Source organism: Electrona antarctica, assembly GCF_951216825.1.
Source record: "Electrona antarctica genome assembly, chromosome: 2".
Taxonomy (NCBI): domain Eukaryota; kingdom Metazoa; phylum Chordata; class Actinopteri; order Myctophiformes; family Myctophidae; genus Electrona; species Electrona antarctica.
This window is the reverse complement of record NC_136807.1, coordinates 9,227,643-9,347,818: the sequence shown is the minus strand read 5'-3', so window position 1 is coordinate 9,347,818 and position 120,176 is coordinate 9,227,643. Positions and strand designations below refer to the sequence as shown.

The 120,176-nt window shown below is 42.3% G+C and overlaps 5 protein-coding genes across 9 annotated transcripts in view; 4 read left to right on the top strand and 1 right to left on the bottom strand.

The window, feature by feature from the left end:
- Window positions 1-304: 304 nt before the first annotated feature.
- kiaa2013 (KIAA2013 ortholog) lies at window positions 305-5,849 on the bottom strand. Of its 2 annotated transcripts, none has more exons than XM_079530128.1 (3): window positions 4,450-5,849; window positions 3,352-4,205; window positions 305-1,858 (listed from the first exon to the last, which is right to left on the bottom strand). In XM_079530128.1, the coding sequence occupies exons 1-3, from the start codon at window positions 5,405-5,407 to the stop codon at window positions 1,826-1,828; spliced, it is 1,845 nt and encodes a 614-aa protein (XP_079386254.1). In that variant the 5' UTR covers window positions 5,408-5,849; the 3' UTR covers window positions 305-1,825. The 2 variants fall into 2 exon arrangements, with proteins under 2 accessions (XP_079386254.1, XP_079386255.1); XM_079530129.1 differs by having other exon boundaries at window positions 3,482-4,205.
- Window positions 5,850-6,558: 709 nt separating this feature from the next.
- On the top strand, window positions 6,559-32,090 carry plod1a (procollagen-lysine, 2-oxoglutarate 5-dioxygenase 1a). Of its 2 annotated transcripts, XM_079523963.1 has the most exons (20): window positions 6,559-6,836; window positions 7,870-7,961; window positions 8,382-8,515; window positions 9,562-9,725; window positions 10,382-10,494; window positions 10,642-10,705; window positions 12,468-12,565; window positions 13,590-13,691; window positions 16,455-16,586; window positions 18,376-18,497; window positions 19,059-19,163; window positions 19,270-19,395; window positions 20,558-20,699; window positions 20,873-20,986; window positions 21,370-21,438; window positions 22,918-23,022; window positions 23,607-23,753; window positions 26,139-26,264; window positions 26,548-26,673; window positions 31,214-32,090. In XM_079523963.1, the coding sequence occupies exons 1-20, from the start codon at window positions 6,743-6,745 to the stop codon at window positions 31,367-31,369; spliced, it is 2,331 nt and encodes a 776-aa protein (XP_079380089.1). In that variant the 5' UTR covers window positions 6,559-6,742; the 3' UTR covers window positions 31,370-32,090. The 2 variants fall into 2 exon arrangements, with proteins under 2 accessions (XP_079380089.1, XP_079380088.1); XM_079523962.1 differs by lacking the exon at window positions 26,548-26,673.
- Window positions 32,091-33,099: 1,009 nt separating this feature from the next.
- On the top strand, window positions 33,100-61,421 carry mfn2 (mitofusin 2). 3 transcript variants are annotated; one of them, XM_079513125.1, is made up of 19 exons: window positions 33,100-33,165; window positions 33,389-33,438; window positions 36,161-36,342; window positions 38,098-38,233; window positions 39,385-39,547; window positions 41,945-42,069; window positions 42,557-42,665; window positions 43,734-43,841; window positions 46,638-46,791; window positions 47,611-47,678; window positions 47,780-47,901; window positions 48,115-48,241; window positions 49,996-50,100; window positions 52,632-52,734; window positions 53,530-53,753; window positions 54,807-54,962; window positions 55,260-55,456; window positions 58,444-58,578; window positions 59,442-61,421. In XM_079513125.1, exons 3-19 carry the CDS (start codon window positions 36,165-36,167, stop codon window positions 59,509-59,511), a joined length of 2,280 nt encoding a protein of 759 aa, XP_079369251.1. In that variant the 5' UTR covers window positions 33,100-33,165; window positions 33,389-33,438; window positions 36,161-36,164; the 3' UTR covers window positions 59,512-61,421. The 3 variants fall into 3 exon arrangements, with proteins under 3 accessions (XP_079369251.1, XP_079369249.1, XP_079369250.1); XM_079513123.1 differs by lacking the exons at window positions 33,100-33,165; window positions 33,389-33,438 and adding an exon at window positions 33,720-34,274; XM_079513124.1 differs by lacking the exons at window positions 33,100-33,165; window positions 33,389-33,438 and adding an exon at window positions 34,474-34,724.
- Window positions 61,422-64,444: 3,023 nt separating this feature from the next.
- On the top strand, window positions 64,445-65,512 carry LOC306931880 (cytosolic 5'-nucleotidase 1A-like; the record flags this gene model as incomplete). Its single annotated transcript, XM_079513541.1, has 1 exon — window positions 64,445-65,512. One exon carries the CDS (start codon window positions 64,445-64,447, stop codon window positions 65,510-65,512), a length of 1,068 nt encoding a protein of 355 aa, XP_079369667.1.
- An 18,836-nt stretch (window positions 65,513-84,348) lies between these two features.
- Window positions 84,349-120,176, top strand: part of LOC306931651 (paired box protein Pax-7-like) — a 77,722-nt gene continuing 41,894 nt past the window's right edge. The window contains exons 1-5 of the mRNA XM_079513150.1: window positions 84,349-84,455; window positions 85,741-85,976; window positions 86,230-86,359; window positions 86,713-86,841; window positions 113,578-113,780. Coding sequence (XP_079369276.1) covers window positions 84,371-84,455; window positions 85,741-85,976; window positions 86,230-86,359; window positions 86,713-86,841; window positions 113,578-113,780 — 783 coding nt within the window. The 5' untranslated portion in view covers window positions 84,349-84,370. The remainder of the gene's footprint in view (window positions 84,456-85,740; window positions 85,977-86,229; window positions 86,360-86,712; window positions 86,842-113,577; window positions 113,781-120,176) is intronic.

Sequence of the window (120,176 nt, the reverse complement as noted above, 5' to 3'; positions counted from 1 at the left end):
ATGTTTCTATGTCAGTCGTTCTCAAACATTTTGATGTCAAGGACCCCCAAAAATATATGTAATTGGCCGCCGACCCCCATCTGAAAATATGTTGTTCCAGGGACCCCTCAGAAGCATAGATTTGAGTTAAAAATGCTCTGAAAGAATATATATATATTCAAAGATTTGCACTACATTTTCACGATTTTTCAAAAATAGCAGACCTACAAGCTCGTAGCGCAGCACTCGGTGCCGTGCTATGAGCTTGTAGATCTGCTATTTTTCAATAGCTAAAGTGTAACATAATGCTTTAAACACCAAAAGGGGTTCCTGCCCAAAATGGGTTAACTGAATCTATAACATGGCCACCGTTCCTAATGAATTGTCAAATATGTGGATACATTTGGGATAGGACTCAATCCTTGTTGTACTGATTAATGAGCACAAAAAGACAAATGTTATTTTGGTTATGCATTCCCAACCAATATCGGTTGTCTTTCCAATACATGTTTAACGGAAATGAGTTCCCCGAAATCAATCAAAACTCAAACTATTTAGCCGTTATTCCTCTATCAGCAATTTCTTTATTAAATTATCAGATGATATATCTTTAATTTAACATATTTACATAATCCAACACATTTCTTTCCCCCAGTTTAAGTCAGGTTGAAAAGATCTTTGCTCCATGGAAGTTCACATTTTCATAAACTATATTTCAAGTACAATCATACCAGAATGCAGGTACTGTAAAATCAGCACAAACTGATTAATAAACCAGAATAAATTAACATTTTACTTAAGGCACACTCAGTAGTAAAGAAAGTTAAGAAACTGCAAAGAAATTGATCAGATGAACTTCTTCAAACAATATATGGACAAAAGTGAAGCCGTATATAAGAATGTTCACACACATCACACTCCCCCACTGACAGCTTGATGTTTTAAGTGGATTATTTGCAGCTTGTGGAGAATACACAAAGCAAAAACAATTATGAAAAAATTCCAAGTTAACACAAGTTAATTCAATAATTACTATCCGTAAAAATAAGCTTATTTAGAACATAAAAGAAGAAAATATTCAAGTTCATTGCACAGAATTACAATGCGCATACGTGCATACGTATGTGTTGTGTTTTACATTTAGATTGGCAAGTGTCAGTGGATAGGAGAAGCCATTATGTTGCCAAAATAAATGCAACTTGATTTGGGAGCATATATTACCAGACCAGAGTCCACCATGAACCTAAACCCAACCCCAACGCCGGTACCCTGGGAACCAAGGAATGGTTGAATCATGTCGGCAAGGTTTGAAACACAGACATAGGGTGTTGTTTAGACATGCAAGTACGGAAAATGAGTAGAGCAAATGAAATGTGAAAATTAATTGGGAAGTTAATTAATTTTGACCACCACTCCTACAGCATGACCAGCATCATGACTTTTAGCATTTGTTCAAGTTGAGATCCCTTACTAAAGGGAGGCCGGTAACTTGCTGGAAGGACAATTTCCTTTATACAAGCATCAACAGAAGAACGTGCTTCCGTTTTAGACACTAAACATTCTCACTCACAGAAAGTCCCTCCATTTTGAGCTGAGCAGGTTAAACGTGCAAAGACATTTGTCTATCCAGACTGGGCAACTCCTTCAAACAGTGGGGTCGTCCTGTCAAAATGGAGAGGTAATGTGAGCACTGGCGACAGGGCAGACAGCTGGGCTGTAACAGTGTTTGAGCCCCCGCCCTCATGCTAAATTGTCACCCATATAGGCTCAAAGCAAAAAACAACAACCAAACATGCCAACAGCATTCTTGCTCTGCTATTTTGCACCTGATGTCATGGCTGCTTTCCTAAGGAGTGGCTTCTTCACTTGTGATGGTCACCTGGTAAAGTCAGAGGCGGAGGGTTAGAACAGGACAGCAGCAGCTATGATGGCTATGTAGATTCCCAAGGGAAGGAACAAAACCATTACAGAGATAGAACAATGGATAATGCAAGATGATAAGCAAATGGTCAGTTTATGATTTGTGAGGTATAGATTAATTTGTTAGGTCGATAGAAAAGAGGCAAAGCCGTCCTTTAGATTTCTCCTTAATTTAATCAAGAGTGAATTAATCAATATAAAACATCATCAAAAACACAAACTCGGGTTAAGAGTGGCAAGAGATTTAAGGAAAGGTTAGCACACAGTCCAAGCTCATTGCAAGTAAACAATTAGCCTACAGCAGATATGGTTCTCCCAAGTGTTCCGCACGTTACCATCACCATATTTTGTTAAGAAATCTAGGGAAAAGTAGCATGTTTACAATACATAAAGTAGACAGGAAGCAGTGTGTTTTTGTACATTCTGGGCATGGCAGTTGGTTCGATGAGGTTACTTTGATCCAGGTTACTCAATGAATTTTGAAGGACATTTTACACGGTGTGTGGAGACATACTACAATTGTCAATAGTGCTATAAATGGTGAATTATGGCCACAAAGTACAGTGGATGTCATTGCAAGCCAAGGTGTCATAAACGAACGCTCACTGAAAAATAAACCAGAGGAACAGAGGAAATTGTTCACAATTTGATTGAAGGCACCAGGAAAAGTTGAATTGTGTATCAACTAAACAGTTAACAAAACAAAACACAAAATGGCCTCCCAATTTATACAAGAGGCTTACTGGGGGTAAAACATGAGCTATTTTTGTCACTTACATCGTCAAATGTTATGCTATAGTATACATATTCTGAAATACACACAGTGCAGTGTAAGCTGATGTCTTGATAGCCTAGCCATCACAACTTCATTTAGGACTAATTTAATGGGCCAGTGAACAAACACGATGGAAGCAAGATTTTGTGATTTGAAATCTTGAATAAGGGCTACTCTTCTACTGTTGGATGTAAATAGAATTATTACATACTGACAACACTGAGAAAAAGATTGTGCCCTACTCACAAATTTCAAATTTGAATGAGAATTTACTTTCACACATGCACCCACTGAGGGCACTATTTCATCCAGTTTTGCTAAAGTGTGCAGTGTGCACACAGTAAAATAAATGGATCTCCATTTGTAACTCAGAGAGAATTTGTTTACATTTGTACACTCTCATAGTTAAATTAACTGATTTTTTCTGTGCACCCAATCAGACCAACCACTCCAAACAGGGCCCACAGATAATAGAGAAAGAAATGTCCACATCCAGAGAGAGGAGACAAACTCGAACCCCAGAAATGAACACACACACCAGGAAAGGACCGATAGAGAAAAGTGAAAATCGTTGCCACCACACACACAATAGTCAAAAACCAAAGCACATAAAGGTTCATGTTGCGTGTTTTTACTTCCAGTTCAAAGTATTGGGTTTGTCTGTGTGTGTTTTATACCTTGCTCCTGAAGAGGGGCTTAGCACCGGGGCCACAGTACTCATTATAGATGAGCTTGAACAGGAACAGGTGGAAAAGGGTGATGAGTGAGGCCACGCTGAACCAGAAGAGGAAGGGCAGACCTGGGTACCTGTTTGCCATGTGCTCCTCATGGGCCAGGATGGTTTTTAGGTGCAGCGTGTGGCGCAAGTCCTGCAGGTGCCGCAGATCTGTGGAGATGTAAAGCAACGGCGTGATCGGCTGCGTCACCATCACGGGGAAGGTGTGGCCTTTCACCTCGGACGTCAGCTCCACCGGCTCGTTGAGGCAGCCTGCCTCGCAGGCGTACAGCTGCACGGGATGCTCCTGCGGCTTGACCGACACGTGGAGGAAGGGCTTCCCCTCGGCGTCCAGCAGCACCGCCAGGTTGATCAGATCCTGGTTGTAGTGGATTCCCCTCAGCGCGTAGCTGTTGTGCAGCACGTCCGGGTCGGCCTGGAACTGCAGGTGGTTCTCCGTGAACTGGAGCCCGCCGAAGCTGAGCGTCATGCCCTGCATCACGCCGTGCGCTCCCGCCGCCACCAGGACCTTGCATCCTCTCTTCTGGAGCGTCAGGGTCCACAGTGTGACGAGCTGCAGGATCTGGGCAGCGCTGCTGATGCGCTCGGGCCACAGGTTCTCTGCGTGCATGGTGGCGTGCCCGCTGAAGCAGTGATCGGCGTAGTTGAGGCTCGACTCCAGGCGTGCGCGCTCTTCGCCGCCCAACCGCCGGTCTAGCAACGGCGCCGTGGATGAGGAGAGGATGTAGTAAAGTGTGGTGTTCACCGTGTGGCTTGACGGTGTGTGGGAGTCTGTGATTTTCCTCATCTCCACACCTGTAATACACAAAGAGGAAACCATGACAGATGTAGATTCCTAAGAGCCTCATTCAGAGCCATGCTTGAGTATTTTCTCAAGGGGGGGAACACCATTGAGAGCAAGCTCTCTTTTTCAAGGAAGCCCTGATGACATCACAGCATGTCAAAAAAAGTACAATTATAAAATGCAATACACATAATGAAAAACAATGTATTGCGATGAAGAATGTGATGGTGCTGCTCGACTTATCGAACAACTCACCGGAGATGAAGAGGTCCATCCAAGCTTGTTGGTGATCCACAACCAGGTCATCTACATTGGCCCTCAGCAGCTCCCCAAGCTCCTTCTTGGCTCCATCTCGGAGCCTAGTGAAGGTCTCCTCCAGCTTGGAGGAGTCAATGGGCTCCGACGTCCACACCACCGACAGAACGTTATCGGCGTAGTCGGACTTCGCCGACACCTGGATCCTGCTGCTCAGCCTTTTTGTGGCCACAACCACCAGCACAATGTGGTTCTTCTCCACAAGCACTCTCCCAGAGGACAGCACAAACTCATTGTCCTCCACTTTCTCCACGCTGGAGGAGAACTTGCTCCCAAAAGAGGGCGTCTCAGAGGACACCTCCAGCGTGGCCACCCTGTCGGACGGGTTGCTGATGTGGATTCGCTGAATGTAGACATTGGGCCGGCTGCGGTGCGCTATGAACTCCTCCCTGATGCTCACACAGTCCCGTGCTGCCTGTGAGGTGGCTGGCAGGATGCAGCGCACCGAGAGCACGGACCCTTTCCGGAACCACAACATGGTAGCGTGGGCCTCTGCTCGACTCCCCGGCAGGTGGATGCCCACAGTCGGAGAGTATTCAGTCTGATGGACTGGAGCTGAACCCGGTTGGGAAGAGGAAGCTACCCATAACTTGTTTGAGTCAATGTCAACCAGGATGTGGCCATTTCCTGATACGAAAGGTGTGTCAACTTTCTCCTGAGGTGTGCTGTAGATTCCCTCTCCTCTGTCAACAAGGGACTTCCACCTGTGGATTTCAGTCTGAAGGCATTGGCCAGCAACTCCCCCTGACTTGTTTGAGCCACTGAAAAACCTTAACCCACTGTCCGCACCCAGGTACCAGTAGAAAATGAGGAAAATTAACAGTCCGATGAGCAGTCGTCTTGCCCAACTGCTCGACAGTAAACCTGGCAGACCCTTTAGTCTTTGCTGGAGCCACATTGTGGATTCAAGTGATGCAGCTGAACGCAAAATTCAGTTTGCAATCAAACGAACAAGCTTCGGTGCTTTGCCTTTGAGTTTATATTCACCCAGCTACGCCAGCCAGGTAGGTACCTCAGACCTGGCTCATTGTATCGACAGCAAATGATTGATGGGAAGCTGACAAACTGGATTTAGCTATCCGGGCTAACACCGCAACTAGCGATAGGAACTAAATCTACGGAAACTTTGCACTAGTTCCTCACATCGTTACTATCATTAGTTAGTATCATTCATATGCAGGTCATCAGACGCTTGTCAATGACGGTCGTTACATTTCATGTCATTCTGAGGTCTGTCTGGTCCTCGGAAAAATCACTTGTTTGCAAACAGCAGCTCTCCGTCGTTGACACTTCTGGGTTTACTAAAATACACTGCCGTAAAGCTTTGCGTAATGAACGCAACCGGATCTGTCGTGGTGGTGGAATTTCCTTTTCTTTTTACGACACACGGTGGAAACTTATATAAAAAATATATATTTTTCGTCAGGATGAAAGATAAATGCATGATAGCATCAGAACTTAAATTAAATCTTCCTAAACTAAACAATAAATGAGATCTTTCATCATACATCAGATTCACAACAGGCTTGCCACTTGATTTATTCCGATTTATTTCCTTTTTTTCCGATGTGTGAGACTGTGAGTTCCACACTTCCAGCACGCTGCATATTAGAGCCATATTAGAGCCGTTTGGTTTGAATCAGACCCATGTGTAAATAATGTACATTTGATTTGTGAGTACTAGTCTGTACGTGTTATGGGTCACGTACTCGAGAAGAGCCCCCCCACCACCGGGGGGCGTTACTGGGAGGGAGTGCATGCATGGCATGCCAACATCTAACAACAAAATACAACATGGGATGGATGGGACAGAACATTTTTAATTGATTTTCCTATTAGGGTAGCAACTTCTGAGCATTAATATTATAGATACATAAAAAACGCTCAGTCATACAGATGTGAGTGTGAATGAACGTGTGTGTGTGTGTGTGTGTGTGTGTGAGTGTGTGTGAGAGAGAGAGAGAGAGAGGGGTGGGACAGGGAACTAGGGAAGGGGGGAATCGGGGGATATAAGACACATGGATTGCCCCCAATGGGAGGGGTTGTGTGGGCCTAGTGGTTGTTTGTAGGAGTCAACATTCAGCACAGTCACTAGTCAGAGAGTTGAGAGATCAGTCCTAAAAGCATCCAGAACGGTCCAGGAGGACGGTCTACAGACGGTACTACATACATCGATTGGAGGACCAACACACCACTTCCATTCCACTGCTGCCTGGGAGGACTCGAAGGCAAAATGAGAGCTGTGCATTTTGTACTCTTTTCTGGGATTACTCTCGCAGTACTTTTATCGCTGACAAGTTGTTCCCAAGAGCCGCAAACCCCCGACGGTAAAAAAAAAACTGATGAGACCGTCTGTACTCTGCAGGCCTACAGAACATGTTGCACACACCGTTATGCACGTTTAGTTGGTTACACTGTAGTACGTATGCGCTGTAATACGTTTGGTTTAAGTTATGTTTAGCTCTGGTCCATAGCCTTCTACTGCTTCTGTAGAAGCAGTAGAAGGCTATGGACCATGCTACGTTATGTTGTACTAAAGAATCCTTATAGTTTCCATGAGACTTTTCACCGGGTCGTCCTGGAGGGTTCCGTCGCCGCTGACGTGGACGTGACGACCAGTACCCCCGCTGCTCTGCAGTGGCGATTTAGGAACTTGTACAATCCACATTTGTAGTCTAATTACACTCACTTGGACTGACATGCATAGCGTACAGCCTATTAGATACCAAAAGTATAGGAGACAAGACTCTAATTGGGTGTAATCTGTTGCAAAAGATGATCCCCCCCTCCTTAGCCAGCTGAAGGGAAGAGCTGCTAGCCTGCTACTATATTTAAAAGGTCCCATAATTTTTTTTATAAGCAATTTAATAAGCATTTGATTCAGTTTTCACTCTTGTTCATCAATTTACCCTCATGTTCATGATGACGCTTTATCTTTTATAGCGGCATTGTGCGATAATAATAGGGTACTAAACTTCACGTACAAGCAGACACATGCTATAGTTCTCATTGTTGCTCATGGCACGTACAGTCCACTGGCTTATTTGTTCAAAACATCCCAGCAGGACATGACTTGACATGACATGACACAGCTGGGGCTTATTTTATAAGGCGCTAATTCGTTTCTGCCAATAAATAAAGTGTATATAGTTAGTTTAATATTTACATTTATGTGGCATAATAATGTCTGCAACTGCATGGTACAGCATGAGATCACATTCAGTCAGTACTATTATTTTACTTAGCCAGCACTGCAGAATGTTTTGTTATTTTATTTATTGACGCACTCACTCACTCAATACTTAGTCCCCGGACCACTGACATTGATGTGAACATCACTGCACATTCCCTGTCTTCCAGGCAACCTTCTAGTGTTGACAGTTGCGACTAAAGAGACGGATGGCTTCAGGCGTTTTTTGAGGTCGGCACAACATTTCAACTACACTGTCAAGGTAAAAGACTAACATTTCAACTACACTGTCAAGGTAAAAGACTAACATTTCAACTACACTGTCAAGGTAAAAGACTAACATTTCAACTACACTGTCAAGGTAAAAGACTAACATTTCAACTACACTGTCAAGGTAAAAGAGGGAACACATGCAATCTGGTTCAGGCCCCCTTTCGTCCTGTCCTGTTTGGTGTGCAGCGATTAATGGCATGGAAAAACCCATGCCTGGCAGCTACCATTCTGCCTCCAGAACACTTCCAGAGAACATAGACACCCATTGTTTGATCTGGCCATTTATCTTTAATATGTGAAGCAATGAGTGTGTTGTGCAGGGTATAAGGCTTAAATGGTTTTGTCAAAAGTAAAGCACAGAAGTCAAATGTCCTATCTTTAAATGGTTTTCTCTCCCTTGGCTGTGAAGGTGCTAGGTCAAGGGGAGACATGGAAAGGAGGAGACTACACAACAGCTCCAGGAGGAGGGCAGAAGATCCGTCTCCTCAAAGCGGCCCTGGATGAAATAAAGGATGAGAACAAGATCATACTGTTTATTGACAGGTACAGACTACTGCAGCTGTCACTGCTAATAGAGTTGGCCTGCTGTGCAACCCGATGGTGTAAAAGCCTCCCTATTATTATAACTAAGACGGGGTGACTGTGGCTCAGGAGGTAGAGCAGGTCGTCCAATGATACATGGGTCGGCGGTTCGAATCCCGGCTCCTCCTGTCTACATGTCGAAGTGTCCTTGAACCCCAAATTGCTCCCGATGTGCTGGTTGGTACCTTGCATGGCTTCCGCCGCAATCGGTGTATGAATGGGTGAATGTAATGCACAATCTATGTAAAGCGCCTTGGATAAAGGCGCTATATAAATGCACCATTTACCATTTTAAGACACTAGGACTATTGGTCACTAAAACACTGATCATTATTATGACGTGCCTCTCCAGGCGTCTAGCCTTTTTTAGGGGGTCTTTGTGTCATAAGTTCATCTTGCAAATTACAAATAATAACTAACTATACTTTGAAGTATTTAACGGACCTACAATGGAGCTTTATTTGGCTCAGATTGGGCTGAAACCTTGTCCAAATGTGGAGTAATACGTGAGATACGTATTACATACAATGTTACAAGCTGGCCACGTGAAATCTGAGATCCACAATTCAATTATTTTAAGTGAAACATATTCAAACAAACAGGAAGGTAGGAGCGCACACCAGTAGTGGGGAGGTGTTGACCGCAGGAGATAACTATGACTGAAAAAGGAGAGAGGCCGCACAGCTCGTAGTCACGATGCCATAAAAATCTTTATTTTTAAATAAAGATTTGTATGCCACGTGACTACGAGCTGTGCGGCCTCTCTCCTTTTTCAGTCAAAGTGAAACATATTCCCATGTATTGGATTTGTGCTCATAACAACATTCAAGTTGTTTCTGCCAGTAAAGTAAACACCATCACAGGCCACTTGTGCTCTGCACCCAAAGAATGTGCCAAGTGTCTCATAAAGAAAACCCATTCATTCTTTTGAATGTGCAATTGGCTTTACGCTGCTGGTCAACATGGCACAGTAAAGTTTTCTATTTTTCTCTGTGTGTTTCACACAGCTATGATGTGGTCTTTGCCTCGAGCCCTAAAGAGCTTTTGAAGAAATTTCAGCAGGCCAAACACAAGGTTGTCTTCTCGTCAGAGACTCTAATCTGGCCTGATAGACACCTGGAGGACAAGCACCCCCATGTCAGGGAGGGCAACCGATTCCTGGGCTCTGGCGGTAGGTCATATATGTCTACGTATTAGTTACATTTTAACACGGTATTAATTACAATCCAAATGGAATTAAGAGAGCTGTCAATATGGCTCGTTGTCATTGCACTTTTGAGAGACTACATTTCATTTTATTTCGTCCAAATTAATTTCCACATGTTTGTTTTTGTTTTTGTAAACAATTGTTAGATTGAGGAAATAGTGTGTGTCAGATTATAGATGTTAGCAGCTTGCAGTTACAGGCATCTTAACTGCAAGTCATAAAACAACACACACCTCCTGTTTTAATGACACGCTGTAGACTACTGTAGGTTCATTTAAAAGGGGTTTTGTGTATTTTTATAGCAAGTAAATGACAGGCCTGTAGTCAAGGCAGGCACCTGGCCGAGTTGGCTGACACCTCCTTGCCAGGTTTCACTGTTGCAGTATGGGGTATTGGGGATGATGTTAATGAAAGCAACGGGAGAGCCTACAGTACACAGTAATATCCTGGTGTTATTTGAACTTGGGGATGTAACCAAATGTAACCAAAGCATTGACCCAAATAAATGAATACAGTAACCTTATGAGCTTGTTTATCATATGCCTCATGCAGTATTGTAACAATTCCAATCCTAACTTTCCTTTTTCTTTCTTTCTTTCTGGTTCTATTTCTGTCCTTAGGTTTCATTGGCTACCTACCCAACCTCAAAGAGATGGTTGCCGATTGGACGGGGGAAGATAATGAGAGTGACCAGCTTTTCTTCACCAAGATTTATATCAACTCTGAGAAAAGGGTACTGATCATATCACCGCATTGTTCTTTTTATGGTTATTTTCGTCTATTGGTATATTGTTTTGACACAGTTGATGATAGTTTTGCATGCAAGTAAAACTAGCAAGTTGCATTACTATAACAATTCATTTTCTTTGTCCGCTTTCAGAAATCAATAAATATCACGTTGGACAACAAATGCAGACTGTTCCAGAACCTTCATGGAGCCCTTGGTGAGTGCCTCCTGAACTTCACTTCTTTGGGTTCAGACATTGTTGTCAATGCAGCACACACAGGGCAAGAGCTTGTGTTAACTGAATTGTAGAGGCCACACGCTAAATTAAATACACTTTCCTTTTTAAGTTGCATTTCAAGTTGCCTAATGCAACACCTAAAGATAGCAGCTTTTAGGGAATTAGGGTACAGTCACACGTGTGATTGAAACATTTGCATCCTAATCACTTCTATTGATGCATCAAAGTGCAACAAACAAATCAAAGTAAACAAAGTCAACATAGAAATTTGACACAACAAATTGCCTCTGCAGGCATTAGCCACTTCCATTCATCCACACAATTGTGACCTGATGCTTATTCTTTGTTGATGCCAGCTTTATTTCCCTCTCCTTTTTCTGGATGGAAAATGTGCAAAGTTGCTGTTTTCCAGTTTATAGCCGCCCCTGCATGGTTTAACATGCTGTGCCGTGAGGATAAAAGATGAAGGAGAAGGACAGACGTCCCCCTGCTTTCACTTCCTCTTCAGCACTATGGATAGTTGGCTCAAAGAGCAGGGAGAAAGAAGGAAGACTTTGTTTTACGCTTTGCAAAATGTTGTCTGTCAACAATAATGTGTTTTATGTCCAAACAAACAAACTCTCTTTGGACTGTGAACCTCAACCTAGAGGTGTGCATAGTTGAGTCACATGTTTCAGCACAAGGTTGGCTGGCACATTTAGCATTTTCACTGCCCTCTGGTGGACGAATGTGTGAACAGATGCGTGAACAGAGTGACATACATTATACACACTTTTATAGTGTTGCACTCGCTTCAGCAGCTCAACCAATGCCAATAAAAAATACTGCATCTCGGTTGTATGCCTCCGGCAACTAGTTGGCTGAGATTTCAGGTTCACGAGAATGGGACATAAGGATGGTCCAACGCATGTTCGGACAACCCAAAAACCCAAAGGCATAATAGTAACACTCCAAAGTTAAAATCCTAACTCAAATCATTACCGCACCTTTTTATTTCTTTACATTTATTATGGGTATCAAAGTACATTATGGTTCATTACAGCTCATGAAGGAGTTCAGGTAATTATCTTGAAAGGGCTTGCTCTTTCAGGCGTGAGGCTCCCTTTCAGACATGTCTTTCTTTGCCTGCCTGTTTCTTTTCCCTCGCTCTGCCATGTCCCTCTCACTGTGCCTGCCGTCTGTGTCAGGAATTTATGAGTTTGCTGCGAGGAAGGGATATGCTTGTGCACACGTATAGCCTTCGAGAAGGATAGAGTGTAGGACGGAGGGAGGGGGGTTGAGGAGGTGGGATTGGGGGCAGGGGGCTTTTCCATTTCTTTCCCCCCACGGAACACTGAGGAGCAGTGCAGCTGTGTTTACAGGGGTGTGTTTGAGTAAGCCCTGCGGTCCCCGACTCCCCGTCCACTCCACAAACAGCCGCCGGCGTCCTGTCAGGAACTATGTATTTAAAGACATGTCGCCTGAAAAAAAAATCAAAGTTGGTGTGTGAGGTGGTGATTTCCACTGTTTTTAATGCGACTCCGGTCACGTTTGAATGCCATCTGTTATGAGAATGTGAGTCTGTTCACATTTACATTTTGTAGGGTGTGTGTGTTCTTTGTAGTGTGTGTGTGTGGGGCCCTGTTGAGTTTTGAGGTTTAACGTTTAGTGGGTGCTATCTTTGTATCGTAAGTCACTAATTTGAGTTTTGGATCAACCCCGGCGTTGTTAACTTCAGGATATGACATCTGTGTGTTTCCAGATGAGGTGGTGCTGAAGTTCGAGGACGGGCGGGTACGAGCCAGGAACGTGCTGTATGACACCCTGCCTGTCATGGTCCATGGCAACGGACCGACCAAGGTAAAGATTCAATTCTAGATTCAACACTTTATTGCCATGTCAACAGAGTTGATTGGAATTTGTTTCAGTGACATTCATTGCAGTAACGGGGTATAGAGAGAGCGTCGCAGTCCCGCCCCCTTTCATGACGACGCCAGGCCCAGGAAATGAATCACAATGCATTTTTCCCATAGACATTTCAAAACGTATTTATTTAAAGACCTTTTAAGCGCTATACGAAGCCAACTCAAGTCGTGACAAATCATGACAACACACACAATATTTTGGACCAAACAAATAATTACATAGAAGAAAAACAACAAAAAAAGTGTTGTAACCTGCCGTTTTTTTCTAATTCTTTGTTTGGCCCGAAAAGTTGTGTTTGTTGTCATGATTTGTCACGACAAGAGTTGGCTTTGTCCGCGGCGTAAACGTCTTTAAATAAATACTTTCTGAAATGTCTATGAGGAAAATGAACGGAGAATCATTTCCTGGGCCCTGGTAGGGGGCGGGACTGTGACGCTCTATAGAGACAACAATTAGAGCTACACAGCTGTGAACACATGTTTGGAACAGTTTGGAAATATCAAATAAGTCCAATCGTAGAATGTCATCTAGGCTGCCAAAAGACACAGAGCAGTCTCCCTCCAGCACAGTAAATGTGCTTTAACATTTAAGCCTGTGGAAAAATAGCAGATCTACAATCTCATAATGCGACTCATTGCGATGCATATAAAGAAAAGTATAAATCATCGCCTTACAGTAGCAAAGGGTCATCTTGGTTGAAAGTCAAATTATAGACTCTGATCTAGATTCATTCTACACATAATTATTTGTACATACTGTACCGTCCGTACATATCTTGAAATGCTTATTTTTATTTTTGTAAAGACTTGTGTACTTCTATTGTAGTACACAAGTACACTTCTATTGTTGCTGTATCATATGTGTTAACTCTATAGCATACTCTTTAGCACACATGTAAATCAAAGTGTTATAGATTCAAAGAATTCGATCAGATTTCTTTGTTGCTTTTGTTTACCAGCTCCAGATCAACTACCTGGGCAACTACATCCCAAAAGTGTGGACATTTGAGACAGGCTGTACAGTGTGTCATGAGGACCTAAGGCCACTCTCAGGACTCAAGGTGAGTTTTGGGGGACACACTTTTAAAGTATTTACTGAAAACCCATTGCAAGACTAACTTACGCAGGGAGAATAAAGGCAATGGAAGACCCCTGTTCACTCCTGCTGCCTCTGTGCTGCATGACTTCCGTGACTACCACAATGCCACATTTGTCGAAATAAAAGTCACTTTTCCCTGCTGCTTTGCCACTTCAGTTTGGTCTCATCATGGATCCTGAGTGTTAGTGCTGTCAGTTTTCCTCTATAATCCTATTCAAATTGCAATTGTCTGTCTTTAGTTCAATGTTTGTTTTGTAAACGCATTGACAATGAAGGGAAGATTTACTTCATAATGTGTCATTTACGTCATATTGTCTCTTTATTGTTAACATTGAATGAACTCATTGGGTGGCAACAACATTCATATCTGTTCATAACGTTCATATACAGTATATGCTGTGCAGTGCATGAACTTCAACTTTATTGTTGATCATGTGTGACATATTGCAAGCATTTGTTTTCACATTGGTAGGTCAGGAAATAAGTCTTAATTTAGATTAGTATTAATGTTATTCATCTTCAAATTATATTCGACTCTCGAATTTCATTCTGGCAGCACTACTGACTGCATGGAAGCCTTCTGCTGAATCCTGATTCACATTTTGTCGTATGATGGTGTCATGCGACAGATCTGCAAGCTCACAACACATCGATTCACAATACTTTGTGAGCTTGTAGAGCTCGACAAAGGGTTAAAATGCGTAATAAAAGCAGAAATTTGCGGCTGCTGTAAATGCAACATTTATGTTCAACAGCAAAATGTATTCTCCATCATGATTCATTTGACTGTGTCATTTACTGAAAATCTGTTCTTGGACACCTATGCCATCTACGTTTGAATGCAAATATGTTGCTATATGCCTTCGAAATCTAAGTTTTCTGAAAATCTTATTTATTCAAAAATTAGCAAAAAGTTGCTATATGCTGTACATCCAACAACAATTCATACGGGTCCCCGTCCTTAATGGGGTAAAGCATTATTTTTTGCATGTTTTCAGTTATTGATCACCAGATCAATATTTCAAAAAATATTGGTGGCATTGGACAATGAACATACAATCCTAGGCCAGTTAGTATCAGCATTCATCACCTAATATTGAGGTTTGCATTGTGGACAGGAATGTAAGCTTTTTTTTAGTGCTTGAGGTTTTGAGTGTGATTTAAGTTCTAACAAGTCGTCAGGAATGAATGGATTTAACAGCTATAACTGGGGTATTCAGCTTGATGTTTGGGGCTCTAAAAATGTGAAACATGCAGAAACGTGTTCAGTGTTCGCTCAACCCCAAATCTAAAGCTGAATACCCCAGTTATGGTGAACAATGGACAGCGTTTACACAATTTACTACTGAACTGAATGGTTGTGTGGAAGGGGAAAAGGGGAAAATAAAATGTTCTATTTTGCATTGGTCAGTTTTTATTGCTTTAGTATTGAGTAAAGCAAGGTTACAAAGTGCTAAGTTTTATGGAAACAAGTTAAAGTTACAGGAACTTGAGTAGAAACCTTGAAGGAACAAGAAAATAACTTGGCATGAAAGAGATACAAATGGCAAAGAAGGCATAAAGAAAGGGCATTTAAGAAAAAATGCTCGGATAAAAGAAAGGAGAAAATAAAATAAACACTATGCAAAATGTCACGATGAAATTAAAGTATATTTAAGTGGTTTAAAAGACTGGCCTTAGATCCTCAGGATCATGCCGCAAAAACATCATCACCCCAGGAGAGTTTTAGGAACAACCAAGAGGGCTCTATCTCAGGATCTACGGCTGTGCTCGGAGTTATACGGGACCAGCATATCTAAAAATGTATACTCCCCTGGTGTCTCTTTCACTCCATAGTCTCTCGAGACAGACTGTTGACTCACAAATTCAAAGGAAAAGAGGGTGCTGTTTTTTGGTTTGTTTTTGCTGTTATGAAGTCCCAGATTGCTCCTTACATGATGGTGACGCTTGCTGGCAAGACCAATTCTTGCCTGCAAGTGTCGACTCACCAACATGTGATGAGTATAAATTTAAGGCTTTAGAAAGAATTCTGTAAAATATTTTCAATCAATTGTGAAAATAGACCCACCCAATGAACAGAAGCAAGTAGCTTCTTTAAGCTGAATTGTAGAGTTACAAGAATGTAAGTAATGACTAATGATGATGATGTCATCTGGAGTCTCGAGGTGCTCCATAGACAGTCAGTCATGGAACGACACTGTTGATTTGTACTTTATAGACTATACCATTCACATCCTAACTGACTGTGTCAGTTAGTCAGTAACTACTGTAGTTCACCCATTCTGGACGGGAACCCCTTTTGGTATTTTAAGCATTATGTTATACTTTAGCTATTGAAAAATAGCAGATCTACAAGGCAAAGCTCATACCAGCTTGTAGATCTGCTATTTTAGAAAAATCGTGAACAAATCTTTGAATATACTGTATATTTTGTAACTCAAATCTTTGCTTCTGGGAGGTCGGTCGAACAACATATTTTCAGATGGTGGTCAGCGGCCAATTACATATATTTTTGGGGGTCCTTGTGTTTGAGAACGACTGACAGAATGTCTTTTCAGAAAACTATCGGGATTTAGAAGGCATTTGTAGAATCATCCTCGGGTCTAAATGGGTTAAATACATGACTTACTACTGTAGTTAAAACATGTCAGAATGTCTTGCGGAATAGAATTGACTCCCAGACCTCAGCCATAATTCCAGGTCTTTTTTTCCCCTCCCCTTACAGGAGAGTGAATACCCGCTGGTGGTGATTGGCATTTTCATTCAACAGCCTACACCTTTTGTCGCAGTCTTCTTTGAGCGTCTGCTGAAACTCAACTATCCCAAGAACAGGCTCAAACTCTTCATTTACAACAAGGTAAGAAGAGAAGGACCAGAATCACCTTTGTTCTTTGCACCCTGTCCACTGTTTGTGCCCATCTTCTTGTGGGCTCAATTCCATGAAAGGCCTTTAATAATGGCACTGTAGGATGTCTCTCTCACCAATCCCACCATTTCTTTTAACCACTAATGCCCTATTTTAGACTTTTACGATGGTGTCCTTAGCCAATCTACAAGCTCACAACGCATTGCTTCACAGCGCATCATTGAGCCTGGCTATTTTTGCTAATTTGAAATACTAGACTGGTGCCCGGCTGTAGAGCACCGAGTTAACGATGGAAGTTAGAGATCCATGCCCCACTCGGCTATGCAATACCTGTTGTACCCGTGTCAGAGTACCCGTTCCACCCATCTGTCTGTCCCTTTTATGCCCGTATATGAAGATTTCTGTATCTGTCTCTGTGTCCCTTTATTCCTATGGAGTTCTGTGTCAGGCATGCCCAAATATGAAGTGTGTTGCCTAATCTCAATGTGATGTCATGGAATATAGGTGAGGGCATGGCTCTGGGTGAGGGGCACTCCGTGAGGTGGCGTGGAATGCCTGCATGTGCCAAATTTGAAGTAGGCGCCAGGCGGGGCAAACGGTTCTCGAGTTACGTGGATTACAGACGTATACACACACGTACAGAGACATTTACAGTAGGATTGAGTATACATGTGTATAGCTGGGTGTTCAATATAAAATAAGTGCTGATCCTAAATACAGTACAGATTAATCATTAAGCAAGGCAAAAAGATTACACTTAAATACCATATCTATTGATTCAGCCATTTTCAGATTGACTGGCAGGGAGTTCCACAGTTTGGGGGCGTACAAACTAAAAGGCTCAGCCTCTCTGCCTTACCACTGTTAGTTGTTAGTTTTTTTTAAATATATTTTTGGGGGCTTTTTGCCTTTTTTATTGATAGATTACAGTAGTTTGACAGGAAAGGGGGAGAGAGATGGGGAATGACACACGGCAAAGGCCGTCGGGCTCGGGAGTCGAACCCGCAGCACGCCGTCAGGCTTGCTTGTCAGCCTAGGTGCCCTATCTGACATGAGATATGCACAGACACAGACAGACAGTAAACGTACATAACCCTAAACCTCTAGAACTGCTCTCCTGTCAATGCTCTCCCGAGTCACATGTGCTCACTTGCCTCTCTGTCTTCCAGTTACAATGAGCAGGAATGTGACATGGCATGACATGACCGCTTCTAAAAAGAGAACCCACGGGCTCATTGTTAGCGGGCATGCAAAAGCATGCATTGTTAAACACTACAAAAGAACATATCATGTTATGGTGTAAGAATGTATGATATCAGCCAGGTTTGATGAATAAAATACATTGTATGATGAGATGTATTTCATTTTTCTCCTCCCTGTGAACTGTGTTTTAAATTAGTTCCATATGAGCCTCGGGGGGGGGAAATATAATTAGGGTTGTCCCGATCCGATCACGTGATCGGAAATCGGGAACGATCACGTCATTTTCAAATGATCGGAATCGGATCGGGAACAAAAAAACGTGATCAAGACATCCCTAGTATCAATATTATATCCATATAATTTTACTATTGTGATATGGCATAAGTGTTCTATAATATAGGATCGGGAAAAATCGGTATCAGCAGATACTCAAAATCAATTGATCGGAATCGGATCGGGAGCAAAAAAACGTGATCGGGACATCCCCTAAATATAATCATCCAAAATGATGGTGACTATTGATGATTTTTATTAGTTTGACTGTTGGAGTCATTATAAGTGTAATTTTATCTTTCAGGAGGTTCATCACGAGAAGCAGGTCGGCTCATTCCTGGAGGGACATCGGACTCTGTATCAGGATGTCAAACTCGTCGGTCCTGAGGAAAACATGGACAGTCTTACGTCACGCAATATGGGCCTGTAAGATGACGCAAAGAGCAGAACTTTACTTTATACTGAAGCTTTCCTGATGTTTCCCCTCTGTCTCTTACTGATTAATGTGGATGGATTTCTGGAATGACGTCACACACACCACATACAATGTTCTGGCTTGTCCATATTTGGGCATAATCAATTTGCCCCGAAGTCAGGGATCTCCAGGGGCATGTGGCAGGCACTCTGGTGCATCTGTCAGTCCATCCATTTCTCTTTCATGATGCTGATTGTCCTGTTCGCCCTTAAGCTTACATTTATGTATATTTGAAGTACAAGACTGAGGAACACTGTATATTTGACAACATATAGTAAATATCTTTTTAATTGTTTTATTCTATATTTATTATTTATACCATGTCTGTGGTCGGAGGAGGCTTGCACAAAATAATTACACCCTCTCCTTTATACTTGGTGTAAACAATAAAGTACAATAAAGTTGAAGTTTGAAGTAATTGTTAAATATGTTTTCCTAGTGCTTTCGGTTAATGTAATCAAATCTATTGATTATTAACATGTCCATTTGTGTGCCTGTATCATTGTTCTCAGTGATATGTGTCGACAAGACAAGGGCTGTGACTATTTCTTCAGCGTGGACATCGAAGTGGTCCTGAAGAACGAGGACACCCTCAAAATTCTCATCGAGCAAAACCGGTAAGAAACGATGACACGTTTTGTTCGTGTTTGTATTGCTGATAGGCATTACAATTTAGTGTGTTTGAATGTTTAATTGTGAAAAACAATTCTAATGCTTCTACAGGCCTATCATTGCACCTATGATAACTCGCGTCGGCCGACTGTGGAGTAACTTCTGGGGAGCCCTCAGCGCGGACAGCTACTATGCCAGGTCTGAGGACTATGTGGACATCGTCCAGGGACGCAGGCAGTAAGTGGCCACAGCATTGCTCTCTTCCACATACACACAGTAACGTCCTCCGTGTGGAGTGGACATTTTTTTAATGATTTTACAATAAGCATACAAAATACACATGACTTACACAAAATAAAAAGACAAGAAAAACAAACAAAAAACACTAGCAGTCAAAAACTACCCCAAATGGACAACCCCTCCATATTCTGTTGTTGACAATAGTGATTATATCATCTGTAATGTATTACAATTACAAATTGTTAATGCAACCATCCTTTAATATAGATAAAAGTAGTCCCATATGTCATGGAACTTTCCTTTGACATTGTTCCTCCTGGCAATTGAGTATTCGAAAGATGCAGTTTCAGGCATAAGTTGGGTCCAGTCAGTGATCACTGGCATAGCAGAGCTCTTCCAGTTTCTCAGTATCAACCTGGCTGCAGTGATAAGACCTGCAGTCACTAATGCACGTTGTGCCTTGGTGACCCCTTGTGGCAAAGTTTCCTCAGTACCCCTTTCCAGAATGGTAAAACCACAGGACATTCCCCAAAAAAAGCATGTAAAAATGTACCATTTCCCCCTTACATTTCCAACACCTTTTGTCTTCCACCAAGCCCATCCTAAACAGTTTCACAGGGGTATAGTAGAATCTATGTATAATTTTGTAATGTATAAATTTGCTTCTAATAATCCCTAGTGGCCCACCCAACTTTGGAAATTATATTTGACCATTTATCTTCACTTATTTATTTCACATCCTAAATCCCTTTAATCAATTCCATTTAAATGTGTTTCCCCACTGGCTAAATACTATGTTACAACGTTAAACTACGTTAAACTCACTTTGCTCATTTACACCCTTTACGTCTATGTGTTGGTTAAAGCAAATATTGAACCAATAAAAAGTAGTAAAAAGCGATTCGAACAAAACTCCATTGGACCCTCAAACTGTCTGCTAAACAGCTAACTCCACCTCTCATGCAAGTAATTGACAATATATAAAGCCACAACACCAACTTTGATGAGGCAGTATTGCTTTGTTTTCAAAATATAAGATTTTTTTCCCCCCTGAAAAATGAACATTTTGGAGTTAGGTGGTTTCTTCCAGACAGCAGAGATATGTAATGCTAGTGTTGCTGAAGGATATAGTGACGTTGCTGACTCTGCCTGTTTGCAGGGGTGTGTGGAACATCCCCTACCTGTCCAGTGTGTACCTGCTGAAGGCCGGGCTCCTGCACTCGGAGCTCTCCCAGTTTGACTTATTCAGCTCTGACAACTTGGACCCCGACATGGCTTTATGTCTGAACGTTCGTGATGCGGTCAGTGATTGATCTAGCCATCTTTTTTATTCATTGTCCAACTATGTACACACACACACACACACACACACACACACACACGGAATGACCTTCAACATGCATGATGACACATTGGTTTTTCAGTCAGTGTGGTAATTTCAAATCTCTGATTTAAATTTGTTTTTTAATTCCAGGGAGTGTTCATGTACGTGTCCAATCTACACACCTTTGGTCGCATCCTGTCGACGGAAAACTACCAGACCGAACATCTCCATAATGACCTCTGGCAAATCTTTGAAAACAAATTGGTGGGCATCGGCATACGTCATTAGCAGTCTATCTAGCAGTATTTTCTATCCGAAAAATAGAAACCTCATATGCTATTGAATGATTTGTCCAGAATATACAGTAAAAACAATATGTTATTGAATTTTAGCTGCATCTCTCTACTCTTTTACCTGGCTGTATCTATTAGCCTGACACTCGGCCTGAATTTACATTTTGTCAATGGGCGTGGCTAACGATTCAGGGGCTGGTGCCAGGCTAATGTTTGATTTCTACTATTTTGAATTGAATTTCCCCACGGGATCAGTAAGATCTGTCTAAAATAATGTGTGAATTTAGAACCAATTGGACCACCAGAGCACATACTGTATACCATTATAATGTTCTATTTACGTTGTTTCTTCAGGATTGGGAAGAGCGTTACCTCCATCCAAATTACACCCGGATCCTGAAAGAGGAAAACATGATTCTGACTGTGAGTGACCTGCAGGCTGGAACTATAATAACTGAGCAGGCATACTGATCATGGTAGATAATTTAAAAAGCTGAGCCTCAGGAAAGTACATATTTCTTATACAAGTAAGACGCGCGAATGCGGGAAGTGAACGCAGCTCGTAAATTGCAATAACAACAATTAGAATAAATTACGTACTTTAAGGGTTTTTTTAAGTTCTTTTTTTTTTTTTTTTATAGTTAGAGTGTGTGTGTTTGTGCGTGTGTTTTTTTTAAGTTACGTTTTTTTTTAAGTTAAGGACAACTTTAGTTTTTTTAAACCAAGGTTCATGTTTTACGGGCGGCTGTGGCTCAGGAGGTAGAGCAGGTCGTCCAATGATCCATGGGTCGGCGGTTCGAATCCCGGCTCCTCCTGTCTACATGTCGAAGTGTCCTTGGGCAAGACACTGAACCCCAAATTGCTCCCGATGTGCTGGTTGGTACCTTGCATGGCTTCCGCTGCAATCGGTGTATGAATGTGTGTGTGAATGGGTGAATGTAATGCACAATCTATGTAAAGCGCCTTGGATAAAGGCGCTATATAAATGCACCATTTACCATTTACCATTTTTAGGATGTTATTAGAGAAACTAAAAGATTTTTTTTTCATTTGCTGCTTTCTTTCGTTTTAGGGATTTTAGCTGTTTTTGACAGGGGGCTAAATATGTATTTTTTTTACAACATTTTATAGCGATTTCTTTTTTTAATTATTTACTATAGTCCTAATAAACCCCAGGAAATTTCATCTGGCCACAAAAGATCACGAGATCTACTGAATGTGTCAAACTGACATTGAGCCTATGACACACAGTGTGGCTTCCCCCCAGTAGGCTACCTTCACATTCAGTAGATCCTGTGATTTATTTTGTGGCCAGATGTAATTTCCTGGGGTTTATTAGGACTATAGTAAATAATAAAAAAATAAATCGCCATAATATTTTGTAAAAAAATACATATTTAGCCCCATGCTCGAATGCCCCCGCCGCCCACAGCTAAAAAAAACAGCTGAAATCCCTAAAACGAAAGAAAGCAGCAAATGAAAAAAAAATAACACTCATCTTTTACTTTCTCTAATAACATCCTAAAACATGAACCTTGGTTGAAAAAAACTAAAGTTGTCCTTTAAGTTTTGTGTGTGTGTGTTTTTTGTGTGTGATACAGCTGCGCCCTCTGGTGGCGGGCCAGTGGTGTTACAGCGTGACACACACAGACAGACACACAGACAGACAGTTTAGGCCAGCTTTTATAGTTAGTCACTGCGTTCGCAATGATAGTGTAAACTATAATAGGCCCAATTGATTTTAATTATTTCTGTTTTGGTAAAGGTAGGACTTTAGTGATTGTTATAGAAATGTTCACTGCACAGAGACAGATTTGAATTGTACCTACTGTATATAGATGTTTTTAAGGTAGAGTAAGGTCACCAAGTTAGTTGCTTTTCTTTTTTTCCCCTGTCTCCCAGCCCTGTCCAGATGTCTATTGGTTCCCAGTCTTCTCCGATATCGCCTGTGATCACATAGTCGAAGAAATGGAAAACTTTGGACAGTGGTCAGGTGGTGCAAACTCAGTAAGTTTTGCTTCTCTTTCAGACTGATTTGTTAGTTGCTTATAAGAGACTCTGTGAAGTCCCAAAATGAGTTCAGGTAAGCTATACTATTGTATCTACCTGGCTAAAAGATACAAAGTTACAAACTTATGAGAATGTTGAAACTAACCAAAAATAATTCCTTTTGCTCTAGTATTTTTAGGACAGAAGACTTAACACTCAGAATTTTGCTGTATACTGCAGTTTGTTTACCCAGTAACATTAATACCGGTACAAGTTTACAGTGTGTCCACCACTGATTAGCATGTTAGAAAAGGTGATAATGATTGTATAAAGTGATACAATCTTCACCTGTAATCATATTGTATCGCAGTTTAACTTTTTTTTTGTATTTTGTTTTGACACTACTGTATGTAAACATTGTCACCAAAGTAAAATTTCAACTGTATTTATTGTCATATGCATGTTCAGTACAACGCTGCAGAAAGGAAAGGTATGTCCCCAGGGGAGGGGAAATGACGTTGATGAGCGCAAAGCGGGGAGCTGTTATTTTCCGAGTGTGATACTGTCATTCATTCTGCCATTTCTTAAATGTTTTCTCTCAGGACGCCAGAATCCAAGGTGGCTATGAAAATGTCCCCACCATTGACATCCACATGAACCAAGTGAACTATGAGAAAGAATGGCATAAATTTCTAGTGGATTACATCGCGCCAATTACAGAGAAAATGTATCCTGGTTACCACACTAAGGTAAGATACTAATATTTATATGATTTGTCCGCTCATAAACAGATGTATTTAGATTTCACTAAGAGACCACACCTTCTGCTTAAAGTTTAACGTTTTTTATTGAACAAAAAGGGATGGATGAGTATTGAATGGGGAACCCAGGTAGGGTGAGACTCAGGGTGGGGGAGTCGTCTCGGGAGTAGACGCCGTCGTTGTGGAGAGCGGTCGTCTCTGCTCCGATACGATACTGCCCCGGGTTCCTGCAAGAGATGGAGAAAGGGAGAAGGAGATGGTAGGGGTGGATGGGGGGGACTGTTCAAGACCACGTAAGAACAAGTAAATGACAGCTCGCAGGTGTATTTATACTGTGGTGATTGTGACGGGGATTGGCCGTGATAAGCAGAAGGAGGTCTCTACTCCTGAAACTACGTTGTATACACAACTTCCCTTATTGTCAATTATTTCTCTTAATAATTTAGAGAGTCATCATTATTATGCATTATTCCAATAATGGTGGTGGTGTCGGGTTTCTATATTTGTGGCTTTACTTAAAGTTGGCGAAAGTCACATATCAATTTGTTCCAAGCCAACTAACTCCCCTGGGAAACTTTGTGACAGCTGCTTAAAGTTGGGGTACCATGAACAACTATACTGTATGTAAGGCAAAATGTCATTATGCTTTAAGTAGCATGTAATGTGTCAAACTACGGGGTTTTCATGATTCTGAATACATTGCAAGCATTAGTTTTGCACGAAAAACACTCCTTGGGCTAAATTCGGCCATAGCCACTTGCATATGGCCACTTTTTGCCGAATGAGTGTTTTTCATGCAAAATGAATGCTTGCAATGGATTCAGAATCATGAAAACCCCCTAGTCTGACACGTCACATGCTGTCACAAAGCTGTCACAAAGTTTCCCAAGGTAGTTGGCTTGGAACAAATTGATGTAATAGTAGACACCTTTTTATGAACACATCTGTGAAAAAAGCTAGTGGTAAGCATTTTCTTTCCCAGATTTGCCACAACTTTCGCTAACTTTACGTAACTACTTGTTTAGCATTGCTAGCATTCCACAGTGAAACAAAGGGGCCCTTTTAGTGGCTGTAACATTTCATCCAAATACATTGATCTAAAATTCTAAATGGAAAGGTATCCTTCAAAAGAGGGGGAAAGATTTTGAAGTCCAAGGGCAGTATTATGCGTGTCTTAAGTACCAGGTCTTATGACCTAACTTTAGACCTGGAGGCGTGGTCAAGGCCATTTGGCTATTCTGAGTGGCCAAATGGCATTGATCACGCCTCCAGGTCTTAAGTTAAGTAATAAGACCTGGTACTTAAGACACGCATAATACTGCCCCAAGTGTGCAATGCCATTACAACATGCCAGAACAGACATGCTGCAAAAGCCCTGTCATTAAAGTTAAAATGAGTTTTGTTTGCAGCCTGTAAATGCTGCCAAGCAACTCACCATATAACCGTAAATGTTTATCATTATGGCCTAGTTAAAATCTACGGCTTGCACAAGTTAGAATTATTGAGGCAAAATACTGCATGGCATGCCAATGTTTTTCCCCAGTTTTTAATTAAAAGGGGAAGTGTTTCTTGTGATTTGTCGGAATGGTCTGTCTGACCGATATTTATAATACAGCCATAAATATATGTTTTCTGTTTTTGTGTCACCTTTTCTTGGTTAGTATTTTATTATGTGGTAGCTGGACAAGACAAATGTCTTTATGGCTGCCTGCTACACAATCATAGAGACATAACTCCACAGAGCTGATCACACGCCAGCAGCAGGAGATTAAATATACAGCAAGCTGACTATACTATAGTTTGACATTTAGAGTACTTGTATGTGAATGGTGATTGCTTGGTTCACATGAGAATGCATGCTAAAGAGCGGACAAACCAACTGAGCCGATGGGTTTCCTGTGCGATGTATCATGACGGCACACTGACAGCTACACACCACACAAATTCACATCTAAGTGATTCCCTTATAATGGCCGAACAGTTAACATTTTCCAGCTTGCCCACTCCCATAACAGCTCAGGAATGGTCAACATTCAACACATATGCAGACCTGCTGTTAACACCTGCATTCAGGCTTTATGTCTCAACTACAAATAGGCGACATCCTAAGAAGATGATCCAGGACACAGAATAAAGTAACACGACCAGTGTCTCATGTGCTCCTTGTTGATGGAGGACTATGCACAGTATGATTCTTAGACTGGGTGACAATAATATGAACTCCTTTCTCTATTTAAGTATCCGAACAACTTCTGTTATCGAGGAAATGTCTTTGACTTTTAATTTGTTTACAGTACATGGCTCCTCTCGCTCTGTGTTTATGATGTCCACTCTGTGTTGACCTTTGTATACTGTATGTTTCCCCATCATTAGTGTACCTCTCCCCTGAACTTCGTGGTAAGGTACAAACCTGACGAACAGCCCCTGCTTGCTCCTCACCACGATGCCTCTACTTTCACTATTAACATAGCTCTCAACAGCAAAGAAACCGACTACCAGGTAAATGACCAGTGGAGGGCGGTAGAGTGTGAACCGTCAGGTAATAGAGGGGAGGGCTGCAGGTGACTTGCCCTTCTTCCTTTCACTTCTTCTGTTTAACTTCCGGATGCGAAAGCCGGAACAGGAATGGTGCTAATAATGCGCATTATTTTTTAAGCAGGATATCCAGTCACAGTTACTCTCTCTCTCTCTCTCTCTCTCTGGCCTCACAGGCCCAGTTTCCAAAACAAAATCTTGCATGACTTTCTTTTCAGACTTCTGTTGTCTGTCTGTCTCTTCTCAGGCTCAATTTGAGTTGGCGTTTGTAGTTAGATATAAGCCAGACGAACAGCCCCTTTTAAGACCACACCACGATGCCTCCACATTCACTATAAACATTGCGCTCAACCAAAAGGTCCTTGATTACCAGGTGAGTAGCGTGTGGGATATGTAATTCACCTTCAGGGAGTGTAACCACCTCGGCTTCGCCTCAGTGGTTAAACTCCGTCGGTGAATTATCTCCCGACAATGACCACCTAGCCAGATATTATCCCGCTTATTACATGGCTAACTAACATAAATTAATACATTGACCCAAAACACAACAAAAAAAGTATTCCATAAGTTCGCGCTGGCTGCGTCTGCCCAGCTGCAGGGCTGCAGCACTGTCGGAAAACAAGGAAGTGAGTTGATCAAATAGAATCCATTTTCGGGTCCTGCTTCGTCTATTTCTCGCTCAAATGTTTTCAAAAACATTTTTAAGAGCAATGTTTAGCTGTAAATTACATTGTGTGTCACTAGTGTGTGTGTGTGTTTACATGGCTGTTATGTTGGAAACGGCAGTAAATCAAGCGGGGCGGGGCGCAGCCGCGCAGCTGGTGGTGCTCAGAGGGTTTGATTAGGCAGCTGTCATTATACAGCGGAGCGGTCATTATCATCACATAATTCACCGCTGAATTAAGCGATTGACCAATCAGAATCAAGCATTCAACCAAGCCATGTAATAAGTCCTGATAATGTCCTGGGGTCATCTCAGAGATGTAAGGGATAATGTCTGGCTAGCTGGACCAGCTAGCCAGACATTATCCCACTTATTACACGGCTACTTAACATAAAATAATAAATAGACAGTTGACGTAAAAGGGCTATAAGTAACATGGGTTTTATTTTGGTTATTTAGCATACAAAATATGTCCGCGGGTATTCCGCTCAAGAAAGTAGTTCCTTTTAAAAGTTGTATGGGGCAGGCACCTCTTTTACGGCGCTGATGCGGACGTGCAGATTGATATGAGCAGAGTGCTCTGAGGCAGGCTTTGATCAAAGCTGGCGTCGATTAGCCATCGGTCTGTAATAGAGCGGAGCGGCCATTATCAAGAATTATTACACGGCTTGGTTGAATGCTTGATTCTGATTGGTCAATCGCCAAATTCAGCAGTCTGTTATTTCTTGATGATGACCGCTCCGCTCTATAACAGGCCGATGCCTAATCAAACCCTCGGAGCACCTGCTGTGCCCCGCTGATTGTCTCCACCAGGCCGAAGGCATGGGGAGAGAGTATGTTTTGCACTCCGTCCGTCCGTCCGTGTGTCCGTGTGTCCGTCCGTCCGTGTGTCCGTGTGTCCGTCCGTCTGTGAACAGCTAATCTCCGGCACCGTTAACCCGGTCGATGCCAACTTTTGCACACACACTCCCTGGATGCCAACGATGAACCTCTGCCCCAAAATTTCCAGAACGGCCTGTTATAGTGCAAATTGGTACACAGTCTCTCTAGAGTCATTCAACGAAACGGGTCTTTCAGATTTCTCAGACTCCATCCTGATTGGCTAAGATTGGCTTCCAAAGTTTGCAGGGGTGCTCAGTTTCAAACAAAATGCTGCAAATCATGAACACATCGTGTGATTTCCGTGAAATTGTGCACGCACATTCCCACTAGGCCGAGGAAGAAATGCCACATGAACATTTTCAACTCAGCCTCATGATGGCGCTATAACTGGCCGAAAAGGGTTTTTACCTCTAACTGCACGGATCTGTGGATAACTTTGTATGCCAACTCCCTAGAGGCCAAGGAAAAACCTTTGCCTGGAATTTTTCACATCTGCTCTTTATAGCGCCACCAGGAGGCCGACATATGTAAAACACATTTTCTAATATTACTCCTTCAGATTTTATCCAAATTTCACGCAAATCGGTACACATGCTCTCCATAGTCATGTGATCAAGACGGGTTTGTTTGATTTCTCATAATCCACCCTCATTGGCTACGATTGGCTTCTAAACTTTTCAGGAGTAGCCCGCTTTGTACCCGTTTTGTACAAATCGCCACAACTACTCAACGCAGCGTCCGATTGTGGTGAAACTGTGCATGCATATTCCCACTAGGCTTTGGAAGAAATGCCACTTGACCGTTTTAAATCAGCCTCATGGTGGTGCTACAACAGGCCAAGCCGCGACACACACACACACACACACACACACACACACACACACACACACACACACACACACACACACACACGTTTATATTGCTCCTAAACATTTTGCCAAACATCACACACACACACACACACACACACACACTCCTATCCTCCTGGTGGAGACCTGTGCCCAGAAGGGCACTTTTTCTAGTTTACTGCTGTTTCCAACATGACAATGACAGTCATTTACAGCTAAACATTGCTCTCAAAAACATTTGAGCGAGGAATAGACGATGCAGTACCCGAAAATGGATTCTATTTGATCAACTCACTTCTGTGAGTTGATCCTAGCTGCAGCACGACTGTGCTGCAGCTGGGTAGACGCCGGCCAGCACGACACAGGAAATACCTTGTTTTGTTGCGCTTTGGGTACATTTAATTATTTATGTATTAAAGTAGCCGTCTAATAAGGGGGGTAATGTATGGCTGAGTGGTCATTGTATGGCTGAGTGGTCAGATAAATCACCTTCTGGCTGATTAACCACCTCCGCTGTCGCGTCAGTGGTTAATCAGCCTGTCGGTGATTTATCTATAAACAATGACCACTCAGCCATACATTATCCCTTACATCAGGGGTTCTCAACGTTTTTGGCTGGGGACCCCCGGAAATGCTTTGGCCATGTCTCGCCTTCTAGTTTTAGAACAATTTCAGGGCCAGCACCAGAGCATCTAATTGCAGATATTTTAGAAGCATAGGAAGAATCATCAGATAAATAGGCAGGTGCATAACCAGTTCATGATTTAAAAACCAATAAAAGGATATTCAAATGAACTGTAAAATTTACGTTCAAGGATTTAAAATGGGATATTATTTAAACAAAAGCTATCGCAGAGAACCTTTTAGGTGAGGGTTAGGCTAAGCCAAGCTGTAATATACACAGTATGTTTGCTTTCTGCATTGTTGTACGTGTAAGACACTTACGCACTGTAAGTCTACAAATAGTACAACACTTAAATTCAAACATTGCAGTGTTAATGCTTCATTGTACCTTGAATGTTTTTGTTGCAAGCATGTTTTGGCCTTTTTTGCATGTGCTAGAAAATGTATTTCTTGTTTTGGTCAATCCCCTGCAGCTTTGATTATATATATATAACAACGGAGTCAAGATCATTCATTAGTTACGTATTAAGTGAGCTGCTCTGTCATTCCCAGTCACACTGACTAAGTGTAGGCATGACTCCACTTGCTTCTTTAATATTATTTTATTGCAACCTTCAAAACAATTTTTGGGCAACAGTTTTTACAAAGACGTTGATTTGAAGCAAACCCTCAAGATTGTGACATAAAACAGTCTCTACAAATGAGCCACTGTAACATCTAAATGGAAATGACAGAGAACATCATTCAAATACAGTAGTATCTTTAACTAGTAGTTCCTGGGTGGTAATTGATGAAGACAGTACTGCAGAATATACTGTTAGTATTATTAATTATTACAACCTTTGTAAACACAAGTGTATACATGTAAGGTTCTTCTGGTCATAGGAACACTTGACATATTTTACATGAAAAACAACTTAAAAGTGGGCCCCTATGGAAGAAAAGCACTTTGGCATCTCCATGCCAACAGTGGTTGTAGCTACTACCCATTAATTGTCTCCACCAGGCCGAAGGCATGGGGAGAGAGTATGTTTTGCACTCCGTCCGTGTGTGTGTGTGTCCGTCCTTCCGTCCGTCTGTGAACAGCTAATCTCCGGCACCGTTAACCTGGTCGATGCCAAACTTTGCACACACACTCCCTGGATGCCAACGATGAACCTCTGCCCCACATTTTCCAGAACGGCCTGTTATAGCGCCACCATGAGGCAGCTTTTCACATTTTTTACCTAAAACTGCACCGATCTGCGTGAAACGTTCCATGCACACTCCCTAGAGGCCAAGGATAAACCTTTGACCTGCATTTTCCGCATCTGCCTTTTTATAGCGCCACCAGGAGGCAGACTTTTGTAAAACCCATTTTTTGATATTACTCCTCCAGATTCTGTCCAAAAATCTCACAAATCGTTACACAGTATCTCTATGGTCATGTGCTCAAGTCGGATCTGTCCGATATTTCATATTCCATCCTAATTGGCTATAATTGGCTTTCACAGTTTGCAAGATTGCCTCGTTTTGAACAAAAGCCTCAAATCATGAACGCAGCATGCAATTTACGTGAAATCTTTCACATTTTCTTACTAGGCTGAGGAATATATCCCACCCTTTTCACATTGGCCTGTTATAGCGCCACCAACAGGTTGATTTTTGCAAAACACATTTTTGGAACAAAATGCCTCAAATCATCCAATTGCCATCAAAGGCGTATGAAGAAATGGCACCCTTTTCACATTGGCCTATTATAGCGCCACCAGGAGGCCACAACCTGACCTGCCCTGGTGGAGACCTGTGCCCCGAGGGGCACTTTTTCTAGTTTGTATTTTATGAATGTGTTTATATCCAGCACAAGTGAGCCTTGTCTGATGATCTAAGCCCTCCTGTTTTCTTTTTAACAACAGGGTGGTGGATGCAGGTTCATTCGCTACAACTGCTCAATCGAAGCAACACTCAAAGGCTGGGCCCTGATGCACCCGGGCCGTCTCACCCACTACCACGAAGGCCTCCGAACTACAGAGGGTGTGAGATACATCGCTGTTTCATTCGTGGACCCTTGAGCTCACTCTTTGATGTTGAAGTTGCTCTTTTCCTGATCTGAGATTAGTTTTTCAAATTTATTTTCTCCAGAACAAACTCTGAATACGTTTTCTTTTTTTACGGAGAGAAATTGCCGTTACAAGGGGCAACTACAAAGGCTTGAGGCCTTGAGCTAAACCTCTCTCAGGAATTCTCCTGTCGTTCAACGTAGGCTTCTTTGAACAAGAACCCACCATACCGTATATTTCCAAATGGTAGCCCAGGCGTTTAATATGGAAATTTGTTTTGGACCCCAAAGGAACCGGGCGTCTATTTGTGGCTACTATTTGGAAATGTTCTTTTGAGAACCTGTTTTAATTTGAAAGAATTATTCTAGTTTGGAAATGACCTTTCTTTTAATGGACAATGTGCATTTTCTCAGTATTATAAGAATACATTTTTGTAATTCAGTCTTTATAGTTCATTTAACTGTCAGACACTCCAAAAGTGCAAAGCCTTATAAATCCACTATTTATTTTTACATGTTTTATATGAATATCTTCCAAAGACCAATGTGGCTTTTATGAAAGTTTTTATGTGCAATATCAGAGTCTTCTTTGGAAGATTCTGTGTTGAAATGCAAACATATTTTTGACAGTTGATCTGGATTGACGGGAGATTCACTGAATTGTTGTATTTTCTTGCTGTTACATAATGTGGTTGTAGTTTTTATGCTCATTTGTTAATAAAACGATGAACCTAGTGAGTAGTATCACTGTCTAGAATCCCCAGATTACCTAGGTCTATATCTTAGTAGTGAGACATAGAAACACTTGGCTGAGTGCAGTGGTAAAGTAGCTGCCCATCGCCCTTCAATAACATATATATTGAGTATACTTTTCCCAGTATTATTGTGTACTATTTTTAGCATTTTCCAATGCTGTCCTGCAGCAAGATAAACTGATGGACTGCATGACAACCCTTTTTTGGCCCTTCTAGGCGAGCTGTCTAGACTAGAACACTGGTTCGGGACCCATTTGGGTCCCTTTATTTTTTTGTTTCCCACATTTTGTTTTGAATTATTATTTCAAAACATTTTCAAAAAACATTCCCAAAAAAAGCATATTGTCATATAGAAGATACATTAAATTCAATGATTCTTTTCAGTAATTTCATGAAGGAATCAAAGAAAAAATCTAAGATATTGCATAAATTAGAACACAAACGTTTCTACATTCTACAAGCACTCTGCAACGCCTCGCTGTTGTAGATCGTCTATTTTCACAATGTTTGCCTCTCTCTTGCAATATTTGACAATTTTGCAATAAAAAGGTCTTTAAAGAGAAGAGATAATGATGATGTACATGTTTACCTTGTCAAAGCTAGTGTCAAATAAAAATAATCAAAACTAAGTGTATGTACAATTAAAGGGACTAAAGAAATGTGTAAATGTGCTACACATTTCAACTTTAATGGAAACACTAGGTCACAAGACCACACACAATTCATTTGCTGTTAGAAATAGTTGTAATAAAGCTTTTGAAATAAATAGCAGCAATATTTTCAGGATGTAATTATTTTCACTTGGTAAAGTAGGCTAAACCCAGAGTAGTATAAAAGTGTAAACTAGTATAAATTTGTATTGGTACAACTTAGTATTTAATTTGTAAATTTGACAACCCCAACAACCGCCGGCAGATGGCAATAACAGCACACTGAAAACTAGGCGCACGCTCCTCGAAGAGGAAAAACGAAGGAACTGAACCGAAAAGCAACGAAGAAGCATTTTTATTATTTAACAAAGTAGAGCGCGAGAGAGACGCAGCAGCAAGCCAGGGTTTTTATATTATATATATATATATAACAAACGTCTTCATAAAGTAGTCATTTTCATAGTAACTCACTGCTAACCCAAACGTCATATAATATAGCAGCTTACGCGTAATAATATGTAACTGTGTGATAGAATAACCGAGATACGTCGTCACAGGTAGTGTATAATATAATATAAGGTTAGCTTGAGTACAATAAATAAAGCATTGTTTTAATTTGGACCAAAGATGCAGGAAGGAGCAGCAGACTGGTGACAAATCAGTCCTCCAGATCCACGGTGAGTCAGAGAAACACCTTAACATTGTATTATTATTATTAGTCATACTTTAGCCATGATGTTGACTCTCACATGCTAACAGGAAGTGGACAGTGGGCGGCTACGGTTTTTGTCTCGCGCATACATACGTTTCGTCGTACGACGGTGAAAATAGCCGATCTACAAGCTCACGGGGCCTCGCGGACGCGACGCTCCGTGAGCTTGTAGATCGGCTATTTTCCCCCGGGGCGCGCGGTGCCGTCGTACGACGGATTGTTGAAGCAGGCAGCGGTCTTTAGTTAGCACTGCGGGCTAGTGGTGTCGGTCAGCAGTGAGTGAGGCTATTACACACACACACAGAGGACAGATGATTACATAATGGGATTTTTAGGAGGTCCCATTTTGATTTAATGTGGGGAATAATCGATGACATTGCCGAGGATTTACATGTCATGTCATGTACTTTGTTTGATCAGCGGATGATGACAATCGATCACGTTTTTTTGTAACCTAGCCAGAGAGCAGAGCAGCAGCTGCCTGTCATCACTCTGTCCTTCATCTGTGAAAGCGTGTTAAAAAGTGTGTGTCCTCTTCTTAACTCGATTCGGATCCTTCAGTAGTTTTGATATTTCCTCTATGGTTCTTTCTTTTTAACCCGAAAACATTATTGAGATCATTCTTTTAACAAAAAAAAGCCGGCATCCTCCTCTGGGATTTGTGTGAAAGGTCACTGCTGCTGTCACTGTCTGGGTGCTGCTGGGTGGAAATAATGGTCACATCGTCTTTGTATTAACCATCCAATTGTTTTGGAGTTTTTTCTGGTTTACTGTATACATCGTTTGCTTGAGCCCAGGAAGGTAAGATTATTTCACACACTGTACAAATTATGCATTTGTTCTTGGTGTATGACATGTAGTCAGTAGTATTTTACACTGTCTGTGACTTGGCCAGATTTGAAAGGGGGCTGGGCCCCCTCATTCCACCCCCAAGAGTGCACGGACGCACAGAAGCACCCTTAAAGCCAAGGCTCAAATTTGGCACACTCTGAGTTAAATTAACACTGAGGTCTGCATTTGACTGTACAGACAGTGTTGCCTGCCCTGTAGTGACGAAGCAAGCCAGACAGACCCCAGATCTCCAGGTCCTTGATGGTGATAATTCGGATACAAAACGCTTTATAACATTTAACAAGATCTCATTTGGGGATTTTGTTTCTGCTGTGGAAAGCATAACGTAACGGTCACCAAAGACGGTTTCTCAAGGATCCATTTTTGTTTAATTAGAAGAGGAGTGTCTTTCATATTTGGGTGAGGAACAATTCATTTATCAAAGAATGCAATTTACGGTGGCATTTAAGTTAATACAGATCAGTTGTTTTGCTATGAAACGAATAGATTTCAACAGCTTTTTTTGGTGTGAACAAGGCATGTATCATGAGTTGAAGACTGTATGTGTGAAGGTGACCCACAAACAGGTGTTGGTATGACTATCCAGTAGCCTGCTTTTTAACTGACCTGACCAATCAACTATACTACTACCGTAATCATCAGATATTAGACATTAAAGTCTGTTGATGATATGCCTGTTATACCCAAAGCCCAATTCTGCTGTTATACATTATATATTTTAGAGTTGCCACTTATAGACTCATGGTGACAGACTTGGGACGGAGACCTGACACTGTGTGCTGTGGCCAAAGTTTTGTGCATGGTGGTCATTTGGCAGGACAGTTGGGTACCGGCACTGCTGCACGTACCACTGTTGCACTTGGTACTTTGAGGTAGCCTTGCGCCACTATCATTTGTTTGACTGAGGACATTGCAATTGCAACATGTGTTTTAATCACTTTAACTATGGCATGTCATAGGTGAACATTTTCAAAATTGTTTAGAAAAGGTCATTTCGAAATGTGTCCAATATAGCAGATGTACAAGCTCCCAGCACCAACACATTGTGAACTCATTGTGCTCCCTGGCCTGAACTACTCCTCAGGGATGTTTCAGCGTGGCAGGCTGTGAGAAGATCTCTGGAAACATCCTGTCTTTTTTTATTCCTATGGGAAGCCAACACGTACATTGAGCTTGTGTTGTGAACGTGCATTGTCTAGGCATAGGCCTGCCTTTTTACACTGCCGTTTTTGTCCATTCAGCCTTTTACATTTAACAGCAGCTATAGTATCTAGAGGGACGCTCAGTTAAATTAAGAGCAGTTAATAATAAAGGGCATTGGGGATAATGGCTTAGTGGTGTGTGTATTGCTTTGTTTTGTACGTTTGGCCATTCAATATAGTCTATATCAGACAGTGGTTTTCAACCTGTGGTCCTTTTGGTTCCATTTTACATACTCATGAGTTAAATTATTGTTAAACATCTGCATTACTTAATTTACAAGAAGTCTACCGAATTAGAGAAATGTAGAAGAATTGTTATTTTGATCGTTTCTCTCCTATGGTACCACATCAATACAGCATGGAATTGTGGACAAAAACAAAATATTCAAAGTTTTGGGTCAGAGAGGCTAAATCTCACCAAATGGTGGTCTGTGGCTCAAATGCTGAATAAATAATGGACCTTGATATGAAAATGGTTGGAAACCACTGGTCTAATATGCAAGGGTGAAGCCAAGGCCATTGGTCTAAACATCTACTTTGCACTACCTCTATAATCTTTTGTGCACCTTCCGAAAAATATCAAAACATACTACATTTCATGTCTTTTTCTGTTGTGTTCTATATTCCGCACAGTGCCATGTCTCTGGTTTTCCCACGACCCAACTCCAACGTGATCCACAGCAAGAAGGACAAGAGACTGATGGCGGAGGTGAATGCGTCGCCGCTCAAGCACTTTGTCACGGCAAAGAAGAAGATCAATGGCATTTTTGAACAGCTGGGAGCCTACATCAAGGAGAGTTCTTCTTTTCTCGAAGGTGGGGTTCTCTCTTAGCCTCGCATAGCCAGCCTTCATCTGCCTTTACAATGCCCCAGGCTGATTGGGCTCTATTTTCGTCTAAATGCTAAACCCCTCATCCCTAAACTTCTTTGCCTTTTTTTTACTATTTTGAAAAACTTTTTTGAATAGTTCAACTAGCCGATCTACATCGACACGTTGTGAGCTTGTAGATTGGCTATTTTAACTATTCAAAGAAGTTTTTCTAAATAGTAAAAAAGGCAAAGAAGTTTAGGGATAAGAGGTTTAGCATGGATGAAAATCGAGCTCATAGTGTCTATTTTGGCCCCTCTCAATTGTGGGAGGCCGAAGTGGTGACGAGCCAACCAGGCTATAACCAACCAAGGCCCAGTATTCAAATAAGGGGCGAGACATTCTAATAGAGAGACAAATCTAATACTTAGAGGAACGAGACTAATATCCACGTCATATTAGTATCGTTACGCGAGGCTAGTTCTCTCTCTCTCTCTCTGTTGATCCATGGGATCAATGTTGAAAACGGATACAACACTGTACTAACCAGTTTGAAATGCCCTGGGCTGGGGTGGCCATTTGTGTGCACTTTAGAATGGGCTCGATGTGCACACACACACACACACACACGCCATTTTGGAAAGAACTTGGGCCCCTTCCCTACTTCCTTCACAGGTGTTACCGGAGCCGCTGATACTAATGAAGAAGGCTCTGTTCCATTCTGGTCAAACAGAGTCAGGGTGCTGCTATTGTGCGTCTTGGCTCACTGGAAACACTCTGCTACACCAGTGGGTCTCAAAGTGTCCTTGAGTTGGTTCCAAATGGAGTGTAACTCTGACAGTGTACAAATGGACCCGCATTTGTACACTCTCAGAGTTATGGGAAAATGGAAAAAGATCCTTAATTAGTATCATTGGTAACACCTGTGAAGGAAGTAGGAAGAGTTATTCTGTGTGCATATAGCCCATTGAGTAGTGAAATGAAATGAAATGAAATGAAATGAAATGAAATCTATATTTACCCAGGGTATCTGGGCTAAGCTCAAGAACTTGTCACAAGTGCAAATTATATCACGGTTGACATGGCCATTATCTGTGTCATTTTTTAGGGCAACAAATTATAAAATTCCTTTGATAAACAAGGATATGAGAAAGGCCTCATCATAAACCCTTGACAGCTTTAGACAAATTATTTGCAGTCAGAGAGGCGCTAGACCAGCGTCATGTGCTTTCCACGTGTCTCCAATTCCGAAGCCAAAATACAAAGCGTACACCCAAATTGCTGTGATTGGCGTGGAGGCCGGGAGCGCTCGTTTTGGTTCACGTCATAACCTATTCTGTCCACCACGGACTGCCAACTCGCACTGCATGCTTATCAATGTGCAAGGCAACAACAAACGGATGACTCAGCCCGTGCCAATGACATAGGCAGGAGGTTGAGTGAACCAAAAACGAGCGCTACCTGAAATAAATCGCATCAGAATGACATACACGTGCGCACTGTGCTGTATGCTGAATCAAATTAAAGTCATGTGGTCGACCTCATGTCTGATGATTGCACTTATCCTCTCAGTAATAACAGGGTTGTAGCCGAATGCAGGTTTATATAGGTGTGCATTCTGTGCAATGGCATGTATTTGTATTCACCGCAACACACTTATTTTCATGCAAATTCAACATGTAACCCGGTTTAAAATGCCCTTGGGAAGAATTGTTGTAAACTACAGCCTGGGCCTGTGCATTTTCTCTCCTTCACATTGCAGACACGCATAAGAACGATGAGTTGGACCCGGTCACCACAGAAGAGCAGGTCCAGGAGGTCCGGGGCTACCTTTCCAAGGTGTCTGGGATCGGAGAGGTTCTGGCCCGCAGGCACATGAAGGTGGTCTTCTTCGGAAGGTACTGATTTCAAGGCCATGTTTCCTGCTACACTTGTATACATTCTGTTGAGCAGCAGTTCCCAAACGCTGAGACAAATCCAGGTGTGACTAGGCATTTTGTGACGGCACACTTTAGCAATATATGCCATACAAAAGTTACGACGTAATTTTTGTCAGTGCGCTCATTTCTCAATACACAAGAGGCTAATTCTCTACCCTACAAATATATATTTTAATCCATTTTAGAGGTCACGCGCTGCGATACGACGCGTTGTGAGCTTTTAGCTCTGCAGGAGAGAAACCAAACCAATTGCATGGCTAACAGCTAAATTACAGTAGACGTGTGGAACTGATGCTCCTGTCTATGGTAAATTATGACAAGGTCAAACACAGAATAAGCTTCAGTTCCTGCTAGTAGAACGACATGACAGGGAAACAAAAGTAAAGAATATAAGGTCAGAGAGACATAGTGCTCAGAGTATTCTTCTGTTATCCCAGAACAGTGGTTTTCAACCTTTCTCATATCAAGGCCCATTATTTATTCGGCATTTGAGCCACGGACCACCATTCGATGAGATGATGCCTCTCAGACCCAAAATTCGGAAGAATATTTTGTTGTCGCTGAATAAGATTTTGTCCACATTTCCATGCTGTATTGATGTGGTACGATAGGAGAGCTAACAGGCAAACGTTGATACATTAATTTGTAGACTTCTTGTAAATTAACTTAGTGCAGATGATTAACAAAAATGTAACTCTTGAGAGTGTAAAATGAAACCAAATGGACCCGTCATTTAGCTGGGGACCACCTGGGACCTCCTCAAGGACCACCCGTGGTCCCCCGACCACTGGTTGAAAGCCACTGTCCTAGAAGGTCAGACAAGTGCCAGCAGAAGACGCACCTTAACCCATGTTGGGCGGGATCCCCTTTTGGTGTTAGCACTATGTTATGCTTTAGCTATTGAAAAATAGCAGATCTACAAGCTCATAGCGCGCCACCGAGTGGCACGCTACGAGCTTGTAGGTCTGCTATTTTTGAAAAATCGAAGAACAACTGACATAGAAACATAGCTTTTTCAGAAAACTGTCAGGATGTAGAAGACATTTTTAGAATCAGATCTCAGGTCAAAATGGGTTAACGTATGGCGCAAATGTGGTGTCTCCCATTAGGACGAGTAACGGGAAGAGCTCTGTGATCAACGCCATGCTGTGTGATAAGGTGCTGCCCTCGGGCATCGGACACACCACCAACTGCTTCCTGCGGGTGGAAGGTACCGACGGCAATGAGGCCTTCCTGCTCACCGAGGGCTCCGAGGAGAGGAAGAACATCAAGGTGAGCCTGGCCACAAAACTCTTGTTTTTCTCTCCCCGTATGTTGTGTGCTTGTACATCTGCTATTTTTACCGAATGTTTGATTATGGACGCTAGGATTCGTGTGGTTAAGGTTGTTGTCTTGCTGCTGCAGCTGCACTGTTTATTTTATTGGTCTGTTGTACTAATCATCAGTGCATACTGCGAACATACCAGGACATACCCCTTTCAGATACAAATCTGAAATACCCATTTCCCAATGGGTTGCTTAGCTTTAGTAATAATTAATTATGCACCGATATCAGTTTGGGTTAGTTCATAATATCTATATGGCGGTGTGATTATTGAAAAAACTCAACTGTAGTTACTGTAAACGTTCTTGTTCACTGTAAGTAGTAGTTCAAGCCAGTATCCCAGTTCCTCCTGTCCACATGTCGAAGTGTCCTTGGGCAAGACACTGAACCCCACATTGCCTCCAATGAGTCGGTCGGTGTGAGCTCGGGAAGTGAGGACGCTGGTGTTGACTGTTCGCTGCTTCACCTCCCTATGTATGAATGAATGAACCATTGTAAAGCGCTTTGAGCACTTGGAAAAGCGCTATAGAAATGCAATTCATTACTCGGTACAAGTCACAGGGAAGACCTCAGGTTCCCGCTATATACAGTACCCACCCACAGCAAAGTGACTTCATAAACAGTCAGAGCTCCGTTAACTTGTCACTGTTTGCTTAAGGATTATCATCAGATCTGTCACACATGTTCTTCTGTTAAATCCATGCTATGGATTGGCCATAGAGGAGAAAGTGGCTGTAAAACCCACCATGCTTGTCATACTGCTCAACTTCTGACTTGGAGTCGACTGTGTCTTTTTACATCCGTAAACTACTACACGATTACTACTACTACATCTTTACGGAGATTAGAGCAGGCAGGTTACAATTGATTGCCAATTTTATTGAAACATTCAATATTGACTCGGAAGTTCCAAGGGCACTGGGGAACCAAGACTATAGGCCAGCTGGTCGCCCGTGATACACCAGGGTTGGGTTACTAGTTACTACTCCAAGTCCACTTCCTCTCGGGTGCTTCTGTTCTTATACCTACTACTAAGGACGACATTATGTTTAAGGCAGTGGTGCTGACAATCTGGCGTGAGAGTCTCAGAGATTAGTACAAAGTATTTTTTTTTATAGAGTAATAAGTAGTAGTATTGTATATAGAGTGTGGCTTCATAAAGTAGGCTCACTGCTCTCCCATTTCCATGCGCTCATAGTTCACGCGTGTCCCAGATATGACCCACTTCTCATAGGTTAATGCATGGCCCGTGAGCGTTTGGCACACCTGCCTGACTGACTTACAGACAGACTCACGTGACCACACTCGACCGAGCCAATTTCCAAACATAGACACAAACATGGCAACTTGAGCTAGCAGTTCATATCTGCATCTGCATTCCACCAGGTCCAATATGTAGGCCAGGTCATCCGACTGCATTCCCTGCACTGCACCGTGTCTGCAGAAGTCTCATTTATTTTATGCCACTTGCAAGGCCTTTACACATCAGGGTAACTAAACGATACCAAAATGTCCATGCAAATGTTTTGCAGCAACTATTCATAGATTATAGTTGACGTTGCATTCATATACAGGTTGAAGCCTTGATTCACAGCTTTGAGGCTCAGAGCTGTCAGCCTTGTTCTGTATAAAACTTGCATTATCAACGATAATATTTACATTCTGAGTGAATGTACGCCTGACAGGAACATCACTTTGAAAAATATATATTTTAATTGAATTGTAAGAAACAAACACCCCAGTGTATAAGGAAACTAAGACCATTATAATAATTAGGTGTAATGTAATCTGTCATTTGAAATGACAGTCTTGTAAATATGGATCCATGTTTTGTATCAGGTCAAAGTGAGACACACATTGCATCATACATGACATTGCATCAGTCTGCCCACCTGGTTCATTGGCCTATAAACTTGACAGAAACACATCACAGTAGAAGAGAAGCTTTATTGTTCACAATAAAGTCTTGGGTGATTTGTCTTTGGCTTCAGTGGAGTTGATCGGACAAGATAAAGATACACAGATTAAATATAATTCCATATATATACGTAACTACAACATCCAATTAAAGGGCATATGGAACATTTTCATGAGACGACATTGCAATTCCTTTTTGAGATGACGTAAAATAATAGGTTCTTCTGGGTATATTATATCCGTATCGCCTCCCAGAGCGCAGCTGCTTATCATATTAATTAAGAATGGAGGTAAACAACCATAATTTGCTTTACCTTTGGCCTACTCAGTAGTTTTCGCTTTCCGGCAATGTCTCCAAATGAACTATTCTACTCAGTGCTAGAATGCTCTCATCAACGTTTGTCTCCCTCTCCTCTCTCCATCTGCAGACGGTGAACCATTTGGCCCACGCCCTTCACCAGGACAAGGACCTGGACGCAGGCAGCCTGGTGTGCGTCATGTGGCCCAAAGGAAAGTGTGCCCTGCTCAGGGACGACCTGGTCCTCGTGGACAGGTGAGCTGCACACTCGACACCACATGCTGACACTTCTAGCCTATTAAGACCTGGAACCCATCTGTGTCAGCTTAGCTTTTAACCATTTTTCTCATAAACGTGTGCAAATCTTTGAATAAATATTATTTGTTTTTAACTCGTATCTTTGATTCTGGCGGGTCCCTGGAACATTTTTCAGGTGGGGGTCGGCGGCCAATTACACACTGTATAATTTGACATGAAATAGTTTGAGAACCACTGATATAGAAACATAGGTTTTTAAGAAAACTGTCTTCAGAAACTGATTTAGAAGACATTTGTAGAATCTGGTCTCGGGGCTTAATGGGCTAGACAAACCCTAGTTTGGGCCAGATGCAGAGTCACATCGCAGCTTCTCGCGTCTTGTTTCAGTCTCTCGTGCCGTCATCCGTGCATGCGAACAATTGTCTTCTTCTCAGCCGCACATGGTTTGTTTCCAGTCAAACTGAGCCAGTATTTTCTTCTACAGCCCAGGCATTGATGTCACCACTGAGTTGGACAGCTGGATCGACAAGTTCTGCCTGGATGCAGATGTGTTTGTCCTGGTGGCCAACTCTGAGTCCACACTCATGCAGACTGTGAGTTGCTTGCATCCTTGTTGAACCTTGTTCATGTTATGCCGATACACAATCCTCAGTTTCAGTGGCCTCTATGCATACACGCCATTTTGGAAAGAACTTTGGGCCCCTTTCCTACTTCCTTCACAGGTGTTACCTATATGGTACTAATGAAGGCTCTGTTCCCTTCTGGTCAAACAGAGTCAGGGTGCTATTGTGCATGTTGGCTCACTGGAAACACTACTACACCACCAGTGGGTCTTAAAGTGTCTTTGAGTGGGTTCCAAATGGCCCCTACAGGTCTGTAACTCTGACCCTTACGGGTCTATTTCGTTCCATTTGTGTACACTCAGCGTTATGGGGGTCCTTGAAATTAAAACACTTGAAAACCACTGTACACTAAATGGAACAGAGCCTTAATTAGTATCATCGGCAACACCTTTGATTGATTGAATAATTCCTTAGACAGAATGTCTAATGTTTTCTTGTGGTTATTCTTTTTTTATGTTTTGTCCAAATGTTGATTGTTTTGTAGACCCCAGTACATGTTCTACGTTCGACTATTGTTTATGAACTACGTTCTTATGTAAGGAGGATAGGCATACATAAGCTTTAAGCTTCTGCCTATTCCTTTTCGATCGTGTTTAAAAAAATGAAAATGTAATTGTCTAAATTGAATAGATCGAAATAAACCATTCATTCATTCATTCAATGTATAAACAGCAACAGAGTACAGTCAAACACTCAGTCCAAAAGGGATAGCACCAAAATGCCCTATGCAATCAATTCATAGACATACCTGTGAAGGAAGTACGGAAGTGGCTCGGGAGTAGGAAGAGTTATTCTGTGTGCATAGAGCCCATTTTAGTTGGTGTGCAAAAGAAACCAAATGGACCCTTATGGACGTCGGACACTGATAGGATACAGATACAGATAATTAAATGTAGCACTGTAAGTAGGAGAGATGCAGCAACTGAACTCTACTAGTCTTAACAAAAGTGTATTTTCTTTCCATTTGAAGCTATTAGTGGAGTTCCCAATGTTCCGATTGTTTATCCAGAATGTGTATTTTTGCGTGTCTTTCTGTAGGAGAAATCATTTTTCCACAAAGTCAACGAGCGTCTCTCCAGTCCTAACATCTTCATCCTGAACAATCGCTGGGACGCCTCGGCCTCCGAGCCTGAATACATGGAAGAGGTGGGTTAGCTTTTAACACCCGTTCTATTACTGAGGAACAGGATTAGCATTCAGGTGCTGGTCAATGATGCCTTATCCTTCAGTATTTGCGTTGTCACTCTGAACCAAAAATTCTTCTAAATCCTCCAGTTTTCTGAAATAAATATTTTCACGATTTTTCAAAAATAGCAGACCTACAAGCTCCTAGCGCGCCACTCTGTGGCGCGCTATGAGCTTGTAGATCTGCTATTTTTCAATAGCTAAATTATAACAATGTTTAAAACACCAAAAGGGGTTCCCGCCCAAAATGGGTTAAAAGGAAGTTGCAGGAGTACAGGGTGTCACTGTCGTCGTTCTATTGATCACCAATCCAATCCCTTGTTTAATCACAAATGTATCACTGTATGCTGGTGAGGTTGTCTTTCATTTCTGAGGAACTGAAAGGGACATCAGCCTTGTGTAGCCACTTACCTTTCTACCTAAGTTACAGTACTTTTATCAATTAGAACTGTTGAAACTGATTTATATGATCTATATATTCAAATCTTTGTATGAAGCAAAGAGAAAGGAATCCTAGCTTCCTCCCTGCTACTCAAGTGCAATGGTGTCACTTTGGCTTCAGTTGTGGCATTGGCTGAATGACCATTTTCCATCAAACCATTTGAACGTTGCAAATTGGCTATTCTTAGCCTGTAGAGAGTAGGCTAGAGCAGTGAAGCTATAGTTAGCCCCGTCTGCCTGTCTACCCTAAAAAGACGGATGACCGTTAAGAGGCTATTAGCATTATTTGCTATAAATCCGTGGAGTAGAACCTTGAACCCTGGAAACGGGTTATGTGTGTGGGGGAAGGGACAGAGTAGTGTCGAACCCTGGGAAGGAGTTAGTGTGTGGGAACTGGGAAGGGACAGGGTGAGGTATGTTTGGCGCTCAACCTGCTCTTGTATTGGTTACAGGTGTCTGGTTGCTCATCACATGAACCTTTAAAGGTCACCTTTCGTTTCTGCAGCATACGTGACTTGGCGTCTTCTGTGCAGCCTTTGTCGATGAAACGATGAGCAGATGTCTGTTTCTTTCTCTCACACAAGCTTATTGTTAATCTCTATGTATGACTAGGCTACTGCTATGTAGATGAGACAAAATTAACACTTGGTTAGGGGTGACATCCTACACAGATGTGAATACAGAAACGGAAAGCCGATTTCATCAGCAAACTGAAAAGTATGCAGGGAAAAAAGCTCCCAATCAACCATTGAACGATCGATTATAATATAAGTCTTGGGTCTGAGAGGCTAAATCTCATTATATGATGGTCCGTGGCTCAAATGCCGATTAAATAATGGACCTTGGCCATATAATCCTAATAAAAAAGGATTTGATTCATTAATACTATGTATGTCTATAAAAATGAATGTTTTTGTCATTTATTATAGCCAAGGTTTAATGAGTAGAGACAACAGACCGATTCTGTCACTCAATGTGACTCACGCTCCCCCCAAACCTAAGGTTAATTATACAATATACATCAAATGTTGGCTTGTTAGATTTTCAAAACAAGCCACTGCATTTTTAAAACTATCCCAAAAAACCGCAACCCGCGACTCGTCATTCTTTCCCGTAACTCTGGGGGAAAAAAGCAACACTCACTTGAGAGATACAGACGCACCAGAGCCGAAGGCGGCGTCTACCATTCTATGTCTATGTGCCAGACGCCTCGTCTCGCGTGCACAATAATGACTTCTAGATCCATGACGGCCATTTGGAAAAACAGACTCATCATCGTGTGCAATGAGTTCAGGGGTGATGACACAGCAGGAGGAGATTAAGGAGCCAGGTGAGAGCAGCTTATTGCGACGCGTGGAGTGACTGTAGTACAGTAGCTTCTGAGCCTGTCTGGGGCTGCTGAACTTGAAACCAGGCTCTACGTTACACTAAGGCCTTCAACGCTGTTAGACTTGGACTATGCATGCACCTCTTGGTACCACAGCACTTCCAGTGTTGTGATGTCAGAACAGGCCAGCTCCATATTTGAACCCTGGGCAGGGGCCCTGTCCAGAGCCCGGGCAGAGGCCTTTTGTGGCGGTTCTGGGCCTGACCGACTTGACACCGGGCACTGCACTCCCCTGCGGGGGTGTGGAACGCGTGTGTCGAATTTGAAGTCTGTGGGGCGAACGGTTCTCAAATTAAGTGGATTACAGACGTACAGACGTACGTACAGACAGACGTACAGAGATAGATGTACTTAGTTACTTTCCACCACTGCTGTTAACCCATTTTGGGCGGGAACCCCTTTTGGTGTTTGAAGCATTGTTATACTTTAGCTATTGAAAAATAGCAGATCTACAAGCTCATAGCGCGCCATCGAGTGGCGCGCTACGAGCTTGTAGGTCTGCTATTTTAGAAAAATCGTGAAAATTTGCCTCGAATCTCGAATATATATTCGTTTTAACTGAAATCTTTGCTTCTGAGAGGTTCCTGGAACAACATATTTTCAGATGGGGGTTGGTGGCCAATTACATATCATGTTTGGGGTCCTTGACATGAAATATTGAGTACCACTGATACAGAAACATAAGGTTTTTCAGAAAATTGTCACCATTTAGAAGACATTTTTAATTGCGATGTCAGGCCTAAATGGGTTAAGGCAGTACCTACAGGTACACCCCTGCGCTCGTGCTATTGTGTGCACTGTGCATCCATTGTAGCCCATGAGATGGTACAGCTGAGTAGGATTGTCATTAGAGGGATTATAGTTTTAGTAGGATCAAATCTCCTGACGTCGTCGTCACCACCTCCTCCTCTCTCTGCTGCCCCCCTCAGGTCCGCAGGCAGCACATGGATCGATGCAGCAGCTTCCTGGTGGAGGAGCTGGGCGTGGTGGACAGAGCCCAGGCCAGCGACCGCATCTTCTTCGTCTCCGCCAAGGAGGTCCTACAGGCCAGGATGCAGAAATCCCAGGGAATGCCTGAATCAGGTGGGCATGGATGGAGGCGGACATGGATGTTATGTGCCCCCCCCCCCCCCCACCCCTATTTGATAGGATTTGTATGAATGAATTATGATTGGAGACTCAAGGCAGCTATGGAACCATTTATTTTTATTTTTCACCGTTCTGTTTATTAAATTATTTTGTATTTTTTCTTTTTCTTTTCATATTCAGAGATACATTGAGTGAGACACAGAGTAACAAAAAACAAAACAAAAGCAAACCGACACGCATGAAGAAAACAATAAATCAAGACAATCAAACAAAACAAGTGTAAGGCGGTCAACTTGCAACAGAAAAAGGCTGCCATACTTTACTGAATGTGGAGATGGAGCCATGCAATATATATATTTTAAAAAGTATAGTATATCAGAGATCCAACGGGAATGTGAGGGAGGATATGTTGTTTTTCCAGTGGAGCACAATAAGACGTCTTGCCAGAAGACTCGAGTCACAAAAGCAACAAGGTCTGATTGATAATTAGGCAGGGGGATGGTTTCAGGAAGAACACCAAATAAGGAAATAATAGGGGGATGGATCTATGGGCAACTGTATGAAAACACATTTTGCCACAGGCTTCAGATACACCCAGTTAATTGTAAGCGTTTCTATGTGTTTAGATCCAAATAATGGTATAACATTACTGTAGAACCGTCATGTTACCATTAATTTGGTCTACTTCATGTTTGTGAGGCAACGAACGCTCTGTTAACACGTCGTTGAACTCTGACAGTAAATGTAGCCTCCTTGTGTGAGACAAAGCTTTTAGATGTATTTGTATAACAGTCAATGGTGGTATGGTTTCAGGTGGCGCCCTGGCAGAGGGGTTCCAGGCTAGGATGTTTGAGTTCCAGAACTTTGAGAGGCGCTTTGAGGTAAGCTGGTCCTAATGTAAAGAAAAAAGAATGGCACCATAACATGTCTTGTGCCTCAACTTGTGTGACAACAATCCTCTGTGTGCACTGTGCTGTGTTAGGAGTGCATCTCCCAGTCTGCAGTGAAGACCAAGTTTGAGACTCACACAGTGAGGGCCAAGCAGATCTCAGAAGCCCTGCGCCTAATAATGGACTCTGTGCACATATCTGCTCAGGAGCAAAGGTGAGGACGCGGCTTGTGACTGACTGACATAATCATACATGTAATATTTACAGTATGACTGTCAATAGTAAACAAGCTTACACTGTAAAGAATCTGTGTGTAGAAATGAACCAAATAGACGTTTCATGTCACCCTAACCATTCCTGTGCTCCTAAATAAGCATATTGTTGGACTTTGTGAATTCCAAAGTGTCCTGTGTCCATGCTCTCCCAGGATCCACTGCCTAGAGACCAGGGAGGACCGTCAGGATCGCATGGAGTTCATAGACAAACAGCTGGACCTGCTGACCGTGGACTGCAAAACCAAGATCAAGAAGATCACAGAGGAGGTGGAGAAAGAGGTGACAGCTCAACCCGTCACAATAACACCCTCTGAAAACTCTCAGCAGGCGTTCATTTTCTACCCCTTTTTCCTCCCAATTTAGTCATTATTCTGTAAATTCTCAAGTGCCTTTGCACTGTAGTAGTGGTGATACGTTAGCGAGGGTGTAGGTGAGCATGTGTCTCCTCTGATACACATGGCACCAGTCCACTTCTTTTCACCTGAAACGGAGTGTCATCGGGAGGATAACTTCCGCATAGGAACACACTATTCTTCACAGTTCAGCTCCCCAATGAATAGGCGGCCCGCTTAGAATGTTATCAACCGATAATCACCAGTAGAATACAATGGAGCCAGCAGGCTCGCCTGGAGCCTACTGCATGTACTCTCCGCTGTGATTAGGAAACACGGAAGTGAAATTACTGCCGCTGAAGTGAAGACTTATATGGCCGGTTAAGACTGATATGAGGTTAGGGGACTTACGTGGCCGGTTAAGACTGAGGTTAGGGTTAGATTTAGGGTTATGGGTTAGTAATAGTCGGACAACGCGACCAACGCCTCCGCATTTCCGAGTTTCCTAATCGCAGTCAGTCGGCTCAGGCGAGCCTGCTGGCTCGATTGCATTCGACTGATAAGTAACCTACTGGTGCTTATCGCTTGATTTCTGTCCGCTAGCAGCGACAGAGATGGTCCTCTCAGTCTCCACCTGGCTTACCTCCCACGAACACCAGCCAATTGTGTTTGCCTGCCTGGCCAGGCTGAATGCACCGCGGAGGATTCGAACCCTAGTCTCTGCGGGTGGGGAGGAACTTTACCCCCTGCGCTACCCGAGCGCCCTAGATCACATTTCCTTTGAAAAGCCAATCTATTTGGTTTCTATTCTGGCTTGTGTTGTGTGTATTCATCCTGTGAAGGTATCTGTGCGTGCGTGTGTGTGTGTACACTTGGAACAGTATGGCCATGGGTTGTTCACCATGGTCATGGTGGCAGTATTAACACCTATTGACAGAGGAAGTTCAAATAAGGGCTCTTTCTCTATCTCTCCATGTTCAACTAACTCTAATGTAGTGGCCATAAAGCACCGGTCTGACACTCCCATATACGGTCAAGTTGGGTCAACCTGATAAATATTTTTTTAGGTCAAGCTATGTTGTCATATCACAGAGGATAGGGACAGTGTCATATCACAGAGGATAGGGACAGTATCAGATCACAGAAGATAGGGACAGTGTCACGGCCAATGACGGCAACTGCTAAAACCAACACGGGGATTAAGCTGCTGTAATGTTTCATCAGAAATTTAAACACGTTCCAGTCCATAGGGATGTCCCGATCACGTTTCTTTGTTGCCAATCCGATTCCGATCATTTAATTTTGTGTATCTGCCGATACAGATTTTTCCTTATCCGATATTCCTATTTCTATAGAACACTTATGCCATATCTCTCAGTAGTACAATATCCCAAATTGCAGGCCATATCCAGTCTAATATCATGATATGGATATCATTTTGATACTAGGGATGTCCTGATCACGTTTTTTTGCTCCCGAACTGATTCCGATCATTTGAAAACGACGTGACCGGCCCCCGATTTGCGATTTGGTGTCCATTCCATCTTGAATATTCTTTTACTGTAGCTGGCAGGCGTTTTATACCCATACATTATGTGGTGGCCTTGTTCCTTGCGTGCTGGCATCTTTCGTTTCACAAAAGCCCCGTGGACGAACACTGTCTTTTATTTCTTTTCTCTTACTTTTTGTTTGCACACACAGGTGTCCAACAGCCTGGCCGAGGAGATAAGGAAGCTGTTCGTGCTGGTAGACGACTTCCATATGGACTTCCACCCCTCGCAAGTGGTGCTGAAGGTCTACAAGAATGTGAGTTGGGACACAAGTCGCGCATGTTTGCATCAGTGTTGTTTTCAGCAAGTGTAAAATCAGTCATTACGACGGCATCAAGGCCCGACAAAATACATTTTAGTTGACTAAATCAACTGTAGATTTAGTCGACTAAAATCTTATGATATTTAGTCGACTGAAACATTCTGTGGGACTAAAATGTGACTAAAACTAAGTGAAAACTATTGAAGAGACTATGACTAAAACTAAAATCAAAATTTGCTGCCAAAACAACACTGGTTTGCATGCAAGACTTTATTGTGCTTGATGAGGGGTGGGAATGATGTACCGCTATTGATAAGGATAAGGATTCCAATCAATTTTTTAAAAAGTATATAAATGACGTTAATCAGAAAAAGTGTTGAAGAGTTTTGTTCTGTCGGTGCAATGTGGGACAACATTGCAATAAGCCAGTGTGTGTGTGTGTACAGGCGTACACACACACACACACACACACACACACACACACACACATTCTCATTGACAATTATTCTTCCTTTACCAACTAATCCCAGACAGCCATCTGTGTAGTGGAAGTGCTCAAGTCATGATGGAGACACCACACTTAGTAATACTGTCCTGATCTGACCTGACCTGGCCGCCATTGACAAGCGACTGCCCTCTCTTTACCTCATACACGCACCGTGCTCTGTGCTGCGACCTCTCACCTAGTGAGCACCTGTTGACTAGGTTTCAAAGGCATTGTGTTGAATGCTCGTGTTCATGCCGAATGCTTTCCATGATGAGCACTGGTCCTCCCTGTGGAAAATGTAAGGAGCACCAGACCAAATTTAGGAGCGCCCCTTAAATTGATGTATTTTATGTATTTAAAAATAAAAATTAAAGCAATGGTTCCCCAAAGCATCAAATCGAAATTTTCGAAGCCACGAACAAGTAAAGGAACACAACAGCATTTAAGGCGTTTGTCTTTTATTGCAGGTTAACTGCACTAAACAGATCTTTTAGACCTTTTCCTATGCCCAAAGCCATCTATTTAATAACTAAGTGTGTTCCAATGCTTGTTTATGCGCTTCAATATTTTTTTGCAACGTTGATTTTTGTTGATCTGGCATTTAACTCTAGAAGTGAAAAGAAAACAAATAAATAAATATCATACTGTAGGCCAATATATTTTTAAATACTTTTTTGTTTGTTTGATATTTTGGCTTCCTTTACCCCTTCCTATTCCATGCCATTGTGGCAACCCTGTTCCCCTTTTAAGCCAATGTTTCATTAGCTAGTTGATATTAAAAACACATTTTCATTTTTTTATATTGACTTATCCACTGTTTGTGCAGCACTTGCCACCCAGCGGACGTGCCAGTTCTATTCTTTCATTAGCTGGTTGGTTAACACAGATCACTGTGTCCCAATCCATCCAATGTCGTTATTATTTAATCACAAGCCCTTTTTAATACTTAACACGATTACATATTTATAATCCAATTTAACCTGGTGTCCCTATTTTGGGCAATGGGCATGTAGGTGAAAAAAATAAATGCAATTTAAAAATAGAAAATATCTGCTATTTCCCCCACTTTTGTGTAGCAATGTCATATGACAAAAGTATAAAATGGATTTAAAAAAATATATATTTATGAAACATGAAAAGGTGAAATGTTGATACAGGTTTTATGCCCAACAGCAATTAAATACAGCACATAACTTGTTGCTTTACTGTTTAGTTTCACATTTGGCTAATGATTGTTTGGCAGATAGAGTTGTCCCTGCATGTCCCCTGCATGTAGGTCAACTGTGACGTGTGTCTCTATGACAATCCTATTTCCTTCTTGTTTTGACTGCGGATGTTCCCTAGGTGAAATTCCACTGCACTGTCTGTCTGTTATGCCCGGAATGTTGAGCCTCGCCTGATATAAAACTACATATACTGTCGTATACAAGCGTGCACACACACACACACACACGCACACACACACACACACACACAAGATCTATCGAACTTGTTTCTTTTTTTTGTGGGGGAGGACATTTCAAGTAGTGAAACATTTGTAGACATGAATGCAACAAGGCAAATGAGAAATGCACATGAAAATTCCTGAGGCCGATTCTTAAAAACAATCTTCTAAATCAGTTTTCTGAAATACCTACGTTGCTGTATATCACTGCTGTCAGGCGGAAACATCACTTTTTTGTGTGTTTTTTTTTTTTGTAAATTAATGCCTTGTATATACTACAGTGTCACACAAAAGCATCATAAGTAGCAAATCCACAAGCTCGGAAATTTTTTAATCTTTTTTTTATTCTAAAAAGTAACCCTATTGCCTCCTGTATGAGGTTTCCACCTGATAGACGATATTATATAGCTTAGAAAAACACCCTTAAAAGTAATCGATGGAACAGTCTCCAAGAAAATAATCGATAGTTGCATTCCTGGGTGTGTTCCAAGCAAGGCTGCTGGAATTAGGAGGTGAACAAATTTCCATTTCACAGTATCCGTAATGCCGATACAAGCAATTTTTGGAGCCTAACGTTTTGCTGTGTGTTTCCAGGAGCTTCACAGGCACATTGAGGAAGGCCTGGGCAGGAACATGTCAGAGAGATGCTCCACCGCCATCACCAGCTCCCTGCAGACCACACAGACTGAGATGATCGGTACGACACACCGTCCCTCAGCCCCTGTTCACAGTTCACACCCATACCAATTCATCTGAGCTCTTCTGCTCTTTTGCAGTTTACCGTCTGAGTTTAAATTAAATGGGGATATTGCTGTTAATATATGAATATTGTGTTGAATAACCCTGTAGGCACCACAACACACCCGTATCTGGTACTATATTACTGGGAATACCTTTGCTTTTACATTTTGCTATTAATAAATGCAAATGTCACTTGGACCACCTCCTGAGTCCTGAGGTGGATGGAGCAATTGGATCTCATTTGTAACCAGCTAAAAATGCAAATGGTTTTGGCGGTAGCCGACATGCAGGGTAGAGAGAATGAAAACTCACTCCACACGGCACAACAAGATCACCCAAAAAGATTACACAAAGCCAGCGAGGAGACTCTATGGATGTGAAACAGAAATATATGGTTCCCAAACTTTTTAGCCCGTGACCCAAAACAGAAATTAGACATCTCCCGGGACCCAAACTAGTGAAAATAACAGATCTACCGTGTTGTGAGCTTGTATTCTTCTATTATTTCACCACTACTTTTGTTAGAATTTATGGAATTTCTTAGATTTTTCTTTTATTTCTTCATGAAGTTACTGGAAAAGAAATTGCGTTTATGGTTTAATTCATGAAAAGTTTTGCTTTTTTGGGGGGGGAAATGTTTTGAAATAATAATAATTAAAAACCAAATATACTTGTCTGTTCTCCCTCTCCACTCTCATAAACCCTGTTCTCATTCATCCTCCTCTCTCTCCGTCCTCCTCCTCCTCCTCAGAGGGTTTGAAGCCTCTGCTTCCCCCTCAGGCCAGAGAGCAGGTGGACAAGCAGGTGGTTCCTCGGCAGTGTTTCAGTCTGAGCTACGACCTGGCCTGCGACAAGCTGTGCAGCGACTTCCAGGAGGACATAGGCTTCCACTTCTCCCTGGGCTGGACCATGGTGGTCAACCGCTTCCTGGGGCCCAAGAACGGGCAACGGGCGCTCATGGGCTACAGCGATCAGGTAAAAACAGTGTTTTTACAACCCTTTTCATATCAAGGCCCAGTATTTATTCTGCATTTGAGCCACGGACCACCATTTGATGACATTTAGCCTCTCAGATCCAAGACTAAAGAATATGTCCACGTTGATGTTGGTAGTAGGTAACCTGACTCCGCCAGATGGGGCAGCAGAGAGTACACTGGGTTCCCCCCTCCTGCTCCCATCTGGGAACTCTCAGGCAGACTTGATGCCCGGCCACAAAACGGCCTGGCCAATCAGCAGCAGCTAGAAGCTAGAAGCTGCTGCTAGAAGCTGCTGCTGATGGAGGGGGGAACCCAGTGTACTCTCTGCTGCCCCATCTGGCGGAGTCAGGTTAGGTAGTAGGTACCATTAGGAGAAATTACAGGCAAACGTTGATCAAAATAACAATTCTCTAATTGTGTAGACTTCTTCTAAATTAAGTAATGCAAATGTGTAACAATAATTTAAGTGGAGTGGAGAGCATACAATGAAACCAAATGGACCCGAGAGGGTAATTTGGTCTCCATAATTTAGCTGGGAACCACCTGGAACCCCCTCAAGGACTACTGGTGGTCCCCGGACCACTGGTTGAAAACCACTGAGGTAAAACAACAACCTCAAAACACCACTGTCGATAATAGTTGCTTTTGTCACACTTTAATCCAGTTCCTCGATTCTTAATGAGGATGGAGTGAGTTGGTTCAGGACTAAAATTGGGCTGCAACTGTCGATTATCTTCTTTAGTGATTATTCTAAAGATAACTTTTTGGTAACTAATTAACTAACTAATTATATAATCAGTGTTGTTTTTATATAATTATTAAATATATAATAACCAATTAAGCCCTATTTTATACTTTGTCGTACAACAGTTTCGTGCAAATAGCCTGTATACAAACTTGTATTATAGATCTGCTATTTTCTAAAAATCAATGATTTTATTAAAATCGATCCCTTTTTCTCATCAATAACGGTTGCACCCCCTAGGCAAATAGCCCCTGTATTGCGTGTCTCTTCACTGTACGCCCTGCTCTGTGTCCTCTCTCTGTGCAGGTTCCCCGGACCTTGGCCCTGACGCCGGTCAGCACCAGCATGCCTCCCTTCCCTCAGAGCTCCCTGACCCAGGAGGAGCTCATGGTGGCCACGGTGACCGGCCTGGCCTCGCTCACCTCCCGCACCTCTATGGGCATCATCGTGGTCGGGGGCGTGGTAAGCAGCCTTGTTTTTGCCAGCAAAATTCTATTACTTTTAGTGTTTAGTCTAATATCAGACAATTTTAGTCGGCTAAATCTACAGTTGATGATGTATTCTGGTGGGCCTTAATGCCGTCGTAATGGCTGATTTTAACGCGTCTCAGCGCGTAAAAATTAGTAAAAATTATTAACTTGATCACACAAAAAAAAATCACTACCAAGCCCCCCAGGCCAGAACCGCGGTATAACAGTGACGTTGCCGTCGCCTCGTGGTCAGACTAACATCCTCGCCCTTCTCTCTCCCCCCCACAAGATCTGGAAGGCGGTGGGCTGGCGTCTGATCGCCCTGTCGGTGGGTCTGTACGGCCTGCTGTACGTCTACGAGAGGCTGACGTGGACCACCAAGGCCAAGGAGAGGACCTTCAAGAGGCAGTTTGTGGAGTACGCCAGCGAGAAGCTGCAACTCATTGTCAGCTACACCGGCTCCAACTGCAGCCACCAAGTTCAACAGTAAGTCAGCTACACTGGCTCCAACAGTGAGTGGACTGCTGCTCCCCCTGCTGGTTGCTTTAACACCAGTGCCATATGTACCAAAGCTGGGGCGCCCGCTTGTAGAGTGGTCCAGGCTCTGGCACATATAGGCTCTGGCCTGACAGCATGTCGCGTGTTCGAGTCCCATTCATGACGACCTTTGCTGCGTGTCTCTCCCCTTTTCTCCCTTTTTCCTGTCTATCTTCACTTGAAACAATCAATAAAGGCAGAAAAGCTAAAAACAAATCTTTAAAATAAATGTACCAAAGCTGATCAGCGGTGCCGCTGACTAGGGTTAAGACTCGGAACCGGTTCTATTTCAGACCCGGTTCAGAGATTTAAGAACCAGAATTGGTTCCATCGTATTTGGAACCGTTTCTTGACGTCTGCTATGCAGTCTGCTATGCAGTTACTATTCCAGTCGTTCCCTGGTTTTTCATTCCATTTGTACTCTTACAGACATGTAAGGGTCCATTTGTACTCTTACAGACATGTAAGGGTCCATTTGAGACATGTAAGGGTCCATTTGTACTCTTACAGACATGTAAGGGTCCATTTGTACTCTTACAGACATGTAAGGGTCCATTTGTACTCTTACAGACATGTAAGGGTCCATTTGTACTCTTACAGACAAGTAAGGGTCCATTTGTACTCTTACAGACAAGTAAGGGTCCATTTGTACTCTTACAGACATGTAAGGGTCCATTTGTACTCTTACAGACAAGTAAGGGTCCATTTGTACTCTTACAGACAAGTAAGGGTCCATTTGTACTCTTACAGACATGTAAGGGTCCATTTGTACTCTTACAGACATGTAAGGGTCTATTTGTACTCTTACAGACATGTAAGGGTTCATTTGTACTCTTACAGACATGTAAGGGTCCATTTGTACTCTTACAGACATGTAAGGGTCCATTTGTACTCTTACAGACATGTAAGGGTCCATTTGTACTCTTACAGACAAGTAAGGGTCCATTTGTACTCTTACAGACAAGTAAGGGTCCATTTGTACTCTTACAAACATGTAAGGGTCCATTTGTACTCTTACAGACATGTAAGGGTCCATTTGTACTCTTACAGACATGTAAGGGTCTATTTGTACTCTTACAGACATGTAAGGGTTCATTTGTACTCTTACAGACATGTAAGGGTCCATTTGTACTCTTACCGACATGTAAGGGTCCATTTGTACTCTTACCGACATGTAAGGGTCCATTTGGAACCACCTATAGGAATCGTTTAAGGGAACCTAAGGAATCGGACCCTTAACCCATTTTGACCTGAGATCAGATTCTAAAAATGTCTTCTACATCCTGACAAAGCTATGTTTCTATGTCGTTCTTCGATTTTTCAAAAATAGCAGACCTACAAGCTCGTAGCGCGCCACTCGGTGGCGCGCTATGAGCTTGTAGATCTGCTATTTTTCAATAGCTAAAGCATAACATAATGCTAACACCAAAAGGGGTTCCCGCCCAAAATGGGTTAAAAGGGAATAGTTAAGAAACCGGAATCATTGAAACCCTACCGCTGACTGTCTGCTCACCATGCAGACTTATGTAACAGGACAGGATTACATGGGACGTCCTCTGCAGTGCAATTGCTCACTCCCTCCTCCTCCTGGTGAGGAGATTAGGAATTGTCAGAATGTCAAAGGAATATTCCTCACTTTGTGTTTTTGAAACCTCTGGCTGTTGATATTGCAGGAATCGTCATTCTGATATTATTGAATTATGAAGATATTTATACATTATAAAAAAACATTACAATTAATTATTCTACACTACTACACCATTCATTCAACCTTTATTTAAATTCTCGGAGAGACCATTGAGGGAACCCCTCATTTACAATGATGCCGAGATTACATACAGGAAAGAAAAAAAAACAGTAATACAACAATATTAGTTACAACAAACCGTTAATACAATTATATATTCAGCAATCAGTTAAAACAGCAACATACAGGTGATGGACGGTTATTGAGTACATTTCTAAAATGACCAATTGATGCCAGGGTATTAAGTTTAAGTTCTTGTTGCAAGACATTCCAAGACTCAGGTGCACCGATGCTGAAAGCAGCCTTTCCAAGTTCAGAGTTGGCAAAAGGGACCAGAAGGCCTAGCCAATCACTGGAGCGAGTTACAATGCGACTAGGTTTCTGATGTAACATGGAAGAAATATATGATGGTAATTTCCCGACCAGGGCTTTATATATGAAGAGGTACCAGTGATTATTGCGTCTTTCAGACAGAGAAGACCAGCCTACATTTTCATAAAGGGTACAGTGATGAGTATCATAGCTGTCTCCAGTAATAAACCTCAGAGCCGAGTGGTAAACTGAGTCCAGTGGCTTGAGTGTGGAGGCAGCTGCATGACGATATATTATGTCTCCATAGTCCAGTACGGATAGAAATGTGGCTTCAATAATCCGTTTTCTACAGATCCTGGGAAAATGTATTTACTTTACTTTATCTGGAAATTAAGTAAATGTCCCGCGATCCGATCCTATGTATCCAGTGTAGATATTACGTTGTGGTTAATGGTTTGTGTTTGTACAACACACCTTTTTGTCAAACAGCCAAACAGAAATGTATTTAAATTTTTATTCATAATGTTCAACAACACAAAAACACAATTAATTATCAACCATACCAACATAGGTCCCTAACGCCCCGTGTCTCTCTTGTTTAACCTGCCAACATGGGTCCCTAACGCCCCGTGTCTCTCTTGTTTAACCTGCCAACATGGGTCCCTAACGCCCCGTGTCTCTCTTGTTTAACCTGCCAACATGGGTCCCTAACGCCCCGTGTCTCTCTTGTTTAACCTGCCAACATGTGTCCCTAACGCCCCGTGTCTCTCTTGTTTAACCTGCCAACATGGGTCCCTAACGCCCCGTGTCTCTCTTGTTTAACCTGCCAACATGGGTCCCTAACGCCCCGTGTCTCTCTCTTGCGTGCCTTTCCCAGGGAGCTGGCGGGCACCTTCGCCCAGCTGTGTCAGCAGGTCGACGTGACTCGGCAGAACCTGGACGACGAGATCACAGACATGAACAAGAAGATTGAGCTGCTGGACTCTTTGCAGAGCAAAGCCAAGCTACTGAGGTAAGACACTCCACTACGTCTTGTACGTCTCTAAATGTTCCTGATGAATTGAAAATGGTGGACCCTGTTGTAACCGTGTGTAATGCTTTATCATGGTTCGTCCACAAGTAACAGTTTTCGTATTGACTTGTGCTTTTCGTTTGAAATGTACCCATTCTACATACTGTGAAATACAAATTTCAATCAATCAATCGCTACAAACAACGCAGCATGACTTTCGTCCAATGAAAAGTAGACCAATTTCACTGTGCACTATATTGGTGGTTTCTGAAACGTTTCCGCCGACCCCCATCTGGAAATATGTTGTTCCAGATGACGGGTCAAGATGCGCCATCTGTACAGATGCGGGTCAAGACTGGAATGTGCTGTGTGCAGTGCACGTTATATGACTAATATGCTCATTTGACCATGGCTCTGTCTAACAACCCGGTCCTTTACTTGACGTTGAGTCGCAAGTCAACATGAGAAGTAATGCAATGCGCTCATCCGAACGCTTACGCTCTGTGCGCGCGATATGGACGCGCAACCATGACAACAGAACAGATCCTATAGCCTGCGGGTAGCGTAACCATGACAACAGAGCAGATCCTATAGCCTGCGGGTAGCGTAACCATCACAACGGAGCCTGTGGCCGGTTATACGCAGTAACTACCAAACTCAAACAGAATTCACAAAAATAGTATACTATTACTATGTTCCGTAATGCAGCTTTAATTAATCCTTGTAAATAATTGTTTTGTTGTTTTATGCAATTTGAGCTTTGCATGGGTGGTAAAAAAAATGAAAATCAGCTTTTGGAATTAAATCAAGCCGACTATCGTACCTGTACGTTTATCAGAGGGTTATGTATTTTGTCGTGGCAGAAACAAGGCGGGTTGGCTGGACAGCGAGCTCAACATGTTCACACAGCAGTACCTCCAGCAGGGCCGCTAAAGACCCGAACAACGCTCCACCGCGGCGCTGCCTGTGGTGAAAACCAAGCCTGGATGTACAGGTATAGGGACAGAGGAGCTACACCATAGACACAGACCACAGGGAAGAGATTCGTACCATTCTAGACCACCCTTTCCCCTCTGCCAGTCACTCACTCCCATGCAGCCATCGTATTTATCTTTTGCAGTGATCCTCTTTTTGTTTCCTTGTGTGAAAGAGAAACTAAAATGTCGCGGCTTGTAAAACGAAAATGGGGATTTTTATTTGATTGCAAATAATAACCCTTTCTGCCATATTTGACTTGTCAAGGGGGAGGACTTGTACAGTACATACAGTAGCTCATCATTGTTGTCTATTTAATATGATGTTATGCCTTGAGGAAAAGTGCCACCCCGATGTAATGGCTTTATGAGGGTTACTGGAGGTAGTTTATAAGAGAGCAAGAAAAGATAAACACCTCTGTCTTATGTAAATAGAGTAAGATAGTACATATGTTATTTATTGCTACAAATGTACTACTGTGTAAGGTAAAAATGTATCACTCTATTCCACGTCTGAAATGACAAAACTCGCCCCACGAACTTGCACAGGGGAGAGATTTGCGGGGATGTCGCATTTTCCCCGTCACCTCCATTTCTTTTGTCATTATGTATAAATGGGCCGTGTGACAAAAGAAATCACAGTCTAGGTTTTCAAATGCTGCACATAACTTGAGCGATCGTGATCAATGAAATTACACATTTTGTTTTGTTCCATGTATCCTTCTTGTGTATACCTACAAACAACATTGGCTCTTCCCCTTTGTCAGCGATTAAGTCCTAATCATCTTGGTCATAATTATTGAAAGATAGAAGGTTCCAAGAATGACACTTGCAGGAAGCTAGCAATGAGCAGTGAATCTAGGTATTGACTGATTACCATTCCAGTAGGTTTGGCTTCTACATTACAATTGTAATTCCTCGAGTATAACTATTGGGGAATAAACGTGGTACACTACACAAATATAACAGTAAGAGGCAACGGGGATAATAGTTTACCTTCGATTCACGCAGGCCAGGTGGCCACAGTTGATTGCTTTAACTGGTTCCCTCATTTAAGAGGCTTTTATTTAATCGATGCACCATCCTACAGCTACAGTATGTCAGTCGGAAAGAATAGCAAATGTTTGCCTCCCTAAAGCCTTGAACCCAAAAGTGCGTGATATTTTACAGTAATACACATTGTAGTTACCGGTATGTCTACACTAACACTGTCTACTGAAAGGCTTAGATTATTCACATGATGTAAATGCCTCTGTCAACGCCTCTTTGTCTCCTGAAAAGTCACTTTCAGAGTCCATCTTCTGTGGTATATTTAGCAATGCTTTTATTTTACCATCGAGTTTGAAATGGGTTTGTTGAGTATTCAGTCCGACAGCTATGCTTTCTGGCACTTCAATTGCAATGTCACTGTTATCTACCAGGTAACTATAGCCATTTCAGCATTGGTTATAGTTCATAAGTAAGTGACATTAGATCTTATATATTAAATGAAACAGGAGTTTGTTTGCACTGGGCTGGAAAGCCACAAATATGCTGAGTTGTGTCAAGTCGGTAGGAGGCTTTGTGTAAAGAGTTTTCCTGAGTGAGGACATGCACTTTATATTTTTGCTGCTTTTGTTCCTTATTTTTCTTCTGTTATTGTTTTTTCTTTCTTTCTTTTTTCTCTTTTTTTTTTTTTTACTAAATGATTTCTTTTTCCAAAATGCTAAGCCAGAAAGTCGATGGCATGTCCTGTGTGAGATACAGGGAACTTTGAGAGAAATTGTACATGTAGGCCTGCATGCTGTGACTCTTGTAGTTTGTTGTGTAGTTAACTGTCGGCAAAGAAAGGATTGTGAAGAAAATAATAAACGTGACAAATCTGTTTGATATCATGTGTGTTAGTTTGAAATATGTGAATGTGGCTTGGGGGGCGGAGGGGTCACTACAGTTAGAGCTGAACTGAAGTGACTGTCACTGAAAACAGTTAATAGTGGTATAAATCTGTGTGTGTGTGTGTGTGTGTGTGTGTGTGTGTGTGTGTGTGTGTGTGTGTGTGTGTGTGTGTGTGTGTGTGTGTGTGTGTGTGTGTGTGTGTGTGTGTGTGTGTGTGTGTGTGTGTGTGTGTGTGTGTGTGTGTGTGTGTGTGTGTGTGTGTGTGTGTGTGTGTGTGTGTGTGTGTGTGGGGGGCAAAATTAATGAAGGACTGATTTTCATGATATTTAGGCTGCCCTGAAGAGATGATTTTGGGTCGTCAAGGTCATGATTGAAATGACTATAAAGGAAAAATAGAACATACAACTGGATCATGCAACAAAATTCTTCCACCATGAATTGTATGTGACATTTCGAGCCCAAGTGGTGCTTTCTCAGACAATCATGGTCAAAAATCAATTTGAGAGATGATCCACTTCAGTGTTCAGGGGCAGGACGAACGGAAGATCAACAAATACAATAATTTGGTTCCCAGTCCCACAAGGGTAAAATACACTGCATTCATGTAGCACCTTTCTCCAAATCGCTTCACAAAGTATTTCAAATAAACACTCCAATGTAGAGTAAGAATCATGCAAGGCACCAGCCTGCTCATCTGGAGGGTTGAGTGCCTTCCTCAAGGACAAGACAGCTGATCTACCTCACGAGCCACAGCCTGTGCAACTTGCAGCTTTCGCTATGTGAGGTTCATGATTCAGAGCTTATTGGGCTTTGGCTGTTAAAGCAGGCTTTAATTGGTGACTTGGGACTGCTTCAGTTTGTCTCATTGTGATGCGAATGTATGCACGTGTAACGCCCGGTATTCGTACCCGGGTCTCTCGTGTGGAAAGCAAACATCTTGACCACTAGACAAAACGGACATCCGTATAATCCGGGGGAGATATTAAACCTTTAGGCTGAGGTTGTGAGCCTCTCTGCTACACTTGCCCCCATTTTGACCTCCTCCCAAGGGGAAACCCAAGCCGGGCTATGGCACCAATGTAACACCCAGGATTTGTACCCGGGTCTTCCACGCAAAAGCCAACATCTTAACCACTAGACTAAAGGGATATCTCTATAAACCAGAGGATAGGAGACTTTTAGGTCACCAGCCTAGGGTTTATTTTTTTATTTTATTTAACCTTTTATTAAACACATTGAGACTGCGTCTCTTTTGCAAGTGGTAACTGGCCAAGCGGCAAAAACATAATTACACTTCAAAGTTACATGTTATACAACAGCCAATAATAAATCCATGACAATGCCTCCAGAAACCTTTACAATTATCCAACAATACTCCAAAATGTTACACTAACAATAACCAAGTACAAGACATTGTGAACACAAATACACAAAGTACATTATGGACGGTAACAAAAACAATAAATATATGGGCATGTGCGAAGGCTAGTACACATCCGAACATGTGCAGTTGTTGGATTGTACATTTAAGATCCTTTTGAAACTTCTTAAAGGAACTTTCAAGGCCAATTTTAGTCTGGATTGCAGTTCATTCAACGACCAGGGGCCAAAGAAAGCGAGACACTTTTTACCCCCCTCAGATTAAAAGGCTGGTACTACACACCGTAGCCAGACATTTGATCTGAGGTTTAGACCATGTTTTTAACAAATACAATTTGGAGGAAATGTAAGGGGGCAAATCACCAAGAATGGCTTTGTTGTGAGCCACTCTGCCAAACACGGTGCACGCTGACAACATAACACAGGTATTACATTATAGGCAAAAACTAAGTCCAGTTTCACTCTTGATATTCACTCTTGATGGTGTTTTTAAAACCACTTTATTTCATATTTCATTATTGGGGAAATTCCTCTGCAAACCACTAGAGGGAGCATGCCTACCATAGTTTGTGAACCAGTGGCATAGATCATTCATTGTTTATTTGTCTTCGTTGTTTCAGCACTGAGGTACTGTAGGTTTCGCATAATTGTCTCCACCAGGCCGAAGGCATGGGAAGAGTATGTTTTGCACTCCGTCCGTGTGTCCATGTGTCTGTCCGTCTGTGTACAGCTAATCTCTGGCACCGTTAACCCGGTCGATGCCACATTTTGCACACACACTCCCTGGATGCCAATGATGAACCTCTGCCCCAAAATTTCCAGAACGCCACCAGGAGGTCGACTTTTGAAAAACACATTTTTTGATATTACTCATCCAGATTCTGTCCAAAAATCCCGCAAATCGTTACACACTATCTCTATAGTCATGTGTTCAAGACGGATCTGTCCGATATTTCATATTCCATCCTAATTGGCTAACATTGTCTTTCAAAGTTTGCAGGATTGGCCCGTTTTGAACAAAAACCCTCAAATCATGAACGCAGCGTGCAATTTACGTGAAATCTTTCACAGACTTTCCTACATATATATATATATATATATATATATATATATCCCACCATTTTCACATTGTCCTGTTATAGCGCCACCAACAGGTGGATTTTTACAAAACACATTTTTGGAACAAAATGCCTCAAATCATCCAAATTGCCATCCAAGGCGTAAGAAGAAATGGCACCCTTTTCACATTGGCCTATTATAGCACCACCAGGAGGCCCTGACCTGCCCTGGTGGAGACCTGTGCCCTGAGGGGCACCTTTTCTAGTTTATACTGTGTTGTACAGTCAACGGTATCCCGTGCAATGCATTGTGAGCTTGTAGACAGTCAATGTGTGGCGCGAATCACCGTCAAGGAATGGATGACGTAAGACAGATGGCTGTGACCACATCTGTAGTTTCAGGTTGTGTGTCTTGACTGGCCCTTTGTGACATCACAAGGTGACGTTGGGGTGTTGATTTGGTCGTTCCTTAAAGGCACATCGTGACTCCAGAGTTGTCAGTATGTGATTAATCGAAAGAGAGTTATTAGTAGACGAGTACCGTAAAAGCACCTTCAAAGGATTTGACGATTTGTAGACATGGAGGACAAAGAATGGGCAGAGAGAAAAGCCCTCTTGGGTAGAACATCATCACCGTTACCACCCAACCCCAACACCGCTGTTACTATAGCCGTCTCCCCTCGCACCCTGTTCAACATGGTGGAGGAGAGTGAGATTTATAAGAACGAAGGAGTAGAGAAATACATACAATATCAGGTGGAGCACGAGAATGACATTATGATGCCGGGAGATTCCTTTCCCTTTGTCAAGGCATTGATGACGGTCAACACGAGGCTGAGGGAACTCTACCCAGACAGTGAAGAGGTGTTTGACATCGTCCTGATGACCAACAGCCATGCCCAAGTCGGGGTCCGAATCATAAACAGCATCAATAATTACGGTTTGAGCATAGAGAGATTCTGCATGACTGGAGGGCAGAGTCCCATCGGTTACCTGAAGGCTTACAATACCAACCTTTACCTTTCCAAGGACCCTGACAAGGTCTCAGAGGCAATTGACGCACGTATTGCCGCCGCCACAATGTATTCACCCGACTTTGAAAGAGAGTTGAGTGAGATCCAGCTGAGAGTGGCCTTTGACGGAGATGCTGTGCTCTTTTCGGATGAGTCTGAGAGAGTCAAGAAACAAGTTGGCTTGGACAGGTTCTTTGAGCACGAGAAGAAAAACGAGGACGTTCCTCTTGCCCAGGGTCCCCTGAAGGGTTTTCTGGAAGCCCTGGGGAAACTCCAGAAGAAGTTCTATGAAAAGGATCAGCGCAATGACTGTCCCATCCGCACTTTCCTGGTCACAGCCCGCAGTGCAGCCAGCTCAGGGGCCCGTGTCATTAAAACACTGAGAAGCTGGGGCCTGGAGATTGACGAGGCTCTCTTCGCGGCGGGGGCCCCCAAAACTCCGCTCCTGAAGAAGATAAAACCCCACATCTTCTTTGATGACCAAATGTTCAACATTCAGGGGGCCAAGGAGGGCGGAATCGCTGCTGCTCACGTACCGTACGGTATCGCATCGCAACAGGATAAGTACTATAGTACTAAGGGGAAAAGCCATGCCATGGCTGGCATGGCTGGGATTAAGCAAGAGATGAAGTGATCTTCCACTGAGTGAATGTATCATCTGACACCTGAAAGATCTGAAAACATTGCTGCATAATTAAAATACTCCACAATTCATACATCTTTAAGAGGGAACAGAAGACAACTTTTTTTGGTGATTCAAAGAAATCGCTTAACTTTATAAACATGGTGTCCCTATTTTGGCCACATCGTTATAGGCAAATATCTTCAAACATTTTCAGAAATAGCAAAAAATAGAAGATTCACAAGCTCATCAAGAGCTTGCAGAATTATTTGGTACTTTAATCGGACACCGTTGTATGAAATATTATATTATAATATAAGTGGTTAAATGCTGTTTTTCTACTGATGAATGCAGAAGACAAAGTGATCCTCCCTCTGCTCACCAGGACAGTCACCAGGAGGAAGATATAGGCAATATAGGCAAAATAAAGGGTTCTTACCAGACGAGACCCTTTTATGTATTTATACATATTTTTTTATTTATTCATGAACTATTTTTGAGGGATCGTAGCCCCTCCTATGCCCAGCTTTGTGTGTTCCCCATAGCGATGATTTGATTGGCTGATTGAGGATAACAAGTGATGACAGAAAAGTGAGGACGCCATTTGTGATTGGCTGGAATGTGATGATGTATGACCATAAGAGTGCCCCTCACTTAACACGGGTGTGATTTTTTTTGTTTTACCTGGCTTTTTATTCATTCTTTTTTCAGCTTTTCTCCTTTATTTATGAGAGGACGGAGATGACATGCAGCAAGCAAAGAGCCTCAGGTCCGATTCAAAGTGGAATAAGTTCTAAAAGGAGATTTGGTCTAGAGGGAAAAGGAGACTAACTACATATATTGCGTTTTGGTAACAAAACTCTCAACAGTGTTCTTGTACATTACAAACCTCATACTAGTGTGTGATGCTTCACCAGTAGTAGGTGCCGTGATCCCACAAACAATATGCCTGATCCCAGTCGAAAAACCCATAGATTATGCTTTTAAAATTGATTTGTTTTTTAGCCTACAGTATGTGATGTGATGTCAACGTCCTCTGGCCTCACCCAGCACAAAGACATGGCTGAGGCAGAATAGTCGCACAACATTTTTGTGTGTAATGTTCTGTTCCCTGGCTGTCCCACATGTTTATGCAACTGCTTATCGTGGACTGACAGAAGTTATGGATCCAGGTTTCAGATACTGTAGACGACATGCCAGCATGATTTGCACATTGTAAATGTGTAAACCCTAGTGTGTATGGTTTCTGAACTGTTTTGAGAAGTTTGATATTTTTGTTTGTTTAGTTATTGAGGGCCACTATCCCCTCCTATGCACAGCGCTGTGTGTTTGTACCACGGAATGTGATGATTTGATTGGCTGAGCACGCAATGTGATGTATGATAATGATAAAAGCGCCCCTCACTTTTTCTTTTTGTTAGGTGGAGACATGTAAAGTAATAAATAAGGCTTGTCAATGAGAAGAATATTGTCATAATATTGGGTAGTAATTTGGTTTTGCTTGCAGATTGGTGTTGTGTATTTGTAAATGCTCAGAGCACACTAGGAGCTGCTCGCTGCTCCAGTGCGGGCGCGTTCCACCTACCTCCCAATGAAAGAAGCCCTCAGATTGCAAATTTCTCGTTTTTTCACTGGATATTTCCCCACAATCTTCTGTTATAAGACAACGCCTGCACCCATTGTGGTCCTATAACAGTCCCTAGTTTCCCCCAGTTTTGAATCCATGAAGTGGGTCTGTCTGTCTGTCTGTCTGTCTGTCTGTCTGTCTATCTGTCTGTGAGTGTGTGTCAAATGTCTGTACATGTTGCCAGTAGGCCAAGTAAGTAACTCCCTGAATAGCTTTCATATATTATTGCAAATATTTTTGTGTGAATTACAATTCACATTTTGTGAATTAAAATCTCATATCCAACGTTCCTCCATATTTTTTGTTTCATTAAACATGCAAACACACTGCAATGTACACATATTGTACATTGCTCTATATCGATATTGTATTATAGGCTTATGTATATCTCTATATAAACCGGTTGCTAAATAATTACTGTACTTTTCAACCTGAAAATAACAATGTATTCACAACTGCTCACACAGCTGTATAGTGTATATTCTGTATATTCCTGGGTGCTAAGTTATTCTCCCATCATAGGCTATTTTGTACATGCTATATATCCTAGGTTTTTTTTCTTCTTTTTTGAGCGGCGCCTACGCTCCATTACGGAGCTATGTGTGTCTGTCCGTATGTCTGTCTCTGTGTCTATGTATGTATGCATGTATGTATGTCTGAGCATGGAAAGCTGCAACACCTTAAGTGGCCAGTAGAGTACAGCACAGAGTACACTACAGTATGAGCCCTGGTCCGTTCCTGGGGGTCTGGATGTTCCAGGGACCCCCACACGGTAACTGTCATTTCTCGACCGTTATCGCCGGAACCGGGCCGGCACGCTGGGCGCGTTCCTGGGGGTCTGGATGTTCTGGGGACCCCCGCACAGTACACTACACTACAATACAGTAGAGTACAGTAACTATAACAATAAATGTATAGTTGCACCGCCCAGTTTACACAGGTGTGATTTTTTTACTTGGGCCAGATCCACATTGCAGCCACACTGTTCCAATATGCTCCCCGAGATCCACACAATTCTATTTTTGAGGGCCTCCTATGCCCAGCTTTGTGTGTTTCTGTGTACCACATTTGTGATGATTTTACTTTATAACAAGAGTGTGATTTTTTTTCTAATACGTCTGTATACAGTACAGAGGTGGCTGTGTGGGGGGCTGGTTATATATATACTCTATGGGCTGGACGAGTGATACTTGAACAGAGATTGTGGTGAATTGTTTTTTTTTTTACCTACATGGAAAATGAAAATGTATTTAAAAGAAAACAAAAAGCCTTTTCACTGTTCAATAGAACTGTAGAGTAATTTGACTCTGTGGTCACTGGCCAGTAGATGGCAGTATGACACCAAAATCAACTTGGGGCAAGCTTGAGATTTACTACTAGATCTTATGGGCACCAAAAGTCCCTTAATAATTCATTTACAGTCAGTGAGTATAAGCAAATCTAAGTGTGACTATGCAATTGATGATAACGAGGAAAATTAATCACCACATTTTAGTTGATTAATACTCCTTTTTAATGATTTATCTGCTGTTCTCTGTGTGTCAAAATGTACAAAGAAATGATTTTTAGTGGTCTATATTTATATATCCTATGAAACCTGAACTCAACCCAGTGGTCATCTTTACACTGACTGTCAAAGAACTGCTTTCAAAATACTACCGCTGTTTTATCAAGGATTGAATGGTAGAGCCACAATACTGCTATCCTAGTATGAACCATCCACACCTGCTGTATCAGGTAGGTATCGACTTTTTATGCACCACATCTGGAAAGACTGGAATAGACTCACAAATATCTGCAGGTCTTTTAAATCAAAGCTGAAGAGTACCATTCTGCTTGTCCCTGCATTTTATTGTCGAGGCTTATTTTTTAAATTTTCAAATATTTTAGTATAGTTGAATTTGAATGTATTTTGTTGGGACTTTGTCTTACTGCTTTGAATTGCCTTCTTATAATGTCCTAACAAAGAAACTTAGTGGAAAAATATACTTGAAGGTTTGCTTTTGCTATATTGTGCATGTGTTTAGTGTTATTTGTAAAACTGTACAATCTAGCCATTTTATCATGCTTGCTTGTGCTACTGTAGATTTGACCCCCTGCGTATTGGTTTTGACTTGTGTGATACGGTGGTGATAGTGACCTTTTCACATAGTAGTGTAATTGTTGGTGACACCTGCAGGAGGAACTATAGTTGCAGGGCAATGAGGGCATGCATGCCATTTTAGCAATGCGGGCTTGTTAAATTACTTGGAATATTTTCAATAATAAATGTAATGAATCCCACCCCTATCTCATTTCTATGTGCCCCTTGCAGGCTGCACCCCTAGCACCACTAGTACCCCTATAGTACCCCTATATGTGTAAATACTGAGTATTTCTTACTGGTGTGGTTGTACAAATTCTCTTTCTCTACACCGAGATGTGCATATACTTACAATTTTTTATTAGTAACTTATCTGTTTTCATGGCTCTATTAATTTAGAAAAAAAGGTGTAACATGTATTGACCTGAGCTGGGGTTTAACTTTGTTTACTTGTAGGAGGTCTGTTGAGCTTTCCATACAAACAAGTTTCAGTTCAACGTTCAAAATGGATGGGTGATAATTAAAATGAGATCAGACTGACACCATATGAACCCAGTGTGCCATTCACCGTCCGTGTCAGGGCAGCTTGTTCCAGGATTTTCCCTTGAGAATCTTCAGAAGCTGTTTTTTGCTTATTTCTTTTTAGGAATGTGATTTGACAACATCTTGGTTTCCTCTTGTAATAGCCAGTTGGGAACTCTCAGTCCCATTAAAACATCTCACTGGACATAATGCTAACATATGTTAATAACATATGTTAACTACTATAACATGTTAACTAATATAATATTATAACTATGTTAACTGGCAGCGGTGGCCGAACGGATAGCGGCGCGGTCTAGATACCGGAAGGTTCCCAGTTCGAACCAGCCGTCCGACACGTTAAAATTACCACCGCTGAAATGCCCTTGAACAAGGCATCAACCACTACGATGAAATGTGTTCTATGAGCAGGGCCTGGCTGGAAACAAGTTCTTGAGCTTAGCCCAGATACCCTGGGTAAATATAGATTTCATTTCATTTCATTTCAACTAACTGGACTACTAACACCCAACATTGACATCTTTCAGGGTCATTCTCAGGCAGGATTTATCGGTTCTTCTTGAATTGCCCTGCCCTTGAAACCAATTATTTAATTATACATTATTACATTTCTTTATTTATTACAATAGAGGGTATGCGTGTGACATTGTCATCATACCCGGAGGTTATGCGGGAACGGCTACTGAGTGGCAAAAAACTACTTTTCTGGCCTTGACAGCCCATACATCCAAACAGAAAAGTCCTCTCTGACTGCATTAAACAAAGTTAAACGACATTAAACCCACTTTGCCAAGTCACTTTGCCACTCGATGTCCCATTCACTTTATGCATGCCCTCTATATCTCCTGTTAAAAGATTTAAATGTGAATCAGTGAGGCCTGGGCCGTGGCTCAGCGGTCCAGGCACCTTGGCTGGCAATCCAGTCTGGCAGTGTGCCGCGGGTTCGACTCCCGATCCCGACGGCCTTTACGGCATGTCACCCCCCCCCCCCCCCCCATCTCTCTCCCCATTTCCTGTCAGCCTACTGTCTGTCCCTCCATAAAAAATATAAAATAAAGGCGAAAGCCGCAAAAAAAAAAACATTTAAAAATGTTCATTCCTGTTGCACAAATACATTCCACAGACTGTAAGTAATCAGTATAAGATCAGCCAAGGCAACAAGCTAATTTTTAATTGCATGTTGTAAATTCACATAACAAACATTGTATCTAGTGCATCTAGTCTAGAGCACACTGAAAATGTTATTCAACATCATCCTCGTGCCATCTACTTTGACTCCTGTGGAGAATTGGCCCAATGAATAGGCACTTCAGATGATTATATAGCAAACAGAATGCATCTTGCACGGTGGCTCTGCATTGCTCCATCAACAAAATGGCAACATTGATCCCATGAGGTGACTTGCCATCCTCATGAAGGTCCCATGGTCTCTTGGCGTGTGAGACAGTCTGTTCTTGCTGTAATCGCCTGTGTAAAAACAAGTTAGCAATGCTTCCATGGCCTGACAATGTGCAGCCAGCATTAAGAAACATACCCTACCATAAGAAATTAGCTATGTTTACAAGACTAGCCTGAAAACATGCACTTTATATATTTTTTATTTTAGTTCTTAGTATGCTCTCAGTACCACAACAGTGTCTGTTTTGCCTGTTGACTTCAATAATATTAATGTTAATATTACATTGAGAATATGGTAAATTTGGTAATCATATTTTAACGACTGATTTGATTAGAATGTGTGATTTGAATGGTGTCTATCTTTCTGGATCCATGCAGCCTATCAGTCTCCCACTGAGAGTCACTTCCAGTCTCTTTAATACCTTATTATTGAAATGCTTGTCTATCACAGTGAGGTCTGATGTTGGCTCACACAGCAGATGAAACAAGAACTTTTGTACTTTTTAATATGAACTTCTCATGAATCACAATGGGTTTCGTCTGAAGGGTTTTCGATGAGGGAGTCGGGGGACTGTAGAAATCCAATGACCAACCTAATTCATGCAAAGTGGTTTATGCACCATCTCTTCTCTGTATCAAATATCCTTGTCATAATCTTGATTAGCTACTGATGTTCGGCCATCAATAGCCGAAAAAGGGAAGTGGCCGTCCATCCATTTGCAATTGCATTAGTGTTTGAGCTAACGTTGGTGTTTCACTTGCTTAAGTGAGACCTCCATGCTTTCTGACTTGGCGCTGGTGCGAAGCAAAAAATAATAATTTTGCAGTGTAATTCAGTCTGACTAAATATCACTTCCCAGCCAATGTCGAAAAACACATTAGGACGAAGTAAATCATGCGGAATTGAAATCAATGTTTTGCCTTGATGGCCACCATGGTTTCTTGGTGAGCAGTCGAGGCTGTTGGTCTTTATGGCCTCCATGGCTTGCTTCCCTGTGATTCAGTTGTAGCCACTCTTGGAATGAAACTACATAGAAACAAGATAACCTTTTTACTTTGTGTTTAAGCTCTTACTTGCAATTGAGTCAACAGAACCTGTAGGCCAGAATAGCCTGTCTTAATAGAATAGTAGTATGTCCATTGCCCATTTATCCCTATATGACCTTTTGCGCATTTTACTTTGGAGAGGACATATTAACATTAACACAATAATAACTCTTGATAAAGAACGCAGCTTGAAATGAAAAATGGACTGCAATGTAGACATGGCCCATGGGACAGGAGGTGGTTGGAGTAGAATTAGGCCATGATGTAGGTCTTGTAGGACATCAAATGCTTTGCTTTCATGGCTTGGTCACCCAGATTGATTAAGTGAAACCAATTGACAGACACCATGTAAAATCGAGACTGTTACTTTCATCTGAGTTAAACAGAGCCTTTTCATTTTGACATTTTCAAAGAGAACCCTGATCGAACTGATTAAACCACAACAACTCTACAACGGCTCTATCACATGTTTGACATGCATGGGAGTTGTTGTCAGGAGTCAGTACTCAGGAGGACAGGCTTACTTTAGTGTGTGTGTGTGTGTGTGTGTGTGTGTGTGTGTGTGTGTGTGTGTGTGTGTGTGTGTGTGTGTGTGTGTGTGTGTGTGTGTGTGTGTGTGTGTGTGTGTGTGTGTGTGTGTGTGTGTGTGTGTGTGTGTGTGTGTGTGTGTGTTAAAACAAATCGTCAACCTTTTTTAATTTCAAGAACCCCCAGTTTAATGTGCACATACCACACACACCCCAATTTGTTACCTTTTGGGCCTCAATCTATCTACAGCCATTCATTCAACTCAAGTTCATTCAACTCAGAGTGTACAAATGGAACAAAATTGACCATTTGGGTCCTTTTGGTTCCTAAGTCCTAACTGTCAATCATTTAGATGGGGGGGCCACCTGGAAACCCCTCACGCACCACTGTCTTGAGAACCTGGCAGTTACACCATGCCACTCATAAATTATCACTTTTGTAAAGTTGTCTAACAATTGCTTGTTTCATTTGTTTAGTTGCCTGCTTGTTGGTCGCTGTATCTGAGGCCACATATAAGCAACTTATTTCATATCAATGAATCGATTCTGTAGTAGGGAGATACAAAGATCTCAAATGGCAGAGCAGCGCGTGCCTCATAATGTTCATAAAACTTTTATTGATCGCCAGACCTGTGTCATATCAGCAACAGCAGTGAGAATAAAATAATGTAAAATATTGAGCTGCTATCCACAGATATTTGCACTGGATCTCTGAATTTATAATAAATTATAAGTTCAGATAAATTAATAAGTAATACATATAAATCTATCACTATACACCTATTAGCAGTGAATATAAGATTGCATATGTCTAGTCTATCAACAGTGAATATTAATGAAAACAGTGTCTGTCAACAGAACTTCAACAGTGAAATCTAGCAACAGCCTATGAATGAATATAAGTACATTAGTTGCTGAAGCTTCAATTTAAACATCCTTGTAAATGTAGATAATCTCTAATCACAACTCCATTCCACTATGACAGTTTCACATAACACCGCCAAGTGTGGAGTGTGTCTTTGGCTTGTCGGTGTCAAATTAGTGGAATCTAACTTTGTTTAACAGAAATTCCACCTTGTAAAATGAGTTTACGAGGAGGCTAACCTCCGTGTTGGCTGAGGAAATGAACGTGTTCATTAGATTTCCCACCAATTGAGCCAAGTAGCGTACTGTTAAGAGCTGCCTGAGTTTAGGTGTGGTTGGACACAGACGACCGTGAACATTCATGTTCATGGTCATAGACCTAAACGTCAAATTACATGTCAATTACATGTCAATTTAGCAATTTCTGTGGGGCAATGAATACGATTAAAAATAGCTTATGCTTAATTTATACACTGTTGTATGACGAAGTAAATCAGGCATTACATGTAACTTACGTTGCACAATTGGACGCTCAAAATACATCTCACTCAGTAGAAATGTACAGTATTTTACCAGATTATGCGTTTGCCAATCTCAACAATGTTGTTTCCAAAGTGGCAAAATAGCACCACAGACCACACACAATTTTTCAAGTGCACTAGAAAAGATAATTCTAGTGCAAAGTAGTCTATCGCAGTATCTATATATTGCTGCAAATGATCAGTCATTATTTGGTGTATATGTTTTTTTTTATTTCATGGCTGTGTTTTATTTTTTACTTATTGTTACTTAATTTTTGGATTGGACATAACTGTTCTGTTCGATAATGCACAATAAGATTTTTTTCTTTTATCCACCCCCCAAAAAACACTTGTCTTGTTGGTGCATGGACAAGCTTATACCGTTTTTTTTGTGGCTTTCGCCTTTATTTTATTTTTTACGGAGGGATAGACAGTAGTCTGACAGGAAATGGGGAGAGAGATGGGGGGTGACATGCAGTAAAGGCCGTCGGGATCGGGAGTCGAACCCGCGGCACACTGCCAGACTGGATCACCAGCCAAGTTGCCTGGACCGCTAAGCTATGGCTCAGGCCGAGGGAGAGTGATTTTGAGTGGGTTGTACCGTGTGTACAAAGCTGTGGGCCTCCACAGACCGTTGACCTCCTTCACACTCCCATAGACCCGACTCCTCTGCGAAGAAGGAGAAAAGGAGGGATGAAAGGAGAATGGGCTCAGTGTGAAAGAGACGTCATGCCAGGGGTCACCCTTAGCATCAGTCTCCACCATGATGACCTCAGATCACATGCTCCAGAAATCTTAGATGGTTATCAGAGACTTGGTGAACAGTGAACACAAACCTGCACGAAGAATTTGCCTACTTTTTCGTTTGCTTTTTGGCTCTGTAGGAGCTATCTAGAAGAGCGAATTCCTTGTAGACACTGCCAGTAGGCTAACACATTTTGTTGTCACATGTTTTATGATTTTTGAAATAACAGACTGAGCCCCTGCTGCCCAATGTGGAGCATAGATATGTCATCGAAGATGACTGACATCATAGACTGGCCGCATGAAGTCTGAGATCAACAGGGGAGCCATGCCATTAGACTCTTTATTTATTTATTTCGTTCTTTCTTTCTCTGTCTATCCGTCCGTCCGTCCGTCCGATCTATCTTGGTGTGGAAGTGAAAAGAAGAGAATTTGAATGAACATAATGGTTATGCATCATGGACATTCCTTCCTCTTGCTGGTGTTGATAAATGGCGACAGAATGCCACTGCGGACCCTTATGATTTAGTGCGTCTAAACGATTCCATCTGTAGACAACCCATGGTCACAGTGCTGAGCGTGTCATGTGCTTCTCCAAAAGGCGCTGGAACCACACCTGTTATTTCTCTTTCTCTGTTTCTCTGTCCTCCATGAGTTGTGCTATTTCGCCCATATATTGGTGAAAAACATGAAACACACACAAAAGAAATCATATTTGGCAGCATCAAGCCATAGCTCCTATACATTTCTGAAGTCAGAAAACAGAAAACGACAGTAGATGTCTTGCTGTTTTACTATCTGAAGATATAATCCATCACTGCACACTGTGCTGTTTGTGAAGACACATCACATGATGTAATTGTAAATCTTTTAGTACCATATAGACATGGAAATGCAATGTGTTTCACAAGACAATAGAGAAATATATACAAGTATAAAAAGCAGTGGGACAATTCTGTATCTTACTTTTCAGTGTGTGTTTGAATGTGTCGGTGCTCAACTGTTTTTGCCCAGGGCCTGACTTAGTTGTGCGGCAGTTTTGTGCATCGAAAATAGCCGATCTACAATCTCACAATGCTATTGCTTTGCAGCACGATGCGGCTATAGATCGGCTGTTTTCAGCCAAGTATCAGGTGCAAGGGTCAAGGGTCATGCTCCATACATGGTGCTGTCATATGGATGAAAATCTATTAACGTGCAATGCAAGGACGCTCTTCCATCTTATATTGGCATACGGTATATTTACATTTGATATTAATGTTATGCCTGTGAAAGGCAACTGCATGCACTCAAATTCAGGGAGGCTCTCAAAACCAACCGACCATCCATCCAATCAATCAATCAATCACATTTCTCAAGGTTTAGATAAATAATTGTACAGTAATACTGAGGTTAGACATTTTTCACACTGTTATAGTGACCATGCTGGATTTCACTGTGAACCTAATTTCTCCAAACTTATGAAAGAACATCATGTGAATCTCAGGTCCAGTTCAATGTGAATGCCTGTGTCCCATGAGACTGGGACATATAAATTACATCTATTCTAAACAATCATTGGGCAATCTCATGACTTCCATATGTTGCCATGGTCCTTGAGAAAATGGTGGCCAATAATTGCTCCTATATATGAATGTGTTTTTGAGAGATTCAGTCATGCATGAGCTTTTCACATCGTGCTATTATACTGTACGAACTGATGGTCAAGCTAACTCTCCACCTCTCTTGAGCTTCACCACACACCCACAGTCACACACTGGCGGCCAAATCAAGACAAACTAAACTAATACTGGCATTTTGGTTTTGGTTTGATATAATGTCAAAGCAGTATTGGTTGTTACTTTTCGCACGGATTCAGACCCCTGTAAGACCTATTTGGTCTTGTGCTGTAAAATCTGACGCCATGCCAGTATAGGAATGGGAGACAGAGAGCAAATTCTGAAGAGTGAGGCTGAGGGAGGTGCTAAGTTGTTTCAACACATGTTAAATCAGAAGTCTTGTTGCTTCCAACGCTTGTAGATTATTTATCTGCAAAAGAATAAACCTGGATACTGTAATTTTCGGTCACACTTCTGTCTATTTTAAATGTTCAAAAGAGACGTGTACCTACGTCAGATGATGTGCTGGACAATGTTTTACCTCAAGACGTTCTGTCACTCCTGGTACCAAGTACTGTACTGTATCTAATTAATAAATAATATTTTCAATCAATGTGACTTCAAATGCCTTGTATGTGAACATACTGTCATTGGCCAGTAAACTGATTCTGGTTCTGAATAATAAAAATAAAATATGCAAGATTTGGATCTGTTCTTGGCTGTTCTTCTGTTCTTTCGCAGAAGAGGATGTGCGTTGGCAAGTCTTCTAGGGAGCTTGTAAGCCATTTTATTATCACTGTCTGCTCATATAAATAGTAATTTATTAACTGTGCTTTAACCCATGAAACCCAAGGAATTGGGTTCTATTATCACATGCAATTACCTCCCCTTCATTTTTAGGAATCTTAGGATACCTGTCAGTCAGTCCATCCATCCATCCATCACTTACTTGGTTTGCCATATAAATTGCTGTGCAACTTTCTGATCCCCAGGAGGATGAATCTGACTCTGAACCATTTGAGTGACCTCATGCTCTTTCCTTTAGCATCACCGTCAGGCCAAATATAGCTCATAACGTGATTACAGGGGGAATCCTGCAGATTTTGGTGACTCTGTGGACTTCCCCCTGGCGGACTTTTTAGTTTTTGTCTTGTTATCTCTAGTCCACAGTGTAGAGAAGACAGGAAACGTTATCAAGTAGCCTATATCCAACTACTCCTTATAACGCATCTAAATGCACCAAGTGTACGCACGTCTGCAATCCACATAACTGGAGAACCGTTCGCCCCACGGACTTCAAAATCGCCACACGCGTTCCACACCCCCACAGGGAGTGCAGTGCCTGGTGTCGAGGTCCGTCGGATAGGGGGTTGTCCGTAACCAGCACAAAAGACTCTGCCCTCTGGACCTGATCACCCCTATATCTCCATATTGTTCTGACATCACAATGACATCAGCATAGACATGGAGTCTGTCAGGACATGTCTGACAATGATCATGCATTTCCAACTTGCATCGTTCCAAGTAGGACAGTGCCCAATGCGGTCACCACTCTAGTATTTCCAAATCAGCCAATGGAAGCAACTCATGGCATTAAAGTGTGTACATGACACTACACAAGTGCCCTGCGTCTGGCAAGGCAGGCTTATTTCTCTGGCATTATTAATGAGAACAAGAAAAATGCAGTCGTTCCCGGCCTCTAAAGCTAAGTGTAATGAGTTTGCATGCTTTTTTGATAACAAAATTTGTAACATTAGAGCTGATATTATGAATGGTGCTGCTGCTAGCTCAAGCCCTCAAACAGCAGCTAATGGTGCCAGGGTTGATCTCTCCAGGGGGAGCCTATTGTCTTTCTGTACAATTGATGAAGACGAACTCCGAAAAACCATATCTCAGATGACATCATCCTCCTGTTCATTGGACACAATTCCCACCACCTTTCTCAAAGAGGTTTTAGACAGTGTGATTGGAGATATCCTAAAAATTGTAAACAGCTCTCTACAATCAGGCGTCTTTCCAGACTCACTGAAGACGGCTGTAGTTAGGCCCTTACTCAAGAAACACAATCTTGATCCCTCTGTGCTGGGTAACTACCGACCCATTTCTAATCTGCCCTTTCTGGGCAAGGTTTTAGAAAAATGCATCTTTCATCAATTGGATGTGTTTCTACAGAACAACAATGTGCATAACAAATTCCAATCTGGCTTTAGGAAAGGCCACAGCACAGAAACAGCACTTGTAAAAGTAATGAATGATCTTAGGGTGTCTGCTGACAAGAAACATGTTTCCGTTCTTTTACTTCTAGATCTAACGGCTGCATTTGACACGATTGACCATTCAATTTTAATACAGCGTCTGGAGCACTGGGTAGGCCTGTCTGGCACGGCCCTGTCCTGGTTTTCCTCCTACCTAACAAACAGAAGCTATTTTGTCAATCTAGCTGAGTTTGACTCAGACAAACACAACATCACTTCTGGTATTCCACAGGGCTCAATTCTTGGTCCTCTGTTATTCTCCCTGTACATACTGCCATTGGGAGAACTCATTACCAATCACGGAGTCAATTTTCATTTCTATGCTGATGATACCCAACTATATCTTTCTGTAGATCCAGATGATCTCTGTGCATTAGACCCGCTGTTGACCTGTCTGTCTAGCATTAAATGCTGGATGAGTGAGAACTTTCTCAAGCTAAATGAGGATAAGACAGAAGTTCTCATAATCGGTTCTAGTGAGCAGAAAGAATCGATAAAAAGCAGACTTGGCAACCTGACTGTAGAAAGTAACAGTACAGTAAAGAACTTGGGGATCACTATTGATTCTGAACTGAATTTTAATTCACACATTAATCATGTTACCAAGATTGCCTTTTTTCATCTTAGAAATATTGCACGAATCAGAGCCTATTTGTCACTGGACGATGCAAAAACGCTAATCCACGCCTTTGTTTTTTCTCGGCTTGATTATTGCAATGCACTTTTTTCTGGATTGCCTAAGAAATCAACTGACAGATTACAACTTGTCCAAAATGCAGCTGCCAGAGTCTTAACTAGAACTAAGATGAGAGAACATATTACTCCAGTCTTGGCCTCATTGCACTGGCTTCCGGTTGTTTTTAGGATTGATTTTAAAATTCTTTTACTTGTTTATAAAGCTCTCAATGGTCTCGCACCTTCCTACCTACATGACTGCCTGCCGAAATATGTCCCAAACCGCCCCCTAAGGTCTTCCACTGCTGGCCTGCTCGCTTTGCCTAAAAAAATGGCAACTAAAAAATACGGGGAAGCAGCTTTTTGCTTCTACGGGCCGACGGCGTGGAACAAACTCCCACTGTACCTTCGACAGGCAGCCTCTGTAGACATTTTTAAAGCTCAGCTCAAGACCCACTTTTACACCCTTGCTTTTAATTGATTTATTTGTCTTTTTAAAAAAATGTTATTCATGTCCTCACTGTATTGTTTATGCCCTGCCTTTCTTTTCTTTTTTGTGTAAAGCACTTTGAGCTGCATTTCATGTCATGAAAGGTGCTATACAAATAAAGTTTTATTATTATTATTTATTATTATTATTATTACACATGGTCAAGACGATCTTCAGCTCAAACCAAGCAACACACACACACACACACACACACACACACACACACATGCACATGCACATGCACGCGTATGGGTCCGTTGGCCCTTTGTAGCCCTCTAGTGGTACATGTTTCAAATTTACTTTAACAAACGAAAGGGACCCTTACCTTATATTATCAGTGTTTGCGTTTCCCAGTTAAGTTAATTGGTGGAAAGTGACTGCCCTAAGTACATTTACTCGAGTAAAAGTAAATTTACTCGAGTACTGTACTTATTTAAGTGCAACTTTGATTTGTAAGTAAACATTTTTAATACAGGACTTGTATACTTTTAATAAGTAATTAAGTAACACACACCTCTGTGTATTTCTTCCCCACCCGACAGCATACAGCAGTCTTGGGGCCCTAATGTTTCAGAAGAGGTTGAGAGTATAGCCTGTGTTGAACTTGACAGTGTTGTAGTACTGTTTTTTTTATGTTTTTTTTGTGGCTTTCACCTTTATTTTATATATTTTTATGGAGGAACAGACAGTAGGCTGACAGGAAATGGGGAGAGATATGGGGGGGGAAGACATGAAGTTAAGGGAGTCGAGCCCGCGGCACACTGCCAGACTGGATTACCAGCCAAGGTGCCTGGACCACTGAGCCATAGCCCAGGCAGTGTTGTAGTACTGTTGTTATGCATAAAGAACAACGTCACTCACCAAACACACTATAATCATGTATAGGTTGTAGACAATAAGCCATATCTGCTTTCACATAATTCTGTATTGTATATGTGTATTTGTTCTATTTAGCCAGTTTCTCTATTCTCTCTCTCTCTCTCTCTCTCTCTCTCTCTCTCTCTCTCTCTGCCTATGTGCAGCTCGCTATCTCTCTTCGGAACAATACAAAATGATGCCACACTACTTTAGACCTGTATGTGATATCATGATGTGACTGACTACGGACCATGGTTATTATTGTGCAAGCAGAGCGTGCAAGTAATGTTATCAGTCAGGTGCTACGATGCGCGTGTTCGGGGCCAGCACATGTTATGACGTCATATGCTGGCCCCAAGCTGACCGTGCAGGTATGTTTTCCGTCATCCTACGAAGCATATGTCCCATGACGTGATGAAGATATGTACCAATGTACATTAGAATGCATGTGATATGATGTCATACGGACATACGGAAGCTGACCGTGCAGGTATGCTTTCCGTGAACCGTGATGAAGATTATGTACCAACGCCAGGGTATAATTGGTTGACGATGGTGACGTAATGATGATATGTTTCAGTGTGAAGTAGGCTACATACGCATCAAACCACCCAGTTAATCACATTATACCACTATACCACTCAGAAACTACATACGTACGCGTGATTTCTTTCTACGTCCGTGATTAGACATGGTAACGCCCCGCCTGCCTCTGATTGGCCTACCGACACTGCCCGTCTTGCCTGTCCTCCGAGATGCAAGGTTACTCCGTGGTGGGAAATAATACAAGTACAAGAGAATGGCAACACGCGACAGTAACTTGTAACTTTAATTTTTGTAGAAGAGGCAAACCAATATTGTTTGTACCGTTTGCTTTGATTTAATAATTGATTGAACAACTGATTTGATTTGGCTGTCTAATAGTACTAATACTAAAAAGATAAAGATCAAGGGAAAAGAGACCTTTTTACAGTACAATAATGTTTCAAGTTTACACATGTATGCAAATAAACAGGCCAGCGGCATAAACAATATTAGTTTGCCTCTTCTACAAAAAATAAAAGTTACTGTCGCATGTGCCAAGCTGTCATTCTCTTGTATTATATCGTACTTGTATTATTTATTTATTTCCCACCACGGAGTAACCTCGTAGCCTCGGTCCCATCCCATGCTTACTTATCTGCGAAAAGAAAACCTTGCAGCAGACTATCCAGCATGTAACCTCGCCTCACCCAGGCTTTCCACCACCTCAGAGGCAGGCGGGGCGTTACCATGTCTAATCACGGACGTAGAAAGAAATCACACTATACATACAGACATATACACATATATGGACATATGAGCATATGACGTGATGAATATATGTATACCAATGCCAGGGTATAATTGGTTATCGATAGTGACGTAACGATGACATGTTTCAGTGTCGGGTGGACTAAAGGTAATGCCCCTATGTTATACATGTATGTAATCTGACACCATTGCCATAACAGGCATAAGTAATCATTACCATACTTCAAAATACTACTTTTTCTCCTCCAAAAGCAAGGTACGTAGCAAATAGCTAAACCTAATAATTCAATATTGCAAACGTTCCTTCACAGAGAGGCTGAGATTTGAAAGTTTGTAGCGGTCTACAGCACTTGCACGCTCTGCTTGCGCACTAGTAGGCCATGTATGGCCTACTTGTGTGCAACAAGCAAGTAGGCACTCGACAGAGTGCAGTTCTAGTTTATACATGTGGTTGAGCCTTTAATTGTAATTAAATACATACTCATATTCTGGGGTAAATTAATTGCACCACATTAGTCAAATTTTGGGGGGAATTAAGTAGGCCTATATTGTGTGTGTGACTGTGTGTGTGTGTGTGTGTGTGTGTGTGCATTTCCAGCAAAGCCACGCCTTCGAATTATAGATCTTTAATTTCGGACGGTTTGCACACTTTGTGCAAGACTATTTAATTGCACCTCTGTCTCGATGAAAGCGCGATGCTGAAATTATGTTCTAGAATAGCAGTTATCACCCTAACTAACCCTAAAATCACTCACTTACATAGAAAAACTGGGTCACATCACATGATGCATGTCTGTCCGCAAGAGCGCAAAGCTGTCCTTAATTGTTGCTATTAATTGTGTTAATACGCTTATTTCCACATAAATGAAAAGTGTTCTATAAGAAGAAGCAGACTTTTGGACTTGTGTAATTATATAGGCCTTCTCAGTCTGTTGCAAAAACATGTCAAATTGACCATGGGGTATAGGCTATACCAATTTGTTTTGTTTCTTAATTTGATTAATCGAGGGAAGGGACAGTGAATGAATCCAATGAATGAATCCAGAGACAGTTCATTGATGATGATTTGAATCATGAACTCCTGCAGGCCTTGAGTTGGTTGAGTCGAGACCTGAGTTGGGTCTTGGCTTTCCCCTCAAATCTCTTCCCAAAAATAGCGTATAGGCCATATATCCCCGAGAATATATGGGGTTCAAGTGGTTTGATTGATTGTTTTAAAATTTGTATTTCACAGTAGGCTAAGGCTAATGCAGAAAGGGTAGGTAGGCCTACATTTCAAACGAAAACACAAGTCAAACAAAAACATGTTATACTGTCGATGACATGCATGATAAAGCATTGATTGATTGATTGAAATATGTATTACAGTATTTACTGTATTACTACAGTTTGCAGAATTACAGTACATTTCAAGCACAAACTCAATACAAAGACGTGAGTGAGTGGACAAGAGGGTCCACCTTGTTCAATTCATCAAAACATTTAGAGACACTTCTATATAGTCAAAGAACAGAACAGGATTTCATCATAAGGGAGGTAAAAAGGGAAAAGAAACATACAGTGAGGAGAAAAAGGGGTGGGCGGTGGATACACTTGTTTACAACATGGGTCCACTATTTTCAATTCATCAGAACATATAGAGACGTGCAAATAATACACTTCTATAAAATAAAATAAATGGGGGAGACATTTAGGGGGAAAGGGTGTTTTTAGTGTTTTTTAGGCCCCTTTAGCGTCGTTGTATTTGGTTCCCGGTCCATTGGCTGCATGGGGGGAACTTCCCCCTTATGAATATAAGACAGTCTGGGAGCCTATCGGAGCACGGCGCGGCCCTCGTCCCTCCCACGGCCATGGATGCAACTAAAAAGTTCTCCGCTTTAAACTATAGCACCCTGGTGCTCAGGCGGACTTCTACAAATCAAAACACCATAAGACCTTTTAGGAAAAACGCTCTAAAGAATTAAGCAACCTTTGCCTGCTCGAGAGTGTAAGGGACACCCCTCGCTCCCTCCCTCCCTCCCTCCTCCACCTCCACACGCACACACACTTTCTTTCTGATTCTTGTCTTTATTTTGGTGCATGACCCCCCCTCCACCCCCCTCCCCTCGCCAACACCATCGCGCAACCTGCACAACTAGTTGTTTTTTTTTAGCACATGGAAGAAGGAGCAGTTACATTTTTGAGAGGTGCACACGTTGGATGAGTTTTGTCATTTCCCTCGCTGCTGTGTTCTTCATTGATTATTTGGGACAGTCCATTGTATTTTCATATATATTTCAAGCACATTTCGCCGACAAGTCTGGACTTGGTCTGGGACGGAGAAGCTCGGCTGTGTTATAACGCTAGAATGTCGTGTTTGCCAGGATCAGTACCACGAATGATGCGACCGGCGCCTGGACAGAACTACCCACGGACTGGCTTTCCTCTGGAAGGTAGGAGCTTATTGTTCTGCGAGCCCTTTTTACATTGGATGGGGAAATTGTTTTGACCTTATTTGTATATGTTATCGAGTAGGCCTATGCTCTATATACAGTATAGTACACTTTGTACTACACTTTCTGAGTTAAGGGTCAGATTAATACTGAGCATTGCAGCCTTCAACAAGATATTTTTGGGAGTATCACTTAAACTTGAACTTGAACTTGAAAATATCAAATTTAAAAAATATGAAATAAAATAGGACCAAACTGCATGCTTTTGTTAATTTGTTATAGGCCTATTATATAATCATTGTGATATTTTATAAACGGGAGTGTGAATATAATCTATACGGCCTTTTCTTTCTTTTTCTTTTTTCTTTTTTTTTTACAACAACATTTGCATGTATTAATCGTCCATGATATGTGAGCGTCTCGCCGGCCAAACTTCGTGCTCAAGTGGCCCAAAAACAAATCCCCAGGCAGGAACACGGAGCTCGACGCTATAGCCAAGATCCTCGGGATTTCCTCGAGTGTCCTGCTGCGGGAAATTAAAGTAAAATACACAGCAAAACGAAGAATCAAAGGATTACATCAATATTTGGACAGCATGCCGGTGAATAATGAGCCCGGACGAGACCACGCTCTTCACACCGGCGGGGCTGAGCCTTCAAGTGCTTTGTGATTAATGGCAAATCCAGACCACATGCAGGCCGCCGCTCATTTTCTACACGGGACTCAATTATTTATATAAATTAGGGCGCATATTCAGTTAATTATTGCATATAGGCCTGCGACTATATGCGGTGGCTTTCGCCGACTGCTGGTGCAGTTGTTTCAGACCAGACCCAGGCCCTGCATGGCCTATAGATTTTGGTGACATGAAACAAACAAACAATACAATAAATACATAAATAAATAAATACATAAATAATATACATAAATAATATACATAAATAATTAAATATATATATTACGTTTTATTTTGAAAATCATCAGCGTTAATGCATCCACTCAACTCATGCCTATAAAACGAAATGGAGAAGACATGCCTTGAATGCTGCAAATGTCTCTTTAATGGTGCCAACGACTTCTCACCAGTCCCCGTGTGTGTGTGTGTGTGTGTGTGTGTGTGTGTGTGTGTGTGTGTGTGTGTGTGTGTGTGTGTGTGTGTGTGTGTGTACGTGTGTACATGTGTGTGTGTGTGTGTGTGTGTGTGTGTGTGTGTGTGTGTGTGTGTGTGTGTGTGTGTGTGTGTGTGTGTGTGTGTGTGTGTGTTGTGTGTGCGCGCACTATACAGTGTCGACGCCCCTGGGTCAGGGTCGAGTGAACCAGCTCGGCGGTGTGTTTATCAACGGGAGGCCGCTGCCGAACCACATCCGACACAAGATAGTGGAGATGGCCCACCACGGCATCCGGCCGTGTGTCATCTCCAGACAGCTGAGGGTCTCCCACGGCTGCGTGTCCAAAATCCTGTGCCGGTACCAGGAGACCGGCTCCATCAGACCCGGGGCGATCGGAGGCAGCAAGCCCAGAGTGAGAATATAGATTGTATTTAGCCTATAGGTTCTTGTATATCATTAGGCCTATATCATCATTATTATAGGCTATTATTTGATTTGTTTATATTGACAGATAGACAGATCCAAAGCTATAGGTTGTCGAACTAAAAAAAAAAACTAAACATTCCAATGTTGTTTCTCCTTTCCCTCCATACGTTCTTGGCTCTTTCCCGCCCCGCGCCTCGCTATACTCCTCTCCGCGGTCCTCGCTGCTTGTTTCCCAGCAGCAGGTAGCGACGCCCGACGTGGAGAAACGCATCGAGGAATACAAGCGAGACAACCCCGGCATGTTCAGCTGGGAGATCCGAGATAAGTTGTTGAAGGACGGAGTGTGTGACAGAAGCACAGTTCCCTCAGGTGAGGCCTCTTCTGGTAAGACACGTTTTTTAATCCCCCAACTATTTCCCCTTGTATTAATCCAATCAATCAATTTAGGCAATAAAATGAATTTGTTTAAAAATGCAAATTGGCTACAAAGTTCTGAACAAAATTGAGACTGGGGTTGCCATCCAAATACAGGAGAAATAAAGGTATTATTATTATTATTACCCTTATTATTATTATTTTCATCATCGTAGGCTAGGATAAAGTCGTGTATTGGCTTCAATGGCTTGTTATATTATTACTTAGGTTATTTTCTGCTGTAAAACTGGACCATGTTTTAATTTCCATTAGATCTATTAGCTTACCATAGAATACCGTTCTTTCAGTGAGCTCAATAAGCCGTGTTCTGCGGGGACGGTTTGGGAAAAAGGACGATGAGGACGATTGTGATAAAAAAGATGAAGACGGCGAGAAGAGAACTAAACACAGCATTGACGGAATTCTCGGCGACAAAGGTAGGCCTACATTTATATTTAATGCGTGCTTTCAAAGTCCTCCTTTCAGAAAAAAAAAGATTGGTTTGCAGTTGCAACTCATGTGCTCATCATAGCTGGATGGAAACTGGTGAGAAATTGCAAATGGGAGTACAATAACGTTTTGTCGACATGGAATCCTCGATTATTTCCCCTCTTAAGATGTTTGCCAGCAAGAGACTGAGCTGCTTAATTATTTATCATGAGATTTGACGGGTATAGCAGCGTTGGGGGACTATAAAGAACCATTTGCACAACAAACTCCTCCGGGCGTTGCAGTTAAACGGTCCCTTGAAACTGATACTGACAGGTGACCAAATGTGACAATCAATATCAATTACCGCCAGCAGGCGACAGTCCGTCTTAAACCACAGGGGTTGTGTGAGGCAGGCGTTTAAGGTCAATTTCATAGAGCTATATGGGCTATTGATAACAGGGCAACCGGGTCGGCTATTTGGTTAAGGCTTAAATTAGGGGCTTTTATGATTCAAACTGGCTGCTCGTAAAAAAATATATAGGCCCAATGTTTTCGTAAAACCGTTTAAAGCCACCACCAATGACTTTTAAACATTATTTTAAAGTGCAATATGACATTATGTGTTAGGAATAGGATTTATTTTTCTTTGAAGGGGGGGAACATAGTCTGTCTTCAGCCATGCATGCCATGGTGATCAAACGTTTATATTGCGTAAACGGTGGCTTCAAAACCTGGACGTGTTTTCTTTTTGCACTTGAGTTTGAACTTAAGCCTCCAGACTTCTCCATTGAAGGATCCAGATATACAAAGACAGACCCCTCAAAAGCACAGCGTCTATAAATTAGAGGCATGGGCCACTTTCAAGAGAATCAAGAGGGATTTATTTGTCACTTATAGGCTACACTTAATACAGCGATTCATATTTTGTCAATATTTTTTTTTTTTAAACTGCAAATAGAAGGAACAGAAAAAAATATGGAAAATAATAATAGTGAATAATATAATAAGGGCCTACTAGTGATGTTGTTTCTCAAGGATATTTAGTTCATGTGTGGTACATGTCCTGCGATGATCTGGTGGATGAATATTGACAATTCTTTGTGTTTTATTCTCGCAAATGTCAGACCAAATAATGGCCCCATGTATACCTCAGTGCCAGGTAGATCTTTTCTGCTGGTGGTTTTGGAGGGTTTTTTTAGAATATCGTCTCATCTCAACCCCCGTTGAGTTTGTGCTCACGTTTTGCTTTCATGGTGACGTTCGTTTTTGATGCCGAGTTATCAACTCAACTGTCCCCTGTTTTAAATTCTTTAAAAAAATGAAGATCTGTCTCTGCGCTTGTTTCATTCTATCACCCGGCCTGGCATTTAATAACGTTAAGACTTATTACAGCTCGTAATGAAACCGGTGTCTAGTTGAATGGGCGTCTGTGTTCGCGAGGGGTGTAATAGCTCGCAGGCATGGTAGGAAATGTATTTATCCCCTATCAGCCCCTCACTCTCAGAGTTTCAAGCACACACGTTGTGTTGAAGGGGTTTAAAGCAGATTAAATTGAGCCTTTTATTTCTTTTCACTTTCATGTCTATCCGGCTCACTTCGCGGCTGGCCCCGGGCGCAAATTTATGCGATTTATATAGTTTTCTTTTTTCGTTATTTAGATGATGTTTATATATTTATTTCATTTGTTTTATGTTTTTTTTTAAAGCCATACAATCTATCTTCTCACCCAAATCTTGGGGAGAGAGGAGAGCAACTTCAAAGTTGGTTGACTTCAATTTTATTCCGCAGGCAGGGTTCAGATGGTCAGAACGGGAGTGGGATTGCTCATGGGGTCATGTGTGTTTGATGTTTTATCACTTTCAATTTGATGTTCGCTTACATATTTGACATGAGAGGATTGTTGGCAATGAAGGGTTCTGGCTGGCCCCAATGAGCAGTCTTTGGCATTGAAAGTTTAATATTTTTTCTGTAATGTTGAAAATTTGACAGCGATGGGGAAATGGCAGTATATATAGAACGGTGTATGGCTATGCGGGTGGCTAATGTGGCTATAGCATAATGTAATAGATATGTGCGCAAAAGCTTTATGGACTTAATCAGAATCCAATTGCTCTTAAATTGGCCAATATGCCCTATATAGGCTTTAGGCCTATGCCGATTTAAAACCGACTGGCCTATATTTTCTTTTCTGTATCGAAAAATCATAATACTTTGCCACGATGAGGATGCTTCCCCGGGGATGTGTTTGCCGGACAGTCAGACAGTTATACAGTCCGAAAACAATATTGGCTTTGATTAAACCAATGTCGCAGACGTGCCCACTCAGTATAGCCTGCTTGATGGAAGGGGGGCAACCGACACTTGAACAAACCGCGTGGATTACCTGAGCTTTTCGCTCTAATCAAATTGGGAGCAGTCGGGATTTGCCGATTGCTGTGAGTGGGCAAGAAGCCAGCGCAGGGACAGCGTGTCAGTCCGTCAGTCATTTGCTGCATGGTCTCAGATCTGTACAGACTGACTGACTGCTGCTGCTGTTTAATCGCGTTATGGATTTAGTTTAACATCTTTGAATCGATTCAATCGTGTGCTGCAGGTATGACACGAAATAGCCGACATGCAGGTCTACAAAAGGCCATGAGGACAGGTGATGATTTAAAATGATATCCTTCTTTCCTCATATGCAGCCTATACTGTATAACTTGTATAAGTATTAGAGTGAAGGGGGGGAAGGGGGGGCAGTGAAAGTGTGTGGACATGAAGTTTATTATTACATTTCTTCCTCGTTCCTCGGGCGTCGAGTAGAGTAGAGTATACCATGCATGCAGCATCTCCACTTTCTCGCTGCTGGGTTGAAATTGAGGGAGACCCAAATGTTGTGTGTAGATAACACCTCGTCCTACTGCAGTGCATCAATGTATTCAATGCATGGGATTAACCTCCCCCTTTAGCCCGCTCGGCCCGCTATATAAGATATACCTCTCTCCGAATGATGCACCATACAAAATTCTGCATGCGGCGCCGGATCGAATATTATTACAATATTTTATAGTATATTCATAATTTATATTATTTATGTATTATTATTATTGTTAGGCATATATTATTATCATGATTGTTATTATTATGTTATTGTTGTTGAAATAATAATAATAGGCCTATAATATGAATAAATATGTATACTATAAACATTTTTTTACTCTTTAATATAGCTCAGTGCATTCTCCCCATAATGTAAAAATAAAGCCGTGGATATGAGGTGAACCATCACGTAATAAAATGGAGCTCCAGCCTCCAGTTCCTTCACATCAAACAGCCGTTTAGTTGTGTGTCCGCTCATCACGGGTCAGAGGATGGCACTGGGAGGGGCGATGCTTCCATATATATGTTGTTATTATATTGACCTTTAAATTAGATTACTTCTGGAGGGAAAAAAATCATGACCAAGTGGAAGTTACTAGGCTACATTAAAGTACCGTATAGTTAAAACGAACCATATATGGTTCGTTTTAACTATACGGTACTTTTTAACTTATTGCAAATATTGTACATTATTTGTACAAATGTACATTGTACCCCATGCAGTATACTTATTTGACATCTTGTTTACTTGGCAGATTGTAAGTTATTAATAGTTTTACGACATAGTCATATAAGGCTGTCTATAGGCTTACATTAACCGATACATTATTATTTATGTAGGTTAAGCAGCACATCAAATCAGCCCCATATGGCATTAAAGGGATGATGAACATAACAACGGATTTACTAATTATAATGATTTTGAAAAGTACAACCTCAATATGAATGCATGACTTTTACAGGCCTATACTTGTAACGAAGGAGTATTAGCCTATATACTTTATAAGTAAAACAAGAGGAAGAAATCTGAGTACTCTCTTCTTTCACCAGCTGTGCTGACCCGTCAGCCCGGTGGTTTGTCATAAAGGGGATTTCACGTCGTGTGTTTTCAGATTTCAGATTTATTATTATTGCATTATTTATTTATTTATTTTTAAAGAGAAGGGGAGGAAAAAGGAGGTGAGGAAAGGAAGCGTCGAGGCAGGCGGCTTCCTTCCTTCATAGGGGAAACTGCAGCATGCAGAGGCTTATGGAGCCTTTGATCCTTCGGTGCTTTCGCTTATCAGAAACATTGGTGGAGACACCGCCACAATGGGACTTCATCATATTACTGGGTGCCAGCGCCGCTTTCAAGCCTGCCCGTCTATTAATTAAAACACCCCCCCCCCCCTTCGTGCGTGCGTGCGTGCGCGCACGGGGCAACGAGGGGCCCATTTGGGCGTGCGTGGCGTGCCACCATGCACCGCCAACGCGATATATAGTCCTCGGATCTCCGTTGAATTATTATGGGGTGTCTCTGTGTCTGTTTAAAGAGAATTTTTCACTTTTTGGAATATATATAGCCGGCTGTAAGGTCTGCTGTGGCTATGGGGATTTCCCCTCCCGAAAGGCTATAATAATCCTCTTCTTCAATAATTTAAGCTATACAACGTAACATCGCTGTCGGGCAGAAAGCTCGTATGTCAATATTTCAACCTTTTTTAATAGATATTTGTTTCCGCAAATTATACTTCCTCATAGCAAATGCAAGCTCACAAAGATGCAAGCTTTATGTATATCTGGTATTTTTTATAGTTAAGTTAAGTCAAGATGTGTCTGTGGGTTTTATAAATATTTAACCAATGAAAAAGTATATATATTAACAAGATCTTGTGACTATAATAACTACATTGGATTGCATTATAACAACACAGGTTATTTCTTTCCGCCAGACAGCGTCACAGCAACGAATCCAATTAACCCTAAACGTAACGCACCCGTGCAGCCAATCTGCAGGCTCGTTAATTCTTTTCTGACGTCGGGGTTTCTAGTTCTATTTTTAGATGAAAGCACGAGCGGCCAACCCAGGGGTCAACGATGTTTGTAATTTGTTTAACCTGGGTCAGCATGATCTGGCACTGACTGAGTCAGGCAAACGAATAGCCTCTGGAATGTATATCTAACGTGAAATACAACCTTATTTGGAGGTCCTATTTCATGTTGCCACTGGTTGTATTAGTGAAATTTGAAATGTCATTTAAATCGATGTTGCTTGTTGATATTGTTACAAAACGGACACGTATCAGGTTATTGTATACATTTTATGGCCTATATATACAATTCCACCTGTCTCATAATATTCTGTCTTAATTATTGTGCTTTGACTATATTCTGTCGGATGCGGTTATATATTTGAGAGATATATGCTACACACACAAACGTTATCTCTATTGCGATAGGTTTAAATGAAGACAGGGATATGTATAGCCTATAGTCCACAAAATGTGCCTCTTCTCCTTTTAAAGATCCATCAAGACTTCATCCGTTTCGCTGGGCTGGCCTACTTGTTGATTTTCCTTTATTCCTCGTGTCTTTGGGGACTTCTCAATGGCGTCTTTGAGAAAACAAATATATGTAAAGAGGAGCTACTAAATTGGGAAAAGGGGTTTTTGAATGGGAGAATAGCAGCCCACTTCTTTGCCATGGAGTGTTCAGTAGCCATCCCCTAATCCCACTTTCATTTTGCCGACAAATGCCAAGAATCTCGTCTGGCGACCCAATGGGAGGCTGATCAGCGAACAAAAGAGATGCCGTTCACAAAGAAGAAATTGGCAAAACGGGGTTGAGGGCAGTCAGAAGCCTTGGGCACAGCATTAATGCTGCTCCGTTTGAAAACGATACACACAGGACAAAGAAATAAACGACCTCGAGAAGAAGAGAGGAGGGGGAAAAAAGCCCAAACAACAATATGGCGAACAGAACACAAATTAATAAAATGTCACCACGTTTTGTTCATTAATTGAACCCTTGGCGAGACAGAGAATTCACCCAAGGTCAGAGAACTCCTTGCCCCGTTGCTGTGCGTCTTAAGACAGTCACGGTGTATATATAGGCCTAATTGTCTATGCATGTCGATTACCCTAATTACCAAATACAAAACATTTAATCAGTGCGTCAGTTATATAGAGATGTTATATCAGTTCACTTTGAAGGAGACATGCCGTATATTTCAATACAGTTGGAGAGCCCGAGGAGGCTCATTGTGTCCGTCTGCTTAACTTGATATTTCGTGCATGACTGGTTCATTAGACCACATGTGTAGGGATTTGGCACTGGCTGCTGCAGGGGCCTGGTCTCTCATGGAATCCATCCTATATTAAAACATATAGCCGGGCCTGCTATAGCTTTGGTTTGGTGTTGACAAAACAGGCTACAAAAGTTGTATGTTAATGTTATGTAATTTTTATTTTCATGTGGCAATCGAAGTAGATATCCGTTTACACGCACGCACACACACACACACACACACTTTGATGAAAGATTGATAAACTTTGTTGGGGGGGGGGGGGGGGGGGCAACACATGCAGGCACAGATCAATATTGTCACAATGACAAAATAAATTGCTATTTGTTATTTTTATAAAGACAATAAATGGCTGTCAGCTGACCCTATACAGTACCACAGAAATCAATGACTGCACAATATTATGTTAATGTAATGGTTTCACATGAAACGTGAATAATAGATGACATAAGAGTTACTTGTTGGGCTAAATCCAAGTGTGCATAACTGATTGCACCTAGACCTTTTAATGTGAGGGTCGTGGGGAAATTGTCGAAGCAAAAGAAGGGAATGACATTATGAATGAGGAAAAATCATGTCTAAAATCCTGTTAGAAATTCCCTGACAATAGTCTTTCTTCCTGTGCGGCTATTAGATAGCTTATTCATGCTATTCTCTATCAGCCCTTAGAGTAAAATCGCATTCACAAAATGCAGCCGTCCAGTGTAATTGGCTATGAAATGACCTTAAATATACAGAGATTATGGAGCCTGCCATAAAGGCCTTGCAGTTTCTTTTTTTTTATAGAGCAAACGTTCACGCTGCTGAGGTATGAAAGTGGATTACTTGCTATTTCCAAGTCATTGCATTAAAATAATTTGCGCCACACATTTAATACACTGTAAGGGAATAATATGCGAGTAACTTGTAAGCTCAAGAGTTACTTTCTCATACTGTATACGCTCATGTAGATTTTAGGTTTGTACATTTATTTATTCATTAAAGAGGGTCACACCCTGTGGGTGCACTACCACGTTTCATATAATTTGATTTTGCACAACACTGAGGTGCACCACTGCCCTCAGTTATGTGGTGAGCAAGTGCATTTCTAAGATATTTGGGGTATTGAACTTAATTAATTGTCACTCTTTATGCAGGTTTATACAAAAATAAGGAAGACACATGGAGAAATACAGGAGACACATATATCTTTAATTTAAGGGTTTTTGTTTTATGAAGAAAATAAGTCAGATTAGAATGCTAGTGAGGAAATTATATTGATTTTATCATGTTTTATTATGACTTAAAAATATGTCTGATAAACTATATCAATGTGACCAGACTGAAAATGTACAATCCATTAGAATTCCAGCAAAGTAACTGATTTGTCTCCTTTTTTATGTGGGTCTCACCTGAGTTGAATTATTTCTGGTGTAGAATGGAATACGTTTGGCCAAATATTTACAGCTAAACAATGGCCTGATGTGTCAAAATCAGCGGTATCCTGATTTGAGTCGGATTTAATTCTTCAGGCATGAAATTGCATTTATTTTCTCTGCTTTCATTTAGCCTCATGTTGCATATTGCATTTTGTTTATCATCTCTTTAACCACTTAAGCCCCATATCATTAGTGAAAATAGAGGATATAAATACTAATATATGTGCTTGTATCTACTAGTAAAATCTTTAACCTATATAATCAAAAGTCTACAACAGCTCATGCAGTTGACAGAGCTGACGTTAAAACACTTTGAAATGCAAGCAGCCTCTCATGATTCCGAGATTTAATTTGAAAATAAGTTGTTTGTGAGTTTTGTCATTTAGCCTCCTTGCCCTGTACAGATGTTTGGTGACGATCTGAGTGTTGAGTCTGTTGACTAAAACAACCCCCATGCTTTCCCAACAGAGTCTAGTGACAAGCAGTCACTAAAGAAAGAGAAGTGGTGGAGCATGCAGGCCAGCCTTTTATTTGTGTCTGTGGGCTCAGTTTAGCTATTCTGGGGAGTTGATGAACTCCTCTAAAAGTTTATTAAAGGGAAGGAAACAATAATATAGCAAAGGCTTCAGTCAACCTGACAGTTTATAAACTAGAGGCCATTGTGCCTGAAAGGCAGATTCATGAATACTTCTGAATGGGCTCTCTCAAAAGTGACACGATTGAGCAAGACAACGGGCGAAATGCTAAAAGGGGGAAGGCTTCACCATTTTGTCTGGCAGGCCGATTGATATTTCTAATTCTTCTTCTTCTTTGCATTAATGTACATCTGCAGTGGGAGGGGTGGCTCTGGTGGAGTCAATGCGGCAGGCTTCGCTGGCCTCTTGGTGTGTTTGAAGTAAAGCCCTGTGTTATGCACGCCCACTCTGGGCAGCAGGTGTCTCCGCACTCGGAGGGAAATATGCTAATCAGAGAAGGCGGCAAAAAGAGAGACCAGGGACACGAGGGAGAGGGAAACGTTTACTTTTCACAGTTGAGGTGACACATCGAGCTCCAGCACCGTGTTGAATGTGCCAGTGAGTGCATTTGATTTTTTTGTGGAACAGTTTTTCTCGTGGATTCATGTTCAAGGTGCCATGTTGAATTTGCATGTATGGCTTAAGTATCCTAAAAAGATATAGCGGCCTGTAGCAGCCTGTATTGTATACATGTACAATGAGCCAACATATTTTCCATTCTTGATTTTACAGGTACTAAAATGATAGACATAGTTGGAATAAAATAATCGGCGCCAGGAAAGCACAATGGTTATATAAATATACAAATATATTTTCACAACCTTAAGTCATTACATCTGTGTGTAAACTCACGACTTGTATTCTCAGTGGATTTATGCTTGGTAAATACATTTCTGTACACCTTAAGAAATACCTCACTAATGGTTAGAATCTCTTCAACTTTCTTTGATGCATTTTGTTATCTTGAATAATTAAATGTTCCATCATGGGGCCTATTCCCACTGGTGGATCTACAGTACTCCAAATCATGTACATTCACCCGCACACGATATGTATAGTATAAGGATCTAAAAAATCATGGTGAAAATGTGGTGAGATCAAACGCTGTGTTATATGCATGGAAATTGATTCAGGTCCCCATATTTAAATGGTGCCAAAGGACCATGGACTGATTTAGCATCATTGGGACAATGACTCATGGCTGAATTCAGACTAGACTCGGCCCTCCCATTCCCAGGAGACGTGACCCTGCAACATCCAGGATTTGCAAGGCAACAAGCCTTAGCAGGTGCCACCATTAACAGCGTAGTCGGCCATCAAGGGCTGTCATTGGTTCCAGGGACAAGATCCGCTGGTCAGTCCAAAAGGAAAGTGTGTGCGTGTGTGTGTGCGCGCGCGTGTGTGTGTGTGTGTTGGGGGGGGATTGGACAGAGGACAGGTTGGGAGGGGTTGGGCGTGCCGATTGTGGGAGTAGATTAAGGGAGGAGTTACACTTGCAGACTACTATTAGAAGACGAGAAACAAAAGAAAAAGGCAACAGATGTTCCTTAAGCGTGTTAAACTCTGGCCACAGACCATAACAGCCAACCTTCTTTCTACCTTTCTATTTAACCGAACAAAGGAATCTATGTTGGCTGAATCTAGGAATCTTCTGGCTAGTTGCTGCATGGCTCAGCAAATACATTTCATTTTTTATTTTGTGGATCTAAAGATTTCTTGAGCCCCACTGCACATGCAATGTTGATAGAGAAGGTTGATTGCGCCACGTCGGTTCAAAACATTGACATTGTCACAACAGATATAGTACCAGGTGAAAGTAATGATGACATACCCGGTATTATGAGATGGGAATAAATGGTATGTGAGATGTGGTGGACAGTTTAGACTAGTGCCCCATCGACTCCGGGTTCTCCCGATCCAGACAACTGCTCCCCTTCTATTCTATTTTGCATTGAATTCCTGCAGTTCAAAATCAGTTCCTGATCCAGCAGTTAGAATGAAAACCAGCCAGTACATTTGAGTCCCCGGGACTGGAGTTGAGAACCACTTTGCACAGCGAGACAGGAAGAGGCTTGCTTCTAGCTCCACTGTGTTCTTAGTTAGCTCGCAGGAGGAGGTGATTTAAAAGGACAAACGCTGGTTTGTTTCCAGGTTGAGGTCAGTGGATCCAACAGCCTTCTGGCTTCACATTTGGCTCCGGGCCTGTGCTGCATGTCATCGCCGTCTAATACGTCTATCATTCTCCACATTACCATTTAAACCGTTAGGACTGAGGCTGATTCTAAACAAAAATCGTAAAAGTTTTCTTAAAAACCTATGTTCCTATATGTCAGTGGTGCTCAACCTTTTTCATGTTAAGGACCCCCAGAATTATCTGTATTTGGCTGCGGACCCCCATCTGAAAATATGTTGTTCCAGGGATCCCCCTAGAAGCAAAGATTTGAGTTAAAAACGTTCGCTCTGAAAGAATATATATTCAAAGATTTCCGCCACATTTTCACAATTTTTCAAAAATAGCAGATCTAGATCTGCTATTTTTCAATAGCTAAAGTATGACATAATGCTTAAAACACCCAAAGAGGTTCCCGTATGGGTTAAGAAAGAAAATGCCCTAAAATAATCAGCAATTCGGCATTGTACAATGTACAATCCCCCACATTATTTGCAAATTGCAACTGTAAAATAAATCCCTACAGATGCACTGCAAAGCAAAGAGCATTTATATGAACTCTTGTGAGATTGTATACAAATCTGACCAGGTTAGGCCCTACATGAAATTGTACACTCTCCGAGTTACAATTGAATTAACAAACACTTGAGGATTTTAATCTCGTATACGGTTTATTGCAATATCATTGTGAAACGTTTAAAATCAATACAATGTCACTCAGTGTTCACTCTTTATTCATTCAAAAATGCTATGTGCATTGATCTCTAACGGGCCTCTCCAAAGAGCAGCGTTTATTTGACCATAAACCTGTCATGTTAAACGCTGCCGCCTGTTGTTTATGGCGTTGGTCCCTGCGTTTATTAGACAACCATGAGAGGACAGATCTCAGATCTGTGAGAAGTCACACTGCAGCTGCATACATACACCCCACAACAAGTCTGATGACCAGTGTTGTTTTCGTCGACTAAAACTAAGACGAAAAATGTTCGTCGACTACCTTTTTCCACTGAAGAAAACTAAATGGAAACCAAATGAAAACTGTGCTATGATGACTAAAACTAAGACTAAATATACTGACAATTTCATCAACAAATAAAAACTAGACTAAAATGTTAGGAAGGGACTAGTGGACAAGAGATCCAATATAAGTCATTTTACACTGCGACGCGTTGTGAGCTTGTAGATCGGCTTTTTTCAGCAAGTGTAAAAACAGTCCTTACGACGGCATCAATGCCCACCAAGATACATTTTAGTCGACTAAATCAACTGTAGATTTGGTCGACTAAAATCTCATGGCATTTAGTCGACTAAAACTAGACTAACACTAACACATTCCAGGTGACTAAAATGTGACTAAAACTAAAATCAAAATTTGCTGCCAAAAACAACACTGCTGATGCCTCTGCCACTGCACATGTATGTGGATGTCAAAACATCCACATGTCAAAACAGCAGCTTTGGCTTGCAGGCGGCACATGAAATACAGTATATACTAGTGTCGAAATCAAGGGAGCGTGTGACATTTTATGGTGAGCTTCCTTCAGATCATGTAAAAAAGGACATTTTTGAATTGATTTTCACTTGCATTAATTCAGTCGTTGTGCTTCTATTTGTGTGAGTGACATTAAATGGATCCTTTCCTGCTGTTTTTCACGTACGTGGACAGTGTAGCAGTCGGAGCAAATGGACTATTATATATGTGTCCTTTTTACACTTTCAGAGTAAACAGAACACTCACGGTTTAAAAGTTCACGTTTAAACTGTGCGTCCACAGATCCTAACTTTTATTTGTCAATTCGGGGGAAGATTGTATGATCCTTGCAGCGTAGGAAATTACTGATACGACACAATCTGTGAAGTTTAATGCAGTTGAAGCCCCATGCCCCCTGGGTGACTGGCTTATCCTGACCTGGGGAGTCACGGCCATTTATTTATTTATTTATTTATTGCTTGCCTGAAGGGTCAAAGAACTTCATAAAATAAGCTTATTCATTTGATCAATGTTTGAGTTTCAACTGACAAAAAGCCCCACAAAAATTGCCATAGGAATATCTGTATTCTTTTTGCTCACTATATGTAGGAAAATGAAGGATCATTTCAGAGGTCAATGCTTGGACGGGAGGAAACATGGCATGTATAATTAAGCACACAGGCGTGTGTCCAGTTTCACAGTCGTGATTGGGAGTTAACACCATGGCCCAATTTGGTCTAAAAATCAACCGTCCACCCACGCCACTTACGGCCATAAAATCTCCCATTTTCTGCTCTTTAGGCTCTTTGCCCCCGGAATCTTTCGCCCTCGCTTTTATTTATTTATATATATGTGTGTGTGTGTGTGCGTGTGTGTGTGTGTGTGTGTGTGTGTGTGTGTGTGTGTGTGTGTGTGTGTGTGTGTGTGTGTGTGTGTGTGTGTGACTGTGTGTGTGTGTGTGTGTGTGTGTGTGTGACTGTGACTGTGTGTGTGTGTGTGTGTGTGTGTGTGTGTGTGTGTGTGTGTGTGTGTGTGTGTGTGACTGTGACTGTGTGTGTGTGTGTGTGTGTGTGTGTGTGTGTGTGTGTGTGTGTGTGTGTGTGTGTGAGACTGTGTGTGTGTGTGACTGTGTGTGTTTGCTCTCATGCACAAAGACAATAAACATGCTCCCAGAGTGTTACAAATCAGAAATTTGCGCCCTCCCCTCCCCGCCGACTGTGACGGCCAGTGTGTGAGCAGCCGTTCGGGGGCCAGCCAGCTGCGAGGGGCTGGTGGTGGTGGTGGTGGTGGGTAAGTGGGTTTGGGGTGGGGAGCCGTGGGTTCAGCTTCAAACAGCGGGGCTTGTCTTACAGTTTTAACTAATGGGCTTATTTATGCAACTGCTGGCACTCTCCCCCTCTGACTATGCTCGGAATATTCACGCTCGCTAGCCCACCACCACAACCACCACGACACCATGTATGTCTGCTACTGCTACTCCATCCATCTATCTTCCACAAACACTGCATCCATGTTTTCTCACTAAAACACACCTCGTCCGTAACTGAGTGGGTTAGAGAGGCCGTCTGGGAATTAGAAGGTCGCCGGTTTGACCCTCTGTTCAGTTATACGTGTAGAAGTGTTCCTAAGCAAGACACTTGGCCCTTAACAGCCCCCCCCCCTGCACTCATCAGAGCTATCTGAGCAGCCATCTGCTGGGTGAAGCAGTAAGAATTACTCCATTTCCCTTTTAGAAGAACCAATTGCTGTTACAACACACACAAAGATGTTTTGTTTGACTTTTTCGTTTTCTTTTCATGAATGTTTTATTTGCATCTCAGGATACAGAACACAAAAACCATGTGTTTTCCAAAACTATATAAATGTTTTGTTTGTGTTCTATACCATTGACTCTGCTGCACACAGCAATGACAATGAAAAGCCCTCATCTCATCTTTAGTCATAACTTGACCAGCTGTTAACCCTCTCCATGTCAATTTGCTATATGTAAGAACAGGGGACAGGCCCCACGACAGAGTGAAGAATGCCTTTTTTTCCCTCCTCCTTTTCTATTTTTGTTCCTCTTCTTTCCAGCCTGGTATTAACCCATTTTCGGCGGGAACCCCTTTTGGTGTTTTAAGCAATATGTTATGCTTTAGCTATTTTTGAAAAATCGTTAAAATGTGGCGCAAATCATTGAATATATATTTCAGAGCGAACATTTTTAACTAAAATATTTCCTGGGAGGTCCCTGGAACTACATATTTTGAGATGGGGGTCCGTGGCCCAATAGAGATAATTCTGGGGGTCCTTGACATGAAAAAGGTTGAGCACCCACTGACATAGAAACATGGGTTTTTCAGAAAAATGTTAGGATTTAGAAGCCTTTTTCTTAATCGACCTCAGTCCAAAATGCGTTAAGAGGCTGCTCCCCCAACAGAGTGACAGGGCATCAGATCAAGTGCTCAGCTATACGTCCAATATAACAGAGTCGGGGGGGCATGTGCATTTCAAAGCACCTTTTAACCATAATCTGCAAAGAGACTCAACAAGCCCAAATCACTTCTTTAGTTTGCGGGTGTAAGAAACTCCACTTCTGCCATTGTTAATCTGCTTTTTTCTTTCTTTTCCCCCCCTTCTTTCAAAATAAGATTATTCTATTGCTCTGTAAAACTTTTCGCATTTGCTTTTTCTAAGCCCCCGGGCTGTCCACTGAGGGCTTTAGTTTGTACAGTGTATCTAAAAAAAATGCCTCTTATTATTTATATTTACTCCGCAGTCGTAATCTATATCAGTGTTTATATTGACAGTCAGCAAATTTCTGTTTATGCTGCTATATTTTTTTATCAGTAAATAAAGACACTTGCGTGCCACCGCCCCGAGGAGGAAAAGGAGATAAAGACTTTGCATTTAATAACTGTTAGTTTGCTAAGACATAATGCCTTGATAAGGCAAACATCTTTGTGAGGGCTGGATTGAGTTCAGTGCCAGTTCTGTGTGGTGTTGTTTACTGGCGAGGACAGGGTTTGTCTGAGAACTGTCCTACAGTATAGCGTTCTGTGTGACCATCTGGTGTTCCCCTGGCCATTATTGTGCCTTCTTTCAAACCGTCCAACTTTTCACCAAGCCTGAGTTATATACATGGTTGCACACGGTTGTTGCACACTGAAAATAGCAGATCTACAAGCTCACAACGTGTTGAGATGCAACGTGTTGTTAAGCTTGTAGATCTTCTCCTTTCAGTGCACGACAACACAGCACACAACATAATAGTAGTAAAGTAAAGTCAGGCATTATTGTTGTTAAAAGTGCCTACTTCGCACACTCCACTTTGGGTGTTTACGATGGTTTGTTTTTGCTGAGCTAGTTGTGACTAAACGCCATTGTTTTTTGTGCTATTTCTAAACAATGGCTGGAACAATGCTGTGCATGAATGAGGCAGTATACAGACAGTAGCTGCTGCTTCTAGCATGGTGCTAGTCTCGGCTTCAGATGAGTTTTGTGTATGTAGGCCCACTTGGGCTTGGATTTGAGGTCCTTTGTTGGTGGATTGGGTTCTGGTGCCAGTTGGCAGATTTGTCTCCACTTCTCTTTGTGTTCTTTCATAATTTTATTACTTTGGCTTTGACCTCAATTAGTCAAATCTTCAAGACCACAAAATGAAGGCTTTTTATTTTCCTTTTGCAGGGATGATGAAGTGAAGGGGACTTTTTTGTGTTTGTCATTTTTGGATAATTACGAGCATAAATGTGCAAAGCTGATATTATTGTTGTTCTCATAGGTGAGAAGAATATTAAATGCCTTCAGGAACTGATGCTTTGATGTAAACGATCACCTGCCTAAGGAATCTTTTTGACCTGAGATCAGATTCTAAAAATGTCTTCTACATCCTGACAGTTTTCTGAAAAAGCTATGTTTCTATGTCAGTGGTTCTTCGATTTTTCAAAAATAGTAGAGCTTGTAGATCTGCTATTTTTCAATAGATAAAGCATAACATAATGTTAACACCAAAAGGGGTTCCCGCCCAGAATGGGTGATAGTTGCAGTTTACAAAGCAATCCTTAATGTTTGGGAGGTCACTGTTCAAAGGATAAAAAATGTAAATGATGTTTAATGTTTTTAAAAGTATTTCTAGAGTTATGACAATCATTATGTTTGAAACTATGAAATTAGATAACACCGAACACAGCTGGTGTTGTAATATCGACCCAATAGCTGAAGGAATATCAAAAAGTGAACACAATTGCAAAGATGTTCAAACTTAAAAAAAAATGGCGGTGCATAGTGTGAAATCCCATGTGCCTTCTGCTTCAAATAACTTATTGACGTGTCAACCAGTAGGTATCCTATAACAATAAAACCAGGGTCTAAATTCCTCAAAGGAGACCACCTCCAACCACTGCACAGGTGTTGGTTATACTGTTTTAACATACTCACCACATACAGATCGATTACAATAACGTGTTATCCATAAAATGAGTCTCGGATTGTGGCTTTAAAGATCTGACCCACATTCTGTAGCGACTCTGAGTATCTCCTCCATGTTGCAGCGCTGCTCTGCCGGATCGTCTCCCCCCCCCCCCCCACCCCCCCCACCCCTGCGTACTCAGATTTGCAGGCGATACTTTGTCGCGCTGCTCGGGCGCAGAGAGTCAATATGTCAGCGTTTATTGATGGTCTGCACAGCTCTGCAGGGCTGCAAGGCCTCTTTTCAGGCCCGGGTGGCCCCCTGAGGTGCTGCCTCTGTTCGGCCCTGAAAGGGCCAGGGAGGTTTTGGGAGTCCCTCCGTTGTTTAAGGTGAGCGCGCTCTCACACACAGACGCGGGGGACAAGAAAAGGCCCGTCCAAAGAACCTTCAGAGCCATGACAAGATGGCTAAAAAGACCATCACCCATCACCTCTTCTCTGGGATCCCTTCTTTTCATTCACTCCCTCCTCTGAACCCCTCGAACCACTCAGGGAAGCAGAAAAAAGGGGTGGCGGTGGGGGTTATAAGTGTACGTTGTGACCCCACCCAAACACTCTTTTCTATTCTCTTTTACCGGGCTTTTCTCAGAATGAATAGGAAGGCTGTGAAGAAGAGTTTTTCCCCATGAGGAGCATTCACATTGCCTTTCAGGGTGTTGAGTAAAACAGTTGTTTTATCCTAACATCTGCTCAAAAGAATCCTCAAACACTACAGTATCTCCAAATGTATCTCCATGCGCAAAACAAAAGTGACCTTAATGTTCAGATTACACATTTCTCAGCATTTTTAGGTTGTGCTACTTCAGGAATTGGCTATCGTTTTCACACAAATGTTTTATAACAATAATAACAACAATACTACAGATAGCGGCTAATTGTTTCAGATATTTTCCTCCAATGTAAAAAGTCATTATGACATGAATTATCTTTTCATTTTACATTTTCGTATCGAATGAATCACAGGCGAGTTGACCCCAAGCCTGATCCCCTCCTCTCTGCAAGTGTCAGAGCTCTAGAGACAGGTTTGGCTAAATCCAGCCCCAAGGCCAAAGAGATAGTATAGAGACAGATGCTTGTCAGAGATAATTCATCAGCTTTGTTGTGTACTATACCCTTTCTCTATCCCTCTACTGCTTTTAGGTCCGACACAAAGGACGTGTTTGTGGAATGACTACAACAAAAATCTGAAGCATTCAGACTCAATCTTAACTGTACTGCAGGCTCTCTTTTATTTTGACGGGGTGGGGGTGGGGGTGGGGGTGGGGGTGGGGTTCTTGTATTTGTATTTGTTTGTGGCTGTCATTTGTTGAACAGAATCATTTTTAGGGTAGACTCTGGTCACTGGTGCTTGTATTACAGAAACTGAAAAGCGGAGCTTGATTGTAATTATACTGGAACTAATATGCTTTTCAAAATGACCCATAATGAGTTTCATGCAGCTCTCCGGAGCTCTGACAGTCTTTGTTTCTCTCTGTCTTGGTCAACGTCCGGAACGAAATATGCCTGGTGTCAACATTCAGCACAGAAAAACCCGACAAATCACTGTTTGCACAATTGCATTATTAGAGGCAATTAGGAGGCAAATACGATGAGCGGATTATTCGGCGTTGACTGAATACCTGTAATTTGGTGTGGCGCTGAACTCTGTTGTATGACACAGTCCTTGATAACAATAGCATATCTATAAGCTCGCAACCTGCCGCGCCGCCCACAGCACATTGTGGGTTTGTAGATCTGCTATTTTTGCCGTACGAATTGATCATAAGTGGTTGGTCAAGGGCCTCCGTTTTTTCCGCTGAGGTGCGGAGTGCTGTTCAAGGGGGAAAAGGGAGGGGGTGAGGGGGGGGGGGGGGGTATCACGCGTTGATGTGAGGTCTGTTCTGAAATGATATCATCCGAATCCAAGCTCCGACCCCCATTCCAGTCCCCACCACCACCCGATGCCTAGTGTACGGCAGTGAATAGCAGTAGATAACATTCACTGTCCCTAATATGATACTGTGTCCCCCAAGGCAGCAGTTCTCAACTGATTTTATGCCGCGGCCCAATTTTCTATGAAGTCTATATGAAGTCAGGACCCAACGATGATATTCAATAATGAAATATTCCTTCATTAAAGTTGGTCTTTGTCCATGACCCAGTTTTTCGGCTCCCTCAACCCAGTGGTTGGAAGTAATTGATTTTACACTGGTAAAATATTTTAGATAAATACGGTGGTATTTTCCATGGTGAAAGCATTTTCAAGATATTTTCAAAAAAATACTTATTTATCTCCTTTCTTTTTTCCAGTGGCCACACATTGATATTGTGGTCTTTCTGTGGGCTTACAGCCGGAACAGGTGTTTAGGATTAACTTTGCTATTATTTATACAGCAATCTCTAAATGCTTCTGCCTACCTGTCTGTAATTAAGATAATCAGTAGTAATTAAACATCCATTCATTTCCCGACTTCATTTCCCCCTGTGTAGTTTAACCCATGTAGGCCTGACATCGAAATTTAAAAAATGTCTTCTAAATCCTCCAGTTTTCATGATTTTTCAAAAATAGCAGACATACAAGCTCGTAGCGCGCCACTCGGTGGCGCGCTATGAGCTTGTAGATCTGCTATTTTTCAATAGCTAAATTATAACATAATGTTTAAAACACCAAAAGGGGTTCCTGCTCAAAATGGGTTAACTCCTACTGGAAAAGAAATGGAAATGTGAAAATATGTTTTAAATACTATTTTAGATTCAAATTCATTTTCACGAACACTGTGTTGTGATTGGTCGATTGCGGCCTCCCGGCGGTTTGTAAGAAAGTTTATTTAGTGAAAAATGTCCTCTTCTCAAATTTGAACGGGCTGTATTTCAGTACTTTCTCTGGAGCATTGGAAACAAAGAGATAGGCTGGTTTAAGAGCCAACTTGGCTACGTATAGGAAAAGACATGCCTAAACAACGCAACACTTACTTACTGGCAGCAGTAGCTTCTTCCTGCCATGACAACAACAACATGGTCCCTTTGGGAAACACCATTGCTAAGCAGAATTAACAAGCTCAGTTCTTTACAGTAAAACATCAGCACTTGTTCATTTTTATCCCACTTAACCCATTTTGGACTGAGGTCGATTAAAAAAATGGCTTCTAAATCCTAACAGTTTTCTGAAAAACCTCTATGTCAGTGGTGCTCAACCCTTTTCATGTCAAGGACCCCCAGAATTATCTCTATTGGGCCACGGACCCCCATCTCAAAATATGTAGTCCCAGGGACCCCCCAAAAGCAAATATTTTTTTTTATTTTAAAAAAAATATATTTATATTTATTTTTCAATAGATAAAGTATAACGTAATGCTTAAAACACCAAAAGGGGTTCCCGCCCAAAATGGGTTAAGATCAATTCCTTCATTAGGGAAAGGTCGGAAATGTTTTTTTATCTTTCTTCCTTTTTGGTTACAAACTTCCGAAGGCTTAATTCAGGCCTCTAGAGGACACAGCATGCACTCCAAGGTATTTAATTAGCTGCTAATTTGGTGATAAACATGGAGACGTCTGACATCTTTCTTTATCGCGCCTCCCTAGAACGCTCAAATGGAATTACAGATGTCTTTGTTCGGTAATCGGTAATGTTTACTTCAAGGATGAACAACAGCGACTCGACAGCTTTCAGTTTGACCAATTCTCATCATTTTAGTCTGTTTTTTCTGTTTTCTTTTTAGTGCATGCATGTAAAATGATGTGCCGGATGATATGAGCAGGCATGTGCACACATAGAGGGGCTTCAGCCCCTGCCCTTTTACCCGTCGGTGAAAGAAATGCAAATGCCCTCCTCTCCTCTCCGTTCCATGCCATACCCGAGAATTGCTTTTTTTTCCTGAACTCTCCTGATCTTCAGCATTTTGCATTGAAAGAATTTGTTCAAATCAAATCAAATCAAATCAAATCAAACTTTATTTGTATAGCACATTTCCAACGACCGAGGTCGAACCAAAGTGCTTCACATCACAGAGCATGAAAACATACATCGAGGCAAAACGAAGAGGATATAGGAAGATACATGAAAGCAAAACATAAAAGGAAGGAAAAGCAAGAAGAAATAGAAATCCATGTCATCGCCGCATCTCCATCTCCAGTAGCCAACGAGTGCGGGGGTCGCGCCTGGAAAATAGCTGATCTACAAGCTTGTAGATCTGCTATTTTCTTCCAAAAGTGCCCTCTTACGGAATTTCAGCCCCTGCCTCTCTTAACACTCTGTGCACGTCCCTGGATATGAGGCTCACAGATGCACGTGTAGATACGCACACACACACACACACACACACACACACACACACACACACACACACACACACACACACACACACACACACACACACACACACACACACACACACACACACACACACACAGGCAATATGGCACATGTTATTTATGCTGGGGCACATTCGCCATGCGGCTCCGTATGTGGCGAGTGTCGCCATGGTTCCCATTTGCCTGATAAGACCTAGCATGCCAATCGCAGGATCTGCCGAAGACAAAGATGAGGTCCAGGTTGAGCCTCCCCTCATATCGGCTCTACGCGTCTGACTCATTACCATAATCTCTGGCCCCCATTATCGGGGAGAGAGAGAGAGAAAGAGAGAGAGAGAGAGAGAAAGAGAGGGGCATCCACTGGCCTGTCAAACTTTATTTTGTTCCATGGCATCGATGCTTATTGTCCTGCCACACAGTGCCTGTATGGAGCTGCTGGCAGCGTGTGATACCAAAAACCGTGCACTATAGGTTAAGGCCTGTCACTGCTACAGAGGGGGAGAGGGAGAGAGAGAGAGAGAGAGAGAGAGACAGGGACTGAGAGATATGGCCAGGATGGCAGAACGTACCCACTGTATAGCAATCACACATGCAGCCTGCATGCCATTCCCTGTCATTTACATTCCAAATCATTTCTTAGATTTTGCTTTCCAAGCAACATGCAAAATAAATGACAAACCTAAAAGATTTAAGAAAAATCAGGAGATGGGGTGCGTGGCGTGCGTGTGCGTGTGCGCGTGCGTGTGTGCGTGTGTGCGTGTGTGCATGTGTAGTCTGTTTAAGCAGAATAGGCAGGCGACAATGTAATGTGGGACAAGAGAGGGAAAGAGATGCAGAGAGAGAATGATAGAATGATGCAAGGGAAGGATGTGCCATTTTGCAGCTCCCCCCCTCTCTCTTCCTCCAACCTCTGCCCAGCCGTCTTCAGCCTCCTTAAATCCACATATGGAGGGAAAACAAACATGAAGAAGTCGACGCCGTCGCTGGAATGAAAAGTCTGTGGCAGCAGCAGCAGCAGCGCTGTGCTGCCTTTCGGAGGAAAGTGATCCTATAGCCCGCTGCACCGGCCTCAAGTGTTGTCACGCCGCGTTAGCAGCAAATCGCTTTGCAGCAGCCAGCCCAGCTATAGCCCGGTCCAGGCTGCAACCCCCACCACCCGTCCTCTTGCACCAGCCCACCACCCACAACAACAACAACAACAATAAATAAGAACCGATTCTTTAAAATGCCCACGTCAAAATATGTTCTATGTACTGTTTATACTATGCATCTTTTTTTCTTTCTTTTTTTTATCTTCTCCTTTCATTTATGGAAAACAAATCTTTGCAGTGAGTGGCTAAAAATGGTTGAAGAATTGATTTAATTAATGCAGCCCCATGTCCTGCGGCCACATGTAATCCGTTGAGAATTCTCTAGCGGGAGCTTTTGAGAGGGGAGGTAGGAAGGGGGGGGGTGACAGGGAGGGGGGTGGGGGGGGGGGGTGATACAAAAAGACATCCACCGTGAGACTCTTCCAGTGGCCTGTAATGAGAGCCTCCGACTAATCCCATAATTCCTTGTTTAATTAAACTACAGAGCCGGCCCCGTAGTCTTCTAAGCTAGTTTGATGGGCCTTTTCTGTTTCAAGTCGTTTTTTTATTTTATTTATTTATTTATTTACCACCAATGTGTGTCACAAACTTGTTCTCATCGCAAACAAAGTCGCACGTACAACCAGCAGCGCACAAATACAACCGGCAGGAAGGGGGGGTGGTAGGGGTGGGAAAAACATACATGTCCGCCCACGCCTTCTCCGCGCGTCGTCACCTATAGTCCTTTGTGTCGCCGCTCGAGAGCATTTTCTCAGAGGGCTTGTGGCACATGTGACTTCTCCAGACTTGGTATATATCTATGCAGGGTTTCACCTGTATGTGTAAGCAATAATCTTCGGCCCGTTTGAGACGACGGCTCGCGGTGGTCTTAACGTGTTAATTGCCGGGGGAAGAAAAAGCGCCTCGTTATGTCAAACGTGTCACTTCCGACGTAAGTGGCCATTATCAGCACTTCATGCATACCAGCTTTCAAGTGTTTCGCCCGCTGAGAACTTAAGAGTTTAGCGCCACACCCCGCACTCCAGCTACTGTCCCCTCAGGGGGGGCTCCGGTTGAGCCGAACAGGAATAGACAAGAGATGAGGGGCCGCTGACATTTCTATTAAACACCCAGACATTCCCACATGGCTACTGTGTTCATTACAGCTGTCAGTCTTGTCAGCGCCATCACCGTGCCTAGACACACACACACACACACACACACACACACACACACACACACACACACACACACACACACACACACACACACACACATACACATACACGCGTGCGTGCGCGAGACAACAAACAACATGCATGCAATTATACATGCCCGCATGCTTAGGCGTGGAACATCTTCTGCCACAGATGCAGATGCGAAAACGAGTTTGTATGCATTCAGTTGCATCACGTGTGGCCGCAAGTTAATCTATTCTCGAAAGTTCTCAAGCCTCTCTGGGCTTTCTGTATAGGTAGCATAAGAGACACCTTTTTACTGTTGCATATCTTCTTCACCATGTTAACCGTTTACTGTTATCAACGCGAGTTGAGGCCTATAATGTCACGTGTCATTCACTTTCTGCAGCTAATATGTCATTACACTGCGGTGTCATGGGCTCCAATGGCTGTGCTTGGGGGCTCTATATCTGGGTAGATGGGTTCTCTTTGTAAGCGCTGATCTCGGTACACATCCATCAGTGCCCCTCGCAGACAGTGCATCCCTCTGTGTGTCATGGTTTCGCTGCTCCTGAAGAGGCGCCACAGAGACGAGCTGGAAAGGCGAGGGAGCCATTATTAGAGGGAGAGAGATGGCGTGTCAGAGCTGAGCCTGCACTATATTGCACAAGGCTGATCGACAGTGTCAGGCTAGGTCAGAGATACAGTGGTGAACTTAGGAAAGAGAGACAGACAAAGAGCAAGAGAGAGAAAGAGAGAGTCTTTTCCCAGCACTCTCCATTAAGTTTTTCCGCTTAATATCTCTCTCAATCTTGCTCTTCTCCTCGTTCACGTTGTCCTCCATCTCACAGTCTAGATCTCCCATCTCAGTTTCCTCCTCTCCTCTCCTCTCCTCTCCTCTCCTCTCCTCTCCTCTCCTCTCCTCTCCTCTCCTCTCCTCTCCTCTCCTCTCCTCTCCTCTCCTCTCCTCAACCCCCTTTTGCTCCTATCCACTTCTCTCTCTCCATCTCTATGGGGCCAACATCGTACCCTCATGTCTCTATCACTGTCACCCCACCACCACCCCCCCCCACCACCACCACCACCACTATACCAATGCATATCTATGAGGTGCAGGGTGCAGCCAGGCAGTGCAGCCGTCCCCTAATGTGGAATGGCTTAAAGCGCAGAGGGAGAAGCCACGGGCTGGATGGATGCTGGATTAGACGTGGAGGGGGGGGGGTTGTGTTGGGGCTGGGGTTGGTTGAGGAGCTGAGCCTCTGCAGGCTGCCGAGGGGAGTGATTTGGAGAAGGGATCAGCCCCCGCTCTGTCCCCGAACCGCTGGCAAAAAATATAAATAGGGACACCACTAAGAATTCCAGCCTGAAACGAAATGAGGAGACGGGATAACAGTGGCCACCTTGGACCCCCCCCCACCCCCCCCCCCCCTGCACCTCACCTCTCTCTCTCTCCATGTCGTGTCACCTGACAGACAGACAGACAGACAGACAGACAGACAGACAGACAGACAGACAAACAGACAGACACAGACACAGACACTGACACTGACACTGACACAGACACAGACACAGACACAGACACTGCCACTGACACTGACACTGACACTGACACAGACAGACAGACATACATGAAAAAGGTACAAAGACATGCACATCCAATCCCAACTTGGGCAGGTGCTGAGCGATGAGTAGTAGTATATACACAGATAAGGAAAATAAGATACTCGCACACTGTGGGCTCAGATGCTCGTGAAGTGCCTTTATCTGCACAAAAAATTGACTGTGACGTTTCGAGCGCAATGCTCTTCCTCAGACAGACAGACAGACAGACAGACAGACAGACAGACAGACACTGACATTAACTCCTGATTTATACTTGGCTGGGCATTGTGTCTCGCACCAAAAGTAGCAGATCTACAAGCTCACCCTGCATCGCAGCATGACGCACTGTGAGCTTGTATGTCGGCGAGAGAAGTATGAAAATTGCGTCATTTTAGAGAGGACAGTGTCTGCAGACAGACAGACATGACCCCGAGGCTCGCTTTTGAACGTGATTGTATCCACAGCTGTCCGTTTGAAACTGCCGCCGTGCGTGCGTGCATGTTCGGGCGGTCAGATGGTATACTGTATTCCGAGGGTTTCTTGTCATTTACAATATGGTTTCACGAGACAGACAGCGTTCCACTGTTGTATTACGGTGTCATATCTCATCATCGCCCCGGCCCCGCTAACATCGCCACAGTGTAAAGTGGCCGCCGTTGTTCACACATTTCATCGCAAACAAAGGAACCCATAGATCAGCTCTTTTCCCTTCATGATGTTAGTTCTAATTGAAACAGATAACCGTGTGTGCATCAGATAATCTGGCTGCAGCTATTTAAAAAAAACACCACTGTATGTACAGTACATCATGCAGAGGGGGTGGAGGAGGGGGGGGGGGGCTTCAATGAAATCAGCCACGCAAATATATTGGGAATATTTACACCCTGCCAGTATTTTTTTGCGAGTAGCGCCCCGGGGGCTTTGTGGAAGAATGGCGGTACATGGATCACCAAGGTGGTCTGGGGAGATTAGCACCCCCCCCCCCCATCCCCTTCTCCTCCAACTCTCAGCTCCATGCCCCGAGGGCTTGTGGAATATATGGGTATAGTGATGTGGGATTGCATTTTACAGGAACAGAAAGGGTTCTGTCATCTAAATAAATGCACAGTGAAGTGACGCGCAGCGCGGTGAAACGATACGGAGGTCCCTGTTATCATTATACCGTCGCTCTCTGTGTGAATGTTTACTCGTTGTTGTCGTGGATTTGCTCTGCAGTTTGTGGTTAAAAACCTTTTTTTATACGGCAATGTAGAAATACTGTTAATTCAAACTTAATTGAGTAAAAGTATAAAAGTATCAAAAATTCTAAATGTAGGCTACTTAATGTATCAAAAGTAGAAAGTACTCATTAAGCACTCAATTTCACACTTACGTTTTCAAAATGTATACAAATCTTTTGAAAATAGCAGATCTACAATCTCACAATGCATTGTGAGCTTGTCGATTGGCTATTGTCAAAATGGCCAAAATGTTTGTATATACTGTAGGCCTCCTGCCTGGCAGTTCCAACCTCAACATCCTTCTACCGATATACTCACTATCCCTCCTCTGTACGTGTCCAAACCATACCGATATACTCACTATCCCTCCTCTGTACGTGTCCCTCTATATACTCACTATCCCTCCTCTGTAGGTTTCCAAACCATACCGATATACTCACTATCCCTCCTCTGTACGTGTCCCTCTATATACTCACTATCCCTCCTCTGTACGTCCCTCTATATACTCACTATCCCTCCTCTGTACGTCCCTCTATATACTCACTATCCCTCCTCTGTACGTGTCCAAACCATACCGATATACTCACTATCCCTCCTCTGTACGTGTCCAAACCATCTCGGTCTCGACGGTCTGGCCTCTCTGGCTTTATCCCCAAAACATCTGACATGCGCTGTCCCTCTGATGTACCTGATCCTATCCATCCGTGTTATACTCCCAGAGAGAACCTCGACATTTTCGTCTCTGCTACCTCCAGCTCTGCATGCTCCCTGTCTTTTCCTCAGTGCGACTGTCTCTAAACCATAGTATACAACATAGCTGCATGGTCTCACCGCCGTCTTGTACACCTTCTACAAAGTAACTATAGTAGTAGTAGTCGTTTATAGTAGTTTTCAAATAATTGGAGTGGAGTAAAAGTATAATATTTGCCTCTGTGATGTCGTGGAGTAGAAGTAGGTACTGAAAATCGGAAATGCTCCAGTACAAATACCTCAATACTTTTCCATTTGGTTCTATTTGTACACTCTCTGAGTTAAATGAACAGGGAAGATTTGACTCTGTAAAAGTTTTGCTTTTTGCCGAGGTTAGAGAGACTCACCTTTTCTCTCGCTGTGATCTTGTTTTTGAGCGGTTCATTACTAACAAGTCAACAACTGCGCTTGACTCCCAACGCACCACTCACTTCACATCATGGTGTGATTGTGTCCCTTTCTCTCGCAGGCACTCGTATGGACGGTGATGGCTCGGACGTGGAGTCAGAGCCCGACCTGCCGCTGAAGAGGAAGCAGCGGAGGAGTCGCACCACCTTCACCGCAGAGCAGCTGGAGGAGCTGGAGAAGGCCTTCGAGAGGACGCACTATCCCGACATCTACACACGGGAGGAGCTGGCCCAGAGGACCAAGCTTACTGAGGCTCGGGTCCAGGTAAGCACTTGATGCTTAGCCTGTTACCACTTCTTAACCCATTTAGGCCTGACCTCGAAATTTAAAAAAAATCTTCTAAATCCTCCAGTTTTCTGAAATAAAGATTTTCACGATTTTTCAAAAATAGCAGACCTACAAGCTCGTAGCGCGCCACTCGGTGGCGCGCTATGAGCTTGCAGATCTGCTATTTTTCAATAGCTAAATTATAACATAATGTTTAAAACACAAATGGGTTAAACCTTCTATTCTGAGTAAAAACACACCTGAGTCACGACTGTACTTGGACCGTTTTTTTATTTTTTTATGTCTACACCAGTGGTTCTCAACCCGCAGGGGGGTCCCCGGGGACCAAAAAAATAATAATAATAATAATAAGAAAGAAAGAAAGAAAGAAAGAAAGAAAGAAAGAAAGAAAGAAAGAAAAAGTAAGAAACAGTCACTTACTGCATTAAAAGTAATCAACAAACTATACTATTAAAACTGGTCAAACATTGACCAAATTGTCAAATAATTTAAGAAAGAGGAAATAATTGTTGAGGAAATTGTAGATCTGCTATTTTCCACAATATTGATCTGTGGAACCGATTCAAACTAAATGTAATGCCTCAACTCCTACATATAACAAGAGCTTGTCAGGGTGGGGCGGGGTCCCCAGTTCAAATATGATTATATTGGGGGGGGGGGGGGGTCACGACTCATGGGCACGGCCTGAAAAGGTTGAGAACCACTGGTCCACACCACCTTGCGAGGCGTTGTGAACTTGTAGATCGGCTATCGGTGCTTAAACATGTGGTACAGAATAAGCATCAACTGCTTAGCTGGACCCGAGCCTCTGTAAGTTTGAGTTTGAACACAGAACACTGCAAACATCCATTTTAGCCAGGTTATAACATGCAAAATGATAATACACAAGACGTGAGGATGGTCAGTCCAGCTTGGTGTATGGAGGTTCATCAGTGTTTCAGTAGCAGTGTATGTTGTGGTGGGATCCTCTTTACGGTTTGATTGATTGATTGATTGAAATATTTATTAACAGTTTGCAGAATTACAGTACATTTCAAGCACAAACTCAATACAAAGACTGTTAACTGTGAGTGGACGACCCAATTAAGCATTACACTTGTTTACAAGAGGGTCCACCATGTTCAATTCATCGATGTCGGGGTAGTGCGTCCTTTCGAAGGCCTTCTCCAGCTCCTCCAGCTGCTCTGCGGTGGCTTACATGGGTGCACAGTAAAATGCACAGTAAAATCCACAGTATTCATTTGACACAAATGGAACCAAAATGGACCTATAGTATCCTGACGTCACTCCCACCGCACCTGGGGCGATCATCATTGGGGCGATTTTTGTTGTATTGGAATTCCCATAGGCAAATCTAATTAGATTGCGTCATACAGTATAAATAGTGTGTTCCAAAAATTAACAAACCACCCTGGCGATTTTGTCAGGTATGTGACTCTGTGTCTTATATTATATCTGTTATTCCATTTGAGAAGAGAACAAGTCCGTGTGCAGTTCTGGTGGGCAAGTCGTCAACCGTGACGTATGCAGAAGTGCCGTTTGTGCCTGTGCTATATACAGCTTTTGTCCCCACACGTCTCAATGTTTGCCATTGACAATTAAAGGAGAAATTAGGTCAAATGTCCGCCAAATATGACGTAAATTTGTGCCAACACAAACATTAAATGCCATTGACAATGAAGGGAAAATTTACGTCATATTGTAGACGAGCAAATCGGCTAACCAATCACACAAATTCTGTTCTTCAAGAGATGATGTATAATGATAAGAGCTCCCCTCACTTCACACAGGTTTGATGTTTTTGAGTGGTGCAACCACTCCTTTAGACAGCTATGTGTGTGGCTGGGTCTGTCACTGTGTCCGAGCACGAAAATAGCGTTATAGGGTTTGTTCACCAACAAGTGTCACTGTTGCACAGCCTAACACACACAGTCCAGGGAGGAGGGCTTGTACAGTACAGTACAGTACAGTACAGTACAGTACAGTACAGTACAGTACAGTACAGTACAGTACAGTACAGTACAGTACAGTACAGTACAGTACAGTACAGTACAGTACAGTACAGTCAAAACTAGTCATAGGAAACGGTAGCAAAACAATGTTTGTGTTTACACAATCCCCCCCGCATAACGCCGGGGGGATTAGCGCCCTCTAGCGGCAGTGATGTCCATTTGGGCCCTTACGGGTCAGGTTCAGGTTAGGATTCAGCTGAATAGAGATTGTGCTGGTTTCCTTTAGCACACAGCGGTTATACTGTAGCTATATGGGTTGGTTGTTTACTTTTTGGTTGGTCTCTGTTGAGAATGTCTCCATGGAGGATGGACGGTGATACTCAGAGCATCCCTGCATGTGAGCAGAGCAGACAAAGTGAATGTCTCCATGGAGGATGGACGGTGATACTCAGAGCATCCCTGCATGTGAGCAGAGCAGACAAAGTGCATCCATCGGTCATGATCTCATTCCTCTCGCCATGCATTGGTTTGGCACTGCTCCTGCGGGTTACAACGTTCTCCTTTGCACCGTCCTCGAATTTGGAAAACCCCCCTTTTTTTACACACGTTACATATTTACCCGATGAGTCTGACTTCCATTCACACATACGTAAAACACCCTTGTAAGTCGGCCAGCTGTTCGAGTCTCGCCCCGGAGAGAACGCTTCCTTTCTTCTCGCTGGAGTTTTGACAGCTCTACTGTGCCCCGCACAATTCCGCCTCTTTCTCGAAGTCGCCACGGAGGGGAAAAAAAAATACTGTGGAGTTATAGCAACAGCTGTTAGGTGCGCGGCGAGGGGGGGTGGCGGTGGGCGATGGTGATGGCGTGGTCAGGGGATAGAATGAGCCAGGGGTTGCATTCCTGATGGATTTCTCACTCTCCAACATCTTGGCTGGGATCTTTTCTTCCCACCACTTTCAAGCCCACCGCTCCTTGTAAAATTCACCGCATATTAGAGGGGGATCTCTTGGCTCCTCTCATGGGAGCTTTCAACCCAACAGCAACATGAATCAATCAAGGCCTAGTAGAGGGGGGAGGGGGAGGGCATGGAGAGAGAGAGAGAGAGAGAGAGAGAGAGAGAGAGAGAGAGAGAGAGAGAGAGAGAGAGAGAGAGAGAGAGAGAGAGAGAGCATGGCAGGAGATACTAGTATGCACTACTGCACTCAGACATGTGATCCTTGCCAACATTCAATCCTCATTGACTGACAGAAGACAGCAAGTTGAATTCAGTTCAGGACAATAACCTGAACGAACCCAACAATTCTGCTTCATCCACTGGTGGGACAATTTAGGCAGAAACACACATTGGGCCTTTTTCATTATAATGACAAAACTTTTACGTAAATGACTTTGCTTGCTTTGTTCTTTAACAATCGTAAAATATGGATTATCACCCGGCCGTGGCTCTGTAGATGGCCCTGATTGGTTAGCTATATCGTATAAACCCAAGGGCTGATATGGCCTTTCAAACATGTTGTGGTGCTAAGTATATAGGGTATACATGGTTAACTCCTTATCCTCTTCAAGAATGTGAAAGTCCAAGAACATATTTGGACATGTGGCAACCAGGTTGTTTGGTTATTTTCTCTAGTAATCTAATGGGTCGCTTCAAGAACTCTGAATAAAGGTCAAAGTAAATTAAATGTTGGAAAAGACCACTAAAACTGAAGACAAGTTTATGTCTAGGGCCCGAAAGAAACAATTGTTAACTTTCAACTCACTATGTGGGTGAAATTCTATGAAACAGCTTAAGTAAGGTTTATCAGTTTGGCTGAACAACAGAGAAATATTGAGGGCTGACAAGTTGGCCCTTTCATAAAACACGTGACAAGTAAAGTACTGCATTTCAATATATTGATATTTATTATTACAAATAGAGCCAGGGCATATTTCACATTTCACAACACAGAATACATTTACAATAAGCAAAAACAAGCTATACATACTGTAGGTTGGCACCAACCTCAATGGAATTAAGCGCTCTTATCTGGCCTCATGGCTTTTATCCTTTTGGCATGTACAAAGATATGATAGATGTGACGCATATGTTGATTATACGGTTCATATTGTATTTTGACGTGAATCGATCAACCAGTCAGTCACCGTGCAATGTGACCAAATGAAAGTATCATTATACAACCTATCCAAAGACGTTAGAGTTGCATTCAGAACTGCTCCCTGGCCATGGGAGCAGCTCCCTGGCCACGGGAGCAGCTCCCTGGCCACGGGAGCAGCTCCCTGGTCATGGGAGCAGCTCCCTGGCCACGGGAGCAGCTCCCTGGCCATGGGAGCTAGTCTTGATTTTGACAGACAATTTTGATTTTAGTTTAGTCATTGTCTTTGAAATGAATCTTCATTTAGTTTTCTGAAATGTTTTAGTGTTAGTCTAGTTGATTTCATTTGACAATCTACAGTTGATTTAGTCGACCAAAATGTACTTGGCGGGCGTTGATGGCGTCGAAATGGCAGATTTCACACTTGCTTGCATGCTGAAAATAGCCGCGTTGTGAGCTTGTAGATCTGCTATTTTCAGCATGCAACCAAGCATAAAATGACTGACTTGTCCTTTAGTTCTACTGGATCGCTTGTCCACCACTAGTCCCTCCCTAACATTTTAGTCTAGTTTTTATTTGTTGACGAAATTGTCAGTATATTTAGTTTTAGTCATATAGCTTCGTTTTTATTTCGTTTTCCTCAGTGAAAAAAGGTAGTTTTAGTCGACGAAATCAACTCTTATGGCCCCACACTGTAAAATCCTCAGTGTTCATTTAACACTGAGAGAGAAAGAGAGAGAAAGGAAGACCCGTAAAGGGCTAACAGAGTCACTCCAACGACGACCCCCCTGTGTTGAGGCTACCGTTAAAGTCTCAATGCCACAGACAGGGCAGGACATGGAGTCAGGTACCTGACCCCTCTCTCTCTCTCTCTCTCGGGCATGACCTCGGTGACCTGTACTTGCCTGGCAGCTGCTGCCTGACACAAGATCCAGATGTGTGAGCTTGTGGGGTGGGGTGGGGGGGAGCGGGGGGGTGGTGCTGCATGGTGGGGTGGCTATAGCATGCTGGTGGGAGGGAGGGAAGGCGTAAGCCTGAGTTATATACATAGTCGTGTGTCGGTGTCGCGCGTGGAATATAGCCGACTTAAAAGCTCACACCGTGTCGCACTTCCTCAGGTTATGATCGTTAGAGGTGACACATTGTGAGCTTGATGCCACACAGAAAACATTACGAGGGAGAGAGAGAGAAAGAAAGAAAGAAAGAGAGAAATCGAGCTGCACTTTCTGTAACTGCCAACTGTAAGACATCAGACATATACAGACTTCCCGGCAGATTACAAACAACACAAAATCATTTGAAAACCTGACTAATAATGAAAACTCCCATATATGCCGGGCGAAGAGCAGCAAATGTGCAAACACAGCTTGATGTGTGACCTGTTGACAGGAAAGGATAATGGAACAGCCTGTCAATGTTTTCCCTTGAATTCAGTTGAATGTGGTTATAAGTCTCTCCACAAAGACGAAGGTTGCATGTTTGTTTTAGCGGAGTTCCATTTGTAATTTGTTACAATCAGTTTAAGTGTTTCTTATATAATTTTTTGGGATTTTGGATTTTCTTTAAGGCAGTGGTTTTCAACCAGTGGTCTGGGGACCACCAGTGGTCCTTGAGGGGGTTCCATGGTGGTCCCCAGTTAAATTATGGAGGGTTCATATTCATAACCAAATGGACCCTTATATATCTTTAACTCTTGAGAGTGTAAAATGAAATCAAATGGACCCGTACCCGGAAATTCTCACCAAAACCGGGGGAACCTGCATGTGGCATTTCTTGAGTTTAATCGACCGGACCAACTTGACCGTCGCCTTCGCAGGAACACATCTTAGTCAACGAAGCAGACATTGTTCCTTTCATGTAAAAAAACAACTTGCTTAGAAAGTTGGCTCAAAGCAACACCTCGGAGTCACTTGTTTTGATGCGGCACAAAAGGAGCAAATGCGATTTGTGGCGACCAGCGGGTCGGAAGCAATGGCCGTGCAGCAGAGGGACCCGTGTTTACGAATTCAAATGAATTTCTTTCACTCCGTCTTTCTTCTACTCCCGGTAATTAATCCACCCCACCACCCCCTGCACTCCTCTATCCAGTCTCAAGCATCTCTCCTCAGCTGTTCTTTAATTAATTGGCAGCCCCTACTGGAGTTACAGTAGCTGCAACCGAGAATAAATATAACCTTCTTTATAACCAATCTGTGTAGAGCCAGAGTATAATACAACTTTAACTACATCTGCAGTTGGAGGTAGCCTATAGTCTCCCTACTCTTCCATCGAGAGATTTAGATTTAGTGTAGGACATGTGTACAGTACATGTACAAGCGTGTGTGTG

Excerpts from the sequence above, each read along its gene's own strand:
- kiaa2013 (XM_079530128.1), bottom strand. The coding sequence starts at position 5,407 with ATGTGGCTCCAGCAAAGACTAAAGGGTCTGCCAGGTTTACTGTCGAGC. Across the intron at positions 4,206-4,449 it reads GATGGACCTCTTCATCTCCG|GTGTGGAGATGAGGAAAATC; the intron begins GTGAGTTGTTCG and ends TGTGTATTACAG. Across the intron at positions 1,859-3,351 it reads AGCCCCTCTTCAGGAGCAAG|GTGACCATCACAAGTGAAGA; the intron begins GTATAAAACACA and ends TGACTTTACCAG.
- plod1a (XM_079523963.1), top strand. The coding sequence starts at position 6,743 with ATGAGAGCTGTGCATTTTGTACTCTTTTCTGGGATTACTCTCGCAGTA. Across the intron at positions 10,495-10,641 it reads ATATCAACTCTGAGAAAAGG|AAATCAATAAATATCACGTT; the intron begins GTACTGATCATA and ends GTCCGCTTTCAG. Across the intron at positions 12,566-13,589 it reads ATGGCAACGGACCGACCAAG|CTCCAGATCAACTACCTGGG; the intron begins GTAAAGATTCAA and ends TTTGTTTACCAG.
- mfn2 (XM_079513125.1), top strand. The coding sequence starts at position 36,165 with ATGTCTCTGGTTTTCCCACGACCCAACTCCAACGTGATCCACAGCAAG. Across the intron at positions 46,792-47,610 it reads CCAGGGAATGCCTGAATCAG|GTGGCGCCCTGGCAGAGGGG; the intron begins GTGGGCATGGAT and ends GTATGGTTTCAG. Across the intron at positions 54,963-55,259 it reads TCATCGTGGTCGGGGGCGTG|ATCTGGAAGGCGGTGGGCTG; the intron begins GTAAGCAGCCTT and ends CCCCCCCACAAG.